The sequence below is a fragment of the Oncorhynchus keta genome, chromosome 36 (assembly GCF_023373465.1).
Source record: "Oncorhynchus keta strain PuntledgeMale-10-30-2019 chromosome 36, Oket_V2, whole genome shotgun sequence".
Lineage (NCBI taxonomy): Eukaryota > Metazoa > Chordata > Actinopteri > Salmoniformes > Salmonidae > Oncorhynchus > Oncorhynchus keta.
The window spans coordinates 28,444,306-28,558,853 of record NC_068456.1 but is presented as its reverse complement, the minus strand read 5'-3'; the positions used below and the strand labels follow the sequence as shown (position 1 = coordinate 28,558,853).

The following is a 114,548-nucleotide window of genomic DNA, read 5'->3' as shown; positions in this document are numbered from 1 at the left end:
ATCATTCTCTTTACTATTATTCTGACATTTCACATTCTTAAAATAAAGTGGTGATCCAAATTGACCTAAGACAGGGAATTTTGACTCGGAATAAATGTCAGGAATTTGTCTAAGGTGTATGTAAACTTCTGACTTCAACTGTACATAGGAGATGAGTAATGTAGGGTATGTAAACACTATATAAAGTGGCATTGTTTAGTGGCTAGTGATACATTTATTACATCCAATTTTTTATTATTAAAGTGGCTTGAGATAGGTCAGTATGTTGGCAGTAGCCACTCAATGTTAGTGATGGCTGTTTAACAGTCTGATGGCCTTGAGATATAAGCTGTTTTTCAGTCTCTTGGTCCCAGCTTTGATGCACCTGTACTGACCTCGCCTTCTGGGTGATAGCGAGGTGAACAGGCAGTGGCTCGGGTGGTTGCGGTAAGCAAATTGGAGTGAGTCTAGGGTGTCAGGTAGGGTGGAGATGATATGGTCCTTGACTAGTCTCTCAAAGCACTTCATGATGACCAACACACTGTGCATGCTCTGAGGACGCGGCTGGGGATTCCATCTGGGCCGGCAGCCTTGCGAGGGTTAACACGTTTAAATGTTTTACTCAGGTTGGCTGCAGTGAAGGAGAGCCTGCAGGTTTAGGTATAGGGCCGTGTCGGTAGCACTGTATTGTCTTCAAAGCGAGCAAAGAAGTTGTTTAGTTTGTCTGGGAGCAAGACATCGTGGTCCGCGACGGGGCTGGTTGTCCTTTTGTAGTCCGTGATTGACTGTAGACTCTGCCACATACCTCTTGTGTCTGAGCCGTTGAATTGCGATTCTACTTTGTCTCTATACTGACGCTTAACTTGTTTGATTGCCTTGCGGAGAGAATAGCTACACTGTTTGTATTCGGTCATGTTTCCCGGTCGCCTTGCCCTGATTAAAAGCAGTGGTTCGCGCTTTCAGTTTTGCGCGAATGCTGCTATCAATCCACGGTTTCTGGTTGGGGAAGGTTTTAATAGTTGCCGTGGGTACAACATCACCGATGCACTTGCTAATAAACTCGCTCACCGAATCAGCGTATTCATCAATGTTATTGTCCGACGCTATGCGGAACATATCACAGTCGACGTGATCGAAGCAATCTTGAAGCGTGGAACCGATTGGTCAGACCAGTGTTGAACAGACCTGAGCACGGCCGTTTTCTGTTTTAGTTTCTGTCTATAGGCTGGGAGCAACAAAATGGAGTTGTGGTCAGATTTTCCGAAAGGAGGGCGGGGGAGGGCTTTGTATGCATCGCGGAAGTTAGAATAACAATGATCCAGGATTTTGCCAGCCTGGTCGCGCATTCGATATGCTGATAAAATTTAGGGAGCCTTGTTTTAAGAATGGACTTGGTTTCCAGTTTACATAGAGTCCAATGCAGTTCTTTCAGGGCGGTCGATGTGCCTGCTTGGGGGGGATATACACGACTGTGATTATGATCGAAGAGAATTCTCTTGGTAGATAATGCGGTCGGCATTTGATTGTAAGGAATTCTAGGTCAGGTGAACAAAAGGACTTGAGATCCTGTATGTTGTTTTGATCACACCAAGTCTCATTAATCATAAGGCATACACCCCCGCCCTTCTTCTTACCAGAGAGATGTTTGTTTCTTTCAGCGCGATGCGTGAAGAAACCAGGTGGCTGTACCGACTCTGATGACTTATCCCGAGTGAGCCATGTTTCCATGAAACAAAGAACGTTACAATCTCTGATGTCTCTCTGGAAGGCAACACTTGCTCGGATTTCGTCTACCTTGTTGTCAAGAGACTGGACATTGGCGAGTAGTATACTCGGGAGCAGTAAGCGATGTGCCCGTCTACGGAGGAGCCTGACCAGAAGACCGCTCCATCTGCCCCTTCTGCGGCGCCATTGTTTTGGGTCGCCGGCTGGGGCCTCTTCCGGCGCCGACAGAGATGGCCGCCTCGCTTCGCTTTCTTAGGAAACTATGCGGTATTTAGTTTTTTTATGTATTATTTCTTACATCGTCACCCCAGGAAATCTTAAGTTTTATTACATACAGACGGGAAGAAATATTGGATATAAGAGCAACGTCAACTCACCAACATTACAACCAGGAATACGACTTTCCCGAAGCAGATCCTCTGTTTGGTCCACCACCCAGGACAATGGATAGGATCCTGTGAAATTGAGAGAATTATTATAATGCCCTTTTAGTGCAAGAGCTGTTTGAAAAGACCGCCTGAAATTTCAGCCTGTGTTGGTGGGATGGAGTTTTGGTCGGCCTGATGACACCCCAAGGTGGTAAATAAGCTAATAGACGAATAAGAAAGAAAGTTCCAAAGCGTTCTACCAATAGTAGCTAGTTTCCCATTTCCCCCACGAACTCCTAGACAGTCCTATAAAAATGATTGCTTGAGAAATTGCTCTTAGCTAAAAAGCTGACTTTGTTTTCAATTAAAATGGTCAAAAATTAACAATCGCAGTAAGGTACGTAATTGTTACCCAGAAAGGATATGATATTGAAATAAAAATGGCTGCAAATTAAGCCATTGTAGCACTACACACTCAACAGTGCCATCAGTTGTGTAACAGTATGCATTGATAAACACAAGGGGTGGTAGTGGGTTATTTTCAGGGTCAGGGGGGAACTGGGTAATGAAAGAAGAGACTCTGGGCTGCATCTCAATAGTCTAATGTGGCTTCCTCTCCTGTCTCCTTAACTCATTTCCTCCACTTGTCCGAAAAGACAGGGCGGGCAACAACAACTCTATGCATTTGCTGTATTCCTTTGCCCTATCCTGTGCTTTCAGATCAGTGCGATGAAGGAGAGGAAACAGGGCAAGGAGACAGCTTCAAACTATTGAAATGCAGCACTGTGGTGTGGTTACGTTTGTTCATCAGTGGTGGGCTCATAGACTAGAGGAATGTGCTGAGTGTCACAGCTACACCCATCCCACTAGACAGCTGCTGCATTCCTAACGGCTGTCTATGCCCTCTGTCTCTCTATCACACTCTCTCTCTCTCTCTCGCACTCTCTCTCTCGCACTCTCTGTCTTGCATTCTCTCTCTCTCTCAAGTGCTTTCTCTCTCTCTCACTGTGTCATGTGCAGCTTCTCACCCTTGAAGTTCTGAGAAAAATATGCAGCCCTTCCCTCACCCCTAGTTCATAGCTGGAAGCAGCATTTCATCAATGTGGGTGTTCCTATATAAATGTTTTGCAGTAATGATATCAGTAGTAAAATAAATTGCATTGATAATGGCATTATTATCAGCATTGTCAACATGTAATGCAGTATATACACCCTTATGGAAAAACCACACAAATTTCACGCGATCATGTGAATTGTTCCAAAAACATGTTTTCATGTGATCATGTGACCTTATGTGAAGTTAATGTGATAAAATGTGGCAATAAGTAAAGCAACATGTGATAACAAAAACACGTTTTAACATGATTTTCCGTGATTTTCCACATGTGAAAACATGTCTTTTCTGTTAGGGCAGTATCAGTAGGTTAAGTGATTTACAGCCTCGTATGCATAAAAACACTCACAAACTTTTACAGATGCACAATTGAGAGCATCCTGTCCGGGCTGTATCACCGCCTAGTACAGCAACTGCTCTGCCCACAACCGTAAGGCTCTCCAGAGGGTAGTGAGGTCTGCACAACGCATCACCGGGGCAAACTACCTGCCCTCCAGGACACGTACACCACCCGATGTCACAGGAAGGCCAAAAAGATTATCAAGGACAACAACCACCCGAGCTACTGCCTGTTCACCCCGCTATCATCCAGAAGGTGAGGTCAGTACAGGTGCATCAAAGCTGGGACCGAGAGACTGAAAAACAGCTTCTATCTCAAGGCCATCAGACTGTTTGACAGCCATCACTAACATTGAGTGGCTGCTGCCAACATACTGACTCAACTCTAGCCAGTTTAATAATGTAAAAATGTATGTAATAAATGTAACACTAGTCACTTTAAACAATGCCACTTTATATAATGTTTACATACCCTACATTACTCATCTAATATGTATATACTGTACTCTATACCATCTACTGCATCTTGCCTATGCCTTTCGGCCATCACTCATTCATATATTTTTATGTACATATTCTCATTCATTCCTTTACACTTGTGTGTATAAGGTAGTTGTTGTGAAATTGTTAGGTTAGATTACTTGTTAGATATTACTGCATGGTCGGAACTAGAAGCACAAGCATTTCGCTACACTCGCATTAACATCTGCTAACTATGTGTATGTGACAAATATATATATATATATATATATTTTTTTAAGGTAATTGTGGTCCTGGGAATTGAGCCCACTATCCTGGCTTTACTAACACTATACTCTACCAACTGAGTTACAGAGGACCACCACCTTAGTATGAGACACATGCACGCACACACCAACAGACACAAACACATGCTGACGTACTGTACACACACAACCCTCTCCACCCCTGAACCACTATTGTAAGCCAATGTGACTTTAGGGACATTTTTGGGACCTCTGACCAATCACAGGTTTAGAACCGTACCCCACCTACTGTTATCTCTGGTCCTGAGCAGCCATTGGTCCACATTCCACACTCCTCTCTGGTGAATCTAGCTAATCAGAGGACCTGGCGGGAAGAGGGAGAATGTAAGTGGGACAATTGCCAAGTTGTGAACACCACAAGTGCTGCTCAGGCTGGTTTAAATGGCTCAAATAGACCCTGTTCACAGATAATGTACAGTATTTTTTATTATCATTTGCTAAATGTAACCAAATTTAGAGTTAACCTACAGTTAACATTGAAGGCTGACCTTTATACACCAACAGAGCTCAGTTGTAAACAAAAGTCCCACATACACACATCAGCCTTAAAACAGTCAAATAACATTTATAGCTTATGTAATAAAACAGCAGTGTAAACAAATGATTAGGACTAATCATTAGTAGGGTCACTTCTTATATCACAGGTGAAGATGATAGAGACTGTATCTTTAATTGTATACTGCACCAAGGTTATTATAGTAAACTGAAACTAAAACTAATCATTAAAAAAGTATTTTGTAAAATAAAATAAAATAATGAACAAGCCTGTTTGAAAAATTAAAACTATGTGGAAACTTTGACTCAAACGAACAAAAATGTTGAAGGGCTGGGGTTGGGGCTGAGGCTGAGGCTGAGGATTAGGGCTGGGGTTGGGGTTGGGGCTGAGGCTGAGGGTTAGGGCTGGGGTTGGGGTTGAGGCTGAGGATTAGGGCTGGGGTTGGGGCTGAGGCTGAGGGTTAGGGCTGGGGTTGGGGCTGAGGCTGAGGATTAGGGTTGGGGTTGGGGTTGGGGCTGAGGCTGAGGCTGAGGATTAGGGCTGGGGTTGGGGTTGGGGCTGAGGCTGAGGCTGAGGCTGAGGGTTAGGGTTGGGGTTGGGGTTGGGGTTGGGGCTGAGGCTGAGGCTGAGGATTAGGGCTGGGGTTGGGGTTGGGGTTGGGGTTGGGGCTGAGGCTGAGGATTAGGGCTGGGGTTGGGGTTGGGGCTGAGGCTGAGGGTTAGGGGGGGTTGGTGTTGAGGCTGAGGATTAGGGCTGGGGTTGGGGTTGGGGCTGAGGCTGAGGGTTAGGGCTGGGGTTGGGGCTGAGGCTGAGGATTAGGGCTGGGGTTGGGGTTGGGGTTGGGGCTGAGGCTGAGGCTGAGGCTGATTAGGGCTGGGGTTGGGGTTGGGGCTGAGGCTGAGGCTGAGGCTGAGGGTTAGGGTTGGGGTTGGGGCTGAGGGTTAGGGCTGGGGTTGGGGTTGGGGCTGAGGGTTAGGGCTGGGGTTGGGGTTGGGGCTGAGGGTTGGGGCTGAGGGCTGAGGGCTATTTTGTCAAATAAAATAAAATAATGAACAAGCCTGTTTGAAAAATTAAAACTATGCGGAAACTTTGACTCAAACGAACAAAAATGTTGAATTATGTTCAGGGTTGGGGGCTGGGGCTGAGGGTTGGGGCTGAGGGTTGGGGCTGGGGTTGGGGCTGGGGTTGGGGGCTGGGGCTGAGGGTTGGGGCTGGGGCTGAGGGTTGGGGGCTGAGGCTGAGGGTTGGGGCTGGGGCTGAGGGTTGGGGGCTGAGGCTGAGGGTTGGGGCTGGGGCTGAGGCTGAGGGTTGGGGTTCGGGCTGGGGCTGAGGGTTGGGGGCTGAGGCTGAGGGTTGGGGCTGAGGGTTGGGGGCTGAGGCTGAGGGTTGGGGGCTGAGGCTGAGGGTTGGGGGCTGGGGCTGAGGGTTGGGGGCTGAGGCTGAGGGTTGGGGGCTGGGGCTGAGGGTTGGGGCTGGGGCTGAGGTTGGGGCTGAGGGCTGGGGTTGTGGCTGAGGGCTGGGGTTAAGGCTGGGGCTAAGGGCTGGGGTTGGGACTGTGAGCGAGGCTACCCAGGCAGCACGACCTTGAACCTGCAGAAAGACAAACAGCTGTTAACAACTTTCCGACAGGCTTCACATCACAGGCAGCCCAACTCTAACTGACTTATCTCAACCTGTTCTGTCAAGTTTAAGGTCTGACTGACGTTCAGCCAATCCCAAATCGACCCCTCGCTTCTACCCTTAGACACTCCAGAGGATTGGATAGAAGTTAGTCTCGTGAAGCAATATGGCACTATAAGCAATAAGCAAATGGCACTAGCTCCTCCGTGCCATCCGGTAGGTGGAACTTATACCATACAGCTACGACTCAGGCAGGCCTAGGGGTCAATTTGGGATTCATTCCTAACATTTCTATTAAGGTCCTATTCCCACTGTAAACTCACCATCCTTATCATAATGTAAACATCCTGAACCCATATAGTATGCTTCTTCTTCACCTGAAATTAAATCCTGCTTTGGCAACTGCTCGGATTATAATTGATCAATCTATTATCAAGTACAGTGCTCGTGCCGTGACCTTCTTTAACATGTTATATGACACGTGGTCACTCCAGCGATAGATAGCCACTATCTATCTACTCAAACAGAATGATGTTGTCGTGGTGGAAAAGTTCCCCTGTGGTGTCAGTCAGTCATTAACCTTGGCTGTATAGTCTGCTGCTACACCACATCACTCAATTAACCACTGTCTGATTGCTGTCTCTCACACACAAACATAAACAGGCATTCAGATACACACACACATGAAAACCAGTGATTCTCTGATTTCTGTGGAACGGAGTTTGCAATGTACTATACTGCAAATGTCAATGTACCATGCTGTAAATCCCAATGTACTATACTGCAAATGTCAATGTACTATACTGTAAATGTCAATGTACTATGGTGTAAATCCCAATATACTATACTGTAAATGTCAATGTACTATACTGTAAATGTCAATGTACTATACTGTAAATGTCAATGTACCATGCTGTAAATCCCAATATACTATACTGTAAATGTCAATGTACTATACTGTAAATGTCAATGTACTATGGTGTAAATCCCAATATACTATACTGTAAATGTCAATGTACCATGCTGTAAATCCCAATATACTATACTGTAAATGTCAATGTACTATACTGTAAATGTCAATGTACTATGGTGTAAATCCCAATATACTATACTGTAAATGTCAATGTACTATGCTGTAAATCCCAATATACTATAAATGTCAATGTACTATACTGTAAATGTCAATGTACTATGCTGTAAATCCCAATGTAATATGCTGTAAATGTCAATGTACCATGCTGTAAATCCCAATGTACTATACTGTAAATGTCAATGTACCATGCTGTAAATCCCAATATACTATACTGTAAATCCCAATGTACTATACTGCAAATGTCAATGTACCATGCTGTAAATCCCAATATACTATACTGTAAATGTCAATGTACTATACTGTAAATGTCAATGTACTATGGTGTAAATCCCAATATACTATACTGTAAATGTCAATGTACTATACTGTAAATGTCAATGTACTATGGTGTAAATCCCAATATACTATACTGTAAATGTCAATGTACTATGCTGTAAATCCCAATATACTATAAATGTCAATGTACTATACTGTAAATGTCAATGTACTATGCTGTAAATCCCAATGTAATATGCTGTAAATGTCAATGTACCATGCTGTAAATCCCAATATACTATACTGTAAATGTCAATGTACTATACTGTAAATGTCAATGTACTATGGTGTAAATCCCAATATACTATACTGTAAATGTCAATGTACTATACTGTAAATGTCAATGTACTATGGTGTAAATCCCAATATACTATACTGTAAATGTCAATGTACCATGCTGTAAATCCCAATATACTATACTGTAAATCCCAATGTACTATACTGCAAATGTCAATGTACCATGCTGTAAATCCCAATATACTATACTGTAAATGTCAATGTACTATACTGTAAATGTCAATGTACTATGGTGTAAATCCCAATATACTATACTGTAAATGTCAATGTACTATGCTGTAAATCCCAATATACTATAAATGTCAATGTACTATACTGTAAATGTCAATGTACTATGCTGTAAATCCCAATGTAATATGCTGTAAATGTCAATGTACCATGCTGTAAATCCCAATGTACTATACTGTAAATGTCAATGTACTATGCTGTAAATCCCAATATACTATACTGTAAATGTCAATGTACTATACTGTAAATGTCAATGTACTATGCTGTAAATGTCAATGTACTATGTTGTAAATCCCAATATACTATACTGTAAATGTCAATGTACTATACTGTAAATGTCAATGTACTATGCTGTAAATCCCAATGTACTATGCTGGAAATGTAAATGTACCATGCTGTAAATCCCAATGTACTATGCTGTAAATGTCAATGTACTATACTGTAAATGTCAATGTACTATACTGTAAATCCCAATGTAATATACTGTAAATGTCAATGTACTATGCTGTAAATCCCAATGTACTATACTGTAAATGTCAATGTACTATACTGTAAAGGTCAATGTACTATGCTGTAAATGTCAATGTACTCTGCTGTAAATCCCAATGTACTATACTGTAAATGTCAATGTACTATGCTGTAAATCCCAATGTACTATGCTGTAAATCCCAATGTACTATACTGTAAATGTCAATGTACTATACTGTAAATGTCAATGTACTATGCTGTAAATCCCAATGTACTATACTGTAAATGTCAATGTACTATACTGTAAAGGTCAATGTACTATGCTGTAAATCCCAATGTACTATACTTTAAATGTCAATGTACTATACTGTAAATCCCAATGTACTATACTGTAAATGTCAATGTACTATGCTGTAAATCCCAATGTACTATACTGTAAATCCCAATGTACTATACTGTAAATGTCAATGTACTATGCTGTAAATGTCAATGTACTATACTGTAAATGTCAATGTACTATACTGTAAATGTCAATGTACTATACTGTAAAGGTCAATGTACTATGCTGTAAATGTCAATGTACTCTGCTGTAAATGTCAATGTACTATGCTGTAAATGTCAATGTACTATACTGTAAATCCCAAATGTACTCTACTGTAAATGTCAATGTACTATACTGTAAATGTCAATGTACTCTGCTGTAAATGTCAATGTACTCTGCTGTAAATGTCAATGTACTATGCTGTAAATGTCAATGTACTATACTGTAAATCCCAATGTACTCTACTGTAAATGTCAATGTACTATACTGTAAATGTCAATGTACTCTACTGTAAATGTCAATGTACTCTACTGTAAATGTCAATGTACTATACTGTAAAGGTCAATGTACTATGCTGTAAATGTCAATGTACTATACTGTAAATCCCAATGTACTCTACTGTAAATGTCAATGTACTATACTGTAAATGTCAATGTACTCTACTGTAAATGTCAATGTACTCTACTGTAAATGTCAATGTACTATACTGTAAAGGTCAATGTACTATGCTGTAAATGTCAATGTACTATACTGTAAATCCCAATGTACTCTACTGTAAATGTCAATGTACTATACTGTAAATGTCAATGTACTCTACTGTAAATGTCAATGTACTATACTGTAAATGTCAATGTACTATGCTTTAAATGTCAATGTACTATACTGTAAATGTCAATGTACTATGCTGTAAATGTCAATGTACTATACTGTAAAGGTCAATGTACTATACTGTAAATGTCAATGTACTATACTGTAAATGTCAATGTACTATACTGTAAATGTCAATGTACTATACTGTAAATGTCAATGAACCCACAGACATGTGTGTGACAAAACAAAACAAGGACCAGGTCAGTGGTTGGACAGGGCACTGTGTGACATTGAACTGGACCAGGTCTGGTTCTGGGGGTCTTGTGTGCGTGTGTGTGTGTGTGTGTGTGTGTGTGTGTGTGTGTGTGTGTGTGTGTGTGTGTGTGTGTGTGTGTGTGTGTGTGTGTGACCACGGTGACCCATCAAGAGAAGCTAGTTGCCTAAACCCCTGACCCAGGTTCAGATATGTTTTCATCCCCTTAATGGTTATGTTTAGACAAAGAGATTAAACACCACGTATTTCCAGTTTGAGATACTGGGCCACTATGGTGACTGTCTGTCAGTTTGAGATACTGGGACACTATGGTGACTGTCTGTCAGTTTGAGATACTGGGCCACTATGGTGACTGTCTGTCAGTTTGAGATACTGGGACACTATGGTGACTGTCTGTCAGTTTGAGATACTGGGACACTATGGTGACTGTCAGTTTGAGATACTGGGCCACTATGGTGACTGTCTGTCAGTTTGAGATACTGGGCCACTATGGTGACTGTCTGTCAGTTTGAGATACTGGGCCACTATGGTGACTGTCTGTCAGTTTGAGATACTGGGACACTATGGTGACTGTCTGTCAGTTTGAGATACTGGGACACTATGGTGACTGTCTGTCAGTTTGAGATACTGGGACACTATGGTGACTGTCTGTCAGTTTGAGATACTGGGACACTATGGTGACTGTCAGTGAAAAAGGGAATATAGTGAATATTGCTTTTAAACAATCTGCTTCTCGTATCCTGACAGGAAAGAGACTACTAAACTGAGCACTGCTGAATTCTTGTTAAAATTCTCCTCTCATTTCTTGGAGCTGAGTCAACATGAACTATTACCAGATCCAGATGTGTGTGTGACTGTGTGTGTATATATACACCTCTGCACCATACAGTTATTCATATATGATTTGTATAATTGTATACAGTGCATTCGGAAAGTTTTCAGACCCTTTGACTTTCCGAATGCACTGTATATTCTCGTACAGTTTTGGGGAGCAGTGAACTGCATTTAACTCGTAATTTAATAACATTTTGCAGTAGCTTGATAGTAGTTGAACTAAATTCAAATATTGGTAGTGTTTCCAGTAGTTAATCATTTTTTTGCTATGTAGTGGTGTAGCTAACTACTGGAACTACACACTACTTTTGTAAACAAAAATTAAATATGGGTGAAGAAAGCAATAATGTCCTATATTTTTACACATCAGACCAGCCTAATTTCCACTTAAAACACTTTTTGTGTGACAAATTCTCACTTTCTGTGTGTCCCACAAAAGCACTTTATGGCAAACAGTTTTACTCCTCATTTTCATCTGGTGGCTGGTCTCAGACGATTCCGCAGGTGAAGAAGCTGGATATAGGAGGTCCTGGTTTGACTTGGTTACACATGGTCTGCGGTTGTGAGGCCAGTTGGATGTACTGCCAAATTCTCTTAAACCACGTTGGAGGTGGCTGATGGTAGAGATTTTTTTTTTAACCCCCTAGAGTTGATTGATGAACCGGTGCGTCAATCTAAGTTACATAACAAAACAATCCCCATCAAAATCCATCAGTTTAGGACATAGATATCTGCATGTTTTGTGTTGGATGCATTTCATTCCACTACATCTGCTGGTGTCGCACTTCAGCATTTGCAGTGAAAGGTGGCAGAGCCAGAGAGGTGTTTGTCAGACCATGAGACATCTGGGGTGAAAGGTGGCAGAGCTAGAGAGGTGTTTGTCAGACCATGAGACATCTGGGGTGAAAGGTGGCAGAGCCAGAGAGGTGTTTGTCAGACCATGAGATATCTGTGGTGAAAGGAGGCAGAGCCAGAGCGGTGTTTGTCAGACCATGAGATATCTGTGGTGAAAGGTGGCAGAGCCAGAGAGGTGTTTGTCAGACCATGAGACATCTGGGGTGAAAGGTGGCAGAGCCAGAGAGGTGTTTGCCAGACCATGAGATATCTGTGGTGAAAGGTGGCAGAGCCAGAGAGGTGTTTGTCAGACCATGAGACATCTGGGGTGAAAGGTGGCAGAGCCAGAGAGGTGTTTGTCAGACCATGAGACATCTGGGGTGAAAGGTGGCAGAGCCAGAGAGGTGTTTGTCAGACCATGAGACATCTGTGGTGAAAGGTGGCAGAGCCAGAGAGGTGTTTGTCAGACCATGAGACATCTGGGGTGAAAGGTGGCAGAGCCAGAGAGGTGTTTGTCAGACCATGAGACATCTGTGGTGAAAGGTGGCAGAGCCAGAGAGGTGTTTGTCAGACCATGAGACATCTGTGGTGAAAGGTGGCAGAGCCAGAGAGGTGTTTGTCAGACCATGAGATATCTGGGGTGAAAGGTGGCAGAGCCAGAGAGACTGTTTGTCAGACCATGAGACATCTGGGAAAGGTGGCAGAGCCAGAGAGGTGTTTGCCAGACCATGAGATATCTGGGGTGAAAGGTTGAGAGGTGTTTGCCAGACCATGAGACATCTGGGGTGAAAGGTGACTGAGAGGTGTTTGCCAGACCATGAGATATCTGGGGTGAAAGGTGGCAGAGCTAGAGAGGTGTTTGTGACCATGGCAGAGCCAGAGAGGTGTTTGACATCTGTGGTGTGGCAGAGCCAGAGAGGTGTTTGGACACTATATCTGGGGTGACTGTCAGAGCCAGTTTTGTCAGATGAGATATCTGGGCCAGAGCCAGAGAGGTGGTCAGACTGTCTGTCAGTTTGAGATGGCACTGGGGTGTTTGTCAGACCATGAGATATCTGGGGTGAAAGGTGGCACCAGAGAGGTATGGTGACTGTCTGTCAGTTTGAGATATCTGGGAAAGGTGGCACTAGAGAGGTGTTTGTCAGACCATGAGACATCTGGGGTGAAAGGTGGCAGAGCCAGAGAGGTGTTTGTCAGACCATGAGACATCTGGGGTGAAAGGTGGCAGAGCCAGAGAGGTGGTGACCATGAGACATCTGGGGTGAAAGGTGGCAGTTGTTTGTCAGACCATGAGACATCTGGGGTGAAAGGTGGCAGAGCCAGAGAGGTGTTTGCCAGACCATGAGACATCTGGGGTGAAAGGTGGCAGAGCCAGAGAGGTGTTTGTCAGACCATGAGACATCTGGGGTGAAAGGTGGCAGAGCCAGAGAGGTGGTGACTGAGACATCTGGGGTGAAAGGTGGCAGAGCCAGAGAGGTGTTTGGACCATGAGACATCTATGGTGGCAGAGCCAGAGAGGTCTTTGTCAGACCATGAGATATCTGGGACACCAGAGAGGTGTTTGTGACCATGAGACATCTCAGTGAGAGCCAGAGAGGTGTTTGTGACCATGAGACTCTGGGGTGAAAGGTGGCAGAGCCAGAGAGGTGTTTGCCAGACCATGAGACATCTGGGGAAAGGTGGCAGAGCCAGAGAGGTGTTTGTCAGACCATGAGACATCTGGGGTGAAACTGGCAGAGCCAGAGAGGTGTTTGTCAGACCATGAGATATCTGGGGTGAAAGGTGGCAGAGCCAGAGAGGTGTTTGTCAGACCATGAGATATCTGTCTGAAAGGTGGCAGAGCTGAGAGGTGTTTGTCAGACCATGAGACTATCTGGGTGAAAGGTGGCAGAGCCAGAGAGGTGTTTGTCAGACCATGAGATATCTGGGGTGAAAGGTGGCAGAGCCAGAGAGGTGACTGTTGTGTCAGACCATGAGACATCTGGGGTGAAAGGTGGCAGAGCCAGAGAGGTTTTGCCAGACCATGAGATGATCTGGGTGGATAGAGCCAGAGAGGTGTTTGTCAGACCATGAGACATCTGGGGTGAAAGGTGGCAGAGCCAGAGAGGTGTTTGTCAGACCATGAGACTTTCTGGGGTGAAAGGTGGCAGAGCCAGAGAGGTGTTTGTCAGACCATGAGATATCTGGGGTGAAAGGTGGCAGAGCCAGAGAGGTGTTTGTCAGACCATGAGATATCTGTAGGTGAAAGGTGGCAGAGCCAGAGAGGTGTTTGTCAGACCATAGATATCTGGGGTGAAAGGTGGCAGAGCCAGAGAGGTGTTTGTCAGACCATGAGATATCTGGGGTGAAAGGTGGCAGAGCCAGAGAGGTGTTTGTCAGAATGAGAATCTGGGGTGAAAGGTGGCAGAGCCAGAGAGGTGTTTGTCAGACCATGAGACATCTGGGGTGAAAGGTGGCAGAGCCAGAGATAATGTTTGTCAGACCATGAGATTCTGGGGTGAAAGGTGGCAGAGCCAGAGAGGTGTTTGTCAGACCATGAGACATCTGGGGTGAAAGGTGGCAGAGCCAGAGAGGTGTTTGTCAGACCATGAGACATCTGGGGTGAAAGGTGGCAGAGCCATTTTGGGTGACAAGGCTGAGCCAGAGAGAGGTGTTTGTCAGACCATGAGACATCTGGGGTGAAAGGTGGCAGAGCCAGAGAGGTGTTTGTCAGACCATGAGACATCTGGGGTGAAAGGTGGCAGAGCCAGAGAGGTGTTTGTCAGACCATGAGACATCTGGGGTGGCAGAGCCAGGTCTTTGTCAGACCATGAGACATCTGGGGTGAAAGGTGGCAGAGCCAGAGAGGTGTTTGTCAGACTGAGACATCTGGGGTAAAGGTGGCAGAGCCAGAGAGGTGTTTGTCAGACGGTTGGGGTGAAAGGCCAGAGCCAGAGAGGTGTTTGCCAGACCATGAGACATCTGGGGTGAAAGGTGGCAGAGCCAGAGAGGTGTTTGCCAGACCATGAGACTCTGAAAGGTGGCAGAGCCAGAGAGGTGTTTGCCAGACCATGAGACATCTGTGGGTGAAAGGTGGCAGAGCCAGAGAGGTGTTTGTCAGACCATGAGAACATCTGGGTGAAAGGTGGCAGAGCCAGAGAATCCATGTTTGTCAGACATAGATATCTGGGTGAAAGGTGGCAGAGCCAGTTTTGTGACCATGAGATATCTTTCAGAGCCAGAGAGGTGTTTGTCAGACCATGAGATATCTGGGGTGAAAGGTGGCAGAGCCAGAGCGGTGTTTGTCAGACCATGAGACATCTGTGAAAGGTGGCAGAGCCAGAGAGGTGTTTGTCAGACCATGAGACATCTGTGGTGAAAGGTGGCAGAGCCAGAGAGGTGTTTGTCAGACCATGAGATATCTGTGGTGAAAGGTGGCAGAGCCAGAGAGGTGTTTGTCAGACCATGAGATATCTGGGGTGAAAGGTGGCAGAGCCAGAGAGGTGTTTGTCAGACCATGAGATATCTGTGGTGAAAGGTGGCAGAGCCAGAGAGGTGTTTGTCAGACCATGAGACATCTGGGGTGAAAGGTGGCAGAGCCAGAGAGGTGTTTGTCAGACCATGAGACATCTGGGGTGAAAGGTGGCAGAGCCAGAGAGGTGTTTGTCAGACCATGAGATATCTGGGGTGAAAGGTGGCAGAGCCAGAGAGGTGTTTGTCAGACCATGAGACATCTGTGGTGAAAGGTGGCAGAGCCAGAGAGGTGTTTGTCAGACCATGAGACATCTGTGGTGAAAGGTGGCAGAGCCAGAGAGGTGTTTGTCAGACCATGAGACATCCCAAAAATGTTTTTTCTCATAAAAAAGTCTGTTGCGTCCGATCGGTTTGTACCTTGCCACTACTAGGAAATTTGAAAAAGTACACATTTATTGCACAATGTAGCCCAAACAGTTGAAACCTGGCATGCTTTCTTAACCATTACATACTGTTGTACGTGGAATACTTGCAACACTCCCTCTTTCAGTTACAACACACAGAAATAGTGTGACACATAAACTACACAAATATTTCATCTATTTCCCTAACAATAAAACTAATTTTTCACGTCCAGTAATAATGCCAAACCAATGTAGCTGAAGAAATATAGTAAACACGATATATTGCATCATATGTTAAAGCCCCCCACTCTCTCTCCATACCTTTACACAGCCCCAGCTCCAACCTAGTGGAGAGCTAACCTAAACCACCCATAGAATAGGGAGGAGGGATATTTTCATGATAAATCTTTGCTTTCTACAGCACAACAAAGGTTACTAGACTCCAGCAGCACCCCTGTGGAAGACAGAAGTGGTAGATTCCTTCCACCATTCGGGAGTGTGGAGAGAACTGAGGGTTAACTGGGGCTTTCTGAAAAGTTTAAATCCCCTCCCATCAACAACTCCCCCTGGAATGGTCTCACCCAGGGGTTCACATGACGTGTGTGCGTGTGTGTGTGTTTTTTCTTAGCAATATATAGGACCATGTGTAGATAGTCCAGGAGTTCTGTTGGATAGACAGTCAATTGGCAGCAACCCTCTCGCTCTCTTTTTTCTCTCTCCCTGTACCTTCTCTCTCTCAAGAGAACGAGCTGGGATATAAAGCTCTCACTGGAAAATTTCTCTCTGTTTTTTTAGTGGTTCTGAGCACCTGCCTGTGTCAAAATGAGTGACACTCTGCTGGATGATGGGTCCTTCATGTTCACGTCGGAGTCTGTTGGAGAGGGACATCCAGGTGAGTGTTCACCTGGCTGTATTCTACCTGCTCTTTACCTGCTCAATATATTCTCTCTCTCAACTGGCTTTCTACCTACCTGCTCTCTATCTATCTGATCTCTCTCTACCTGCTCTCTACCTGATCTCTACCTACCTGCTCTCTCTACCTGCTTTCTACCTGCTCTCTCTCTACCTGCTCTCTACCTACCTGCTCTCTACCTACCTGCCCTCTCTCTACCTGCTCTCTCTCTACCTGCTCTTTCTCTACCTACTCTCTCTCTACCTGCTCTCTTTCTCTACCTGCTCTCTACCTGATCTCTCTCTACCTGCTCTCTCTACCTGCTTTCTATCTACCTGCTCTCTCTCTACCTGCTCTTTCTCTACCTACTCTCTCTCTACCTGCTCTCTACCTGCTCTCTACCTACCTGCCCTCTCTCTACCTGCTCTCTCTCTACCTGCTCTTTCTCTACCTACTCTCTCTCTACCTGCTCTCTACCTGCTCTCTCTACCTGCTTCCCACCTACCTGCTCTCTCTCTACCTGCACTCTCTACCTGCTCTCTACCTGATCTCTACCTACCTGCTCTCTCTCTACCTGCTCTCTACCTGATCTCTCTCTACCTGCTCTCTCTCTACCTGCTTTCTATCTACCTGCTCTCTCTCTACCTGCTCTCTACCTACCTGCTCTCTACCTACCTGCCCTCTCTCTACCTGCTCTCTCTCTACCTGCTCTCTTTCTCTACCTGCTCTTTCTCTACCTGCTCTCTACCTACCTGCTCTCTCTCTACCTGCTCTCTACCTGATCTCTCTCTACCTGCTCTCTCTCTACCTGCTTTCTATCTACCTGCTCTCTCTCTACCTGCTCTCTACCTACCTGCTCTCTACCTACCTGCCCTCTCTCTACCTGCTCTCTTTCTCTACCTGCTCTTTCTCTACCTGCTCTTTCTCTACCTGCTCTCTTTCTCTACCTGCTCTCTACCTGATCTCTTTCTCTACCTGCTCTCTCTCTACCTGCTCTTTCTCTACCTGCTCTCTTTCTCTACCTGCTCTTTCTCTACCTGCTCTCTCTCTACCTGCTCTTTCTCTACCTGCTCTTTCTCTACCTGCTCTCTCTCTACCTGCTCTTTCTCTACCTGCTCTCTCTCTACCTGCTCTTTCTCTACCTGCTCTCTCTCTACCTGCTCTTTCTCTACCTGCTCTCTACCTACCTGCTCTCTACCTGCTCTCTCTCTACCTGCTCTCTCTCTACCTGCTCTTTCTCTACCTGCTCTCTCTCTACCTGCTCTTTCTCTACCTGCTCTCTCTCTACCTGCTCTCTGTCTCTACCTGCTCTCTACCTAATTGCTCTCTCTACCTGTTCTCTCTCTACCTGTTCTATCTACCTGCTCTCTACCTACCTGCTCTGTCTACCTAATCTCAACCTACCTGCAATCTACCTACCTGTTCTCTATCTAATTTCTCTCTCTACCTGTTCTCTATCTACCTGCTCTCTACCTACCTGCTCTTTAACAGTACTCCCACTCTCTACCTGTTCTCTATCTACCTGTTCTCTATCTACCTGCTCTCTACCTACCTGCTCTCTACCTAGCTGCTCTCTACCTACCTGCTCTTTAACAGTACTCCCACTTTCTAGCTGTGGGCCACAGCAATAGCCTCTACCTATCATATGTAGTGTGAATAGTGACTCAATGTTGATGATGCACATTATACATTTGATGCATGGCCACAGTTTGACACAATCATGGTTCAAGTGTATATAGCACCAGGTCAATCAATCAAATCAGGTGGGTGCAATTTATTATCAGGTAGGACAAAAACACAGCATTAGTCCAGGCCTCGTAGGGTAGCATCTGAATAGTATGCTAGTATGCTATACAACAGGTGGGTCTAATCCTGAATGCTGATTTGTTAAAACCGCATTCCAGCTGGCTAACGGTTAAAACCGTTACCAACGGCTAAATCGATGATGTTAAAATGCCTATTTACGCTGTTCCCTCTGACTGCACAATCCACTGTCTCATCAGCCCAGCCAGGTATTTATACACTTGATCTCCACTATAAAAAGCATCTAGACATTATCTCACATTTCTTTTAGACAGTGTTTAGTTTTTAACAGAGGAGATTTGTATAAACCTTGCTGTCTGTCTCTCCGACATTTGCAACAATGTTTCGATCTCCTGCTGTCCCATAGTAATGAACGTGTCGTGAGTCGGGACGAGACAGACAGGCAGGCAACGTCTCTCAGCTGGTCAAAATCATGATTCAGCCGGCATAATTTTTATGGAGATATATAAAAAGGTCTAACTGAAAAAAGGTCAAATTAAACTCTGCTAATTTGCAGTCTTTCCAGCTTCCGTTTGAAGTGATTGTGTGAGATGTGTTGTTGGCTCCTCTGAACGACAGTGTGTCCTGAAGAGGGAGCACATTTTCTATGCCAGGTGAAATCGCGCATCATTAGCTCATTGTTATGGATGTACCCAAATAAATGTCACTAGAAAACAGCTTAAACAAATGCAAATGCAGCTACTTTGTTGTTATTCTGGCTGCACTTTTTTGATGTGACTAGTAGTAGTTGGCTAGCAACAAGGGTAGTTGGCTAGCAACAAGGGATAAGAACGTTGCCAGTATGCCAATGGAACATTTAGAAAAAATGACTGGGTTGCGTCCATAGATACAGAACAAAAAGACTGAATGACTGGGTTACGTCCATCGATACAGAACAAAAAGACTGAATGACTGGGTTACGTCCATCGATACAGAACAAAAAGACTGAATGACTGGGTTGCGTCCATAGATACAGAACAAAAAGACTGAATGACTGGGTCGCGTCCATCGATACAGAACAAAAAGACTGAATGACTGGGTTACGTCCATAGATACAGAACAAAAAGACTGAATGACTGGGTTGCGTCCATAGATACAGAACAACAAGACTGAATGACTGGGTTACGTCCATAGATACAGAACAAAAAGACTGAATGACTGGGTTGCGTCCATAGATACAAAAAGACTGAATGACTGGGTTACGTCCATAGATACAGAACAAAAAGACTGAATGACTGGGTTACGTCCATAGATACAGAACAAAAAGACTGAATGACTGGGTTGCGTCCATAGATACAGAACAAAAGACTGAATGGGTTACGCCATCGATACAGAACAAAAAGACTGAATGACTGGGTTGCGTCCATAGATACAGAACAAAAAGACTGAATGACTGGGTTGCGTCCATCGATACAGAACAAAAAAGACTGAATGACTGGGTTACGTCCATCGATACAGAACAAAAAGACTGAATGACTGGGTTGCGTCCATAGATACAGAACAAAAAGACTGAATGACTGAGTTGCGTCCATCGATACAGAACAAAAAGACTGAATGACTGGGTTGCGTCCATAGATACAAAAAGACTGAATGACTGGGTTACGTCCATAGATACAGAACAAAAAGACTGAATGACTGGGTTACGTCCATAGATACAGAACAAAAAGACTGAATGACTGGGTTACGTCCATAGATACAGAACAAAAAGACTGAATGACTGGGTTGCGTCCATAGATACAGAACAAAAAGACTGAATGACTGGGTTACGTCCATCGATACAGAACAAAAAGACTGAATGACTGGGTTACGTCCATAGATACAGAACAAAAAGACTGAATGACTGGGTTGCGTCCATAGATACAGAACAAAAAGACTGAATGACTGGGTTGCGTCCATAGATACAGAACAAAAAGACTGAATGACTGGGTTGCGTCCATCGATACAGAACAAAAAGACTGAATGACTGGGTTACGTCCATCGATACAGAACAAAAAGACTGAATGACTGGGTTACGTCCATAGATACAGAACAACAAGACTGAATGACTGGGTTGCGTCCATAGATACAGAACAAAAAGACTGAATGACTGGGTTGCGTCCATAGATACAGAACAAAAAGACTGAATGACTGGGTTACGTCCATAGATACAGAACAAAAAGACTGAATGACTGGGTTGCGTCCATCGATACAGAACAAAAAGACTGAATGACTGGGTTGCGTCCATAGATACAGAACAAAAAGACTGAATGACTGGGTTGCGTCCATAGATACAGAACAACAAGACTGAATGACTGGGTTACGTCCATAGATACAGAACAAAAAGACTGAATGACTGGGTTGCGTCCATCGATACAGAACAAAAAGACTGAATGACTGGGTTGCGTCCATAGATACAGAACAACAAGACTGAATGACTGGGTTACGTCCATAGATACAGAACAACAAGACTGAATGACTGGGTTACGTCCATCGATACAGAACAAAAAGACTGAATGACTGGGTTGCGTCCATAGATACAGAACAACAAGACTGAATGACTGGGTTACGTCCATCGATACAGAACAAAAAGACTGAATGACTGGGTTACGTCCATCGATACAGAACAAAAGACTGAATGACTGGGTTACGTCCATCGATACAGAACAAAAAGACTGAATGACTGGGTTGCGTCCATAGATACAGAACAAAAAGACTGACTGAATAGATACAGAACAAAAAGACTGAATGACTGGGTTACGTCCATCGATACAGAACAAAAAGACTGAATGACTGGGTTACGTCCATAGATACAGAACAACAAGACTGAATGACTGGGTTGCGTCCATAGATACAGAACAAAAAGACTGAATGACTGAGTTGCGTCCATCGATACAGAACAAAAAGACTGAATGACTGGGTTGCGTCCATAGATACAGAACAAAAAGACTGAATGACTGGGTTACGTCCATAGATACAGAACAAAAAGACTGAATGACTGGGTTGCGTCCATAGATACAGAACAAAAAGACTGAATGACTGGGTTACGTCCATAGATACAGAACAAAAAGACTGAATGACTGGGTTACGTCCATAGATACAGAACAAAAAGACTGAATGACTGGGTTGCGTCCATCGATACAGAACAAAAAGACTGAATGACTGGGTTACGTCCATCGATACAGAACAAAAAGACTGAATGACTGGGTTACGTCCATAGATACAGAACAAAAAGACTGAATGACTGGGTTACGTCCATAGATACAGAACAAAAAGACTGAATGACTGGGTTGCGTCCATAGATACAGAACAAAAAGACTGAATGACTGGGTTGCGTCCATCGATACAGAACAAAAAGACTGAATGACTGGGTTACGTCCATAGATACAGAACAACAAGACTGAATGACTGGGTTGCGTCCATAGATACAGAACAAAAAGACTGAATGACTGGGTTGCGTCCATAGATACAGAACAACAAGACTGAATGACTGGGTTACGTCCATAGATACAGAACAAAAAGACTGAATGACTGGGTTGCGTCCATCGATACAGAACAAAAAGACTGAATGACTGGGTTGCGTCCATAGATACAGAACAAAAAGACTGAATGACTGGGTTACGTCCATCGATACAGAACAAAAAGACTGAATGACTGGGTTGCGTCCATAGATACAGAACAAAAAGACTGAATGACTGGGTTGCGTCCATAGATACAGAACAACAAGACTGAATGACTGGGTTGCGTCCATAGATACAGAACAAAAAGACTGAATGACTGGGTTACGTCCATCGATACAGAACAAAAAGACTGAATGACTGGGTTGCGTCCATAGATACAGAACAAAAAGACTGAATGACTGGGTTGCGTCCATAGATACAGAACAACAAGACTGAATGACTGGGTCACGTCCATAGATACAGATCAACTGGGTCGCGTTTCTAGCAACCGAGTGACCGAGAGTGAATGACCAGCCGGCTTGGGTAGAAACCCCAGATTTGTGTCGGGACTGTATCTTGTGGAAGAATAAAATAGTATGAATAAATTAATCAAAATATATATTTTTTATGAAAATATGTCAATCATTATTTCAATATGTTGGTAAAAGTGATAATGCCCTGGCAGCCGGTGTCTGGAGGATATATTGGCAAGTAGGAAGTTACAGCTGTTAATCTGTCTGTGTTCCTTGAACAAACACAAACACATTTACTATGGGAGCATATGGACGGTATTCCATTGATAGACTACCCCATTGACATGTGGCAGGCTCTCATCATTACCACTCTCTCCACCTCGCCCCTCTCTCTCTCTCTCTCTCTCTCTCTCTCTCTCTCTCTCTCTCTCTCTCTCTCTCTTCACTCTTTCTTTCTTTCTTTCTTTCTTTCTTTCTTTCTTTCTCTTCGCTCTCTTCTCTTTCTCTTCTGTCTCAGTCTCTCCACCCTCTCTCTCTCTCTCTGTCTCTCTCGCTTTCTCTCTCTTTCTCTCTCTTTCTGTCTCAGTCTCTCCACCCTCTCTCTCTCTCTCTCTCTCTCTCTCTTTCTGTCTCAGTCTCTCCACTCTCTCTCTCTGTCTCTCTCTCTCTCTTTCTCTCTCTTTCTGTCTCAGTCTCTCCACCCTCTCTCTCTCAGTTTCTCCACCCCCCCTCTCTCTCTGTTTTCTCCCCCCTCTCTATCTGTCTCTCTCTTTCTCTCCGAGGGGGATGTTGAGCAGAGGTCTGATGTAGAGTTGTATGGCTGAGAGAGCGGGGGAGAGAGAGTGACATGTGTGTGTGTGTATGTGTGTGTGTGCAATGTTACTGTTTGATTTGGCTGTTATTGTAACGTGTGCATTCAGATACAGCAACCAACCGGTCTGATGTCTCATACACCCCGTCCCCTCCAACCAGGTTAAATTGACATCCAATCAGAAGTGCTAAAACCTATTCTGCCCTCTTTGGGCTAGATTAACCAAACTGGTCAGAACCTGTGTTGACCCTCTGCTGACCCTGTGTGAGAATACCTCCAGAAACATACACAGTCACACACATATACACAGACGTATACATACCCTCACAGAAACATACACAGTCACACACATATACACAGACGTATACATACCCTCACAGAAACATACACAGTCACACACATATACACAGATGTATACATACCCTCACAGAAACATACACAGTCACACACATATACACAGACGTATACATACGTATACATACCCTCACAGAAACACAAACTGTCATACAGAAATAGTGATTGTGAAATGTATGAGAAGTTATTTACTAAAGAGATTGAGACTCTTTTCTCTCTGTCTCTCTCTCTGTCTCTCTCTCTCTCTCTCTCTCTCTCTCTCTCTCTCTCTCTCTCTCTCTCTGTCTCTCTCTCTGTCTCTCTCTCTCTCTCTCTCTCTCTCTCTCTCTCTCTCTCTCTCTCTCTCTCTCTCTCTCTCTCTCTCTCTGTCTCTCTCTCTCTCTCTCTCTCTCTGTCTCTCTCTCTGTCTCTCTCTCTCTCTCTCTCTCTCTCTCTCTCTCTCTCTCTCTCTCTCTCTCTCTCTCTCTCTCTCTGTCTCTCTCTCTCTCTCTCTCTCTCTCTCTCTCTCTCTCTCTCTCTCTCTCTCTCTCTCTCTCTCTTCTCTCTGTCTCTTCTCTCTGTCTCTGTCTCTCTCTCTCTCTCTCTCTCTCTCTCTCTCTCTCTCTCTCTCTCTCTCTCTCTCTCTCTCTCTCTCTCTCTCTCTCTCTCTCTCTCTCTCTCTCTCTCTCTCTCTCTCTCTCTCTCTCTCTCTCTCTGTCTCTCTCTCCTCCCTGTCTCTCTCTCCTCCCTGTCTCTCTCTCTCTCTGTCTCTCTGTCTCTCTCTCTCTCTCTCTCTCTCTCTCTCTCTCTCTCTCTCTCTCTCTCTCTCTCTCTCTCTCTTCTCTCTCTCTCTCTCTCTCTCTCTCTCTCTGTCTCTCTCTCTCTGTCTCTCTCTCTCTCTCTCTCTCTCTCTCTCTCTCTCTCTCTCTCTCTCTCTCTCTCTCTATCTCTGTCTCTCTCTCTCTCTCTCTCTCTCTCTCTCTCTCTCTCTCTCTCTCTCTCTCTCTCTCTCTCTCTCTCTCTCTCTCTCTCTCGGAAAGCCACTAGGTTCTCTGCTGCAGTGTATCATTGGCTTGACCTTGCAGACAGGCTGGGCTTTTCCCACACATAGTAGAAAGTGGTTAGACCTCCTTCCTCCCACAGTGGAAGAGATAGCGGAGCTACAATATGTTGCTTGTTGGCCGAAGCAGATACAACTGACACCCATATGTCTTTCCAAGCTATTGTTCCAATGTCCAACTGTTCCACTGATAATCAACATCGTATGTACCATTAAAAATGGAATGTTGGTGTTGATGTAAGCCATGCTACACATTGCTTCAGAGTGGTCAGACAGAGAGGGAGAGAAGATTAATGCAGGGGACTGTGGCATTGTTCTACCCGCTGCTGTGCAGTGACACTGTGACAGTTTGAAAACCCGCTGGGAACTGGAATGAGATCCCAAACATTCCCAACACTTTCCCCACTAGATCTTTAATATTAATTTGATCACTCTGTTGTCGCAGATCATTTTCCCGAGCAGAAGGAAATGCAAATTGTAGTGTATTCAAGATTTAAAAAGGCTTCTATAGTTTGTAATTTCCACTTTAAAATGTCAGACTTGATTTGCCCTGATGAAAAATATATCAACCCATACTAAAATGTTCATGAATTATAATTATTCACGTTTCCTGTTGTTGCAGGATTATTTTTCTGCTGTGAGAGGCAAAGTCAAATCTGTACAGTGCAAACTGGACTTCACCTTGAACCAATAACGTACTGTAAATCAATGGTACATAATACATTTAGCCAGTTACAATTTGACTCAATCCTTCATGCAGCACACTGTATAAGCCTGCATTCAGACAGAGCTGTTGGACTGTGTGTGGTGGGGAAAACATTGGTTGTGAAAATTGCTGCTCTTTTGTACTCTGGGATTATCCCAGCAAAAGGAATGTGTCACTTTTTAAAAGTTTCACAAGTTCAATGGGTACAATCCTGTTCATGAGGAAATTATTAATTCGCATCACGCTCAAATACACTTTGTTTCAGTGTGCTTATGATTCAAGCCATGTGCTGGGTGGCGGGCCTCTCTCATTCATTTACTCTAGTCCTCTTTCTATCCTTTGTTCTTCTCCAGACAAGATCTGTGATCAGATCAGTGATGCTGTCCTGGATGCTCACCTGAAGCAGGACCCAAATGCCAAGGTCGCCTGTGGTGAGTGAGGGTGGAGGGACACATTTAAATGAAACACAGAATAACAAGATGTTTCGTGAGTGAGGGCCGCACACATTTGAATGTAACATGCAGAATACAATGTTGCTTGGGTTGGGGGGAAGGGGACACATTTAAGTGAAACACACAGAGCAACAAACAATAGCAACGTTCCAAAAGCATTTCACCTTTTATTCCTACTGAGTTCTGTCTGAAGCACTTCTTTCTACTTTGTTTCAACTCAAACCCTTTCATATTCTCTAACATAACTTCTTAACTTCCAAGAAATAAACTATTACAACAGTTGGGACACAACACATAAGAAACCCACTGACCCCATATTGGGATATTGACCTAATGACACAAGTGTACATTCTACACTATGAACTCAAAAAAATAAATGGTTGTTATTGATCCCTAGCTAAATTTTGAAATGCCTTAAGAATCAATGACACACAACTTGTGACACACTTACATAGAATACCACTGATCTGAAGATATAAAGTGTCCTAGGTTGTTATAACACAGTTCTAAAGTGGTAATACTTATCTTCACCCTGGGTAGAGACGGTTTGTAAGACTGGCATGGTGCTGCTGTGTGGAGAGATCACGTCCCGGGCCAATGTAGACTACCAGAAGGTTGTCAGAGACACCATACAGCACATCGGTTACGACAACTCAGACAAAGGTGAGAAACAGGATTCTGTTGTATCAAACAGGTATGTTTTCTACTGAAACTGATTGGTCTATATCCATACTGTAGTGTAGGAAGCACAATCCAGGGAATCAGGAACATAGAGGAGTAAGAATAATGACTCTCTCTTTCTCTCGCTCTTTCACTTCCTCTCTCTCCCCCCTCTCTCTCTCTCGCTCTTTCACTGCCTCTCTCTCCCCCCTCTCTCTCTCTCGCTCTTTCACTTCCTCTCTCTCCCCCCTCTCTCTCTCTTGCTCTCTCTCTCACTCTTCCTTTCTCCCTCCTCACGCTCTCCCCAGGTTTTGACTATAAGACGTGTAATGTGTTGGTGGCTCTGGAGCAGCAGAGTCCAGACATCGCTCAGGGTGTCCACATCGACAGGAAAGAGGAAGACATGGGAGCTGGAGACCAGGGTCTGATGTTTGGCTACGCTACTGACGAGACAGAGGAGTGCATGCCTCTCACCATCGTCCTGGCTCACAAACTCAATTCCAAGATGGCCGAACTCAGACGCAACGGAACCATCCCCTGGCTCCGCCCCGACTCTAAAACACAAGTGAGACTAAGAAAATGACCAATGAACTCTCTCTGTCCCTCATTCTCTCTCTGAGAGGGATATGTGAGGAGAGAAGTGGTATAGTGTTGTATACAGGCTTCTCATAGCAGAGAAAGAAAGAAAGGGAAAAGAGAAAAGGGGAGGGAAGTAAGGAAGAGAGAGAAAGAAAAGTGAGAGGTTGCCACTAGGAAGTTGTTACCATGAGACCATTTGTCTAGTCTGTTTATACCACTGAGTGGGAATGAGTTGACCCCTAACCCCATGTAGTAAGACTAGTCTGGAGTAGAAGAGACCGGCTGTGCTCTCGTAAATCACATCAAAGGGTCGTTATGATCTCTAACCCCCTAGTTCCTACCTCTCCTCCTCATTCCTACCTCTCCTCCTCATTCCTACCTCTCCTCCTCGTTCCTACCTCTCCTCCTCGTTCCTACCTCTCCTCCTCTTTCCTACCTCTCCTCCTCGTTCCTACCTCTCCTCCTCGTTCCTACCTCTCCTCCTCGTTCCTACCTCTCCTCCTCGTTCCTACCTCTCCTCCTCGTTCCTACCTCTCCTCCTCGTTCCTACCTCTCCTCCTCGTTCCTACCTCTCCTCCTCTTTCCTACCTCTCCTCCTCTTTCCTACCTCTCCTCCTCGTTCCTACCTCTCCTCCTCGTTCCTACCTCTCCTCCTCTTTCCTACCTCTCCTCCTCGTTCCTACCTCTCCTCCTCGTTCCTACCTCTCCTCCTCGTTCCTACCTCTCCTCCTCGTTCCTACCTCTCCTCCTCATTCCTACCTCCTAGTTCCTACCTCCCTCCTTCCTACCTCTCCTCCTCGTTCCTACCTCTCCTCCTCTTTCCTACCTCTCCTCCTCGTTCCTACCTCTCCTCCTCGTTCCTACCTCTCCTCCTCTTTCCTACCTCTCCTCCTCGTTCCTACCTCCTCCTCGTTCCTACCTCTCCTCCTCGTTCCTACCTCTCCTCCTCGTTCCTACCTCTCCTCCTCGTTCCTACCTCTCCTCCTCGTTCCTACCTCTCCTCCTCGTTCCTACCTCTCCTCCTCTTTCCTACCTCTCCTCCTCTTTCCTACCTCTCCTCCTCGTTCCTACCTCTCCTCCTCGTTCCTACCTCTCCTCCTCGTTCCTACCTCTCCTCCTCATTCCTACCTCTCCTCCTCGTTCCTACCTCTCCTCCTCGTTCCTACCTCTCCTCCTCGTTCCTACCTCTCCTCCTCGTTCCTACCTCTCCTCCTCATTCCTACCTCTCCTCCTCGTTCCTACCTCTCCTCCTCATTCCTACCTCCTAGTTCCTACCTCTCCTCCTCATTCCTACCTCTCCTCCTCGTTCCTACCTCTCCTCCTCGTTCCTACCTCTCCTCCTCATTCCTACCTCCTAGTTCCTACCTCTCCTCCTCATTCCTACCTCTCCTCCTCGTTCCTACCTCTCCTCCTCGTTCCTACCTCTCCTCCTCGTTCCTACCTCTCCTCCTCATTCCTACCTCTCCTCCTCGTTCCTACCTCTCCTCCTCATTCCTACCTCCTAGTTCCTACCTCTCCTCCTCATTCCTACCTCTCCTCCTCGTTCCTACCTCTCCTCCTCATTCCTACCTCTCCTCCTCATTCCTACCTCTCCTCCTCGTTCCTACCTCTCCTCCTCGTTCCTACCTCTCCTCCTCGTTCCTACCTCTCCTCCTCGTTCCTACCTCTCCTCCTCGTTCCTACCTCTCCTCCTCGTTCCTACCTCTCCTCCTCATTCCTACCTCTCCTCCTCGTTCCTACCTCTCCTCCTCGTTCCTACCTCTCCTCCTCGTTCCTACCTCTCCTCCACATTCCTACCTCCTAGTTCCTACCTCTCCTCCTCATTCCTACCTCTCCTCCTCGTTCCTACCTCTCCTCCTCGTTCCTACCTCTCCTCCTCGTTCCTACCTCTCCTCCTCGTTCCTACCTCTCCTCCTCTTTCCTACCTCTCCTCCTCGTTCCTACCTCTCCTCCTCGTTCCTACCTCTCCTCCTCGTTCCTACCTCTCCTCCTCATTCCTACCTCTCCTCCTCGTTCCTACCTCTCCTCCTCGTTCCTACCTCTCCTCCTCGTTCCTACCTCTCCTCCTCGTTCCTACCTCTCCTCCACATTCCTACCTCCTAGTTCCTACCTCTCCTCCTCGTCCCTACCTCTCCTCCTCGTTCCTACCTCTCCTCCTCTTTCCTACCTCTCCTCCTCGTTCCTACCTCTCCTCCTCGTTCCTACCTCTCCTCCTCGTTCCTACCTCTCCTCCTCGTTCCTACCTCTCCTCCTCATTCCTACCTCTCCTCCTCGTTCCTACCTCTCCTCCTCGTTCCTACCTCTCCTCCTCGTTCCTACCTCTCCTCCTCGTTCCTACCTCTCCTCCTCGTTCCTACCTCTCCTCCTCATTCCTACCTCTCCTCCTCGTTCCTACCTCTCCTCCACATTCCTACCTCCTAGTTCCTACCTCTCCTCCTCATTCCTACCTCTCCTCCTCGTTCCTACCTCTCCTCCTCATTCCTACCTCTCCTCCTCATTCCTACCTCTCCTCCTCGTTCCTACCTCTCCTCCTCGTTCCTACCTCTCCTCCTCGTTCCTACCTCTCCTCCTCATTCCTACCTCTCCTCCTCGTTCCTACCTCTCCTCCTCATTCCTACCTCTCCTCCTCATTCCTACCTCTCCTCCTCGTACCTACATCTTCTCCTCATTCCTACCTCTCCTCCTCGTTCCTACCTCTCCTCCTCGTACCTACATCTTCTCCTAGTTCCTACCTCTCCTCCTAGTTCCTACCTCTTCTCCTAGTTCCTACTTCTTCTCCTAGTTCCTACCTTTTCTTCTAGTTCCTACCTCTTCTCCTAGCACCTACTGCCTTCAACATTCACAGATCTGAAAGGACTGGATAGGTGTCAGTAATGTGGTGGAAGCTCCACTGAGTTTGCCCTACACTACATGTTCAAGTTCTTATGTTCAAGTTGGGAGAAGGGGCAAGGAGCTGAAATGGAACAGACCAACATCCAATGGATTCCTTCCTCAGGCAGCTGTAACCTAATGGGCAATTCTCGAGTTCCTGAGATTCCTGTGAAGAGGGAAGGGTCTCCAGTTTAAGGGGTATTTTGGAGGGGGGCTGGAAGAGGACTGGCCCAAAATAGGACCTTGTGAGAGGGGTTACACTCAGGTATTTGGGGGTGGGGAGTCTGAGTTGAACTCCAAATGTCGTAAATTGTCATTTTTGAGGTGATCAATTTCCTCTTGGGTGAGCTCCAATTGATTGGTTGATAAAGCTAGTAAAATATATAAATAAAATCCATCCACGACTGAAGTTCAGTTCACCAAGGCCCTCAGAAAACTTTATTGATATCCAAAAACATTGACAGTATCTTGCCTTCAGGACTGAGAAATACAAAAACAAACCCACAGCAGAACATCCCTCATCCCTCTCTCCTCTCCTCCCTCAGGTGACAGTACACTATGAGCAGGAGCACGGGGCAGTGATCCCTATAAGGGTCCACACCGTGGTCATCTCTGTTCAACACGATGACTTCATAGGCCTGGAGGAACAGAAGGAGGTGCTCAAGGAGAAGGTATGTGGTAGATGCTACTGCTAGGAAGATGATTTCAGTACTCGGCCAACGTATCTGTATGTGTGGCTCTGGTGGTAAACGCAATGTAAAGCACTTTGATGCTGAGTGAAAGGCTTCATACAAACACAATCTAGTATGCCCCTCCCACCAGGTGATCAAGGTAGTGGTTCCGGCTAAGTACCTGGATGATAAGACCATCTACCATCTTCAGCCCAGTGGACGCTTCGTCATCGGAGGACCCCAGGTGAACTTCAGAACCACACATGTGAACAAACACAAGTTTACTCACATCACCTTCACACACACACATCTCATTCTTTAAAGACCAAAGGGTATTATTCAAGATCAGATCTTAAAGCAACCATAATATCAACCCCCTCTTCCTCCTCTGCCAGGGTGATGCTGGAGTGACGGGTAGGAAGATCATCGTTGATACGTACGGAGGCTGGGGGGCCCATGGTGGGGGAGCTTTCTCTGGTAAAGACTTCTCCAAGGTGGACCGCTCGGCTGCCTATGCTGCCCGCTGGGTGGCCAAGTCCCTGGTCAAGGCCAAACTGTGCAGGAGGGTGCTGGTTCAGGTGAGGTCTCATCACAGTTCTCTAGGTTCTTCACTTTATGGGTTCTCCTCCTCAATATAATACCAACCAAATACATTAGTTCTCCTGACAGAACTGACATCAGCTAATTCCTTTTTACTTTATATTGTCATTATTGTCACTAGCGCTGTAGATTTTATCAGTGGCTTGTGTTAAGTCTCAAATGTTGACGTTAGCATTGAGAGCATTCGGTGTGTGTGACCGTAGGTATCCTACGCTATCGGAGTGGCTCACCCTCTGTCCATCTCCGTGTTCACCTACGGCTCGTCACAAAAGTCCGAGAGAGAGCTGCTGCAGATCGTAAACAAGAACTTTGACCTACGACCTGGTGTCATTGTCCGGTAAACACCTTACCTCTGCAGTCACTGCAGCTTGTCATCAAAGGAAAACTGTTTTTTGTAACATGTAGTTGTAGATCATCGCACACATCACTATTAACCATAGAGGTCTATATCAGCTTGAAAGTCATATTATTAGCTCAATTACGGAACCCATCTTGAGAGCTGCAAACACCTCTAATGTTTTAGTTCACTCAGTTCAAGTTGGTCATACTTATCATGTCATTGACAGATTTGTGTGGACTTTTAAGTTACACAAGCAGTGGTAGTGTACATTTGTGTTGCAACTGATGTTACAGGTGTCTTTCCCACCTCTGATATGTGTTTTATCTCTCTCGCCACAGGGAACTGAACCTGAAGAGGCCAATCTACCAGAAGACAGCGTGCTACGGCCACTTTGGCCGGAGTGAGTTTACCTGGGAAGTCCCCAAGGAGCTCAACTACTAAACATCTCCCCTGGTGGTCAAGTATATAACAAACTCTTAAACACCCCCGTGGTCAAATATATAACAAGCTCTTAAACAACATATAACGATCCCTCCCAGAGATAGGAAACAGGCCCCATCTACAGGCTACAACCACAAATGGTTCTGCTTTTTCATTGGCTAGTGTTGAGGTTAAGGTTTAGGATTAGGGTGAAGGGATATGTTTTTGGTTAGTGCTAAACAATAATTTATGTGATTGTAGCCCATAGAGGGGTTTGTTTGTTAATGCTTCTTATCTTGAATAAGAGGGGTGCAACTTATAGAGGGGAATCTCTATTCTCTCTCTCTCTCTCTCTCTCTCTCTCTCTCTCTCTCTCTCTCTCTCTCTCTCTCTCTCTCTCTCTCTCTCTCTCTCTCTCTCTCTCTCTCTCTCTCTCTCTCTCTCTCTCTCTCTCTCTCTCTCTCTCTCTCTCTCTCTCCTCCATCTCTTTTTCTATCACATCAAACATTTCAGTCAAGAGAGAGGATGAACTCTGTTTTAATCAGACAATCCACACATGTTCATTCAGATAAAAGGTGTCCTTTGTATAGTGTCTCACTTGTGCCTTAGTATCAAAACAATGACATGTTAGAAGTATTACATGTGCAGAAGTATTTATTCACACTCACTCTGGACAAATAGTGATTCCGTTGTCACTTCTGCTATTAAACAAAGAAACAAAGAAACAAATACAATTAATAAATAAAGTTAAATATTAAATATATATATATATATAAAGCAGAGCATTTAGCCTCAAAACTGTGAATTAGTGATGTGTGGTTGGACTCATAACCAGCAGTCGGGTTTAGGGGCATGAAATACAGTATTGTGTGGATGAAGGGCGGGTGAGTGGCGGGCAGGTTGAATAAAGACAAAACAGTATTGTGTGGATGAAGGGCGGGTGAGTGGCGGGCAGGTTGAATAAGGACAAAACAGTGCATTCAAATTCATAAATGTAGAATTCTTGTGCAATTCATACCTATGGACTATTTTAATCTGGCGTTAGTGCGTAGCCTGAGCACCTAACTGTGCCCAATACATGCAAATTCTCAAATTCTTTTGGGAATTTGGACAGAAAATGTTTTATCGATCCACTGAGGCAAAAAAGGACAATGTCGGAGTTTAATTCAATAAGAGAAAAACTGAGAAATGGAGTGTTGAAAATAAATAGAAGGTAAGGCCAGGGAAAGATTTGGTAACGTGGTAACAGTGCCAGCTATGTTATGTGTGATGATTGTGAGACGCTATACAAATTCGATAGTCACAAGACTCGGACTTCAAAATGCACGTCAAGGGAACTGTTCGGTTCAGATGGGTTAAATGGAAAAGTGACCTTACTGTAGGTCTACAACCCTTCACTTAACCTGATATAATATTAACTCCTGCAAAATTAAGCATTTATTGCGGAAACATTATACACCAAATTGACATTTTGACTCGTAACAGGAGTGGGGAAATATTATGAGTTAGACAGAGTGAGCGGTTAGGGACCGTCTGTAAAGGTGCAGGTGCTATCTTTATCAGCCCCATAAAAGCTGATCGTAATTTCAACCACATAAAGCATGCATTCAAGCCAAACTGAAATCTTATCAAAAACATGTTGGGTCATTTTAACAGCTGTTAATTTCCTGAAAACCAATCAAACTGAATCCCTCTTTTTGTTGTTAATGCACCAGCCCTAAACGTATTGTCTGCATGAGAGAAGCAGAGATGAAAGAGAAAACAAACTTTACTAATGTCAACTGGATTGAAGAATTTATTCTATTGATTTATGCACAGCATGAGGGTGTTAAATTAACCCACACCTTATTTGCAATATTCACAGAATGCCTTGCCGTTCGAGTGAATTGTAGAGTTACCACCCATGACTATTAGTTAGTGTCAGAGACATGGTTGTTGCATTCATCCATCATTCATGCTTTCCTGTGACTTTCACCAAGTGTGATTCTAAGCAAATATGTTATTATTGTTTTACACAATACAACACATATTTCATAAAGCCTGCAACTCACATCACTCTATATTGCTAAATGATGTGTAATTCCGATTGGATTCCAGCCAGATTGGGAATATCCAACATTTGGAATTTGTATTCACCCGCAACCTGCATTTATAATGACAGCCGGGTTCGGAAGACCAACATATCAGACTACCTAAAGCATTTCACAAACCTGTTGTTTTCGGCGCATGTGATAAAAACAATTTGATTTGATCTAAACTGGAATACCATTACAGTAAAAGGTGCAAGAAATCCAAGTAACAGATTGGATGAGTTTCGAAAAATGTATGTTATTTATGAGTAGCATAAGATTAATTAATCAATCATCAATTAATATACATGCAAAAACATACTGAAAAATGTTGACAGCAGATGGGAGTTTTATTCATAACATTGCGAATTTAGCTAGCTAACATACATTTTGAGAAAACAAGTTATATTAACTGGCTAGCTAGCAACGTTTGGTGGTTAATGAGACTGAGAGCTAGGTAACCAGCTGAGCTAGCAAACAATGTAACAAGTATCATTTCGGATTCAAAAAATACTCCATCAATTTCAGGAATCATTTCAGGAATCACAGTAGCAAATACACCTGGTGCACTATTCAATGAATTAGCCATTTTAACGTGACTTTTTTGAAGGAAACTCTGTTTGTGCCGTAGCCCCCACTGGCTTTCATGTGATTTGGGGTGCATTTGTAAATTCAATCAGGATTGCCAGAGTGGCTCAGAGTGCCAGAGTGCCAGAGTGGCTCAGAGTGCCAGAGTGCCAGAGTGGCTCAGAGTGCCAGAGTGGCTCAGAGTGCCAGAGTGGCTCAGAGTGCCAGAGTGGCTCAGAGTGCCAGAGTGGCTCAGAGTGCCAGAGTGGCTCAGAGTGCCAGAGTGGCAGAGTGCCAGAGTGGCTCAGAGTGCCAGAGTGGCTCAGAGTGCCAGAGTGGCTCAGAGTGCCAGAGTGGCTCAGAGTGCGCTCAGCTCAGGTAGTTCGTAAATTCAGAGCGTTTCGCTCTCGCTGCGTTCAGAGCGGACACTGGGGACGGGGAGTATAGGGTTGATCGAGTGTTCTGGCCTAGCTTGCTAGCTACTTCCAGCCACAAACTAGAGAACAAATCACTCTGACCATTTCACTCGAACCTAGCAGAGCTGGTTAGGCTATTTTCATGTTATCCAGAGCATTGGTGACTAACTGCTGCGAGCTACAATTTAATCACGCATTTTATGCCGACGTTTACTGACACCGGCCACATTCAACGGGTGTTGAGCGTTTGTAAATTCATCAGTTATTTTGCGCTCTGGTACACTCAGACGAGAGTGCTCTGAAAGCAGAGTAGATAGCCAGAAATAATGTAAGAACCTTAAACTTTGGATGTCAGACTCGACAACAGTTACTCCCATTGGAGCGCTGCGATTGGGTGCCCAACATTTTGGGGCGGGGCTTAGCTGAGGGTTAATTGTGACGCTCGTCACTACTTTTTAATGATATTTTATGTTTATTTAGAAAAAATATACATGTAGTGATGTCTTGTGTTTGTATTGTAATTTGTAATGTTATATTTAAAAAAAAAAAAAAAAAATTAAAAAAAAACGATTACAAAAAAATGTATAAAAAAATATATAAAACGATATTATCCCCTCCACTCTATCCATATCACCTCAAGATGGTGCTATAAATCCTGTATTGGTAGTCATCCTTAATCAAAGCGGAATATGTATCTGCAGGTTCAAACCACACCCTTCAATCAACCAAATATTAGAAGGGAGATCACCCTCTAACTTGGTTTTCGGATTCAGTTACAACTCTAATCTTTGCTCTGTATCAAACTGGTTTATATTATATGTAGCTTTGTAAAGATCAAATTCACAAAAGTCTTCATTTATTAATTATATCATCGATTCTACAGGGCAGTTTTTACAATGCACTACTAATACTACACAACACCAACAACAGGTATGTAGGATGACACAGGTATCTTATCCCAGTGAGGTCTTGGGCTGTATACGGTACCTCTTACCAGTGTGTTACAGTTGACCAAATCTAGCAGTAGACATAGCTTTGAATAATAAGGCTTTATAACCACTTATAAGGCATCATAAGGATGCTTAATAACTGTTCATAAGGCCTTATAATGCTTTATGATGTGTCTATGAACCCCTGCTCAGTCCTGTTTGACAATGCTTTTTGTATCTTCATCTGTAGTCTAGAGCTACTGTAGAGCTGCTGCTGGGATCTCGCTGTAAACAATATTAGCTGCCTTGAATGAATGAACTGTTCTCATCTCTGATGGCTGATAAGGTTTGATGTATTTAGTATTCTGACTTGATTGTGAGTTAATTGTTGTGATTATTTTGCTATAGGCATAAAGTCTATGAATAAATTGCCAAAGTGCATGCTGCCAAAAGTAGGTATATTATTTTGTGGACATCTTAAAGTTTCTACATTTGTACAATTGTATATGCCTGAGATGGTGCTTTTTGAGGATAACATTGAGCTTCCCAAACAAACATGACAGAAGTATTTTATGTTGACAGAATTTCCCTTTCATCCATTTTCTCAAACCATTTGAGACATTCACTTGAGTCTTATTTGAAAAACAGTGATAAGTTCTCTCTCTCTGTATAGACGTATTTTGTACAGACTCTTGTCTGTTTACTTTATAAGTCTTACTCTGAGTCGCTGGGCCCAGTATTTTTTTAAAGGCCCCAATGCAGTCAAAAACTTGATTTCCCAGTGTTTTATATATATAAAAAGTGCTGCATTGGACCGTTCAGGACCTAGTAGGGGAATAGTGTATAAAACAGTCTTCCAAAATATTTCAGAGTGCTGAGTTAGTGAAACCATAAGTAAAGGACTTGAAATACCACAGATGCTTTACCTGCACATTGTTATAAACCATCCTGAGGGGTTTCATTTTTATCTACATAAATGCAGGTGTTTCTGCCCTTCACCCTCTGCACCGGAGTCATTGTAGCCTTGTGATGTATTCAGCTGTACCGATCTAGCTATCACCTCTTCCTGTGTCCCAACCTTGTTGTCCTAAGGAAGTTTGCCCCCTCCCGCCCCTCTTTACCTAGAAGTTACTACTGTATGCTGTTCTCCCCCCACCCTCAAACTCAGTCCTAACAGTTGGCGTAGAATCTTGAAAATGTAAATAATTGTTCACAATAAAAAATATTTTTAAAAAGAAAGCTGTGTATAGAGCATGTGTTTGGGTTGTTATGCATGGTGTTATTGGTTTTATCACATCCCTCATGAACTTTGTATGCAAGGTGTCTACATACTGTTCCAAGTTAATATATTATATGTTGAACTTTGATAACTTATTTGTATAATTTCCAAGACATGTATTTTATTCCATTGACATAATTAGGTAGCCGAGCTGACAAGGTAAAAATCTGTTGTTCTGCCCGTGCAAGGCAGTTAACCCACTGTTCCCCGGGAGCGAAAGACGTGGATGTTGATTATGGCAGCCCCCCGCACCTCTCTGATTCAGAGGGGTTGGGTTAAATGCCAAAGACATTTCAGTTGAAGGCATTCAGTTGTACAACCGACTAGTTTTACTCCTTTCCCTAGCAATGAATTGTTCGTAGAAAGGGGATGAGGGTGAGTAAAATAAACTAAAGATGTTAATAAGATATTACTTTATTGATCCACAGAAGGGGAAATGTGTAAGAGACAGGGGGGACAAGAACACTGAATGATGAAATACAGGTTAGGTACTTTTACAGTTTTATTGTAGAACAATTTAAGGCAAATATACATCTTCCTTCTCTCATAAACACTTAACCTGGAACATCTTTCTTTGGTTTCGTCAAAATAAAAAGGCACATACATGTTCTCTACATTTCAGTAGAATATGGCACTATTTTCATTTGGATATCTGTAGGTAGGTAAGACAATGAACATACCAATGAGGACAACAGCTAGATAGAGGAATGTTCTCTACTCTGTGAGAGTACACGTGTGCCAACTTAGCCTTCGAGAGACCCTTTGGATGTACAAATAAAACGCAACCAAACGAATGATTATCCATCAACCGTATTGATGTCTTAATGAAGCACTTATAACACCACTGCTATTTCTACAAGATAGTGTTGACCTTCTTTGATAAAGCATAGAACCAGCTCCATATGTAAATATATGGTTCTGTATAGAACATGGAACCATGGCGTGACCAATCAGGTCAGATATGGGCAAAGCCAATGGCACTACAATATTGAAATGTAAAATCAACCCACTGGTCAAAACAAGTTCCTTAAAACACAATCGAATATACAAAAAAACACAATATACTTGAAAAAGTGAAGTTTTGTTTAGAATCACTGATTGCAGCCAGCTGGTGATGTAACAGATTCCTGAGAGGTAAAAGTTTGAAGGTAGATCAGTAAACAGAGAAACAGAACATTGACATGGGTCATATTCCTTAAGACATGTAACAGAAAATGTTATATAATGTTCCGAAATTGACCGTGGAAATTTGAATTCATGAATTCATTGAATTCATTTGACAGGTAGTCTAGTTAGTTCCTCCCTGTTTCAGCCAGTTTATTTTCATTTGGTGACTAATGACCACGATGCTCAGCGTAGACATTAAACCTGGCCCAATCCTAACCATGAAGGAGGAAATATGCAAAACTGATCCTGGATAAGTATCTAGGTGAAAACTTCCTCCTACTTCTTGAAGCTCTCTCATATGATTTGATAACATTTGGCAGAGTGATTCAATACTGGGTCAGTGAGATTTATTAAGACAGTTTCAAGAAAATAGCATTTAAAGGCCACTTAAACTGAGATTCAATTAATCAGAATTCAATTCATTTTCTGGCACTAATACAGATGGATGATGAACTTCATGTTGAGGATTGGTTGGCACAGCATTCAGTCAGAATACACAGGCCTTATACTCATCCAACAGTTGATAAGGCCACATTGAACCAGTTGATAGCAATAGAAGAGCATGGTGGTCCCGTGTGGCTCAGTTGGTAGAGCATGGTACTTGCAACGCCAGGGTTGTTGGTTCGATTCCCACGGGGTACCAGTACAAATGAATATGTATGCACACACTACTGTAAGTCGCTCTGGATAAGAGCGTCTTCTAAATGACGTAAATGCAAAAGAGCTCTGCGCATTAATCTGTCTCCACTAAAAAGGGGCTAATAGACCACTTTTTCCCTCTCCAAACGTTTACTATTAGATTAATTTCATCAGTAAGTGACAAACTCTCTCAGAATCACTTTCAAGCTGTTGTGATGAATGTAAAACTATAGACTCTACATATCGTTCTGCAATCCACCGCCGCTAGGGTGGCAGGTAGCCTGCGCTTAGAGCATTGGGCCATTAACCGAAAGGTTGCTAGTTCAAATCCCGAGACAACATGGTGAAAAATCTTATTATTTGCCTTTGAGCAAGGCACTTAACCCTAATTGCTTCGTGGTTGATAATGGCTGAACCTGTCTGTGACCCCACTCTCCACAGGTCTCTCAGCCGGAATTGAGATATGCAACAAACAAACATCTAATTCACACATGCGTATTAACACATACTTGTACATGTGTGAAATAGGCCAAATATAAGCACCAATTTATTATTCATTATCATAGCTAATGTGGCAGCATTGAAACAGTGGAGACCGATTTGCATAATAAGATCTCATAGCACAAGCTCTGAAAGGCAGGAGGATAGTTTGGCAGTGTAGTTCCAGGCAGGAGAATGGATATGTATGGTTTGTCTCTCTACATTCTATGGATATGGATGGTTTGTCTCTCTACATTCTATGGATACGGATGGTTTGTCTCTCTACATTCTATGGAAGAACAGCAGCAAGTAGAAGCTCCATCCCATTCCCTTTTGGCCCTATGCCAGGATAAGCTAAAGGAACAGAAAGCTAAGAAGATAACCCGGAGGTAGGAATGTTCTGTAGTTTCAGCGTCCAACAATACATTGTACCCTTGCAAAACAACTGACAAGTTGACTGAGATGGTAACAAGTCATCAGGGACGGTAACACGTTGTCAGGCTGACAAATAGAAAAAGGGGAGCTCTGAAAAAGAGACGGTGTGTCCACTTATTGTTTCTTTGATTATAAATAGATTCTCCATTTTCAGACCTTTTCATATTTCTGTGATTTAACTCGATCAGCCCAGGCACAGCTCTGGCTTGTATTAGCTGGTTTACAGTTGGATTCTTCCAGTCCTCTTCTCCACTCCCGACACCCATAAGTTTAGGTTGAACTTTACAGTCAACATTTATAAAATACTATTGGAGGTTTGGCTTTCCATATACTCAAGTTCATCTAATAATCATGAAGAAAAAAACAGATTTGTACAGTCTGCATTACAATGTCCAGCTTTATAAGGCATGTTTACATATTTTTTCTACTGAAGCTAAGGTAATTCTGGCAGCCAGATATTCCCAGGTTTAAACCCGGGTTTCAATGACCAAGATACTGTTAATCAGAGAAGCATCCATGTCATGAACACATTCGTTTTAGCTAGTCTCACTACATTTGAGGAGAGTCAACTGAACCATTTTAAATATTCCATATGGCATATTGGGACTTATGTGAGACCCGGGTGTCATAGTATTGTTATTGTGCGTTTTAAAGAACAAATGACGGAGGCTTTTTGCCTTGTTTGGACTCTAGCACTGGGGGAAACAGTCATGTCTGCTCACTAAATGGTCTCTGAAAATAAAGAGATTTCATGTGCAAATTTAACATTACACAGGCCTAGCTCTCCCACACAGGCAGTATCTCTTTTCTCAAATGCATTCCTCTAGTGTTCTATCAGCCTCTCTTTCTCATGATACAGCCTCTCACGCTATCTGGCCGTCTGGTGGCCTGCCCTCCACTCTTAACCTGTGTCCAGACGACAGTGATGTCAGACAGCAGCAGGGAACACTTCCTGTAAAGCACCACTCTTCCTTTGGCTGGAAAAGGGGGGGATGAAAGAAAAGGAAGAGAGGATTTGGTTCCTTCAGTGACGTGCAAACACAAGCATTGTCTTTGGAGGCTGGGACAGGGGAACAGTACAAACCCCCATCTCATCCAGTGTCTACTCCTCTCCCCTGGGCTTATGTAGCATTGGCATAGTCCACTTCACACCCTGCAATGGTGGTGTTTTGGCAATGGATACTCAAAAGTCCCTCCACCTCCCCCAGATTGATAATGGTACAGGCCAGCTCTCTGGCTTCTCTCCCAGGGACTACAGCATTGACATGGTTTCAGGGGGGGGTGGAATGGGACCTCCTAAGGACTCCACTTTGTGGCCTCTCCTGTTGGGCCCCAGGGCTCCCCCTCTGGCTAGCACCATCACAGTATCTCCTGTGACACCGGTGAACTCGAAGGCAAAGGTTCCGTAGAAGAGCATGATGATGATGCAGAATACCCACTCAAAGATGGCCGATGCATGCTGTAGGACGAAGCTCTCCTGGATAAAGAACACGCCAGCTAGAGGCAAGAAGGTCAAGGAGCAGCTCTAACAGAGTTACAGACAGACAGACCCACCTAGAGGCAGGGAGGTCAAGGAGCACAACTCACAGACGGACAGACCGACTGAAATGAGAAGAGGATGTCCAAGTCTCAAAACAAACCCTAGCCTGGGCAGTATCCTATATTGGACTGCAGCAGCAACATTCATATCCACCATCAACTCCCTATTTCATACCCTCACTCCCCTGCCACCCCCCTCTATCCCCCCTGCCACCCCCCTCTATCCCCCCACTCTCTAGCTCCTCCACCCCCCACTCTCCAGCTCCTCCACCCCCATCCTTCGCTTCTCTCCCACATTCCAACACCCCCTCCATCTTCCCTCTGTACTCTCTGGTTGTGATAAGTCGTATGAGCCTTGACTTATCGCCTCATAACATCCTCTCCTGTTTCTGTAGCGTGAAGCAGTATGATGTACCAGTACCCCCCCCCCCGGATAGGACGCTAGTCTATCGCAGGGCCTTGGTTGTGAAGATAACACAGATCTTATCGAGTCTTTTGCAGTAAAGGATACTAAGCACCAGGGTAATGAAGGCCAGTAGTGTCATGCCCAGTCGTAGGTGAGCCACGCTGTATTCTCCCTGAGTTTTGGCCAGCCTGTAGGTTAGAGCCGACTGAAGACACACAAACAGCATACTGGTGGGGAACGCTACCCCTGCCCCCACATAGTGGAGGATCTTAGCATTGTCCACCTGGGAGGGAGCAAGCAAGAGAGAAGATAGAAAAAGAGATGCATTGATTAGCAAAGGCTTGATTTTCATTGTCTCAATGGCATTGAACAAGGCACATACTGAATACGTCATATTGACACACATGATGGCATATGATGCTAGACAAAAGCCTCCTCTCTGTTCCAACCTCTAGTGCTGCTGTGGCTCAATTTGGCCAGAAGGGGGCAGCAGCAGTCAGTCATTGATACTACTGAGTCAGGTAACTCAGTGACCCTGCTGTGTTGTCAATGGAGCCACCTGTTGCTTTTATTCTTTCTTTAGACAGAAATAGAGACTGGGATAGAGGGATCGATCGAGCGAGCGAGCCCAGGGAGGGAGGGATCGATCGAGCGAGCGAGCCCAGGGAGGGAGGGATCGATCGAGCGAGCGAGCCCAGGGAGGGAGGGATCGAGCGAGCGAGCGAGCCCAGGGAGGGAGGGATCGAGCGAGCGAGCCCGCCCAGGGAGGGAGGGATCGAGCGAGCGAGCCCGCCCAGGGAGGGAGGGATCGAGCGAGCGAGCCCAGCCCAGGGAGGGATCGAGCGAGCGAGCCCAGGGAGGGATCGAGCGAGCGAGCGAGCCCAGGGAGGGAGGGATCGAGCGAGCGAGCCCAGGGAGGGATCGAGCGAGCGAGCCCAGGGAGGGATCGAGCGAGCCCAGGGAGGGATCCAGGGAGCAGGGAGGGATCCAGGGAGGGAGGGAGGGATCAGGGAGGGATCCAGGGGAGCAGGGAGGGATCGAGCGAGCCCAGGGAGGGATCCAGGGAGCAGGGAGGGATCCAGGGAGCAGGGAGGGATCCAGGGAGCAGGGATCGATAGGTCAGTGAGAAAGAGGCCAGTGGTACAGTAGAGTATAACACCTCCTTGTCCCTCCTGAATTTGATCACGTTGCCAGGCTGAAACACACAATACACAAAGGAGCATGTGACCACACACGCACACACACACACACACACACACACACACACACACACACACACACACACACACACACACACACAGGCCTCAGTGGCACCAGTCAGTCCGATGGAACCTGATAACAGGACAGCATACACTCAAAGCAGCTTTAAACAATGCAGGGTACTGACCAGACCAAGGGGACCGACAGAATAAATGTGTGTCAAATCACCTTTATCAAATTGGTAGTTCTCCCAGAACTACTACAATCCATATGAAAATGACAATAGTTAGGCTAGCTATTAACTAAGACGAGGGACTAATTTATCAGACCAAAGGCTTCGGCTACAGTAACAGCTTTCCGTTGCCCTCACTAACTCCGTATGAAATGAAAGTAGGTTTTCGAGGCTCTTCCTTAAGAGACCAAATTAATTAAATTTCTCTCTATGGCTCTTCCTATAAAATCAAAGACAAAACAGCCAGAGATGACAGCTACAGTATATAATTACTGTTGACATAACACATAGTGTTACAGATAAAGACAGCTTGCAGTGCAGTAACACCTCTCATCCCTCTCCTCGTTAGCTGTGTCCATTAGGTAAATCCTATTGCTTCTGGTCCAACACTTTCCTATTTAGCTGTCACACACAGACACCAGTAAAGTTGAGGAAAGGAAAGTACAAGTCTTTCTGCAAGTCTTTCCAATGTAAGCCCCTTCAGCTAGCCATATGTTCTAATGCTGCCCGCCCAGCCAACGTCTGCAGTTGACTTTGGCAGGCAGTAAATGCTAGGATGTCATCTATCTACCCGTTGTAGGCTGGGTGAAGAGGCTGTGTAACACACTGACTTTTAAGTCATTTAGCAGACGCTCTTATCCAGAGTGACTTACTGGAGCAATTAGGGTTCCTCAAGGGCACCGACAGATTCTTCACCTAGTCGGTTCAGGGATTCGAATCAGCGACCTTTTGGTTACTGGCCCAACGCTCTTAACCGCTAGGCTACCTGCCCTTAACCGCTAGGCTACCTGCCCTTAACCGCTAGGCTACCTGCCCTTAACCGCTAGGCTACCTGCCCTTAACCGCTAGGCTACCTGCCCTTAACCGCTAGGCTACCTGCCCTTAACCGCTAGGCTACCTGCCCTTAACCGCTAGGCTACCTGCCCTTAACCGCTAGGCTACCTGCCCTTAACCGCTAGGCTACCTGCCCTTAACCGCTAGGCTACCTGCCCTTAACCGCTAGGCTACCTGCCGGGCACACACATGCCCAAGCGAGGACAAAGTACAAAAGTAACTTTTGAAAGTGTTTACTGGTAATATCCTGTATTTATTATGTTGCTAATGTTGCTTCAGGTGAAAGGGACAAGCAGGTCAGAGGTCATGTAAGGGATGGAATAGAGTACCAGGATGATGCAGAGCGTAGAAAAAGAAGAGGGGGTTTTAATAGTGAGAGCAAAAAATAGGCTTAGAAAGAAGGATAATTCAGAACAGGGAGAATTGGAATGGTGAAATAGGTGTAAAGAGAGATGTCTGTGGCCCAGAGAACCTTCAGTTGTCTCTAGGAGAGAGAAGCAGACTGACTTCCAGTCATGCCTTTCACACCTCCCTCCACCCGCCTGCCTGTCTCATCCCCTCATCTCTCCACCCCTGTGTTCTCTCTCCCGGTCAGCGCCCACAGAGGGAACACCCAAAGAAGTGTACTATTCCCATCCACCCCTGGTGTGTGTGGGTGTGTGGCCATCTATTTCAGGTCCTCCTGTCTAAAAGGGTCTGAGTCAAAGAGCCCTGCCCTGCATAACACAACATGATGTCCTAAAAGTGTTATTATATAGCCTAGTACTTTTAGTGATTGTGTTGTTTCTGATGCTCTGTGAGGCTTTCATCTTAGTACTGTTTGTGCTACTGTTCCAGCTGCAAACACAGCCTATTTAATTTTCACTGCTTCAAATTGGTCTACTAATGTGAGTGTTAAATATGCTATGTCTATGTATTTATGTAGCTATACATCTGTATTTGCATTGCTTTGTGTAGCAATTTTTTTTAATTAATTAAGTTTTATGTCATCCAACACTACTGCAGCGGGGACTGGCTCTGATTGGTGATTGAATACAGAAAGTTCCAGAGACTGGCTCTGATTGGGTACAGATGGGATCTGTGACACGTGTGCACACAGTCTGCTCCTGGCTGTAACAAACACACATGCGTGCCGTGATGACTCACTTAAACCCCCCCCCTCCCCGTAAAATCTCCCTCCAGTTTTTCACAACGCTCTGCTGGCAGACAGGCCCCAGAGGATAGGAGGGAGAAAGGGAAGTGAGTCACTGATGATACTCCCTGTTCTTACCACAGATAGAACAATGAGACCGATATTTCACTGGATGTGGAAATATGAAGCATCCGCTTGGCATTTTCACTCATTAACAAATATGGCAGTGAGAGGAAGCCCACTGGCAGGCAGTGAGAGAAAATTGAACGAGATGGATTTTGGCCTCCTTTCTGCAAATCTTCTCATCGATGAAACATTTGATCTCAATAGAGTTCTCTGTTCCCAAAACTAGAATCTGTTATGAACAGAGTAGACTACGTTTTGTAGACTTTAGCCATTGCCAATGTTTTTAAAAATTGCGTTGTTTAGAAGGAGTGCGAAGTCCAATTGAGTTATTGCACACGGCCATGTCACAGAGTAGGCGTTCCCTGACGGAAATATACAGATATACGCTAGAACAGGCCAATAGGATCTTGCTAGCTCATGCTTGGCTCTGCCCACTATGACAGCCTGTCGTTTCCTATGGGAACAGATGAGGTGTTTCTTGCTTTAGTGATAAAAATCTTTGCACTTACTTTCGCTTTGACAGACACACACAAAGGCGTCCGCATGATTCCCATCTGAAACAGTGATATTATCGTTTCGGTCTTCTGCAAAGGTTTTTTCGGCAGTTTACGCACACAAAAAAATCTTCCTGAAGCAAGCCGAACTTCAGTCTCCGAAGTCTATTCCCTTTCTTTGGTGATTGGTCAACAGTAGGGATTCTTTAATGAAGTGTGTTGTCATTCAACAAGAGACAACTCATTTTCATGCACATTGTTTTAATTAGAAAAACTGCACCAAATATCTTAGATTTAAAATTGTTCGACCAAGATCTCTACAAAAACGTAAAAATGAATGACAACTCAAGATTAATTCGGACTATTTTGAGTTAGTGTAAACTGGCTATGGCGTCTCAAAATGGACAAACAGTACTATTGCCGCTATTTTCTTGTTTTTCAAGCAAAGATCTTCCAAGGGAGTATGCAGGCACACTAGTTTGCTTTGCGCCAGCCGAACTGAAGCATGCTGACGCCTTTAACTCATCTCTGTCATAGCCCACACTTACCCACAGTTGGCACAGTGTATGAGCCACCGGACAGGCTTACTTTGTGACCAAGGGACTTAAGCTGTTAAACTGGCCTCTAAGAGGTGTGGTTCAGATGAGGCTGGTGGGAGAAGCTATAGGAGGACGGCCTAATGTAAGTAATGACTGGAATGGAAGAAATGGAACGGAGTCAAACATGTGGTTTCCATATGTTAGATGTGTTTCATACCGGACCAACTAATGAGCCTGTCCTCCTATAGCTCCTCACACCAGCCTCCTCTGGTGGGGTTAGAGGTGTGAGGCCCTATCAAAAGCTTCAGCAGAGTAGAAGGGTGATGTTAGGGGCCCTAATACTTTATTGTTTCACATCCATCTTCACACAAACATGTCTTACAACCTCCCCCTGTCAGGAAGCTCTCATATTAACACCTTGAGTCATATCAACACATGGCATGATGACCTATTATTAGTTAGGGATTTGAAGGTTTTTCTTTGATAAGATGAATGCTTCAGTTTGTTTGATATTTGGGATGCTTCTCATTAATTCACCTTCCTCCCGGCCCCCGAGTGGCGCAAAGGCCTAAGGCACTGCATCTCAGTGCAAGAGACGTCACTAAAGTCCCTGGTTCAAATCCAGGCTGTATCACATCCGGCCGAGATTGGGAGTCCCATAGGGCGGCGTACAATTGGCCCAGCATCGTCTGGGTTTGGCCGGTGTAGGCCGTCAATGTAAATAAGAATGTTCTTAACTGACTTGCCTAGTTAAATAAAGGTTAGATAAAACATGTATTCCTCCTGTCGTTGTTCCTTTGTAAGTGCTTTCATTTAATTATTTTATTGTGTGAAACACTTGTACTAAAAAGCACTACACAAGGTTATTATTAATTATCTAAAAAAGAAATTCAGCACCATCTGTAATATCCCTCTTAGTGTATTTAGTGGGTGTTCATTTCAAGGAAGGACAGAAAGCTCAGAGACGTACAGTAAATACCCATGGAAGTAACAACTTCCTCTATTTTTGCCGAGTCAGAGTTGGTAGAGGGAAGACCACAGAAGACCTCCCCAAAAAACATTAAATGAATAACAGATTTCTTGAGTTACCTTAGATTCATTCTGACTATTTTGAGCCGGGGTATATTGGCTACGGTGTCTCAAGTGGGACAAACAGTACGATTGCTGCTTTTTTCTCATTTTTCAAGGAAATGTATTTAAGGGAGTATGCGAGTAACAGACGTTCACGTCGCCTTGTTGAGTTCTGCAAGGAGCAAACCGAACGTAGTATGCAGACGCCTTAAAGGAGAATCCGGGGAGTAGTGAAGGTGTCAGCTTTACACCTCTCTCTAAAGTTTTGTTATGAAGAGTCCATGTCTGGCATTCAGGGTAGAAACATCATGTACACACACACACCACTTCCTTCCACAAACCCACCGCCCAGAGCCCTGAACGCCCAGCGCCCTGAACGCCCAGAGCCCTGAACGCCCAGAGCCCTGAACGCCCAGAGCCCTGAACGCCCAGAGCCCTGAACGCCCAGAGCCCTGAACGCCCAGAGCCCTGAACGCCCAGAGAGTAAGCAGTAAAAGTTGCAACTTTTTTTAAAAATATCCTGGTGGAGGATTCCTGAAATCAGGAGGGAAAAAGCGAGTAGGTAATCCTCAGTCTACGAATTATTGTTCTCTGAAATACCTGGGAATTATATGAATGTTTGCAAGCCTAGTAGAGAGTAGGGACGGACAGAGATATATTAGGATAAATGGAGAGGGGGAAAGAGGGAGGAAGTCATTCAGACATAACTAATTGCAGGCAAAGGCCTAATGTACTGAATGTTAAGGAACCCGCCCCCCCCTTCCTCCACTAGTCTCTAAGGCAACCCCTCCTATAGTACCCCAAATTGGCACCGTGCGAGCGACTTGGCATCAAAGTTCCAAATATTTAAACTTGCAGAAACTATGTCCTGAACAACTAAACAACCACAGGGCAGGAATTAAGGTGGGATGCCTCACTACCCTAATAGTGTGTGTGTGTGTGTGTGTACCCTCATACGTGAGCGGTCCATAACTACAACATGAAGCCGGTCTGGAATGCAGAAGCACCAGCAGAGGATGGAGAGAGAGGAGGAGAGAGAACAGAGAGAGAGAGGCGGCGGCGAGAGAGGTGGCGAGAGAGGTGGCGAGAGAGGAGAGAGGTGGACAGAGAGGTGGAGAGAGGTGGACAGAGAGGAGAGAGGTGGAGAGAGAGGAGAGAGGTGGAGAGAGAGGAGAGAGGTGGCGAGAGAGGAGAGAGGTGGCGAGAGAGGAGAGAGGTGGAGAGAGAGGAGAGAGGTGGAGAGAGGGGGAGAGAGGTGGAGAGAGGTGGAGAGAGGTGGAGAGAGGTGGAGAGAGGTGGAGAGAGGTGGGGAGAGGTGGGGAGAGAGGTGGGGAGAGGTGGGGAGAGGTGGGAGAGGTGGGGAGAGGTGGGGGAGAGGTGGGGAGAGGTGGGGAGAGAGGGGAGAGAGGGGGAGAGAGGGGGAGAGAGGGGGAGAGAGGGGGAGAGAGGGGGAGAGAGGGGGAGAGGGGGAGAGAGGTGGAGAGAGGTGGAGAGAGGGAGAGAGAGAGAGAGGAGGAGAGAGGGAGAGAGAGGAGAGAGGTGGAGAGAGAGGAGAGAGGTGGAGAGAGGGGAGAGAGGTGGGTGAGAGAGGGGAGAGGTGGGGAGAGGAGGAGAGAGGTGGAGAGAGGTGGGGAGAGAGGGGAGAGAGGAGGAGAGGGGGGAGAGAGGGGAGAGAGGGGGAGAGAGGGGGAGAGGAGAGAGGGGAGAGAGGGGGAGAGGGGAAAGGAGAGAGAGAGAGGAGAGGTGGAGAGAGAGGAGAGGTGGAGAGAATAGAAAAGGGTTAGGGCAGCAGAGGAGAGGTAGGGACAGATAAAGAGTGTGAAACAGTTGTGTTGCTGAACACACGTACCTGGAAGTTGCCAATCATGATGAGTCCTGCAGCACAGATCCAGCCGGTGGATAGGCCTGCTGTGTTCAACACACAGTTCTGATACTTCTCTATCACATGGGCATAACGTAGGAATACTATCACCATCACTGTAGAGAGAGAGAGAGAGAGAGAGAGATTTTCCAATGGTTTCCAGGAAATTTGCCAGGTGACAATACTAGGGAAGGGATGGGGAAGAATAGGGAAGAAGGGGTGAAGGGAGAGACCAGATGAGTTACACCAGTGAAATAGGAGAGAGAGGGGGGACCAGGTGAGTTACACCAGTGAAATAGGAGAGAGAGGGGGGACCAGGTGAGTTACACTAGTGAAATAGGAGAGAGAGGGGGGGAGAGGCCAGGTGAGTTACACTAGTGAAATAGGAGAGAGAGGGGGAGAGACCAGGTGAGTTACACTAGTGAAATAGGAGAGAGAGAGGGGGGGGGAAGACCAGGTGAGTTACACTAGTGAAATAGGAGAGAGAGGGGGGGGCAGGTGAGACACTAGTGAAATAGGAGTTTACACTAGTGAAATAGGAGAGAGATGCAGACATGCTACACTGGTCTCTGTTTGGGCTTCATTGTACCTGTCTAATTGAAGATAGCTGTGAGGGAAGGAAGAGTGGAGAGAGAGTGGGAGGAAGGGGAGAGAGTGAGAGGGAGGGATGACAAGAGAGTGGGAAAGAGGAAAGGGAGAGTGGGAAGGAGAGGGTGAGGTGGGTATAGAACTCGGAGCCCCTTGCATCGTGACCTCAAGCTGAGATGCCCAGGTCATGTTCATGAGGGCACGCAACAGAATTGAAAAATATATATATATTTTGCAACAGAAAAAAAATGTTTTTATTCTAATTGCACAAGCCTACATAATGCCTCCCTGTTCAGTCTTTTTTATCTGTTAAATCCCAATGAACAGGGGCCCGTTCCAAGGCAGGAGGGACTAGTACTGTTGAAGTAGGGCCTCCACCACAGGCTCCTTAAGGTAGGTTAGGGTTTCCTCAATGGTGGGTCGAAATACCATTGTTGCTAAACCCAGACAGGTGTTGGTATGGGTGTTGCTGTGCAAACCCTGCCTGGCGTCAGTACAGGACACACACACACCGTCTGGACAAAGATCGAGAACCACAGTTCTGACATTAACTTAAACATACATTATGGGACAGAAGGAATTCTGCCAGTAAACATACACCTTGGGGCAGAGTGATGTTATGAAAGAACAGACCAACAAAAGCAGCTAGCTAGAGTTCCCCTGCCACAGGGCATTAAGCTGGGGTTTCATTGTGTGTGTGTTTGTGTGTGTTGCCTACGCGCATGTGTGTTCAGTGCACCCAAGTCATTTCAGCGAAGTGAGGTAAGTTACAATCATGGAAAAACAAACAGCCTCTGGGCTAGTAGGAAAAGGAAATGGTGCCTTATTTCTCTCCCTGTGTTCTGGTTTCTATTCAACAGAAAACACTGAGGAGAAAGAAAACTAATTGGCATTTACTGCATTCAATTACAGTGTCTGGTCTGTGCACTGGCTAGTTGCCTAGCCAGCAGTCTTTGTCAATAAGGTCCAGCTCTGTATTTATTTAAAAACAACAGTTTTCGTATTGAAGCCTTCAACAGTGCTTGACCCTACCATAGGCTTTTAATGCTAAAACATGTTTAAGTTTGATAATCAAATATACATTTCCCCCTGAAAACATCTGAACATCTCTGGCAGTACATTCAGTGTCATTGACAATCGCAACAGTATCCTTCTCTGAGAATACCGGTCATCCCATAATAGATTCAAAAGGTAGACACAGAATGTGTACTAACTAAAGCAATTGATGAGTAAGCACCTGCAGTGACCACCATGTTACCATGGAAGAACCTACTGTAGCACTTCTGAACAAGGTTCACCAGCTAGAAGAAAACTGGACTGAAACAGGGAGGGACTCTAAGAAAATAAAAGCTTGTTTTCATTTTGCATTGCAAAACTTTGTTATGTTTGAAATGAGTGTCCTAATGAATGACCCTGGCATTGCATTGAAGAACATAGCTGTTGTAAATGTCCATAGCCAATACCAAATTAAACGTGCCCCAACCACAGAACATCATGTGCCTGTTTGTGTTCCTCCCCCTAGCCCGCTGTCCCCACTACTCGACGGGTTGCTCTGGTTCTCTCTGAACTCAGGACAGGGGGAACCTGAGCCATGGCTTTGAGCCAGACCCACCCTGTATTCGAGAGTATGCTGCACCTCAACCGATGGCGGGCACAACAAACCCCTCAGATGATTTAAGATTGCATAATTCCATTAGATTATCAAATAGTTTGAAACCCCTTCTGTAAGCTTTTAAATGATATTAAACTCCACAGTTGATATTTTCCAGTGATGAAGACATGGATGTCTCATGGTGTGGTGAGGTATGCAAAAATGGGTCAACTTTGGGCACTTCTATCTTCTGAATGTTTTGCCATTCAGATCCAGTCACTTTCTGACCACTTCTTCCATGGGCAAATATGTATGGAACGTTATGTTTAAATCAAAAGGGTTGCAGTCAAAAAGTACAAATGAAATGACACATTCTCTAAAAACTCAGCTGCTACGCACACTAAAAAAAAACTTTGATCTAAACTAAAGCAATGTTTCTCCTATTCATTAAGACCCTCTATAGCTCCCTCTCCACGTTTTCTACCCAATATGGAGTGATTGGCTATTGGTGTTCTCACGTCAGAGCTAAGTTAAGCAATCTCGGTTCTCTGTGGGGTCAAGTCAGAGCTAAGTTAAGTGAGGGAAAGCACTTTATCGAGGCTCCGGGAGGAACAAATGTCCTGGGCTACGTCCCAAATGGCACCCTATTTCCTACATGGGGCCCTGGTCAAAAGTAGTCCACTCTGAGTCGTGCACTGTAGGGAAGTGTCATTTGGTTCGCAGTCCTGAACTAAAATATCTTATGTTCAAGGGATAATTCACCCAAATTACAAAATGACATATTGGCTTCCTAACCCTATAAGCAGACCATGGACAGGGTATGACAGCAATTCATGCTTTGGTTTAGTTTCCCTGGCACTGATTCCACATGCCCAATATTAGCATTTGTTAAAATCATTTTTCTCGCCAATTTGTTAAAATCATCCATAAGTATCTCAAATTGATTCAGAAGCTCCACAGAGTCACTAATCGTTGAACATTCGTGAAAAATGCCAATATGGGTCCCATGACTTGAATTAGATTTGTGCAACAAATGCTAAAACATTAGCATGTGCCAGAGAAACTAAACCCTTTTGGGTGAACTACCACTAAACTTTATTTGTGATGGTGAAATACCAAACTGTCGGGGAGACAAACAAACTCAGGCAAGACAATGTAATCAAACCCAGGCCAGACGTCATAATGTGCTCTGAGAGTTCAAGTGTACGCTGGGCCAGCCACCCTTCCATCAGTCAGTATCAGTCAGCTGGGCCAGCCACCCTTCCAGTCAGTATCAGACAGCCGTTGTTCTCGTTTTCTTGTATCATACAACAAGCATGTAGGCTACTCTACTACATCATAACAATTCAAATGTACAAGTGGAGTAAGCTATGAACGTTAGAGCACTAAAATGGAATTATATTTTACACAGTCAAGTTCAACAATATAGGCCTCCTACTGGGGTGCAACGGTAAAGCCGTTAACTGCCTGATCTTGTGCAGTGCAAACACTTGCCCGGAAAAGTCAACCCTCGGCATCTATAGGGTTGAATTATAACACAAATTTGCCGTCGAAAGTTTCCAATAGTTAACTCAACATCCAAGAGGAAAACAATTAGCTAGCTAGCAAGTCCAGCAAGGTTAGCAAGTAAGTAGGCTATGCACATTTACAAGCAATGTGTGTGGATCGATTTGTTTCCCAATATATTATATGCGTTATTATTAACCGTTACCACATGCATTTGTCAGCTAAATTACGCTTTTATCCTGTATCACCCAACTCTCATTTATAATAAGTCTGGTTTATAATGAGGGGGATATAACTAGATAAACTGGAAGGAAACATATTTTTCAGGACACTGTCTTTTCACAATTAATGAACATGCACCTGTGGAACTTTCGTTAAGACACTAACAGTAGGCAATTAAGGTCACAGTTATGAAAACTTAGTGTCCTAAGAGGCCTTTCTACTGACTCTGAAAAACACCAAAAGAAAGTTGCCCAGGGTCCCTGCTCATCTGCGTGAATATGCCTTAGGCATGAGGACTGCAGATGTGGCAAGGGCAATACATTGCAATATCCGTACTGTGAGACACCTAAGACAGCGCTACAGGGAGACAGGATGGACAGCTGATCATCCCCACAGTGGCAGACCACGTGTAACAACACCTGCACAGGATCGGAACATCCGAACCTCACACCTGCGGAACAAGTAAAGGATGGCAACAACAACTGCCCGAGTTACACCAGGAACACACAATCGGTACTCAGACTGTCCACAAAAGGCTGAGAGGGGCTGGCCTGAAGGCTTGTTGGCCTGTTGTAAAGGCAGGTCCTCACCAGATATCAGCGGCAACAACATTGCCTATGGGCACAAACCTACCGTCGCTGGACCAGACAGGACTGGCAAAAAGTGCTCTTCACGGACGAGTCGCATTTTTGTCTCACCAGGGGTGATGGTCGGATTTGCGTTTATCGTTGAAGGAATGAGCGTTACACCGAGGCCTGTACTCTAAAGCGGGATCGATTTGGAGGTGGAGGGTCCATCAAGGTCTGGGGCGGTGTGTCACAGCATCATCGGATTGAGCATGTTGTTATTTATTTATATTACCTTTATTTAAACAGGTAGGCAAGTTGAGAACAAGTTTTCATTTACAATTGCGACCTGGCCAAGATAAAGCAAAGCAGTTCGACACAACATACAACAACAGAGTTACACATGGAGTAAAACAAACATACAGTCAATAATACAGTAGAAAAATAAGTCTATATACAATGTGAGCAAATGAGGTGAGATAAGGGAGGTAAAGGCAAAAAAAGGCCATGGTGGCAAAGTAAATACAATATAGCAAGTAAAACACTGGAATGGTAGATTTGCAGTGGAAGAATGTGCAAGGTAGAGATAGAAATAATGGGGTGCAAAGGAGCAAAATAAATAAATACAGTAGGGGGAGAGGTAGCTGTTTGGGATAAATTATAGATGGGCTATGTAGAGGTGCAGTAATCTGTGAGCTGCTCTAACAGCTGGTGCTTAAAGCTAGTGAGGGAGATAAGTGTTTCCAGTTTCAGAGATTTTGTAGTTCGTTTCAGTCATTGGCAGCAGAGAACTGGAAGGAGAGGCGGCCAAAGGAAGAATTGGTTTTGGGGGTGACCAGAGATATACCTGCTGGAGCGCGTGTTACAGGTGGGTGTTGCTATGATGACCAGCGAGCTGAGATAAGGGGGGACTTTACCTAGCAGGGTCTTGTAGATGACCTGGAACGAGTGGGTTTGGCGACGAGTATGAAGCGAGGGCCAGCCAACGACAGCGTACAGGTCGCAGTGATGGGTAGTATATGGGGCTTTGGTGACAAAACGGATGGCACTGTGATAGACTGCATCCAATTTATTGACTAGGGTATTGGAGGCTATTTTGTAAATGACATCGCCAAAGTCGAGGATCGATAGGATGGTCAGTTTTACAAGGGTATGTTTGGCAGCATGAGTGAAGGATGGTTTGTTGCGAAATAGGAAGCCAATTCCAGATTTAACTTTGAATTGGGGATGTTTGATGTGAGTCTGGAAGGAGAGTTTACAGTCTAACCAGACACCTAGGTATTTGTAGTTGTCCACATAATCTAAGTCAGAACCATCCAGAGTAGTGATGTTGGACTGGCGGGCAGGTGCAGGCAGCGATCGGTTGAAGAGCATGCATTTACTTTTACTTGCATTTAAGAAAAGTTGGAGGCCACAGAAGGTGAGTTGTATGGCATTGAAGCTCATCTGGAGGTTAGTTAACACAGTGTCCAATGAAGGGCCAGAAGTATACAGAATGGTGTCGTCTGCGTAGAGGTGGATCAAAGAATCACCAGCAGCGAGAGCAGCATCATTAATGTATACAGAGAAGAGAGTTGGCCCGAGAATTGAACCTTGTGGCACCCCGATAGACACTTAGAGGTCCGTATAACAGGCCCTCCGATTTGACATACTGAACTCTATCTGAGAAGTAGTTGGTGAACCAGGCTTTGCAGTCATTTGAGAAACCATGGATATTGAGTCTGCTCATAAGAATGTTGTGATTGACAGAGTTGAAACCCTTAGCCAGGTTGATGAATACAGCTGCACAGTAATGTATCTTATCGATGGCCGTTATGATATCGTTTAGGACCTTGAGCGTGGCTGAGGTGCACCCATGACCAGCTCTGAAACCAGATTGCATAGTGGAGAAGGTACGGTGAGATTCGAAATGGTCGGTAATCTGTTTCTTGACTTGGCTTTAGAAGACCTTAGAAAGGCAGGGCAGGATAGATATAGGTCTGTAGCAGTTTGGGTCAAGAGTGTTGCCCCCTTTGAAGAGGGGGATGACCGCAGCTGCTTTCCAATCTTTGGGAATCTCAGACGATACGAAAGAGGTTGAACAGGCTAGTAATAGGGATTGCAACAATTTCAGCAGATCATTTTAGAAAGGGTCCAGATTGCCTAGCCCAGCTGATTTGTAGGGGTCCAGATTTTGCAGCTCTTTCAGAACATCAGCTGACTGGATTTGGGAGAAGGAGAAATGGGGAAGGCTTGGGCCAGTTGCTGTGGGGGGTGCAGTGCTGTTGACCGGGGTAGGGGTAGCCAGGTGGAAAGCATGGCCAGCCGTAGAAAAATGTTTATTGAAATTCTCAATTATAGTGGATTTATCGGTGGTGACAGTGTTTCCTATCCTCAGTGCAGTGGGCAGCGGGGAGGAGGTGTTCTTATTCTCCATGGACTTTAGTGTCACAGAAATTTGAGTTGCAAAAAGCTAATTTCTGCTTGAAAAAGCTAGCCTTGGCTTTTCTAACTGCCTGTGTATATTGGTTTCTAGAATCCCTGAAAAGTTGCATATCACGGGTGCTGTTCGATGCTAATGCAGAACGCCAGCTGATGTTTTTGTGTTGGTTAAGGGCAGTCAGGTCTGGAGAGAACCAAGGGCTATATCTGTTCCTGGTTATACATTTCTTGAATGGGGCATGCTTATTTAAGATGGCATTTAAAAAAAATAACCAGGCAAGGGTACGGCTAAAAGCTATGAGAATTGGTCGTCTAGAACAGAGAGTAAAAGGAGGTTTCTGGGGGTGATAAAATAGCTTCAAGGTATAATGTACTGACAAAAGGTATGGTAGGATATGAATACAGTGGAGATAAACCTAGGTATTGAGTGATGAGAGAGATTGTCTCTAGATACATAATTGAAACCTGGTGATGTCATCGTATGTGTGGAACTGAAAGTTATATAATGAGCAGGGCTAGAGGCTCTACAGTGAAATAAGCCAATAAACACTAACCAGAACAGCAACGGACAAGGCATATTTACATTAAGGAGAGGCATGCCTAACCGAGTGATCATAAGGGTCCAGTGAGTAGTGATGTTGGTTGTGGTAACGGCAATTCAGACAGCTGGCCGGGCCATCGGTAGCAAGCTAGCATAGGATGGAGATCTGTTTTTCGGCACCTCGTGCGTTTCCATCGTTAGATTAGTGGGGTTCCGTGTGGTAGAGGGGATCAATCCAATTGGCAAAATAGATATAGTTATAGTGACCCAAGAAAAATAGTCCCATAGACCTATTCAGATAACAGCCGATAAGATAGCTAACGATTAGCGGGCCGCAGATCGGCGTTCAGGTAACGTCGCAAAGGATGGGCCAGTTTGATAACTCCCTCGGGCAGATAACGTCGGTTGTCCAGTTGTGAAGGCCCAGGGGGCTCCGCATTGGCAGTAAAACGGGTTCGGTTAGGTGAATGTAGCCCAGGAGTGGCTGATGGAACTCTTCAGCTGGCTAGCTCTGGAATAATTGATGTTTGCTCCGGGATCGACACGGAGAGCAGCTAGCTAACTGCAAGGTCCAGGTGTAAATGTCCAGAGCTTGCGGTTGAAATCCAGGGATATGGAGAGAAAATAGGTCCGGTATGTTCTGGTCTGAGTCGCATTGTACAAAAGCTAAAGGATAGCTGATGACCACAAACCAGTATATACAAATAAATAAATCACACACACGGGACACGACAAGACGAGGACAAAGGACGTCTGACTGCTATGTCATCTTGGTAATAATTGCAGGCAATCTCAAAGCTGTCCGTTACAGGGAAGACCTCCTCCTCCCTCATGTGGTACCCTTCCTGCAGGCTCATCCTGACATGACAAAGCCACCAGCCATACTGCTTGTTCTGTGCGTGATTTCCTGCAAGACAGGAATGTCAGTATTCTGCCATGGCCAGCAAAGAGCCCAGATCGCAATCCAATTGAGCACGTCTGGGACCTGTTAGATCAGAGATCAGAGGGTGAGAGCAAAGGCCATTCCCCCCAGAAATGTCCAGGAACTTGCAGGTGCCTTGGTGGAAGAGTGGGGTAACATCTCACAGCAAGAACTGGCAAATCTGGTGCAGTCCATAAGGAGGAGATCCACACACCAGATACTGACTGTTACTTTTGATTTTGACCCCCCCTTTGTTCAGGGACAAATTATTCAATTTATGTTAGTCACATCTCTGTGGAACTTGTTCAGTTTATGTCTCAGTTGTTGAATCTTAAATCGACCGATTAAATCGGAATGGTATTTTCGGGCGCCGATTTATTTTAAAGTTTAAATACCTTTAAACTAGGTAAGTCAGTTAAGAACACATTCTTATTTTCAATGACGGCCTAGGAACGGTGGGTTAACTTCTTTGTTCAGTGGCAGAACGACAGATTATCACCTTGTCAGCTCGGGGGATCCAATCTTGCATCCTTACAGTGAACAAGTCCAACGCTCTAACCACCTGCCTCTCATTGCACTCCACAAGGAGCCTGCCTGTTACACGAATGCAGTAGAAGCCAAGGTAGGTTGCTAACTAGCATAAAACTTATTATAAAAAACAATCAATCATAATCACGAGTTAACTACACATGGTTGATGATATTACTTGTTTATCTAACATGTCCTGCGTTGCATAGAATCGATGTAACGCTGGGGGATGATTTAACAAAAGCGCATTTGCGAAAAAAGCACCATCGTTGGACGACCTGTACCTAACCATAAACACCAATGCCTTTCTTAAAATCAATACACAGAAGTATATATTTTTAAACCTGAATATTTAGCTCAAAGAAATCCAGGTTAGCAGGCAATATTAACCAGGTGAAATTGTGTCATTTCTCTTGTGTTCATTGCACGCAGAGTCAGTGTATATGCAACAGTTTGTGTTGCCTGGCTCATTGCGAACTAATTTGCCAGAATATTACGTAATTATGACATAACATTGAAGGTTGTGCAATGTAACAAGAATATTTAGAATTTGGGGTGCCACCTGTTAGATAAAATACCGAACGGTTCCGTATTTTACTGAAATAAACGTTTTGTTTTCGAAATTATAGTTTCCGGATTCGACCATATTAATGACCAAAGGCTCGTATTTCTGTGTGTTATGTTATAATTAAGTCTATGATTTGATAGAGCAGTCTGACCGAGCGATGGTAGGCAGCAGCAGGCCTGTAATCATTCATTCAAACAGCACTTTCGTGCGTTTTGCCAGCAGCTCTTCGCAAGCACAGCGTTGTTTATGACTTCAAGCCTATCAGCCTAATGGCTGGTGTAACCCATGTGAAATGGCTAGCTAGTTAGCTGGGTGTGCGCTAATAGCTTTCAAACGTCACTAGCTCTGAGACTTGGAGTAGTTATTCCCCTATTCCCCGCTGCTTCGAGTGCGGCTGTTGTCGATGTGTTCCTGGTTTGAGCCCAGGTAGGGGCGAGGAGAGGGACGGAAGCTATACTGTTACACTGGCAATACTAGTGCCTATAAGAACATCCAATAGTCAAAGGTATATGAAATACAAAATGGTAGAGAGAAATAGTCCAATAAATACTATATTAACTACAATCTAAAACCTCTTACCTTGGAATATTGAAGTCTCATGTTAAAAGGAACCACCAATTTTCATATGTTCTGAGCGAGGAACTCCAACGTTAGCCTTTGTACATGGCACATATTGCACTTTTACTTCTCCAACACTTTGTTTTTACATTATTTAAACCAAATTGAACATGTTTCATTATTAATTTGAGGCTAAATTGATTTTTATTGATGTATTATATTAAGTTAAAATAAGTGAAATAATTCAGTATTGTTGTAATTGTCATTATTACAAATAAATAATATATATACATATATACACATACACACATTTTTATTTATTTATTTGTATCGGTGTTGAAAAATCATAACATCGGTCGACCTCTAATTTACACGTTAAGTTTGCTGAAAATAAACGCAGTTGACAGTGAGAGGACGTTTCTTTTTTTGCCGAGTTTGCTGAAGTAGTGGATGGATCAGATAGACCTATTGATAATATCAAGTTATATGCATTATAATTATCTGGAGAAACGTCACCTGCAATTTGTAAACAAAGCTGCTTTACTTATAATTTGTTGTTAAAAAAAAAAGTTATTTTTTTATCACTGTAGGATAATAGTGATGACATAAAAATATGAAATAACACATATGGAATCATGTAGTAACCAAATCAAAATATATTTGAGATTCTTCAAAGTAGCCACCCTTTGCCTTGATGACAGCTTTGCACTCTCTCAAACAGCTTCATGAGGTAGTCATCTGGAATGCTTTTCCAACAATCTTGAAGAAGTTCCCACATTTGCTGAGCACTTGTTGGCTGCTTTTCCTTCACTCTGCGGTCCAACTCATCCCAAATCATTTCAATTGGGTTGAGGTCTGGTGATTGTGGAGGCCAGGTTATCTGATGCAGAACTCCATCTCTCCTTCTTGGTCAAATAGCCCTTAGACAGCCTGGAGGTGTGTTTGTCATTGTCCTGTTGAAAAACAAATGATCGTGGGACTAAGCGCACACCAGATGGGATGGCGTATAGCTACAGAATGCTGTGGTAGCCATGCTGGTTAGGTGTGCCTTGAACTCTAAATACCATCACACAACCTCCTCCATTCTTCACGGTGGGAACCACACATGTGGAGATCATCCGTTCACCTACGGAAAATCTCAAATTTGGACTCATCAGAACAAAAGGACAGATGTCCACCGGTCTAATGTCCATTGATCATGTTTCTTGGCCCAAGCAAGTCTCTTATTATTATTGGCGTCCTTTAGTAGTGGTTTCTTTGCAGCAAATCGACCATGAAGGCCTGAATCACAGTCTCCTCTGAACAGTTAATGTTGAAATGCATCTGTTACTTGAACTCTGAAGCATTTATTTGGGCTGCAATCTGAGTTGCAGTTCATTTAAGCTTTATTTAACCAGGAAAAGCCTATTGAGACCTAGAGTCTCTTTTTCAAGGGAGACCTGGCTGAGAGAATGCCAAGAGTGTGCAAAGCTGTCAAGGCAACGGGTGGCTACTTCGAAGAATCTCAAATATATTTAGATGTTTTTTGTTAAGTGGTTACTACATGATTCCATGTGTTATTTCATATATTTGGTCTTCACTATTATTCCACAATGTAGAAAATAGTACAAAAAACTAAAACTCTTGTATGAGTAGGTGTGTCCAAACTTGACTGGTACTGTATATTAAACCAGAAAAAAAGTTTAATTTTATTTGGGACTTACCGAGTCTGGCTTTAAAAGCTGCTACAGCCAGCCAGCAGACCTTAAATAGCAGTGGTCATCAAGCCTCCTCTCCCCTGAGTAGGGTAGGAAACACACAACTATGAACACACAGTCATACACAGAGGTGGCTCTCTGATGCTTGGCATTACGTCCAGCCACCCTGGTCCACAGTGGATAACACAGACACATGCATGCCCAGGGCTGTGCGTCAATGGAGTGGGCTCAGCCACAGCTGGGAATCATTGACTGGATCCGTTAAGACTCAAACTGCCGACACACACAAGGCACGACACGTGCACATGATGTATGAGTTCTAGGGCTGTTAAACAAACCAACATTTTATCAAGTTTATCGCAGGATTTGACTCATCTTGATCAATCGCAAATTCAGAATTTGCTCAAATTGACCTGGAATTTAAGATTATACAAAAAGCATTACAAGAATATTGACATCTTGATTTTGTCCAAAGAAAGTCAGCAAAAACAGGTACATTGACAAAGCACACTTTTTTATACCTCAAAGTCAACTTGTTGTGACATTGCATTGTTTTTAGCTGTATAGATTGTATATAGTAGATATGTATTTGATGTTCAGTGTATTTTGAATGTTTTTTTGCAACAATTTTTTTTACAAAAAGTTAACTTAAGTTAATTGATTATCTCCGACAACCCAGATCAGTTCATGTGTATAGACAGACTCACCCATGAAGGATCCAGCGCTGCAGATGAGGCTGAAGAAGCAGCTTTCTGGAGGAAGAGTCCCACATTTACTGTAGAAGGAAACAGGACAACAACGCAGTTCAAAAGACCAATTAGATTACAGGCAAAAAAAAAAAAAAAAAAAGACAGTGTCTCTCAGCCTTTTCTCAATTGGGTAAAAGTCTGTCCTCTCCTCAACTCCTCCTCTCATCTGTGACACGAAAACGGATAAGTGTTCGACATGTGTTGGAGTGTCAATTTGTTAACAGGTGAACAAAGGAGTTCGCTCATCTCATCAATTGCCTCCTCTGGCGGAGGATTCTCAGGTGTATCCAACCGTTGAAGAATTTTGAAGTCAGCCACACCCACTTTGAAACAGCTATTGTTTTCTCGGAGGGGAAAAGCATGCAGACATTTAAAAATGATACGCTACTTATTTATCCTTTTGTCTATAAAATGACTGCCACATCTAGTTAAAAAATGTTATACTACATTTGATGCATTTTGCAATTCCAGCTACAGTGCCTCAGACAGGTCTTCCGAGTGGTGCAGCGGTCTAAGGCACTGCAACTCAGTGTTAGAGGCGTCACTACAGACACCCTGGTTTGAATCCAGGCTGTATCACAACCGGCCGTGATTGGCAGTCCCATAGGGCGGCACACAATTGGCCCAGCGTTGTCAGGGTTTGGTCGGTGTAGGACGTCATTGTGAATAAGAATTAGTTCTTAACTGACTTGCTTAGTTAAATAAAGATTCAAATGTAAAAATCAGACCCCTTGACTTTTCCCTCATCAATCTACACACAACACCCCATAATGACAAAGCAAAAACAGGTTTAGACATATTTGCAAATGTATTTAAAAAAAGTAACTGAAAAGTATTCAGACCCTTTACTCAGTACTTTGTTGCTGCAACTTGGGATCAATTCTTCAAGTCTTCTTGGGTATGACACTACAAGCTTGGCACACCTGTATTTGGGGAGTTTCTCCCATTCTTCTTTGCAGATCCACTCAAAATCAAATCAAAATCAAATCAAATTTTATTTGTCACATACACATGGTTAGCAGATGTGTAGCGAAATGCTTGTGCTTCTAGTTCCGACAATGCAGTGATAACCAACAAGTAATCTAACTAACAATTCCAAAACTACTGTCTTATACACAGTGTAAGGGGATAAGGAATATGTACATAAGGATATATGAATGAGTGATGGTACAGAGCAGCATACAGTAGATGGTATGATACATGTATTACATAAGGATGCAGTATATACATATGAGATGAGTATGTAGACAAAGTAAACAAAGTGGCATAGTTAAAGTGGCTAGTGATGCATGTATTACATAAGGATGCAGTCGATGATGTAGAGTACAGTATATACGTATGCATATGAGATGAATAATGTAGGGTAAGTAACATTATATAAGGTAGCATTGTTTAAAGTGGCTAGTGATATATTTACATCATTTCCCATCAATTCCCATTATTAAAGTGGCTGGAGTTGGGTCAGTGTCAATGACAGTGTGTTGGCAGCAGCCACTCAATGTTAGTGGTGGCTGTTTAACAGTCTGATGGCCTTGAGATAGAAGCTGTTTTTCAGTCTCTCGGTCCCAGCTTTGATGCACCTGTACTGACCTCGCCTTCTGGATGATAGCGGGGTGAACAGGCAGTGGTTCGGGTGGTTGATGTCCTTGATGATCTTTATCTCTCTTTATCTTTATCTCTCTGGACCTATTTGGGCGGTAAGCAAATTGGAGTGGGTCTAGGGTGTCAGGTAGGGTGGAGGTGATATGGTCCTTGACTAGTCTCTCAAAGCACTTCATGATGACGGAAGTGAGTGCTACGGGGCGGTAGTCGTTTAGCTCAGTTACCTTAGCTTTCTTGGGAACAGGAACAATGGTGGCCCTCTTGAAGCATGTGGGAACAGCAGACTGGTATAGGGATTGATTGAATATGTTCGTAAACACACCGGCCAGCTGGTCTGCGCATGCTCTGAGGGCGCGGCTGGGCCTGCAGCCTTGCGAGGGTTAACACGTTTAAATGTCTTACTCACCTCGGCTGCAGTGAAGGAGAGACCGCATGTTTTCGTTGCAGGCCGTGTCAGTGGCACTGTATTGTCCTCAAAGCGGGCAAAAAAGTTATTTAGTCTGCCTGGGAGCAAGACATCCTGGTCCGTGACTGGGCTGGGTTTCTTCTTGTAGTCCGTGATTGACTGTAGACCCTGCCACATGCCTCTTGTGTCTGAGCCATTGAATTGAGATTCTACTTTGTCTCTATACTGACGCTTAGCTTGTTTAATAGCCTTGCGGAGGAATAGCTGCATTGTTTATATTCAGACATGTTACCAGACACCTTGCCCTGATTAAAAGCAGTGGTTCGCGCTTTCAGTTTCACGCGAATGCTGCCATCAATCCACGGTTTCTGGTTTGGGAATGTTTTTATCGTTGCTATGGGAACGACATCTTCGACGCACGTTCTAATGAACTCGCACACCGAATCAGCGTATTCGTCAATATTTCCATCTGACGCAATACGAAACATGTCCCAGTCCACGTGATGGAAGCAGTCTTGGAGTGTTGAGTCAGCTTGGTCTGACCAGCGTTGGACAGACCTCAGCGTGGGAGCCTCTTGTTTTAGCTTCTGCCTGTAGGCAGGGATCAGCAAAATGGAGTCGTGGTCAGCTTTTCCGAAAGGGGGGCGGGGCAGGGCCTTATATGCGTCGCGGAAGTTAGAGTAACAATGATCCAAGGTTTTACCACCCCTGGTTGCGCAATCGATATGCTGATAAAATTTAGGGAGTCTTGTTTTCAGATTAGCTTTGTTAAAATCCCCAGCTACAATGAATGCAGCCTCCGGATAAATGGTTTCCAGTTTGCAAAGAGTTAAATAAAGTTTGTTCAGAGCCATCGATGTGTGTCTGCTTGGGGGGGGGATATATACGGCTGTGATTATAATCGAAGAGAATTCTCTTGGAAGATAATGCGGTCTACATTTGATTGTGAGGAATTCTAAATCAGGTGAACAGAAGGATTTGAGTTCCTGTATGTTTCCTTCATCACACCATGTCTCGTTAGTCATGAGGCATACGCCCCCGCCACTCTTCTTACCAGAAAGATGTCTATTTCTGTCGGCGCGATGCGTGGAGAAACCCGTTGGCTGCATCGGATAGCGTCTTCCCAGTAAGCCATGTTTCCGTGAAGCAGAGAACGTTGCAGTCTCTGATGTCCCTCTGGAATGCTACCCTTGCTCGGATTTCGTCAACCTTGTTGTCAAGAGACTGGACATTAGCAAGAAGAATGCTGGGGAGGGGTGCGCGATGTGCCCTTTTTCGGAGTCTGACCAGAACACCGCCTCGTTTCCCTCTTTTTCAGAGTCGTTTCCTTGGGTCGCTGCCTGCGATCCATTCCGTTGTCCTGTTTGTAAGGCAGAACACAGGATCCGCGTCGCGGAAAACATATTCTTGGTCGTACTGATGGTGAGTTGACGCTGATCTTATATTCAGTAGTTCTTCTCGACTGTATGTAATGAAACCTAAGATGACCTGGGGTACTAATGTAAGAAATAACACGTAAAAAAACAAAAAACTGCATAGTTTCGTAGGAACGCGAAGCGAGGCGGCCATCTCAGTCAAGCGCTGTCAGGTTGGATGGGGAGCGTTGCTGCACAGCTATTTTCAGGTCTCTCCAAAGATGTTCAAATCGGGTTCACGTCCAGGCTCTGGCTGGGCCAATCAAGGACATTCAGAGACTTGTCCTGAAGCCACTTCTGCGTTGTCTTGGTTGTGTGCTTAAGGTCGTTGTCTTGTTGGAAGGTGAACCTTCACCCCAGTCTGTGGTCCTGAGCGCTCTGGAGAAGGTTTTCATCAAGGATCTCTCTGTACTTTGCTCCATTCATATTTCCCTCGATCCGGACTAGTCTCCCAGTCCCTGGCTCTGGAAAAACATCCCCACAGCCTGATTCTCCCACCACCATGCATTACCGTAGGGATAGTGCCAGGTTTCATCCAGACGTGAAACTTGGCATTCAGGCCAAAGAGTTCAATCTTGGTTTCATCAGACTTGAGAATCTTGTTTCTCATGTTCTGGAGAGTCTTTAGGTGCCTTTTGGCAAACTGAGGAGTGGCTTCCATCTGGCCACTCTACCATAAGTGCCTGATTGGTGAAGTGCTGTAGAGATAGTTGTCCTTCTGGAAGGTTCTCCCATCTCCACAGAGGAACTCTGGAGCTCTGTCAGAGTGACCATCAGTTCTTGGTCACCTCCCTGACCAAAGCCCTTCTCTCTCATTTGCTTATTTCGGCCGGGCGGCCAACTCTAGGAAGAGTTTTTCCCATTTAAGAATTTTTTTGCTTTGTCATTATGGGGTATTGTGTGTAGATTTCTGAGGAAAATATATTTTTTAATACATTTTAGAATAAGGTTGTGACGTAACAAAATGTGGAAAAGGTCAAGGCGTCTGAATACTTTAAAGGCACTGTATGTAAACACTTGATGAAACAAGGAGTGTAATTTGTTTGTTTCCTCGCCTCGTCTTCTCAATTACCTTTGACCTTTTTCCAAAAGAGGCAAGGAGAGGATGGAGGAATGGATGGGAGGAATCAGGCAGCTCCAATTGGGAAAAGGTCAGAGTTTCCTTCTCTGCTATAACATAGCATTTGACCTTTCACCTACTCTCCGACCCTTCCTAGAAAGGTGAAGAGGGAAACCAGCTCTTATCGGGGTGAGGCAATCAGTCATAATACCTGCCTGCGAGCTTCCACCTGTCTGCCTGGTCCCGTCTCCTGTTAAGACCAAGCCCTCTCAGCTTACTGGACCTCGCCACTGTCTCAGAGACACACACTAAAAAGCAAGCAAGCGCACACACCCGACCCTTTCTCTCATTCACAGGTCGATTATAGAACCATGAAACAGTAATTGCAACTTCTAGAGGTAGGAGCCAGTTATCCTGTAAGCTTTTTCAATACCATATCATATATTTGGTCACAATTTCTATAGAAACCATATATTTACATTCCTTAACGGTTCTCTGAAGTTGAAGACTCTGGGGATGGGAGAGGCTAAACAAAGCACACGTCTCTTAATTATCTCAACCCCCATCGGAAAACTGACTCCTCTTTTCTGGGGAATTCCTGTGTGTGTGTGTGTGTGTGTGTGTGTGTGTGTGTGTGTGTGTGTGCCGTCAGTTATTTTAAGAAACAGGAATCACACACGCATACGCAGACACACACACTGGAACCGAGAGAAACAGAGAGAGCGACAGAGGAAGATAGTGACAGTGATACAGAAAGGAAAGGAGGAGACAGAGGAAGAAAGAATGAGGAAAGGAAAGCGAAAGGTGTGGTGACATGAAAGCGAGAAAGAGGGGTAGAGAGCTATATAACAAAGAAAAAAACAGCAAAAACATATAGACTACCATTCAATGGTTTGGAGTCACTTAGAAATGTCCTTATTTTTGAAAGGTACATTTTTTGCCCATTAACATGAAATTGATCAGAAATATGTTAGCTAATCCAAGTTTAACATTTAAAAAAAGGCTAACTGGTCATTAGAAAACCCTTTTGCAATTATGTTAGCACAGCTAAAAACTGTTGTTCTTCTGATTAAATAAGCAATAAAACTGGCCTTCAAAACACCAGTCTCTACATCAACAGTGAAGAAGGAGGATGCTGGCCTTCGAGGCAGAGTTGCAAAGAAAAAGCCATCTCAGAGTTATTTTTATTGGCCAGTTTGAGAGATGGCTTTTTCTTTGCAGCTGCCTAGAAGGCCAGCATCCCGGAGTTGCCTCTTCACTGTTGACATTGAGACTGGCGTTTTGCAAGTACTAGTTAATGAAGCTGCCAGTTGAGGACTTGTGGGGGGTCCGTTTCTCAAACTAGACACTAATGTACTTGTCCTCAGTTGTGCACCGGGGCCTCCCACTCTTTCGATTCTGGTTAGAGCCAGTTTGCGCTGTTCTGTGAATTGAGTACTACACAGCGTTGTACAAGATCTTCCGGCAATTTCTCACATGGAATAGCCTTAATTTCTCAGAACAAGAATAGACTGACGAGTTTCAGAAAAAGTTAATTGTTTCTGGCCATTTTAAGTCTAATCAAACCCATAAATGCTGATGATCCAAATTCTCAACTTGTCTAAAGAAGCCCAGTTTTATGCTTTTTTTAAAAATCAGCACAACAGTTTTCAGCTGTGCTAACATAATTGCAAAAGGGTTTTCTAATGATCAATTAGCCTTTTAAAATTATAAACTTGGATTTGCTAACAACGTACCATTGGAACGCAGGACTGATGGTTGCTGATAATGGGCCTCTGCACGCCTATGTTGATATTCTATAAAAAATGTACATTTAAAAAATGTGCCGTTTCCAGCTACAATAGTCATATACAACATTAACAATGTCTATGTATTTATGATCAATTTGATGTTATTTAAAAAATAATAATATTAAAAAGTGCTTTTCTTTCAAAAACAAGGACATTTCAAAGTGACCCAAAACTTTTGAGTGCTAGTTTACATGATCAAATACAAAATCTTAGAATCAACTATTAAATGCTACAAAAACCCACTGGATTCTCCAATTATATTGAATGAACTACAGGACAAAATACAACACTTACACTCAAAAAGGCATGTGGAGTTGATGGTATCCTAAATTAAATTATAAAATATACAGACCACAAATTCAAATTGGCTATACTCTAAGCTCATCCTCAGATCTGGGATATTCCCCAATATTTGGAACCAGGGACTGATCACCCCAATCCACAAAAGTAGAGACAAATTTGAACCCAATAACTACCGTGGGATATGCGTCAACAGCAACATTGGGAAAATTTTCTGCAGGTTCATTAACAGCAGACTTGTACATTTCCTCAGTGAAAACGATGTACTGAGCAAATGCCAAATTGGCTTTTTACCAAATTACCGTACAACAGACCACGTATTCACCTTGCACACGAATTACCAAACAAACAAGCTTCGACTCAATTTGGCACGAGGGCCTGCTATACAAATTGATGGAAACTGGTGTTGGCGGAAAAACACACAACATAAAATCCACGTATACAAACTAGAGGTCGACCGATTATGATTTTTCAAAGCCGATGCCGATTATCGGAGGACCCAAAAAAGACCGATAGCGATTAATTGGACGATTGTTTCATTTATTTGTAATAATGACAATTACAACAATACTGAATGAACACTTCTTTTAACTTAATATAATACATCAATAAAAATCCATTTAGCCTCAAATTAATAATTAAACATGTTCAATTTGGTTTAAATAATGCAAAAACAGTGTTTGAGAAGTAAAAGTGCAATATGTGCCATGTAAAAAAGCTAACGTTTAAGTTCCTTGCTCAGAAAATGAGAACATATGGAAGTTGGTGGTTCCTTTTAACATGAGACTTCAATATTCCAAGGTAAGAGGTTTTAGGTTGTAGTTAATATTTCGCTCTATACCATTTGTATTTCATATACCTTTGACTATTGGATGTTCTTATTGGCACTATAGTATTGCCAGTATAATAGTATAGCTTCCGTCCTTCTCCTCGCCCCTACCTGGGCTCGAACCAGGAACACATCAACAACAGCCACCCTCGAAGCATCGTTACCCATCGCTCCACAAAAGCCGTGGCCCTTGCAGAGCAAGGGGAACAACTACTCCAAGTCTCAGGCTTGATAGGCTTGAAGTCATAAACAGCTCAATGCCTGAAACACAGCGAAGAGCTGCTGGCAAAACGCACAAATGTCCTGTTTGACTATCAAATATCAAATCATAGACTTAATTAAAACATAATAACACACAGAAATACGAGCCTTTGGTCATTAATATGGTCGAATCCGGAAACTATAATTCCGAAAACAAAACGTTTCAGTGAAATACGGTACCGTTCCGTATTTTATCTAACGGGTGGCATCCCTAAGTCTAAATATTGCTATTACATTTGTCATGACATTGGCCTGGGTGGTAGGTTTATGACAGTCATAAATACCTCTTACCCCCTTTTTCCTCGCTCTACCCTACTGAGGTTACATTTGCAAAACCCTTGGTTAACAGAGAGATTCTGGGAACATCAGAAGGTGGGGGGAAATGGACTATATTCTGGTAATCCGAACAATTGAACATATGCAGTGGTACTTAATGAATATGATGTCAGTTCGGTTGTCATCTGAGATATTCTCATCAATGATAAGATGACATAAACACTACAGTGGAAAGTCTTCACAGAGTTATCGGATTCACATGGAATTGTTGTTCAATTTAAATGTTTGAATATGAAATTATTCATGATGGGATGAAATGTGATTTTAGCTTCTAAAATGTGAGATTTGGGTTTTCATAAGGTAGGGCTCTGCTCAATCAGTGGCCCGCCCCTGTGAAGGGACATGGGCTATAAAACTTTTCAAACACGCCCTCCTCTACCTTCCTATATAAGCCCTTGACGACAATATAACCTCCTGTTCCCGAGGACGACGGTCCTATGTCAGAATGGTTCAGATAATAACAGAACAAAGCCAACATCAGCATGAGCTTTGGTTGCGAATGGTATGAACTTTGAACTTTTATTCACTACAGAAGTGATACCTCCTAGCCGTTGAGTTAGCAATAGCAGATCCAAACAAGGGTTAGGAAGGAACAGACAGAGTATCCCGTCTATCACCCAACGACTTTACTACAACGTATCAAATTGACAACCAGAGGACATTCTTCAAAGAACTCAGTTGGGCAACACGGCCTTCCATCTACCACCAACCTACCGAAGGGCAGCTCAGAGTAAATATTTATTGCATTTTCCTTTTCCAAATGGGGTGGTAATTTAGAATGCATAAGATACTGTGTTTACGATAGCACAGCTTCGCCCTTTTGTTCCTCAGTCTTCCCGCTCTTTCACTCAAACCCAGCCCCTTTTCTTTTGTGTAACCAGCTGTCATATCTGTTCCGCCCGCTAGGGACGTTTTCCTTTGACGTAGCCCAGTCAAAACTGTTCGCTGCTCTGGCTCCCCAATGGTGGAACACACTCCCTCACGACGCCAGGACAGCGGAGTCAATCACCACCTTCCGGAGACACCTGAAACCCCACCTCTTTAAGGAATACCTAGGATAGGATAAAGTAATCCTTCTCACCCCCCCTGCGTCTGCTAAATGACTTAAATGTAAATGTAATTTGTAATCAAGTTATGTTTTAATTATGTGTATGTGTAATTAGTTAGGTATTTAGTAAAAAAATAATTAAACCCAATTTTGTATTGCTGGTTCAACTTGTTAGCCAGGGTTCGTGCAGATAACTAATAATTTACAACTTTCAGATGAGATTGAATTAAGATGACAATTAATATTAACTGCTAATGATGTAAAATATTACTAGGTCTTTAAGAGTTTATTCGGAAGGTAACAGCTCTATAAATATTATTTTCTGGTGCCCGACTCTAGTTAATTACATTTACATGATTAGCTCAATCAGGTAATATTAATTATGGATAAATTATTTTATAGAATAGCATGTCATATCACTTAATCCGGCATAGCCAAAGACACGACACATTGTACAACCTTCAATGTAAAGTCATAATTACGTAAAATTACGTAATGACGTAAAATTTGGGCAAATTAGTTTGCAACGAGCCAGGCGGCCCAAACAATTGCATATAACCTGACATCAATGAATGCAAAAGAAATGACAATTTCACCTGGTTAATATTGCGACCTGTATGCTCTAGTCGGCTGGCCCTCACTACATATTCATTGCAAGACCCACTGGCTCCAGGTCATCTATAAGTCTATGCTAGGTAAAGCTCCGCCTTAGCTTATTGGTCACGATAACAACACCCACCCTTAGCACGCGCTCCAGAAGGTATATCTCACTGGTCATCTCCAAAGCAAACAACTCCTTTGGCTGCCTTTCCTTCCAGTTCTGTGCTGCCAATGACTGGAACGAATTGCAAAAATCGCTGAAGCCTTATATTTCCCTCACTAACTTTAAACATCAGCTATCAGAGCAACTAACCGATCGCTGCAGCTGTACATAGCCCATCTGTAAATAGCACATCCAATCTACCTCATCCCCATTTAGTTTTTTTATTTACTTTGCTGCTCTTTTGCACACTGCTATTTCTACTTGCACATCATCATCTCATCTATCACTCCAGTGTTAATTTGCTAAATTGTAATTACTTCGCTACTAAGGCCTATTTATTGCCTTACCTCACGCCATTTGCACACACTGTATATACACTTCCTTTTTTTCTTCTTGTGTTATTGACTTTACGCATGTTAATTCCATGTGTAACGCTTGTGTTGTTTGTGTCGCAGTGCTTTGCTTTATCTTGGCCAGGTCGCATTGTAAATAAGAACTTGTTCTAAACTAGCCTACCTGGTTAAATAAAAGTGAAATCAATTTTAAAAAATAAGAAAACAAAAATAATTACTTTACACATGGGAAAGAATTAACTAAAAAAAGAGCAAACTAGAATGCTATTTTGCCCAAAACAGAGAGTACACAGTGGCAGAATACCTGACCACTGTGACTGACCCAAAATTAAGGAAATCTTTGACTATGCACAGACTCAGTGAGCATAGCCTTGCTATTGAGAAAGGATGCAGAAGGCAGACCTGTCTCGCAAGAGAAGCCAGGCTATATGCACACTGCCCACAAAATGAGGAAGAAACTGAGCTGCACTTCCTGACCTCTCGCCAAACGTATGACCATATTAGGGACACATTTCCCTCAAATTACGCAGACCAAATCCAATTTTAATAAACTCCTCTATTGGGGGAAATACCACAGTGTGCCATCACAGCAGCAAGATGTGACCAGTTGCCACAAGAAAAGGGAAACCAGCAAAGAACACCATTGTAAATACAACCTATATTTATGTTTATTATTTTTACCCATTTGTACATCATTACAACACTGTATATAGACATGACATTTGAAATGTCTTTATTCTTTTGGAACTTTTGGAAGTATAATGTTTACTGTTAATTTCTTTGTTATATCACTTTTGTTTATATTCTATTTCACTTGCTTTGGCAAGGTGAACATATGTTCCCCATGCCAATAAAGCCCCTTATATTGAAATTGGTAGAGAGAGAGAGAAAGATCAGACTGACCTGATGAGTGGAACATTGTCTAGAGTACAGCACAACGTTGGTCCACTCTGTAGGTACAGCTCCTTGTCACACGACTGGTTATATAACCTGCGCACACACACACACACACACACACACACACACACACACACACACACACACACACAGGGAGGAAAGGGATGTTTTGATGAGGACAAGGTTTTAAAAGTCATGTCAAGCAGCCCTTGTAAACAGTCTAGTAGTGCATAATAGAAGACTACGTTTCACTATTGCAACATCCCTATTATGGAAATACTAGTGTAAGTGGCATTACATGGAAAAGTGTTTTGACAACCCCACACACACTCAGCAAGGCAACTAAATTCTGCTGCGGGCCGATTCTGGTCGGAGCAGATAGTCGGGGGGCCGGAACATAACTATAATAATTTGTGCATTGCAAATTGACCACAACTTACTTCAAAAAGAGTTTGAATACCTTGATTAAATTGAGACCTGATGACATTTTTTTTCTCTTGGGAATGCTCAGAAACAGGTTTCCTAAATTAAACAAATTCCTGGTGATTTTAGTGTTTTCTTACAAAAAAAATGTAGCATGATTACATGCAGCTAAGCTAACAGGCAGCTTATATAGAGATGAGTGAGTTAGAGGAGAGCAGGAGAGTCAAGAGACTCCTTGTTGTGAGAGTGGTTTGACGTATGCAGGCAAGTATTATACCATGTATAGGTTTCAGGCTATGTAGCAGTGATACAACTGGTTGATAACTAGTTATTAACATGAATAAACTACACAGTTAGCCTAGTGGGGCAGAAAGTAGCCTAGTGGTTAGAGCGTTGGGCTAGTAACCGAAAGATTGCTAGATCAAATCCCAGAGCTGATAAGGTAAAAATCTGTCATTCTGCTCCTGAACAAGGCAGTGACCCACTATTCCTAGGCCGTCATTGTAAATAAGAATTTGACTTGACTAGTTAATTTTTTTTAATAAACAGCTATTAACATGAATGATTTAGCTACGTACCAGTTATCCACAGGACAGACGTGCTGGTTGTACAGGGCCATGACGTACCTGTGACAGGTGAAGAAAAGGGTCAGCCTATGCATAATATAGAGAACATTGTTCAGATAAAGGAGTAATGGTTAGGATACTACACAGACAGGAGGAAGCAACACACCTCATCAACGTACCATGGTCTTCAATCTGGACCACACAACTGCAACTTGAACATTTAACTACTCGAAGCATGAGGCTTATGAACTCACAGCCATTCATATGGCTTGGAATGGAAAAAGTGATTCAGGGAATAGACCATCATCTAACATGTTTAATACTCGTTTTCCCAGTGGCCTCTATTCTTAGAAACAGTAAAAAGAGAAATACAGTCGGAACCAGTGAGTCATTGAACAAATAAAGGGAACAGGAACAATAACCGTCACTGGTGGTTTTGTGGTTGAACCAGGGAGAACGGGGTGAAAGAATAAGGTTTCCAACCACAGGGCAGTTTCACACAATAGAAGAGAGGTAAAATGTAGGTTATTTGAAACATGACCATTACGTGAGAATGCTCTAGCGGTAAAATGCATTGCTTTCAGAGTGTTATGATAGGGAGGCGGGATTTTTTAAGTGGATGAGGTTTAAGTCGTAAGAATTACAAATTCAGGTGGAGAAATCCAGGGGAGGCAAGCAACCTGTCCACTGTAGAATATACAACCTAGATCGGCTCTCAAATTCCTGTAATACCAGCTGAAAAATCGGGGGAGGGGGGAGATCACATCCAATGTAGTTTAAGGGTCACTGGTTGTATGCGCTCTCAATGTAGGCTATGCTCTCCATCTATGCTGTCATTGCACTCTCATCCGAATATAGGGTGTCAAACACACAGGGTCTTTCTCAAAATGCATACTACGGTGCTTCGAGCACGGGAAGATTAGAGTAAGAGTCCAAATCAATGTATGGGAGGGCACTACTCAGATGCGTACTCCGTTTGTACATATTTTGAAGCGGAAAGTATGCACAGAAATATGACGCAACCACATAAAAATGGCGCAACCTTTCATGAAATCAATTGCAGACATTATTTGAACTGAAGGGAGAGAAAATAAACTCAGACTTTGGAATTAAATGTCACCTATTCACATCTCAAAGGTTGCTTGAATACAATATTTCATCATGATAATTTAATAAATTCATACCGTGTCAATTTTAGCATGTTTAAGAGGAGAAAGAAACGCACCTCTTTAGGCGAGGTGCTGGCTAGCAGAGTAGAACACAAAAAAAGAAAAATGAGAGCCTCACACTCTAGGTGCTCAAGTGCAATAATTTAATAACCTAATAAGCGGTCTTCATCAGGGTATAATGACCAACACTGCGGGGTGACTCGTTTATATAGTGTCTGTAATCATGGCCGGGTGTGGCCTGATATCATTGGTTAATTCTCATATAATAAAATAGCATACAAAAAAACAAATGGATAGCGTACCATCACAGATACAATTTGTCTACATAAGTCTACAAACATTTACAATGGCACAATCACAATAATGGCTTCAGATCAAAGTCTACGTTGAGACTGAAGGGAGCAAGAGTCTTTAAATTAAAGATCCAGGCAGCCTCTCGTTTTAACAATAAATTGGAGAGGTCACCCCCTCTCCTAGGGAGGGTGACATGTTCGATGCCAATATAACGTAGAGACAAAATCGAGTGGTTTTCTTCCAAAAAGTGGGCCGCAACTTGGTAAGTCGAGTTTTTGCACCTAATGGTGCTACGACGCTCCGAGATTAGTACTTTTAATTCACGTTTTGTTTTAGCCACATCATTTTTACCACAAGGACAAGTTATAAAATAAATAACTGCCTTAGTGGAGCTGTTTCCCTGTTTGGGGGTGTTTGAATGATCTACATTTATAAGTGCCATTGCATTGAGCACAGCCATTACACTTGTAGTTTCCATCCAGTAGGGCCAGAAATAGATGTGTCTTGGGGTGGTATATCTTGGGGTGGTCAAATCAGAGTTTACCAATAGATCAGATTTCTGCCCCGTGAGAATTCGCCCAAGGGAAGGTAAAATTTTTAAAAAACATTACCGATACTATCATCAGATCGTAGAATGTGCCAATGTTTGAACAATTCCCTTATTTTTTTCAGAGCACTTTGAATAGCGTGTAGTTAGAACGCAAGAACGCTTCTTTTTGCGAAACTGACCTTAAAGTGTCATGTCTCTTTGTTTTTGAATTTTCTCAATAGCAGTATTAATCTGACCTCTCCTTGAATTTTCTTTCTCAGCCATATTTCTGTCACTGTTTTTTGCTAATTCGTTTGATTCAACAGAATTGGCTGTAGGACAAACTGTTTTTCAAGGGAAGTGAGTGACAACTATCAGCCCTCAATAAACTGTTACGATCAGTAGGTTTCCTGTAAAGATCAGTATCTTCACACAGGATCAAAAGTAGTGGTCGACCGATTAATTAGGGCTGATTTCAAGTTTCAATAACAAAATCAGTAATCGGCGTTTTTGGACACCAATAATGGCCGATTACATTGCACTCCACGAGGAGACTGCGTGGCAGGCTGACTATCTGTTATGCGAGTGCAGCAAGGAGCCACGGTAAGGTGCTAGCTAGCATTAAATGTATCTTATAAAAAACAATCAAGCTTAATAACTAGCTAACTACAGATGGTTGATGATATTACTAGTTTATCTAGCTTGTCCTGTGCTGCATTTAATCAATGCGGTGCCTGTTAATTTCATCATTGAATCACAGCCTACTTCGCCAAACGGGTGATTTAAAAAGCGCATTCGCGGGAAAAAAGCACTGCGGTGAACCAGTGTACCTAACCATAAACATCAACGCCTTAAAATCAATACACAAGTATAAAAAAAAAGTTTACATAGACTAAGTTGGCTGTGCCTTTAAACAGCTTGGAAAATTCCAGAAAATGTCATGGCTTTACAAGCTTCTGATAGGTAAATTGACATCATTTTAGTAAATTGGAGGTGTATCTGTGGATGTATTTCAAGGCATACCTTCAAACTCAGTGCCTCTTTGCTTGACATCATGGGAAAATCTAAAGAAATCAGCCAAGTCCTCAGAAAAAAAAAAAATTGTAGACCCCCACAAGCATGTTTCATCCTGGGGAGAAATGTCCAAACGCCTGAAGGTACCATATTAATCTGTACAAACAATAGTACGCAAGTATGAACACCATGGGACCACGCAGCCATCATACCGCTCAGGAGACTGTAACCCGAACCCTCAGGGGTCAGATTTAGAACTTCATTATTAAATAACATAAAATACAGTCAAACACCTCCATGAAGTCAAAAAGGAGAAAATAGTGATTTCTCCCTACTAGGGGCATCATGACATAAGATTTGCACACACACCACCTGAACCCAAAAATAAATTACATTTGGTAAATACTAACTCAGCCATCTGCCTCTGAAGTCATGGCAACCATGAATAACCATCATCACTAGGCCAGAGAGAGACAACAGATAAGGAAATATGGAGAGAGAAAGAGAGCGAGAAAGAGAGCGAGAAAGAGAGCGAGAGGGGAAGAGCATCAAAGCACGATCCCAGTAACAGTGACTTCTCCACAATACAAGAGTCAGCTTCTGTATGCTACACTGCCATTCACATACACCAAGTTGAACTTGGACAGGTAGGAGTGAATGGCAGACAAAACATGGGAGGCACACACACAGACCCAGGATACCACAGCTCTCTTCCACACACACAGGTAGTAAAAGATTCGAGTGTCCACCTACATGGGCCTCTCAGGTACAGTGGCTTGGAGTTTTTCCTATTTTGTTGCATTACAACCTGTAATTTAAATAGATTTTTATTTGGATTTCATGTAATGGACATAGACAAAATACTCAAAATTGGTGAAGTGAAAAAAATATACTTACTTAAACTGAAAAATGGTGGGTGCATATGTATTCACTTCCTTTGCTATGAAGCCCCTAAATAAGAGCTGGTGCAACTAATTACCTTCAGAAGTCACATTATTTAAGTCCACCTGCAATACACACACACCTGTTCTGAAAGGCCCCAGAGTCTGCAACACCACTAAGCAAGGGGCAACACCACACAAGCAGCACCATGAAGACCAAGGAGCTATCCAAACAGGTCAGGGACAAAGTTGTGGAGAAGTACAGATCAGTGTTGGGTTAAAAAAAAATCTGAAACTTTGAACATCCCACAGAGCACCATTAAATCCATTATTTAAAAAATTGAAATAATATGGCACCACAACAAACCTGCCAAGAGAGGGCCGCCCACAAAAACTCACAGACCAGGCAAGGAGGGCATTAATCAGAGGCAACAAAAAGACCAAAGATTACCCAGAAGGAGCAGCAAAGCTCTACAGCGGAGATTGGATTATATGTCCAAAGGACCACTTTAAGCCGTACACTCCACAGAGCTGGGCTATATGGAAGACTGTCCGGAAAAAAAGCCATTGCTTAAAGAAAAAAATAAGCAAATACGTTTGGTGTTAGCCAAAAGGAATGTGGGACACTCCCCAAACATATGGAAGAAAGTACTCTGGTCAGATGAAACTAAAATTGAGCTTTTTGGCCATCGAGAAAAACACTTTGTCTGGCACAAACCCAACACCTCTCCTCACCCTGAGAGCACCATCCTCACAGTGAAGCATGGTGGTGGCAGAATCATCATGATGCGGGGAAGGAATGATGGATGCCGCAAAATACAGAGATATTGAGGAAAACCTGTTTCAGTCTTCCAGAGATTAGAGACTAGGAAAGAGGTTCACCTTCCAGCAGGACAATGACCCTAAGCATACTGCTAAAGCAACACTTGCGTGGTTTAAAGGGAAACATTTAAATGTCTTGGAATGGCCTAGTCAAAGCCCAGACCTCAATCCAATAGGCAATCTGTAGTCTGACTTAAAGATTGCTGTTCGCCAGCGGAACCCATCCAGCTTGAATGAGCTGGAGCAGTTTTTCCTTAAAGAATGGACAAACTCCCAGTGGCTAGATGTGCCAAGCTAATAGAGACATACCCCAAGAGACTTGCAGCTGTAATTGCTGCCAAAGGTGGCTCTACAAAGTATCGGCTTTGGTGGGGTGAATAGTTATGCATGCTGAAGTTCAGTTTTATTGTCTTATTTCTTGTTTGTTTCACCAAAAGTATTTTGTTTCTTCAAAGTGGTAGGCACGTTGTGTAAATCAAATGATACAAACCCCCCACAAATCTATTGTAATTTCAGATTGTAAGGCAACAAAATAGGAAAAATGCCAAGGAGGGTGAATACTTTCACATGACACTGTAGCAGAAGGGTTTATAAAACAAAGAGGACAGTTAGAAAAGGGAAACACAATCATTACATTCACTCAACCTGAACAGTCCCGTCTCGCTGAGCTGGGCTGACTAACTGTTTTCAACCAGTTTTCCACTTTCCTCAAACTCTGTTTTGTGAACTCATGGATATCTTGAAGTTAAAATAACACCAAGTGTGGTTTGGTTAGAGCCTAAGGGCAATTTCTCGAAATCCCTGAGGAACTTGAAGTTCTCGACCTGCTCCACAAGAGCACTGTCTTTGCCGAGCGGCCCTCAGTTTCCTGTAGTCCACGATCAGCACCTTTGTATTGCTGACGTTGAGGGAAAGGTTGTTGTCCTGACACCACACTGACAGGTCACTGCCCTCCTCCCTGTAGGCTTTCTCATCATCGTCGGTCATCAGGCCAACCACCGTTGTGTCGTCTGCAAACTTATTGATGGTGTTAGAGTTGTGTGGCTACGCAGTCGTGGGTGAACAGGGAATACAGTAGGGGACTAAGCACGCAACCCTGAGGGGCCCCTGTGTTGAGGGTCAGTGTGGTGGATGTGTTGTTGCCTACCCCCACCACCTGGGAACGGCCCGTCAGGAAGTCCAGGATCCAGTTGGAGAGGTCCTTCTCTTAGTGATGAGCTAGGAGGGCACAATGTTGCTGAACGCTGAGCTGTAGTCAAGGAACAGCATACTCACTTAAGTGTTCTTTTTCTCCAGGTGGAAAAGGGCAGTGTGGAGTGCGATAGAGATTCCGTCATCTGTGGATCTGTTGGGGGGTTATGAGAATTGGAGTGATGGTGTTGATGTGAGCCATGTCCATCCTTTCAAAGCATTTCATGGCTACAGATATGAGTGCTACGGGGTATTAATCATTTAGACAGGTTACCTTGGCGTTCTTGGGCACAGGGACTATGGTGGTCTGCTTGAAACATGTAGGTATTACAGACTGGGTCAGGGGGAGGTTGAAAATGTCAGTGAAGATACTTGCCAGCTGGTCAACGCATGCTCTGAGTACACGTCCTGGTAATCCATCTTGCCCTGCGGTGAATGTTGGACTGTTTAACTTCTTATGGGTAGGTGGGACGGTAGCATCTCACCTGGCCAACATCCGGTGAAATTGCAGAGCGCAAAATTCAAATTACAGTATTATAAATATTTATTGATAAATTGATATTGATAATATTGATAAAATCACAAGTGTAATACATCCAAATAAAGCTTAACTTCTTGTTAATCCAGCCGCTGTGTCAGATTTCAAAAAGGCTTTGCGGCGAAAGCACACTATGCGATTATCTGAGGACAGCGCCCCGCAAACAAACACATGAAAAACATATTTCAACCAGGCAGGTTTGACATGAAAGTAAGAAACAGCGATATAAAAAAATCCTTACCTTTGATGATGATCTTCTGATGGCACTCCAAAAGGTCCCAGTTACATCAAAGGGTAATTTTGTTCGATAATGTCCTTATTTATATCCATAAAAACTCTTGTTTAGCTGGCGCGCTTGTCAAAAATCCACTCAGTTTCATTTACAATCAAACCTTAGGTACCCTAATAATTAAATAAACGATCAAATATAAAGATGGAGAATCGTTAGTGTCTTTACCGGAGACAAATACCAAAAAAAGCGCACTCTTCCACATGCTTGGAAACATTATAGCCAAAATGGGAGCCACCTAAAAAAAAAACTACAATTCCTGGCTCATTTTTCCAAAAACCAGCCTGGAACACTTTAATAGACTGTTGACATCTAGTGGAAGCCCTAGGAACTGCAATCTGGGAGGATTTGGCCTTATAAAAGTGATTAAAAATAGCCTGAAATTTTCTTTTTTTGGGATGGTTTGTCCTCGGGATTTCACCTGCCATATCAGTTCTGTTATACTCACAGACAATTTTAACAGTTTTAGAACATGTAGAATGTTTTCTATCCAAATCTACCGCTAGCTCTGCGATACCTTAGAATGCTGCGCCACTCCGGAGGCCCAAGGCCTTGTGAAAGTTAACCTGTTTAAAAGGTCTTACATCAACTCTCATGCTTAGTTCAGTGTTGCTAGCCTCGAAGTCTGCAGAGAAGGTTTTTACCTTGTATGGTAGGCTTGTGTCACTGGACAGTTCGCGGCTGGGTTTTCCTTTGTAATCCGTAATAGTCGATGTGGCGGTGCTTGCAAACTAACGTCAGAGCCGGTGAAGTAGGATTCGATCTTGCGCTTGTATTAATGCGTTGCTTGTTTGACGGTTTGTCGGAGGGTGTTGCGGGATTCTAAGATTCTGGATTAGTGTCCCGATCCTTGAAAGCAGCGGGATAGCCATAGCTCAGTGCGAATGTTGCCTGTAAACCATGGCTTCTGGTTGGGATATGTACGTACAGTCACTGTGGGTCAACGTCTTCAATGCACTTTTTAATATGGCTGGTGACTGATGTGGTAAACTCCTCAACATATTCCAGTCTGTGCTAGCGAAACAGTGATGTAGCTTAGCATCCGCTTCATCGGACCACTCCCGTATTGAGTGCGTCACTGGTACTTCCTGTTTGAGTTTTTGCTTGTAAGCAGGAATCAGGAGTTATGGTCAGATTTGCCAAATGGAGTGCAAGGGAGAGCTTTGTATGTGTTTCTGTGTGTGGAGTATAGGTGATCTAAGTGGTGGAGAGTTGCACCCCTTCTGAAAAAACCTACACTCGATCCCTCCGATGTCAACAACTACAGACCAGTATCCCTTCTTTCTTTTCTCTCCAAAACTCTTGAACGTGCCGTCCTTGGCCAGCTCTCCCGCTATCTCTCTCTGAATGACCTTCTCGATCCAAATCAGTCAGGTTTCAAGACTAGTCATTCAACTGAGACTGCTCTTCTCTGTATCACGGAGGCGCTCCGCACCGCTAAAGCTAACTCTCTCTCCTCTGCTCTCATCCTTCTAGACCTATCGGCTGCCTTCGATACTGTGAACCATCAGATCCTCCTCTCCACCCTCTCCGAGTTGGGCATCTCCGGCGCGGCCCACGCTTGGATTGCGTCCTACCTGACAGGTCGCTCCTACCAGGTGGCGTGGCGAGAATCTGTCTCCTCACCACGCGCTCTCACCACTGGTGTCCCCCAGGGATCTGTTCTAGGCCCTCTCCTATTCTCGCTATACACCAAGTCACTTGGCTCTGTCATAACCTCACATGGTCTCTCCTATCATTGCTATGCAGACGACACACAATTAATCTTCTCCTTTCCCCCTTCTGATGACCAGGTGGCGAATGTCTGCATCTCTGCAGGACTGCCCGTTCCATGATCTCGCCATCACGGTTGACAACTCCATTGTGTCCTCCTCCCAGAGCGCTAAGAACCTTGGCGTGATCCTGGACAACACCCTGTCGTTCTCAACTAACATCAAGGCGGTGGCCCGTTCCTGTAGGTTCATGCTCTACAACATCCGCAGAGTTCGACCCTGCCTCACACAGGAAGCGGCGCAGGTCCTAATCCAGGCACTTGTCATCTCCCGTCTGGATTACTGCAACTCGCTGTTGGCTGGGCTCCCTGCCTGTGCCATTAAACCCCTACAACTCATCCAGAACGCCGCAGCCCGTCTGGTGTTCAACCTTCCCAAGTTCTCTCACGTCACCCCGCTCCTCCGCTCTCTCCACTGGCTTCCAGTTGAAGCTCGCATCCGCTACAAGACCATGGTGCTTGCCTACGGAGCTTTGAGGGGAACGGCACCTCAGTACCTCCAGGCTCTGATCAGGCCCTACACCCAAACAAGGGCACTGCGTTCATCCACCTCTGGCCTGCTCGCCTCCCTACCACTGAGGAAGTACAGTTCCCGCTCAGCCCAGTCAAAACTGTTCGCTGCTCTGGCCCCCCAATGGTGGAACAAACTCCCTCACGACGCCAGGACAGCGGAGTCAATCACCACCTTCCGGAGACACCTGAAACCCCACCTCTTTAAGGAATAGGATAAGTAATCCTTCTTAAGATTTAGATGCACTATTGTAAAGTGACTGTTCTACTGGATGTCATAAGGTGAATGCACCAATTTGTAAGTCGCTCTGGATAAGAGCGTCTGCTAAATGACTTAAATGTAATGTAAATGTACATAGTGGTAGAAATTTGGTACAAACAGATTTCAGTTTTCCTGCATTAGTCACCGACCACTAAGAGCCGCATCTGGGTAAGCATTTTTGTGTTTGCTTATGGCCCTATACAGCTTGTTGAGTGTGGTCTTAGTGCCTGCATCGGTTTGTGGTGGTAAACAGACAGCTATGAAAAACAGATGAAAAGTCTCTTGGTAAATGGTGTGGTTTACAGCTTATCGTGAGGTATTAGAACTCAGGCGAGCAGAACTTCGAGACTTCCTTAATATTAGAGACACACACTTCTCTGAGCTTCCCAGACACAACCACTCTGTCCTGCCGACGTATAGAAATAACAGCTAGATTTATATTAACCATGTCCTTGTTCAGCCACGACTCACAAAAACAAGATATTACAGTTCAGATCACGTTGATAGGATAGTCTTGACAGAGCTCATCCAGTTTATTCTCCAGTGATTGCACGTTCGCCAATAGAACGGAGGGTAGGGGCAATTTATCCAATCTCCGACATAGTCTCGCCAGGTATCCCGCACGCCAGCCTCTATAGCACCACCTCCTCCTCTATTTGGTGTGTCGGGGATTTGAGCCTGGTCCACGATAATCAATTTGCCTTTCGACCTCAGACTCATTGAAGTAGAAGTCGTCATCCAAATCGAGGTTAGTGATAGCTGTTCTGATGTCCAGCAGCTCTTTTCGGTCATATGAAACAATGGCAGAAACATTATGTAGGAAAAAGTTAAGATCAGCACAAAAAGATAAACAAAAGAGCACAATTGGTCCGGAGCCCATAAAACACCCGCCATTCCCTACGGTGCCATTATATTCAATTACCACCTTAACTTCTACAATCTGTACATTCTCGAACACCACAAAATAATTATCATGATTATTTCTAACAGTTTCATCATGGTCAACTAACACACTAAACAGAATTGTAGATAGACTGTTGAATCTAAAAACTCTTATTGCCCCATGATAAATTAAATGAAGATGAAATGTCATCGGAGAAAGTGCTGCGATCATTTGTTGTTCTGTAATCAAATCAGCATCCCAAAATGTCATCCACGGAAAGAAAACAGAGGAGCTTAATGGCTGACTATCTGTGCAGGTTACCTCAGGCTACACCTAAAAGGTCAATTTAATATTTCATTTTCCCTGTTTTCCTCATTGAGAAGAACATGGAAAAAGGCCTCTGTACTGAATTGCCATTCGACATGCAGCTTTTTCAATAGAAAAAAAACATTTCCAAACAGAATGGTCAATGGAAGAATCTATGTAAGAAGCCGGCTATCTTTGAGTGGACCGTACTATAAAGTTAGTCTAGTTCTCAGTAGCTATTTCATGGCGCAGAACAGAGTACAGTGTTTGTATGTGGGTGTGGGTTGCATGTGAAATCCCTGAATAAGCACTACCCCCAGTATTTATCCTACCCCCACTCGGGGTGGGGGGGGGTTACATAACAAAGCGTGCCCTTTCACATTCCGCTGCCCAAGGAGAGGGACCCTTGACTGCTCTGTGAGACAGGTTGCCCTTGTGAGTCCCCCTGGACAGGAAGGAAATAGGTGAGAGGAATCTGGCGGCAACACAGCAGTCAACACCCCCTCCTCCCTCAGTGTCCCTCCTTCCTCACTCTTTTTCTCTCTCCATCCACCCTCATTACATCTTTTCTTTTTCTAATGTGTCTACTCTGTTGTTTATCACATATCCTGATGCCTAGTCTTCTTACCACTATACATATCTACCCCTAACACTCCAGCTACTGACTCTGGAGCAGACCCCGTATATAGCTACTGACGATGGAACAGACCCTTTATATAGCCTACTTTTCTTATGTTTTTATTTCTATTTCTCATATGTTTTTGTTCTACTTTACTTTATAGCACTACTGATATTGATTACAGGAAAGAGCTTGCAAGAAAGGCATTTCACTGTACTTGTGCACATGACAAAACTTGAAACTTCATCCCCTCTCATTCCCTCCAAGCCCTACTCGAGCAGGACAAATGTCACCCCTAGACACTCATCTAAGGAGTCAACCCCAAGCCACCAACCCTAAGTGACTTCACATAGACCTAGACCTAATAAAGGACTGAATATGAAGGCCTATAGCAATAGGCCTACAGGCTACCTGAACCTGCTATTTTGAGCGAGAGAGAGATGAATCACAGCCCAAGCTATAATAGACAGTAGTGCTCTAAGGCCACATGCAGGCCTGGGGAGAGAACTAATCCACTCATATCACCATGGAGCCCTGGAATGCACAGCAGCTATGCAGCCAGGTTCTATGACCAGAGCAGTGGTGGTGGTTGGCACAGTTGGTTTGCATGACTAGATACTGTCCAATCCTGCCATTAAATATAAGGTATAAAAATATATATATAAAACTATGGCTGTGGATTGCTTTATCATGGTATTTTGAGGTTGCATGACATTTGGCCACTGACTGACTGTTTGAGATTCTGTGCAAGACATGTTGTGCCTTTGGCCAAAGGACCAAACAACAATGGACTATTTGAGTTGGCTTAAAAGATCAACAAAAAGCAGAAACACTCACACAACCCATATTCCAGTGATGGTCAATGAAGGCAGACTAACAGGTAGTATGACCCAAAGAGACATGTCCTCTCCCTGCTCTGTCCCTCGGTCCCTCCGTTTCAGGAAATAGCCCTCTTCTTCTTTCTCCTAGTCCTTGGCCAAACTCGCACTCTCCTCTCATGGACTAACGTTAGCATTTAACTCCAGGTAACTGGCAGCCGCATCTCAGCCGACGTGTTTGTGACTTGAAGGCGAGGAAATGGAGTGAGTGGAGAGGCGAAGTGTCCAGTCTGGAAAGAGGAAGAAGATAGGTTACTCAACATCGCCATCATCGTGTTGTCACTATTGGCTACTATGAAATCTGGACAGATGAGTTAGGTATGGGTGACTATAGTCAACTGGTTTACAGTGTAAACATGCAAGATGATATTCACTTTTTCCGACACTTTCGCAGCAATATATTCATTATTCAGTTAGCGGTTTCATGCTAAATTGCCTATCAACTCTAGCCAATTGTTACAGGAAATAATTATAATAGAGATTCTCAGCATCTCACCGTTTCCCTTTTGGAAAGATTCGTGTTTGCTCCCAACTTTCGTTTTACCTCACTCTCGTCTCGAGCGCCTATAGCTGCAACAGCTCTGTCAAAAAAGGCACCTTTTCACGAGGCAAATCTCTCCTGTGTTTCTCACGAAAAATACCAACGAGTCAGTATATATTCGTTTGAAATATTTTGACAGTTTTAAGTCCCCCTTGTTCGTTTTTCTTCTTTGAATTGGACAATTAGTGTGGGTCTTTTCTGAGGGAACCGATGGTGTTTCGTGGGGAGGTAGCTTTGTCAAAAATCATCAAAGCAGGCTTGCCAGCTGTTGAGCGCAACTCCTCCCCCATTGGGGGAGAGTGGGTACGTTCAATTTATCGAGCCCGGTTGGACGAGAGGTGCAGAAAACGACTGAACATCCAAATGGGCAAAAATGACGAACTCCGCTCACCGACGGTCTGGTGAACTAAATCAAGCTAACCTATTCGTTTTCTCGCGCCTCCACATGCATCGATGTTCGAGCCTGCAGTTTAGCTCTGATTTGTTTGTTTGTTTGTCTAATGCTTTGCTTGTTCGTTTGTTCCTGTTTTAAGAAAAATTATGGTTATCCTCATTATTCTGTGAATTTAGGTCACACTGTTGACAACAGTCTGTTTTTCAGTGTATTAACTAGGCCTACATCCCAATAACCGTTTTCGGCACGCATGTTTTGTGGTATATTTTTGACACCATGGTGCATCTCAATAGTCTGCCTGGAAAGTAGAACTTATTGTCAAACCAAATAGGTGGCATGAAATAAGCAATAGCTCAGTAGAAGGGACACGATTGCGTCATGTACATTACATCTAAATCCGTAGAGAAACCATTTCAGCACTCATCCGTCTTCATGACTATTTCAAACCACAGGAGGTTGGTGGCACCTTCATTGGGGAGGGCAGGTTCATAGTAATGGCTGGAACAGAATCAATCAAATCAACATTTATTTGTCACATGAGCCGAATACAAGAAGTGTACACATTACCGTGAAACGTTTACTTTACAAGCCCTTAACCAACAGTACAGTTCAAGAAGAAGAAAATATTTACCAAGTAGGCTAAAGTAAAAAGTAATAATAAAAAGTAACACAAGAATAACAATAATGAGGCTATATACAAGGGGCACTGGCACCGAGTCAGTGTGCAGGGGTACAGGCTAGTTTAGGTAATCTGTATATGGAGGTGGGGGCGAAGTCACTTATGCATAGGTAACATACAAACAGTGAGTAGCAGCAGTGTACAAGGGGGGTTCAATGTAAATTGTCTGGTGGCGATTTTTATGAATTGTTCAGCAGTCTAATGGCTTTGGGGTAGAAGCTGTTGAGGAGCCTTTTGGTCCTAGACTTGGTGCTCCGGTACCGCTTGCTGTGCGGTAGAAAAGAAAACAGTTTATAAATTGGGTGACTGGAGTCTGACAATTTTATGGGCTTTCCTCTGACACCGCCTATTATATTGGTCCTGGATGGCAGGAAGCTTGTCCCCAGTGATATACTGGGCCGTTCGCACTACCCTCGCCTTACAGTCAGATGTCGAGCAGTTGCCATACCAGGCGGTGATGCAACCAGTCAGGATGCTCTCGATGGTGCAGCTGTAGAACCTTTTGAGGATCTGGGGTCCCATGACAAATATTTTCAGTCTCGTGAAGGGGAAAAGGTTTTGTCGTGTCCTCTTCACGACTGTCTTGGTATGTTTGGACCATGATAGTTCGTTGGTGATGTGGACACCAAGGAACTTGAAACTCTCGACCCGCTCCACTACAGCTCCGTTGATGTTAATGGGAGCCTGTTCGGCCCGCCATTTCCTGTAGTCCACGATCAGCACCTTTGTCTTGCTCACATTGAGGGAGAGGTTGTTGTCCTGGCAACACACTGCCAATTCTCTGACCTCCTCCGTCAGCAAACTTAATGATGGTGTTGGAGTCGTGTTTGTGGGTGAACAGGGAATACAGGAGGGGACTAAGTACACACCCCTGAGGGGCCCCAGTGTTAAGGATCAGCGTGGCAAACGTATTGTTGCCTACTCTTACCACCTGGGGGTGGCTCGTCAGGAAGTCCATGATCCAGTTGCAGAGGTAAGTGTTTAGTCCCAGAGTCCTTAGCTTAGTGATGAGCTTTGTGGGCACTATGGTGTTGAACACTGAGCTGTAGTCGATGAACAGCATTCTCACATAGGTGTTCCTTTTGTCCAGGTGAGAAAGGGTGGTGTGGAGTGCGATTGAGATTGTGTCATCTGTGGATCTGTTGGGGCGGTATACGAATTGGAGTGGGTCTAGGGTGTCCAGGAGGATGCTGTTGATGTGAGCCATGACCAGCCTTTCAAAGCACTTCATGGCTACTGACGTGAGTGCCACAGGGCGGTAATCATTTAGGCAGATTACCTTCGCTTCCTTGGGCACAGGGACTATGGTGGTCTGCTTGAAACATTTAGGTATTACAGACTCGGTCAGGGAGAGGTTGAAAATGTCAGTGAAGACACTTGACAGTTGGTCCGCGCATGCTTTGAGTGATATCGAACTCATCAACACTTGTGTTTGATATGCTTCCATTCACTCGATTCAAGGTTTCCAAAACCGTATCGCACTCAACGATCAATTCCCTTCAGTTAATCAAAATGAAGATTCGATGACTCCAACGCATTGTAAATGCATTGTTGTCAGCAGGGCAAGATTGAATGCATTTATACTGCCACCTAGTGCTTCGAAACCTCCTAAATGATTAATGAAAAACTGGCTGTAAATTGAATCTTGCAATAAGTGTGTTTTTAGTATAACGTCAATACAGTTCTTTCTTAGATTCAAAAGCTATTTCATTTTATTTGTGATACATTTACAAGAACGGACTGTTAGAGAACATTGTCATGGCAACTCCATTGCAACCCTAATTTGTAATTGTGTCACAAAACAGTCAGAGTAAATTCCGACCCATCACTCATCTCAAAGCTTTAGCTTTAGCAAAAACATGTTTTTTTTTCATAATAAAACAAAATGTATCTCTCTGTAATTACATACGTATTACAATGTAATTCATCTATTGTAGTGAGTGACAGCATTAACCAAATATCCACACTTTATTAAAAAAATAATTTCACCTTTATTTAACCAGGGAGGCCAGTTGATAACAAGTTCTCATTTACAACTGTGACCTGGCCAAGATAAAGCAAAGCAGTGCAACACAAACAACAACAGAGAGTTACACATGGAATAAACAAACGTACAGTCAATAACACAATAGAAAAAGTATATTTACAGTGTGTGCAAATGGCGTGAGGAGGTAAGGCAATAAATAATAATGAGCATCGATACTTTTACATTTCATACAATATGCTTGTATAACCACCCTGTATGTAAGCATACAACTGCAAGATGTTTGGACCTTTATGGCACAGATTTTGTGAGATTTCTCTGAAACCGTAGGATCACTGGTTCAAGACCTCCCTTCAGCTGTTCCCACTAAATTGCTGCACTGGTTCCACACTGGAACCAAAGCCCCACACACTGAAGGCAGAGGTGGAAAAAGTATCCACTTAAAGATACCTTAATATAAAATGACTCAAGTAAAAGTGAAAGTTACCCAGTAAAATACTACTTGAGAAAAAGCAAAGTATTTGGTTTTAAATATAGTTAAGTATCAAAAGTAAATGTAATTGCTAAAATATACTTGTGTATCAAAAGGAAATCATTTCAAATTCCTTATATTAAGCAAACCAGATGGCACAATTTTCGTGATTTTTTATTTACAGATAGGCAGGGTCACACTCCAACATTCAGACATAATTTACAAATGCCAGATCTGAGGCAGTAGAGATGACCAGGGATATTATTTTGATACGTGTGTGAATTTGACAATTTTCCTGTCCTAAGCATTCAAAATGTAACAAGTACTTTTGCGTGTCAGGGAAATGTATGGAGTAAAAAGTACATTATTTATTTAGGAATGTAGTGAAATAAAAGTTGTCAAAAATATAAATAGTAAAGTACAGATACCCCCAAAAACTACTTAAGTAGTACTTTAAATTATATTTACACAACTGACTGAAGGCAGGGTAGAGATGCTCTATGAAAGTGGTCTGTACTTTGTGAGGGAGGTTCAAACTATCAGATACACTGTAAAATGCCAGAGCCCCATTTTTCTGGTCCACATACACTCCTCCCCTTGACGTCCTGGGCTTGGCTACATCTGTGCTTTGGTTCTTGTGCACGAAGGAGTATTTGTCCTCAGAGCAGTACAGGCTCCAGGACTTGTCATTCCACCCCAGGCTGCTGCATGTTGTTGCTCTTGCGGTTGATGCTTTGGTAGGTGATGGCGATGTCTGTATCTGTTTCTCTCCAGTCCACCTCCCAGTAGCAGTGACTCCTTGACACACCCTCCTCACACTGGCTGGGATTGAAGAGAATTTAATTAGTTGCGTTAATTGAATTGAGTCTGACCATCCACCAATCCAACCACCATACATCATAATGGTTGAAGATATCCCTCTAGTGGTGTGGGGGCTGTGCTTTGGCAAAGTGGGTGGGGTTATATCCTTATAATAATAATAATAATATATGCCATTTAGCAGACGCTTTTATCCAAAGCGACTTACAGTCATGTGTGCATACATTCTACGTATGGGTGGTCCCGGGAATCGAACCCACTACCCTGGCGTTACAAGCGCCATGCTCTACCAACTGAGCTACAGAAGTTTGGCCCTGTCCGGGGGTATCATCGGATGGGGCCACAGTGTCTCCTGTCCCCTCCTGTCTCAGCCTCCAGTATTTATGCTGCAGTAGTTTGTGTCGGGGGGCTAGGGTCAGTTTGTTATATCTGGAGTACTTCTCCTGTCCTATCCGGTGTCCTGTGTGAATTTAAGTATGCTCTCTCTAATTCTCTCTTTTTCTCTTTCTTTCTCTCTCTCCGAGGACCTGAGCCCTAGGACCATGCCTCAGGACTACCTGGTATGATGACTCCTTGCTGTCCCCAGTCCACCTGGCTGTGCTGCTGCTCCAGTTTCAACTGTTCTGCCTGTAATTATTATTATTTGACCATGCTGGTCATTTATGAACATTTGAACATCTTGGCCATGTTCTGTCATAATCTCCACCCGGCACAGCCAGAAGAGGACTGGCCACCCCACATAGCCTGGTTCCTCTCTAGGTTTCTTCCTAGGTTTTGGCCTTTCTAGGGAGTTTTTCCTAGCCACCGTGCTTCTACACCTGCATTGCTTGCTGTTTGGGGTTTTAGGCTGGGTTTCTGTACAGCACTTTGAGATATCAGCTGATGTACGAAGGGCTATATAAATACATTTGATTTGATTTGATAAAGCACTATGAGTGCTTTGAAAAATATTATCTGAAACACCTGTCCTTTCCGAGTCTGGCATGTGACGTCATCACACCTGAGCCTTCAGAGTAGTTTGGTCAAGGTCAGCTCTGCACATATAGGTGCCAAAGCAAACAAACAAACCACAAAATGCCACAGCCAAAATTCAAGTGTGTCTGTGTGGAGAGTCTCCTCAATGTATGGAGGAAAGATGTATTTATCCCCGGGGCACACCCGAGTCCAGGTGTGTCCTGGGGATAATTACACATTTCCCCCATATATTGAGGAGACTCCACGCAGACACACTGTTGGATTTTGGCTGTGGCATTTTGTGGCTTGTTTGTTTGCTTTGGCACCATTCAACACCCTTCATTAATCAACATCTATTCACGCAACCGAGCCCAGGAAAACAAGAGCAGAGAGAAAAAATTTGGCAGACAGAGTGGGAGGGTCGTCACATGTTGCATATTCAGGGGGAAGTAGCCCCAAACAGGACATGAACACAGGACCCTGAGACTGTCAATCCAACACTTAACCTTTACACCAGGAGGTTTCAACCAGATAGACCAAACAAGGCCCTACATCAGAGGAACTACCAGTGTAATATGCAGTGTAATTATGCTGTTGTTTCCTTATAATTGCCTATAGGAATAATGACTGTAACACAAGTTCCAGTTGCAGTTTCCTCTTATTTTGACACATGATTAGTTGTCAATGTTCGTTTAATCATAAATGTTCTGTGTTTTTCCACCACTGGGAGGAGCAACACCTTCATGTGTTCATATTTTTTTTATTTTACCCTTATTTTACCAGGACTGAGAACACATTATCATTTACAGCAATGACCTAGGGAATAGTTACAGGGGAGAGGAAGGAGGATGAATGAGCCAATTGAAAGCTGTGGAGGATCAGGTGGCCATGATGCTAAGAGGGTCCGATTGGGAATTTAGCCAGGACACCAGGGTTAACACCCCTACTCTTACGATAAGTGCCATGGGATCTTTAGTGTTTAAACCCTGTTTAAAGTCCCATCCGAAAGACGGCACCCTACACAGGCCAATGTCTCCAATGGAGCATTGGGATATTTTTTCAGACCTGAGGAAAAAGTGCCTCCAACACCACTTCCAGCAGCATCTGGTCTCCCATCCAGGGACAACCCTGATTAGCTTCAGAGGCAGATTATCGAGTAATGTCGTTTACGAAAATTCAATCAGGAAGGCTTGTTTAACTTCATCCAGTAAGCATAACATAATTCACTTTGATTCCTATTCTACAGACATAGTGGGAATGAATACAAACGTATTATCCTCTTATTAGCCATATGCAGAATGTCATTCACTTATTTACCCTATACATAGGGAAGTCGAACTTTTAGCCTGTTTCACAGATCCAATGGACGCTCGACATGTTAGACTTTTAGCAGACGCGATTTATAGCGAGTGCATACTTCTTTGTACCTTTTTTTTTTTTTTACATACTGCCCCCCGGTGGAAATCGAAGCCACAAATCTGGCACCGCACGCGCCATGCTCTACCAATTGAGCCACACGGGATCTAATGTAAATCCTGGTTAAATTGTGTTTAGGGGCATTTAAAATGCCTCTCCATGGTTTAAATAGGAATAAATATATGTCATTGTTGTGAAAATGTGTGTGTGTGTGTGTTACATTTATTATCATATAGAAAATATTGATTTACTACGTTATATTACGATAATTTCCCTATCGTGGACAGAACGTGTTTACTACATTACACAGATTGACGTTTTCACCACACGTAAATTGCAGAAAATAAACATTGTTTTTACCTCAGATTGGTGATTTTAGCATTAACGTTTATAGTCATCACGATCTCCCAAAATCTATCGTTTAAAACAGATCATTATCTTTCGTTTAGTACAAGTGTTTTTGTCATACGCGCCAGTCGGTAGTGGGAATAAAAACGTAACTATCATGTTGAAAACACAGTGGGTTGAATAAATTCGGATGCTCCGCCCATAAAAGTATATGGCTTCACATGAATTCATAGATTTGAGGTTTAAACTATAATTAAAATGAAAACCAAACCCTGTCGCTAGTTACAAATCGATGTGAGCTGGTGATTCGTTTAAATTATCCAGTCAACATGTGTTTTGTTTCCTTTTCTGTATTGGCTATCTACCGAAATCATTTTCTCACAGATATATAAATTGATAAATGGCAACGACAGGTGATCATATATCGACAGACATGTAGGTATGTTGTCTGTTAGAAGAGCGCAAACGGTACATGTCGCCGCGGTTATTGTCCCACTTCCATTGATTTCAATACAATATTGATGTGAGTGATTCAATTGTGATTCTATTGATTACAGTAGAACAGTGACTGCTTTGTAAATATTAGTGCATGTCCAGTTTAGAAGGTACTAATTTAGCTAAATACAAATAATCTGAACAGAAGTGTGACGTGTGTGTAGGGAGTATCTTTTATTTATTGGTCTTCAAAATATCGTAATTTATTTCAGCATATTGATTATTAATTTGTGCATATAAAACCAGTCTTTTGACACTCGACCATAAAGCAAAAAGCTACGACAACAGGAAGTAGCAACAGTAACGTTATCATTTTCAATGTATGTTTTAGGAATATGAATGGTACTTTTAAAATAATTCTACTACAGGATTCTACTTTATCAGGTAAAAACTACTGAATGAGACCAACAATGTGGGGGTTTTGATGCCAGCAGCCCTGATGCCAGCAGGGCTACCTGCCATCACATCTGGGCATCATCAGACGAGGTCATTCCCCAAACGGTTTAATAAAATGTCATATTGCATTCTGTCTTTGTTGTTCATTCAATTAAGCCTGTGCTCGATTGAACTATTGGATGGTATTCACCTAACCTGTTCTGCAGATACACAGAATATATCTGACACACTGGTTTCAATGCCAGTTTCATCCATCCTGCCAATAATGGGAGCATTATTTCTTCCAAATGAGTGTTTGCTGTCACAGGAGACAGGGCACAAATGTAAATGGACACTGTTATTTGAATAAAAAACGGGTTAAAATTACTCATATTTCCGGAAGTCTTGTCTTTTTTTTGTCTTGGATTTTTAAGAACCCACCTTGACTGACTCCACAGCCTGGCAAAGGTCTGTCCACTTCTTCACTTTTGTGGCAGACCGTCACCGTAGTGAGGCCCCGGTGTTCGCACTGGGGAACCTGGTCTGGCTCTCGTCCCGAAACCTGCCCTGCCGGAAGCTGGGTCCGCGGTTTGTGGGACCTTTTAAAGTCCTGAGGAGACTGAACAAGGTGAGTTACAGGTTACAGCTTCCCCCCGATTACCGTATTAACCCCTGGTTCCATGTGTCTCTCCTCAGGCCGGTGGTGGCTGGTCCACTCCAGGAGTCTGAGGTGCGGGAGGTTCCTCTGCCCCCTCTGGACATCGAGGGGCCCCCTGCGTACTCCGCTCGATCCATACTGGATTGGCGTAGGGCCTTCAGTACCTCGTGGACTGGGAGGGGTAAGGTCTGAGAGGAGAGATGGTGGGTTCCGGTGGAGGATGTGTTGGACCCTTCAATGCTGCAGGAGTTCCACCGTCTCCGTCTGGATCGCCTTGCACCTCGCCCTCCGGGTCGTCCCCGAGGCCGGTGTCGCTCCGCGTCAAGGGGAGGGTACTGTCATGACCTCCACCGAAGTCATTTCCTCTCCTTGTTCAGGTGGTGTTCGGCGGTCGGTGTCACCGGTCTTCTAGCCATCGTCGATCCACTTTTCATTTTCCATTTGTTTTGTCTTGTTTTCCTACACACCTGGTTTCCATTTCACTCATTAATTGTTGTGTATTTAACCCTCTGTTCCCCCATGTCTTCGTGTGGAATTGTTTGTTGTAAGTGCTTGTGCACATGTTTATTTGTGCGCGTCAGGTTTTTGTACCCATATTCTGTTGTATTTGTATGCCGTTGGGTTTTGGATTAAACTGCTCCGGCTACTACCTAGTTCTGCTCTCCTGCGTCTGACTTCCCTGCCACTGTCACGCCCTGACCTGAGTATTCTTTGTTTTCTTTATATATTTTGGTTACGTCAGGGTGTGACATGGGTGATGTATGTGTTTTCGTACTGTCTAGGGGTTTTGTAGGTTTATGGGGTTGTTTACCATCTAGGTGTTTATGTATGTCTATGGTTGCCTAGATTGGTCCTCAATTAGAGGCAGCTGTTTATCGTTGTCTCTAATTGGGAACCATATTTAGGCAGCCATCTTCTTTGGGTATTTTCGTGGGTTATTGTCTATGTGATGTTGCATGTTAACACTCAGTTTCGATGGCGGTCACGTTCGTTTTGTTATTTTGTTTGTTTGTTTGTTTATTGTACTTCGTGTTTTTTCGTCATTCATTAAAAGTATGTATTCACACCACGCTGCGCTTTGGTCTCCTCACTACGACGATCGTGACAGCCACCACTTACGCACTCCTTTACAGTAGATTGATGAGGGGAAAACAATTATTTAATCCATTTTTAAATTAGGCTGTAATGTAACAACATTTTGAAAAAGTCAAGGGGTCTGAATACTTTCCAAATGCACTGTATGTACTATGTACGCACTAACATATAAAACCGATATGATTTGTCCAATAGTTGACAAAAATATAATTCCAAATACCTTGTGAGATCAAGGACTTGCAAATCCAATAATAGAGGGAAAATACTGTGCTGTAAAGATGTCAGGTAGTTAAAACTGATATCCAGAGTTTCTGTGAAGGGAGGAAGGGCTGGTATGAAGCTGTGGTTTCTCCCTTCACATGAGTAGTGCCTGTTTCGGATCACCTGATAAAAATGACATGTTAAGACACATAGTCATAAATACAGTATAATGCAGTGGTTTAACAGTATCAATAACCTTTAGGATTTTGAACTATTTATATTGTAATTTGTAAACTAATAAAATTCCAGGGACAAAAATATGAATACAGCTATCAAATTAAATATTTTCCATGTGGGAAACTGGGAATAGGTAATTAATTAAATGTATCAATCTGTTGACTTGACCATCAACGTTGAACATCACCATCCTTTTCAATGTTGTCTAATATTACATTTTAATGATCAACCATTCAACAATAACCTATCTTCAATTATACTTTACCTCTGTGCAAATGTCTCCCTCCACAGCACGCAGGAGAATCAAAATCTACAGGAGAGCAGAAACCATGTCGTTTACTAAAGCATTCAACACTTAGTAATTGATAATAACATGTTAGTTGATAGGCTAGTACTAGATTCTACACCATCACTATCTATTTGAGAAGTGGCTCTGCATCTCACATGTATTGTTCAACTATGGATGATTATGACCTAAATGGCCATTGTTCATTTTTTATCATTATTTAACTAGGCAAGTCAGTTAAGAACAAATTCTTATTTTCAATGACAGCCTACCGGGGAACAGTGGGTTATCTGCCTGTTCAAGGGCAGAACGACAGATTTGTACCTTGTCAGCTCGGGGGTTTGAACTTGCAACCTTTCGGTAGCTAGTCCAACGCTCTATTCACTAGGCTACCTTGCCGCCCCATGCTGTTTCTCATTTTCTAAAAGGACAAAGCTATTTAAGTTTGTGTTCCCCTGTCTCCACATTGTCACCACATCCACTGATGCATGAGAACGGGGCATCTTTGTGGTAGGACCAGTGCCAGAGCTGAATGAATGTGTCTGTTTTGTAATATTCACAGATACAAAATTATGTGGTTGATACCCATTTTGGACAGTTTTTCTGTTCTTGCATGCAGCAAGGACAATGCACAGAGGACAATGCAGCAAGGACAATGCACAGAGGTAGGTTATGTTATAAAAGCTTTATTGTAGACTCAGCATACTTTGACTTCGCCACCTCAACATCAGTTCCAATGCAGAAATCTGCTTGAATAATTCTCAATTTTCTGGACTTGAATCCCTTGAAGGGTTGGATTTCCACAATAGCAAGCTCACTGGTGCTGATGTCCTTTTTAACATGCTGTCATCACAAGTATCTGGACATTTTCGATACAGGAATCACTGTCACAAACCAGTTGTTCTTTCAATGACAGGAATCTGAGTATGCTCAAACTATCTGGTGACAAATTACTCAGGAATATCTCAAATAACCTCTCTGTGAACCTTACTCCTCTGGAAACGTTAGATATTTCATCTTGCGGTATTGAGAAGTTGCTCTGGAACTCTTTTGTTAATCTGAATACGTTACGAGAGTTGATTCTTAGTGGAAATAAATTGATATCTGTGCATTTTCTATCCAATCCTAGCTTTGCTTCACTAACATGGATAGATTTAGGAAAAAATCTGATTGCCAGAATTGTGTATTTCTCCTGCTCAGAAATATACTTTATTATATGGATGAACCCAGGGGCGCAACTGGTTTTATTAGTGGGGGGGACCTAATTATTATTATTATTTATTTTTTATCCAGTCGGATAAACACTCCAAACAGCCTACTCCACCATTGCCTCGCTTTTTATCACATGGGGGGGTCAAAATGCAATTTCAGTGAAATGAACTATAAAAATAAAAACAAATATTTTGTGTAAACCATTATCTGAATCAACACAGACCACTAAAGTGTTTGACTTTGATGTTGAATACTGCACGCACATCTTGAGAGTTAAACTTTTAGTGCCCATCTTTGTTGTCATTTTTATTCTTACATTGTCAGCCTTGGCCTTCAAGTTCCAGTTCTACCTGTGTTACTGCTGCATTTTGCTGAGAGGCTACAAGATCTCCCACCAGCAGGATTGCCTTTACGATGTCTTTGTGATCTACTCCAGCAAGGACGAGGCCTGGGTGATGGAGGAACTGGTGGAGAACCTTGAGAAAGGAGGCCCTCCCATTCAGCTGTGCCTCCATGAGCGGGACTTTGAAGTGGGCAAGTCCATCTCCTCCAACATCATAGAAGAGGTCATCATCGGTTGCCGCAAGGTAATCTCGGTGGTTTTGCTCCACTTCATTGACAGTGCGTGGTGTCGCTTTGAGTTTGAGGTGGCTGGTGCTGGAGGGAAAACCCAATATCATTATACTGGAGGACCAAAAGTGTTTGGGCTCCACAAATACCTGAAGAAGAACACTTACTCGAAATGGAGGGACATCTCAAAAACACAACCATAAACTGGTTCCTGTTGATGAGCTGACATTATTCTCAGAATTAGCATCTCTGTTGTCAGCTTTTTAGCATGACTATACGGCATTTAATTGAATTTTCAAAACAGGGTTAGAAGAACTTACGCAGTGGATTTTGAGAATGAACATAGCAGGTTAAGATAATAGGTTAAGGCTAAGAAAAGGGTTAGCTAAAACGCATAAATAAACAACAGCTTTCGATGTCAAAATTGACAAAAGCTGTATTCCATCTAGACATGACCTTGTTTGACAAGCTGTACCAAAATGAACTAATGGTGGGCCGTGAATCAACGTAGGCTAATTGTGCATTAGATTATTAGATTATGCATTTTCATTAGCATGGGACTGTTATGCGGATATTTGTTGCATTCGTTTTTACTAAACATTATGTTCTAAATAGTATGTAGAAGTACGAGTGCACAGTAGGTAAGTAGCAAGGCAGATTTAGGACACAAACAATGTCTTTGGTTATCACATTACACAGTCATGTCATTTTGATATAAGCAATACACACAAACGCTCGGAGACAGCAGTGAACAGATTAACAATTTCAGAATGAAGGGATGTTTTGATCTCAAATTGTGTTTGCACGAATGAAAGCATGCAACCGAATACAAGTTGAACACGAAACTACACTCTTAGAAAAACAGGTGCAATCTAGAACCTAAAAGGTTTCTTTGGCTGTCCCTATAGGAGAACCCTTTGAAGAACCCACATGCAATAGTCACTTTGCATGTACAGATTACCTTAACTAGCCTGTACCCCTGCACACTGACTCAGTACCAGTGCCCCTTGTATATAGCCTCGTTATGTTATTCTTATTGTGTTACTTTTTATTATTACTTCATTTTTTTTATTTTTTAGTCTACTTGGTAAATATTTTCTTCTTCTTGAACCGCACTGTTGGTTAAGGGCTTGTAAGAAAGCATTTCACGGTAAAGTCTACACTTGTTGTATACGGCGCATGTGACAAATAAAGTTTGATTTGATTTGAAATAGACCATTGACATTTATGGATCTGTGCCATTTACTTTGAACTGAACTATGTTTACTTCATGAGTGGTTGTGAGTAGATGTGCTTGTTTTGAGATCAAAGCAAGAGCTGCCTGTAGCCACATGTGCACATTTTGTTCATATCCTTTGCTAGTTGGTGAGTTATTAGTTATATATTATATTATTATATATATTAGTTATATATTAGCACAGTTATAGATTATTTGTAGTCAGCAATAGGCGAGTGATTGCTTCCTACAAGAGCACAAAACGTGTACATTTCTACACATCTTTGACAAGCAAGTCAGGTAAAGAGTTGTTTGTTTGTCTTAAAGGGCCAGTGTTGTATTTTGAGACAGACTAGGCTAAGTAACCAATAGGCAGAGGGTAGCATAATTTGTCTGATTCTCTGTAATAATGTTATGGGAATAATAATGCATTTTATTTTGTAAAGTGCTTTCTTGCATCAAACAATACAACATTTTCAGTCACCTCCTTGTCTGAAGGACAAATTAATTAACAGGTCAATGTCAAGCCCTGCATGTTTTGGCTGCTATTGTAGGCTGAAAGATAGAACAGCTACTTCCATGTTAAAATATAATATAATTTTCTTGTCTTTGATGGTAGGCCACTCTGGTAGGACTACATTACAATCAAATAGCCACAGTAGCCTACATGGGCACTGTTAAACCTGTAACTTACAGCGGTTACAGCGTCGGTGTTCACAGTAAACACGTGCTGGAAGTCGCACAGAATTTTAACTATGTTCAAGTTTGCGCTCAGCAGACCTGAAATTTGCGGGAACATTGCTGACAGGTGTAGCATGGGGACAACAAAAGTTCCACAGCACAATGCTAAGATGGCGTAGCAGTCAGATGTCTTTGTCTTGTCTCGTCCCATGTATATATCTTTTAATATATTATTCTTCGCATTCTTTTTAATATTTTTCCTATACCTCAACTTCAAAATACTCTCCTGCAACCCGCCTCACCCAATGTGGTGTGGATCTGTTTTTTTCCAAAAGTATTTCTATACCTCCGAACTGGAATACCTCAACTGAAACTAGCTAGCTTACTAGCTACCAGCTATCAGTTAGCTAACAACTGCTAGCGGTCATCAGCTAACCTTTAGCTTGGAAAGCTCTCGCCAGTTCGTACAACATGTTTCAACCAGACCTATTTTTCTCTCCATATCCCCGGATTCATACCACAAACTCTGAACAATTTCATCTGGATCATCGCAGCTAGCTAACCCTGGTTGACTACTCCTGGCTAACGTTTCCGTCCCGGAGCTAGCACCAACTAGCCTGGAGCTAGCTCATGCTAGACCCATCTCCTGGCTAGGGCTCCTTGGCTACTCATGAAGCCCAGTCCTTGGCTACAATATCCAGACCCCTTCTACTGCCGGTACGGGGCACGGAAACCCGCCGATCCTTCACGACTGCAATACCGACATAATCTGCCCGAGAATCCCAACAGGACCCTCAGGTGCGTCGTCCCCTGAAGGCCCATTCTGCTAACCGCGGACTGCTAGCTATCTAGAGCATATTGGACTGTTAACTGATCCATCAGCCAGTTTCTTGGACCACGATACCCATTCTGCCAATTGGACTTGGAACCCTCTGCTACTTGGAACCCTACTAATTCCATGACTGGTCTATCAACGTCACCGCACGAGGAGGCAAAAACAGACTTTCCCCCACCGCGACGTCCCTCTAAAGCCCTTATGCTAGCTTGCTAGCCCCGGTCTGCTAACTGCTATCTTGCTAGCCCCGGCCTGCTAACTGTCTGAATCGCCATGTCCCCAACCTTCCCAACCACTCACTTGACCCAAACGATCACTTGGCTACGCATGCCTCTCCCTAATATCAATATGCCTTGTCCATTACTGTCCTGGCTAGTGATTACTTTCTTATTTCACTGTAGAGCTCCATCACTGCTCAATATGCCTTAACCAACCATGTTGTTCCACCTCCCACATATGCGATGACATCACCTGGTTTAAACGTCTCTAGAGACTATATTTCTCTCCTCATTACTCAATACCTAGGTTTATCTCCAAATACCTAGGTTTACCTCCAATGTACTCTCTTCCTACCATACCTTTGTCTGTACATTATGGCTTGAATCTATGCTATATATGCCCAGAAACCTGCTCCCTTTACTCTCTGTTCCGAACGTGCTAGACGGTCAGTTCTTATAGCCAGTTCTTATAGCCTTTAGCCATACCCTTATCCTACTTTTCCTCTGTTCCTCTGGTGATGTAGAGGTTAATCCAGGACCTGCAGTGCCTAGCTCCATTCCTACTCCCCAGGTGCTCTCATTTGTTGACTTCTGTAACCGTAGAAGCCTTGGTTTCATGCATGTTAACATTAGAAGCCTACTACCTAAGTTTGCTTTATTCACTGCTTTAGCACATTCTGCCAACCCAGATGTCTTAGCCGTGTCTGAATCCTGGCTTAGGAAAACCACCAAAAACCCTGAAATTTCCATCCCTAACTATAACATTTTCAGCCAAGATAGAACTGCCAAAGGGGGCGGTGTTGCAATCTACTGCAGAGATAGCCTGCAGAGTTCTATCTTACTATACAGGTCTGTACCAAAACAATTCGAGCTTCTACTTCTAAAAATGCACCTTTCCAGAAACAAGTCTCTCACCATTGCTCTCGCTGCTGGTGATTCTTTGATCCACCTCTATGCAGACGACACCATTCTGTATACCTCTGGCCCTTCTCTGGACACTGTGTTAACTAACCTCCAGATGAGCTTCAATGCCATACAACTCACCTTCTGTGGCCTCCAACTTTTCATAAATGCAAGTAAAACTAAATGCATGCTCTTCAACCGATCACTGCCCGCATCTTCCTGCCAGTCCAACATCACTACTCTGGACGATTCTGACTTAGATTATGTGGACAACTACAAATACCTAGGTGTCTGGTTAGACTGTACACTCTCCTTCCAGACTCACACTAAGCATCTCCAATCCAAAATGAAATCTAGAATTGTCTTCCTATTTCGCAACAAAGCCTCCTTCACTCATGCTGCCAAACATACCCTCGTAAAACTGACCATCCTACCGATCCTTGACCTTGGCGATGTCATTTACAAAATAGCTTCCACCACTCTACTAAACAAATTGGATGCAGTCTATCACAGAGCCATCCGTTTTGTCACCAAAGCCTCATATACTACCCACCACTGTGACCTGTATGCTCTCGTTGGCTGGCCCTCGCTTCATACTCGTTGCCAAACCCACTGGCTCTAGGTCATCTACAGGTCTCTGCTAGGTAAAGCCCCACTTTATCTCAGCTCACTGGTCAACATAGCAGCACCCACCCGTAGCACGCGCTCCAGCAGGTATATATCACTGGTCACCCTCAAAACCAATTCTTCCTTTGGCTGCCTCTCCTTCCAGTTCTCTGCTGCCAATGACTGGAACGAACTGCAAAAATCTCTGAAGCTCTCTCATTAGCTTTAAGAACCAGCTGTCAGAGCAGCTCACAGATCACTGCACCTGTACAAAGGTCATCTGTAAATAGTCCATCCAATCTACCTCATCCCCATACTGTATTTATTTATTTATATTGCTCCTTTGCACCCCAGTATCTCAACTTGCACGTTCATCCTCTGCACATCCTACCATTCCAGTGTTTAATTGCTATATTGTAATTACTTTGCCACCATGGCCTATTTATTGCCTTACTACCTCTCTTATTTGCACATGCTGTACATAGATTTTCCTACTGTATTATTGATTGTATGTTTGTTTATCCCATGTGTAACTCTGTGTTGTTGTATGTGTCAAACTGATTTGCTTTATCTTGGCCATGTCGCAGTTGCAAATGAGAACTTGTTCTCAACTAGCCTACCTGGTTAAATAAAGGTGAAATAAAAAAATATATATGTCTCATGTTTTGAGGGAGCTATTGGCTATTGCTGACTACAGGAATGTCCACAAGTGCTGTTGCCAGGGAATTGAATGTTAATTTCTCTACCATAAGCCACTTCCAACGTTGTTTTACAGAATTTGGCAGTATGTCTAACCGACCGTACAACTGCAGACCACGTGTATGTGGGCGAGTGATTTGCTGATGTCAACGTTGTGAATAGAGTGCCCCATGATGGCAGTGGGGTTATGGTATGGGCAGACTTAAGCTACAGACAACGAATACAATTGTATTTTATTGATGGCAATTTGAATGCACAGAGATACCTTGACGAGATACTGAGGCCCATTTTCATGCCATTCATCTGCAGCCATCACCTCATGTTTCAGCATGGTAATGCACAGCCCCAAGTCGCAAGGATATGTACAGAATTTCTGGAATGTCCCAGTTCTTCCATGGCCTGCATGCTCACCAGACATGTCACCCATTGAGAATGTTTGGGATGCTCTGGATCGACGTGTACGACAGCGTGTTCCAGTTCCCGCCAATATCCAGCAACTTCGCACAGCCATTGAAGAGGAGAGAGACAACATTCCACAGGCCACAATCAACAGCCTGATCAACTATATGTGAAGAAGATGAGTCACAATGCATGAGGCAAATGGTGGGCACAATAGATATAGACTGGTTTTCTGATCCAGGCCCCTACCTTTTTTTAAGGTATCTCTGACCAACAGATGCATATCTGCATATATCTGTATTCCCAGTCGTGTGAAATCCATAGATTAGGGCAAAATGAATGTATTTCAATTGACTGATTTCCTTATATAAACTGTAACTCAGTAAACCCTTTCAAATGTTTGCATGTTGCATTTATATTTTTGTTCAGTATATTTGCACATCACTACAACACTGTAAATAGCCATAATATGACATGTGAAATTTCTATATTCTTTTGAAACTTTTGTGAGTGTAATGTTCACTGTTTACTGATTGTTTATTTAACCTTTGTTTATTATGTATTTCACTTGCTTTGGCAATGTAAACATTCAGAGAGAGACTTTCACTTGCTTTGACAGAGATAGAGAGAGATAATAGGGGGGATAGAAGAGAGGAGGGTAGTGAAGGCGATTTTGAACAGTCGGCCTAAACCTCGGTGGCCTGAATCGATGTATTACTCCGGGGCTATAGAGGGCAGTCTTGATTGCATGTGCCAGTGACAAGCTACAATGCGTTGTTGGCGCCAGAAGATCAGTGGCGCAAAGCTCTACAGAAAGCGAGAGAGGAAGACATTGCAGACAGTCGCAAGCGAGCATCCAGGAGAAATCGGTTGTGCAGAGCCCTTAAACTTTTTGTTTCATCATACCCCGAAGACAAAGAGGTGGGTACCCTGCGGACCTATACTAATTAATATCCCAAACAGCTGTCTATTTTGACTGTTTAAGGTTGCCAATAAACAGGCTATAGTATCAGTTGATAATTGTGTACACGTTTATTTTTTATTCAGATATCTAGTTAAGTTATATATTCTTAAATTCTGCACAAATTGAAAATATTTCACTATCAAATGTTATTTTACTTCTGTGACTCATTTTCACCCAGTGACGGTCCCAAGAAAATGGACCTCGGGCCCCGTATGTGCTTGCTGGCTAGGAATATAGCCAGCTAGTTAGCTTGATATCCAGGCTAGGTAGCCTGCTAGCGAAGTAGCTCGCGCAGTAGCTCGCGAGGCTAGGCCATATTGAGTGGAATGCTGTCGCATGTCGAGGATATTTGGGGTAGCTTGGTGCTCGAACGTACTCAATCTTGCAATACATTGGTAAATTGAATCAACTGAGATTATAAAGCATTCGTCTCGTGTGTATTTTATGATTTCGAAGGCATTTGAGCCGTGCTTTGTTATGCATTTGTTATATAAGATGGGGTCGCCTTTCCCGGGCTTTTTAGCGAGGCGAATACTCCTCGCCCGGATAATGTTAGCCATCTTTGTTTCAGGCCGATTTATCGGATTAGGTCGAAAAGTACCCAATCTGCACCTCGGTGTTATATATTTGGGTTGTATACATGTATTTTCTGACTTTTTTGTGGCTCTTCCTACCGTTACTTAAAAATAGATTTTGTAATACTTTTGGAAACCCCCTCGTAGTTCTGAAATGCACTTTGAAGGGCGGAAGCTAGCGTAGCGGCAGCCATCTTATGTTTCCTGGCTAGCTGGAAAGTGGTGGTGTGGCATAGACAAGATGGCCTGTTAAAACTGCGCACAAGTTGTGTCGGAGTTTCCGCATTCGTTATTGTAATCGTAACCGTGGAAAAAATACTTTGGTGAATGTAAGGTTTGTTGCACATATGCGAGGGAAAACGGTTGATTTGTTGATCAGCCATGCGGCTAACTAACTAGCCAGCTAGTTATCAGCTACTAAGCTAGTTAGCGCGCTAACTCGACAAACATTAGCCGCTAACAATGCTGTATCGTCAAGTTATTTTCACCTCCCCTAGCCAGCTAACTAGCGGGCTAATGTTGGCTATGTAGCCAAGGTGGTTAATGTTATGTTGGCCAAGGTGGTTAATGTTATGTTGGTCTACCTGGTTAAAGAGTGTGTTTAGACTATTTTCATGCCATTTCAAATGTTTAGTCAATTTAAGGCTTCTGTGAAACCCTCGTCCATATGTTATATCGGTTAGTCAGTAATTGCATGTTACCCATTCTGCATCTGCCTAGATAGCCAGGTAGCCTCAGCTCTTGTGCATAACTTTGGTGCTAAATAACATTTAGCCCGCTAGATAGCAATTTATAGACCGCTAACGAAGTATTAATATGTATTTCAACTGTTTCAAATACTTTCTAAATTCGTGCGATGTTTGCCCTTTGTTAGATTACGGGAAACGCCATATGTCTCTGCAGAATTAATACAAGTATTTTGTACTGTGTATTGTTGACACTGGTACTCCTTTCACTTAGCTAGTTAGCCTTAAATTATTGCTAGCTGGGGGTCTTGGCTGGCTAGTTATCTGGCTAATAACAAGTGTGTCAGTGCAGAAGCTATGGCTCTGTATAAAGTTTCAGATGTTTTTTTGATTTGTAATGCACAAACTGAACAGCGTTCTGTCTACTTTTTTCACCCCTTTTGCTGCCAGGATAAATGCCTATAATCTATTACTGTTACACCACACTAGCAGCTCTGTGCTTTAGTATCAGCATTGAAACTGTTCTACAGTACTACTGTTCACTTCATTGGCATTGAAACACTTAGTTGAGATGTAAATGATAGCTCAATGTCACATCATTTAATCTGTATCTTATATTGCTTCCACCTGACAGGTCTCTGACTGAGAATCTAAGCACTACTACCAACCCTGTTGTGCCATACTAAGTGGATCTCTTCCTACCCCAAGTCCCTCTAAGCTTCCCGTCCGGCTCTAAAACGGAGGTCGTCGGGCTGGAGTGTGTTCTCATGGCTGATTCAGAGACTGAGTGTGACACACCCGGCCTTGACACGCTGGGGTCGGAGTGTGTCATTGCCCACAGCCAGGTTGACCTGCATTATGCGGCCGAGACGGAGATCATGACGGAGGAGAAACGTGGCCTGGAGCTGGAGATCCACGGGGCAGACCTGGCCAAGATCCAAGGGCTCACTGCCGTGGCCTGTGTGGACGCCATCGTCACAGAGACTGATCACGACTACGTGACCAAGCCGGACCACCATGGGGAGATCCAGTGCTTCACCATGGGGGGCGAGGGCAAAGGGGAGGCGCTGCTGGGAGAGGTGCTGCTAAAAACAGAGACCGAACATGTTGTTAAGGTGGAGTCGGACCACGTGGGCGGCGAGCTGACGGTGGAGTCCGAGAATGGTGTGGTTATCCACGAGGCCCACGGCCTGCAGTGCAACGAGTGCGGAGAGATCTTCGGCAGCATGGCCGACCTGCACCAGCACTTTGAGATCCACAAGGCCACCAACCCTTACATCTGCGTGCACTGTGGCGATAGCTTCGCTGTGGAGTCGAGCCTCAAGCAGCACATGAAGATCCACATGAAAGAGAAAGCGTATGCCACCACAGGTGTGGAGATGGTGGGAAAGGGGGTGATTGATGCTTTCAATCTAAAGTCTCACCAGATGATCCACAGCCCGGAGAAGCCCCACCGTTGCTCGGAATGCGGCAAGAGCTTCGCGGCGGCCATCACCCTGCGGGAGCACATGAAGATGCACTCGGAGGATAAGCCGTACAAGTGTACCCAGTGCAGGAAGAGCTTCATCCGCCGGCGCCACCTCAAGAAGCACCAGGAGCTCCACGCCAGGGAGAAGCCCTTCACCTGTTCCCAGTGTGGAAAGGGCTTCACCACGGCCTCTAGCCTGAAGCAGCACCAGAAAACCCATGCTGGGGACAAGCCTCACCGCTGCACACAGTGTGGGAAGTGCTTTGCCGCAGCCGCAACCCTGCGGGAGCACCAGCGCATCCACTCTGGGGAGAAGCCCTACAAGTGCAACCAGTGCAGGAAGAGCTTTGTCCGCAAGCGCCACCTTAAGAAGCACCAACTGGTCCACTCGGGAGGGAAACCCTACTCCTGCGCCCAGTGCGACAAGAGCTTCAACCACTCCTCCTCGCTCTCCCGGCACCACAAGGTCCACCTTGAAGCACGCATCTACTCCTCTCCTCCCCAGGGCAAGGCCTTCTCCTACGGGTCCACTATGAAGCAGCAGTCAAGGATGCACCAGGGGGGAGGCGTGGGAGACAAACCGTACACCTGCAACCACTGCGACAAGAGCTTCAATCATTCCTCCTCCCTGTCCCGCCACCAAAGAGTCCACTCGGAGGGGAAGAGCTACACCTGCGGCCACTGTGGGAAGAGGTTCAACCACTCCTCTTCCCTGTCCAGGCACCAGCGTGTTCACCAGGAGCAGAAGCAGCAGCAGCAGCAACAGGTAGTGGTGCAGCAACAGTACAGCGCCGTTCCCTCGACGAAGGGATTCCCCCACACCACCATCCTCAAACAGCGTATCCTGGCCAGCGAGAAGCCATACAGGTGCTCCCAGTGTGGAAAAGGCTTCAACCATTCATCTTCTCTCTCCAGGCATCATAGAATCCACATCGACCAGTGAGATCCCTACACACACCTACTGTCTCTCACTCACACACAGCCCTGACCGACACCCACCCCTGTGATGTTTCTGTTCTACCAATCGGTCCCGAGCTCCAGACGACAAGGACTACAGCCAATAAAACCCGGCCAGCTCTCCCAGTAACAGTGTAGTGGTCAGGGGCAGAGTTTAATTTGTCTCTGTGTGGAGCAGTCGATACAGATGGACGATGACACAACCAAAATATCCTTTTCAAAAGGAGAGAAGTTCTAGCCTGAACTTATAATAACCCTTTACAGACGAGCTGTTGAAGTTGGGTTGCTTGACAAGTTCCTAGGACTTTCAGATCAGTTAGTTTTGAATAAATTGTGTGATAGACATTTTGAATGAGCCTGTGTTTCTCCTTTGTGATTGTGATTCTTCGCTCCAGAACCCCCTCTTTTTGATTGCTTTTAAAGAAAAGAAAAATGATTTGATAATCTAGATGATAAATGTTACCTGACTAACGGAGAGAAACACTTGTAGTTATTTCACTTGTGCATATTTCTCCCTCTACTATATGGAGTGCTTTTCCGATCTAACCCTCGTTGAGGTCAATCTCCCACTCTTGGCTACTGATGCAACTTGCGATCAAGTCATACTGTCTTGATGGCATAAATTAGCAATTTTTCAAATGTGCATTTTTTTAACCCATCTTACCACCTGTAAACTCATGGGGGGAGACAGATCCTATGTAAATAATTGTTGATTTATCCTTTTTTATATATCTGTATAGGTGACTACTGTGCAGTTTTGTTCCAGAAATTAGATGCGTTTTTTTTATAGTAACATCCACATACTCTCACCTCCCTTCTCCAGATTCCTTTTCATTAATTGTTTTTGTTACAGAGCTACCAGGAAATGTTGCTGCTGCTCTCGTATGTACATACTGTCATATCTGGGTTGCCATCTAGGGTTTCCAGCCAGTGAGATGCAGATCCATGTGGATGGGTATGTACCCAGTGATGTGGTCTGTAGCCAGTGATGTGGTCTGTACTGTACAGCTAAAGTGTGGAGAGCAATACTGCCTCAAGCCTCTGTATTTTTGGGATGCAATTAACAGTCATGAAAAGGAGAAATGGACAAAATCACCGCAAAAAAATAAACTATCTGGTAGCATTATCTGAAGTTGACTTGCGTCTGTTTTTAATTGATTCCCGATCCAGTTCTTTCAGCACCAAATGTAACATCATTATTAGATAGACGATGGACTCTGATGTTCAAGAGTTATTTCTTTACTCGTTTCAATTAGCAGTGTGTAGAATTATAGTTGATTTCACTAAATGGTTTTGGGAGTAGAAGTGCCCAAATTGGACAGTGTAATAATAGGTTGTTTACTACCTATCTAGACGACTATAGGTTGCTTTTAGTGACACCACTCTTGACTTTGAACTTCCAGGTTTTCCAAATTCCATGGGATTACGCTTTTTATTTACTGTTCTGTGTATAAATAAATAAATAAAACCGTTTTTTATTTTTTTAAATACCGTTTGGGTCATTTTGAAAGGGAAGAATAGCTATTATACTGTTAAAATAAAAAAATATGGGAAGGAATTATTTTGAGCATCCTTTATTCTTTTTACCCCTTTTTGAATAACAGTTCTGCTTCAAACGGTAGCATAGGCTTATTCCTTGTGTTAGATAGGTGCCTTACTGCATGCTGTAGAAATGTATGCCGGGCTGTCATAAAACAAACAAAAAGACTTCTGGTTTGGCAACTCCTTTATTCTTAACTTACACCCAGCATTTTAAGTTGATGTCATTACATTTATTATTTTTGGGCTTCTATGTACATTGTTTGCACACTGTTACATCTTCATTGTCATTTCATTTTCTCTCCTGTCTTTGTTTGGCATTCAATGTAGATTTTCTTCAAGGTTGAATTAAGGAAGTGAGAATGTTTTTGATCCCTATATGGCTCTGATAACCGTAGAGGTCCCACCCAGCTCCACCTCTCCCCACATTTCTGACTGCTGCATATATGGATAAATAAAAGTTGACTGTCAACATTGCATCAATGGTTTCTTTTGTCTGATTTGTTATTTTGAAGTCTGGTAATGACACCCACATGCTTCTTGTTACATGTTAACTCAGTTTCCCTAAAAATACAACAGTGGGCAGGGCCAATGTAGAAGTTTAATATTCATCCAAATCAAATCTCCCAGTAACAATGTAGTGGTCAGGGGCAGAGTTTAATTTGTCTCTGTGTGGAGCAGTCGATACAGATGGACGATGACACAACCAAAATATCCTTTTCAAAAGGAGAGAAGTTCTAGCCTGAACTTATAATAACCCTTTACAGACGAGCTGTTGAAGTTGGGTTGCTTGACAAGTTCCTAGGACTTTCAGATCAGTTAAATATTCATTAATCCATGTTACTTGACAACTTCTTTCCACCTAACTTGGAAATTCTCAAATTTATGTCGGTGACTATGCTTTTGCCTCCCCACAAACTACTGTAACCATTGGCTCATTTGAGTTTTCAAACATGCTTCCATTTCTTTTGTTACTGTGTCCAATTGGGGGCAGCCTTGTCTAAGGTTTGCTTACCTCATTCCCAACCAAAATTATAGCCGTCCCTTCTAGTTGTAAAAGTCCCACTGTTTAGTAATGACCTAATTTTTAATAAAAATAAATACAAGTTAAACACACGTCATCTCGCTATCACCCAACACTAAACCACCTCAATTCCTAACCCGAGCTCTCCCAGAGCCATGTTGATGTGGCTGGGATTTCTCTCCATGTACACCCAGGACTTAGCTTATCACCTCTGTCTGCCAGGTTCTGGTTTGTATCGGCTGTTACTGAGCGACTTCAATGAACTTGTTTACTTACAAGAGGAAATCCTATGAAAGGCAAAGTCATTGCAGGGTAAAGGGTAGGTAGGCACTACTATTCAATACAAAGGAGCCTGGTAGCTGAGAAGCTAAGGCCTGGGTGCTGGTGGTGGAAGAGTGACGGGTTCCATGGCGAAGCGAATGGTGCTACTTATTAAGTGTGAACAACTTTCAGTGAGGTGGTGGCTTGTGTGGTACATAAATATTTGTGTTACACATGGCTACAAGGAAAGGTATGAAAATTCAATTTCAGGCCTAGTGGAAGGACCATGCAAACTCACAGTACTACCTCCTACATCCACACCACCTATTGATTGATCATGCATTCATTGCAGCAGATTCACTAGCCAAATATGTCTCTCAGGATATTCCTGTTAAATGTTATATACAGAAAGGGGAAGAATAAAATATACAAGGACATCCACTGGGGTAGGTCTGGGTTGAGCATCCATAAGTTGCTGTTATACACTATCCCGGGAGGAGTGGACAGCTAACCAGCATAGACAATGAGGAAAAGCTAGGTGTTCACAGTAAGTTTATTACAGCAGTGAAACAAACATGCTGGAAGTCCATGAAGTTCGGCTGTGAACCCCATATCTGATTGCACATTCTTACTTCCCACGCTTTCTGATGGCGGAACAGACGGAGCTGCATCAGGGGACTCATGGGAATCTCACACAGAGCTGCGTCAGGAAGCTCATGGGCCCTCACACGGAGCTGCGTCAGGGAGCTCATTGTCCCTCCCTCTGAGATGCATCTGGGAGCCTATGGTTTCTATACGTTCATGACTGGTGTGAGCTGTAGCAAAGAGCTCTGTGGTCTCATGGCGGAGCTCTTGGAGTGCAGTTTCTCCAGGTTCTGTAGGAAACCTCTCCTCTTTAGACCCTCCAGAATCACTGTGTTGTTGGTTGCCAGAGTCACATGGGTGCTGTAGGGAGAAACATGGAAGAACCGGGTATAAATGATCAAATGTACACAAAAAGCTCCTGTGGGGAGATGAACCATATCAGTAGGACAGAAATACAATGTGGAATACACTGATAGACACACACTTACATTCAGGGAAAGGGGAAGGGGATACCTAGTCAGGTACTAACTATACTGTGAAATTCAGGGTGAAAAAAAACTACTCTTCACCACAAAAGGGAAAATGCCAAGTTCTTATAAAGTTCATGCAAAACTTTTCCCCTCTTCAATGTTAAATGTGAGGGTTTACCCATTCATTATTCACAGTAATCATCCCCCTCTGTATAAATACTGCCTGGTCTAATTGGCTACGGGGTGTTTGTTCAGCTTTATATCCATTTACATGAAAAGGGAAGAAAGGGAAGCACACTGCCGACCAGGGCCATGTGTCATCTAACTACCTCCAGCCTCAGCTTATTTTCACTGCAGCTCCACATTCTTCCACCCTCCCTGGGCCAGCGCTATAGGCAGCTGGCTCTGTAGGCCCTGTTGCCTCTACCTCAGCCAGATAGAGGCTAAGGTTTACAGCTGGAGAAAGGGGTCTAGGTCACAGGTGAGAAGACAAATAAACAGGGGATTTAAGGGCCAAATGCCTCTATGTGTTTCTGGCAGACTGGGACCTTAGGACAGGAGAGGACAGTATGGGAAGAGGTCCTGCTGCCTGGAACAGTCCCATTCCTGGGGCATATACATTAAGGGAGAAGAGCAGATATAAGAGTATTTTGTCTTTCGTAAAAAATACTAATGCTGGTGAATAGCATGGTAATTTAACAATACCTAGCTAGTGCAAATTGTCAGAATCACTTCACAAAATATAATGAGACCTTTTGTTAAAAGTGTTATAACTGCAATCCATTAATGTTCGATGATGATTAATACAAAGAAACTCACCATGGCGAGTCTATCCCGCTGTCTCCCGTGTTGCTCTGACTCTCCCCTGCCTCCCCCATCATCTTTCCCCCTCTGGCTCCACTGGACATGCCCAGACTGATACTTGAGCTCTGAAGGCCTCCTCTCTCCCTCAGGGTCTCACAGCCCCCCTTTTCGTCCCCGTCTTCCTCTACTCTGCAACCCCAGTGAGCCGACTCCCCGTCCCCCTCGTCTGCTGACTTATGGAGGGTCTCAGCGTCAGACTCCACCTCGCTGGTCTGGCAGTAGTCAAATATGCTGCTCTCTGCCACCCCAGCATGCTCCAAACCCTCCAGGGAGAGGCTGTCGCCCTGCCGTCGCTCCCCAAGGATCGGGGCTCCTCGCCTGGGGCTGGGATCACTGTGGGTCCCTGGTGACGTCTGTCTGAGGTGGCTAAGGGTAGAACGGCTCACTCTGACGCACCTCTCCTTCCCCTGTCCGTGGGGGCTGTGAGGGGACAGAGAGGGGTATTGGTGGATGGTAGAAGAGTGCTCCTCCGCATAAGTGCTATCCCAGTCTCCTTGGAGAGATTGGGGGTCGGGGAAGTGGGGTTGGGGCTCATGGTAAGAGGAGTGAGGTTGGTCGTGGTAGTGAGTAGGGTCTTGGTGGTCGAAGTGAGTGTCTTGGTATATGGTCTGAGGATCATGGTAGAGGGACTGAGAGTCATGATAGTGAGACATTCGTGTTTGATAGATCTCTCTGTTGTCAATGACTCCCTCCTCACTCAGATAAAGAGAACTACAGGCATCCTCATCTTCTTCCTCTGCTCTCTGGTAAAGCCTGTGGTCATCTTCTATAAACTCATCACTCTCTATCATAAAGCCATTACTCTCCACCATTAACCCATCAATGTCCCCATGCTCATGACCTGGAGTCCTGTGCTCTCTACTGCCACCACTGCTGTGTACCAGACCATGCTGGTTGGGGGTGGTACTGAAAGCCTGTTGGTGAGAGGAGAGCAGGTCAGGCCTGTGGGTTAGGTCTCCCTGTGTGTCTGTGTGTTTGAAGGAGTGCCTGCGATGCACAGCAGGCTTTGGCCAGGGCACGGCCGGGTCGCCCGGATGGGCAGGGACTGGGTCATAGAGGTGGGTCCTAGGGAGGTTGGCATCAGAGTCTAGGGTTTGGCTTGTTGTTACTGCTGGGTGTCTATGGTCCGTTGTACTGCCA

The 114,548-nt window shown here is 43.8% G+C and overlaps 4 protein-coding genes, 1 long non-coding RNA gene and 1 pseudogene across 8 annotated transcripts in view; 3 read left to right on the top strand and 3 right to left on the bottom strand.

The window, feature by feature from the left end:
- Positions 1-16,404: 16,404 nt before the first annotated feature.
- LOC118369872 (S-adenosylmethionine synthase) lies at positions 16,405-32,309 on the top strand. Of its 2 annotated transcripts, XM_035754646.2 has the most exons (9): positions 16,406-16,650; positions 25,606-25,683; positions 26,245-26,367; positions 26,673-26,929; positions 30,360-30,485; positions 30,637-30,729; positions 30,881-31,063; positions 31,289-31,422; positions 31,764-32,309. In XM_035754646.2, the coding sequence occupies exons 1-9, from the start codon at positions 16,581-16,583 to the stop codon at positions 31,864-31,866; spliced, it is 1,167 nt and encodes a 388-aa protein (XP_035610539.1). In that variant the 5' UTR covers positions 16,406-16,580; the 3' UTR covers positions 31,867-32,309. The 2 variants fall into 2 exon arrangements, with proteins under 2 accessions (XP_052354729.1, XP_035610539.1); XM_052498769.1 differs by lacking the exon at positions 31,764-32,309 and having other exon boundaries at positions 16,405-16,650; positions 31,289-31,426.
- Positions 26,939-29,686, bottom strand: LOC127916555 (uncharacterized). Its single transcript, XR_008095342.1, has 6 exons — positions 29,600-29,686; positions 29,372-29,466; positions 28,423-28,588; positions 28,257-28,365; positions 27,570-27,702; positions 26,939-27,360 (listed from the first exon to the last, which is right to left on the bottom strand). It is a non-coding gene; the product is annotated as an uncharacterized LOC127916555 (long non-coding RNA).
- A 5,285-nt stretch (positions 32,310-37,594) lies between the features above and the next one.
- On the bottom strand, positions 37,595-86,928 carry LOC118369873 (transmembrane protein 150A-like). Of its 2 annotated transcripts, XM_052498771.1 has the most exons (9): positions 86,219-86,928; positions 85,682-85,952; positions 73,779-73,826; positions 72,784-72,870; positions 66,412-66,508; positions 61,676-61,743; positions 49,249-49,376; positions 41,877-42,054; positions 37,595-41,323 (listed from the first exon to the last, which is right to left on the bottom strand). In XM_052498771.1, exons 4-9 carry the CDS (start codon positions 72,797-72,799, stop codon positions 41,079-41,081), a joined length of 732 nt encoding a protein of 243 aa, XP_052354731.1. In that variant the 5' UTR covers positions 72,800-72,870; positions 73,779-73,826; positions 85,682-85,952; positions 86,219-86,928; the 3' UTR covers positions 37,595-41,078. The 2 variants fall into 2 exon arrangements, with proteins under 2 accessions (XP_052354731.1, XP_052354730.1); XM_052498770.1 differs by lacking the exon at positions 66,412-66,508 and having other exon boundaries at positions 86,219-86,584.
- A 10,459-nt stretch (positions 86,929-97,387) lies between these two features.
- LOC118369427 (toll-like receptor 4) lies at positions 97,388-98,661 on the top strand (annotated as a pseudogene).
- Positions 98,662-104,765: 6,104 nt separating this feature from the next.
- Positions 104,766-110,681, top strand: LOC118369870 (zinc finger protein 883-like). 2 transcript variants are annotated; one of them, XM_035754643.2, is made up of 2 exons: positions 104,766-104,936; positions 106,875-110,681. In XM_035754643.2, exon 2 carries the CDS (start codon positions 107,008-107,010, stop codon positions 108,649-108,651), a length of 1,644 nt encoding a protein of 547 aa, XP_035610536.1. In that variant the 5' UTR covers positions 104,766-104,936; positions 106,875-107,007; the 3' UTR covers positions 108,652-110,681. The 2 variants fall into 2 exon arrangements, with proteins under 2 accessions (XP_035610536.1, XP_035610537.1); XM_035754644.2 differs by lacking the exon at positions 104,766-104,936 and adding an exon at positions 105,171-105,374.
- A 135-nt stretch (positions 110,682-110,816) lies between these two features.
- LOC118369869 (storkhead-box protein 1-like) overlaps positions 110,817-114,548 on the bottom strand; it is a 58,004-nt gene continuing 54,272 nt past the window's right edge. Inside the window, exons 3-4 of the mRNA XM_035754642.2 lie at positions 113,364-114,548; positions 110,817-112,434 (exon numbers count right to left, since the gene is read on the bottom strand). The exon at positions 113,364-114,548 is cut by the window's right edge and continues 1,672 nt beyond it. Of these exons, the coding sequence (XP_035610535.1) occupies positions 112,281-112,434; positions 113,364-114,548 (1,339 nt within the window). The 3' untranslated portion in view covers positions 110,817-112,280. The remainder of the gene's footprint in view (positions 112,435-113,363) is intronic.

What these genes read in the sequence shown, in the direction of transcription:
- LOC118369872 (XM_035754646.2), top strand. Translation starts at nt 16,581, where the DNA reads ATGAGTGACACTCTGCTGGATGATGGGTCCTTCATGTTCACGTCGGAG. An exon ending in AAATGCCAAGGTCGCCTGTG is followed by an intron (nt 25,684 to 26,244) that starts GTGAGTGAGGGT and finishes CACCCTGGGTAG; the next exon opens with AGACGGTTTGTAAGACTGGC. An exon ending in CGACCTGGTGTCATTGTCCG is followed by an intron (nt 31,423 to 31,763) that starts GTAAACACCTTA and finishes CTCTCGCCACAG; the next exon opens with GGAACTGAACCTGAAGAGGC.
- LOC118369873 (XM_052498770.1), bottom strand. Translation starts at nt 85,746, where the DNA reads ATGTCTCTTTGGGTCATACTACCTGTTAGTCTGCCTTCATTGACCATC. An exon ending in ATCACTGGAATATGGGTTGT is followed by an intron (nt 73,827 to 85,681) that starts GTGAGTGTTTCT and finishes CACCTGTCACAG; the next exon opens with GTACGTCATGGCCCTGTACA. An exon ending in GACAATGTTCCACTCATCAG is followed by an intron (nt 61,744 to 72,783) that starts GTCAGTCTGATC and finishes TTCCTTCTACAG; the next exon opens with TAAATGTGGGACTCTTCCTC.
- LOC118369870 (XM_035754643.2), top strand. Translation starts at nt 107,008, where the DNA reads ATGGCTGATTCAGAGACTGAGTGTGACACACCCGGCCTTGACACGCTG.